Raw genomic sequence first — 136,685 nt, forward strand, 5'->3', positions numbered from 1 at the left:
ATGTTAACCCCATTTTGCATATGAGGAATCAGAGCCTCAGAGGACTTAACGATACTTGGACAAGATGATTATAACGGCTGGGAGCGGTGGCTCACGCCTGTAATCCCAGCACTTTGGGAGGCCGAGGCGGGTGGATCACCTGAGGTCAGGGGTTCGAGACCAGCCTGGCCAACATGGCAAAACCCCGTCTCTACTAAAAATACAAAAATTTGCCGGGTATGGTGGCGCGTGCCTGTAATCCCAGCTACTAGGGGGACTGAGGCTGGAGGATCTCTTGAACCTGGAAGGCGGAGGTTGCACTGAGCCAAGATTATGCCACTGCACTCTAGCCTGGGCAACAGAGCGAGACTCTGTCTCAAAACAAACAAACAAACAAAAAAAGATGATTATAACTACAGAGTGATAGTGGAAAAGAACATTGGCTGTGGAGTTAGATAAGCCAGAACCAGAATCCGAGGTCAGCCTCTTACTAAATCACCTGACCTTGAGCAAGCAAATTACTTGATCCTGTTTCTTCATAGGCATTTGTATTGTCACTTCTTGAGCATCTGACAGCTCTTTGAGGTAGGAATCAATGTCCTCCTTTTACATAAACTAAGTTTTAGACTAAACTTGTCCACGGTTCCACAACTAGCAAAAACAGTCTGCCTATTTCCAAGGACGGTGCTCTTTACTGCTATACTCTGTTAGACAATAATACCTACCTCATAGTTAGGAGGTTTAAATGCGATAACGTGTATAAGTGCATGGCATGTACTAGGTCTTTAATAAATGGTAGTTCCCCCTTAGTCACCCATCACTCTTAGAAGTCAAGACACTTCCCCTTCTCCCTTTTTGCCCTCTCTCCCAGAAAGCCAGGCAAAAGGCAGGAATGAGGAGCAGCGGATAGTGACAAAAAGGGGCTTGGAGGAGGGGTTTTGCGCCCCTGCCCTTTAATGTCCATCTGATATACAAAACAGTCGTTTTCTTAATCTTATGCAAAGGACTATGCGCGTGCATTTTCAAGCCCTACTACCACCAATGGTTGTCGCTAACCCACCCACCCCTCACTATAGAAATTTTGGATCCTCGCTTCATGTATAAGAAACAAGTTGACCTTTCTCTAGTCCAGAGGGAGGCAAAGGGCCAGTCTTGGCACGGCTTAACCTGAACAAAGTTCAAATGTATTTCCTTGCCCTCCAAGAAACATGAACTTCCTGGTGTTGGAAGTATTGATACACTCATTATAATAGGAATAAAAATTCTGCTCCTTCATAGTGTGCTTTTTCGGAGAACTTTTTTTTTTTTTTGAGATAGAGCCTCGCTCTGTCACCCAGACTGGAATGCAGTGGTGCCATCTCAGCTCACTGCAACCTGTACCTCCCAGGTTCAAGCGATTCTCCTGCCTCAGCTTCCTGAGTAGCTGGAATTACAGGCACGAGCCACCATGCTTGGCTAAGTTTTGTACTTTTAGTACAGATGGGGTTTCACCATGTTGGCCAGGCTGGTCTCAAACTCCTGGGCTCAAGCAATCTTCCTGCCTCGGCCGGCCTCTCAAAGTGCTGGGATTACGGGCTTGAGCCATTGTGGCCGGCCTCAGAGAACTTTCATGCCTCTCATCCTTGTTCTGGCCCCCATAATAAATCATACATAATTGCCATTCCAGTTTTCCACTTTTTATATGGAATCGTGATTATAGGTTTTCATATAAGACTTCTAGGAGCCATTAGGAAAGGCCTTCTTGGAGGAAGTGAAAAATCTCTACTGAGACCTGAAGGATTGGCAAGGAAAAAGAGTGGCCATGTTCCAGGCAGAGGGAACTGCATGGGCCAGGACCCCTAAGAGGAGAGAACTTGGTGATTTCAAGGAATGTATAGCTCAGAAATATTACAAAGCGGAGTGCGGGAGTAGGCTGCTGAAGGTTGAGGGCAAACTTTCAAAGACTCAGTAAACAATGTAGGCTTTCTCCTTGGGCAATTAAAAAATGTCCTGGTATTGTCCGGGCGCAGTGGCTCACGCCTGTAATCCCAGCACTTTGGGAGACCGAGGTGGGCGGATCACGAGGTCATGAGATGAAGACCATCCTGGCTAACATGGTGAAACCCCGTCTCTACTAAAAATACTAAAAATTAGCCAGGTGTGGTGGCGGGTGTCTGTAGTCCCAGCTACTCGGGAAGCTGAGGCAGGAGAATGGCGTGAACCCGGGAGGCAGAGATTGCAGTGAGCTGAGATCGCGCCACTGCACTCCATCCTGGGGGACAGAGCGAGACTCCGTCTCAAAAAAAAAAAAAACTTCCTGGCGTTGGAGGTATTGGTATAATCATTGAATAGGAATAAAAATTCTGTTCACTACAAAGGCAATAAACGAAGATTTATATCCAGCTTCCCTCCCTTACACCTTTTTTTTTTTCTTTGAGACAGAATTTTGCTCTTGTTGCCCAAGCTGGAATACAATGGCACAATCTCAGCTCACCACAACCTCCACGTCCTGGGCTCAAGCGATTCACCTCCCTCAGCCTCCTGAGTAGCTGGGATCACAGGCATGTGCCACCACACCCAGCTAATTTTGTGTTTTTAGTAGAGACACGGTTTCTCCACATTGGTCAGACTGGTCTCCAACTCCTGACCTCAGGTGATCCACCCACCCTGGCCTCCCAAAGTTCTGGGATTACAGGGGTAAGCCACTGTGCCCAGCACCTTTTTTTTTTTTTTTTTTGAGATAGAGTCTTGCCCTGTCGCCCAGGCTGGAGTGCAGTGGTGCCATCTCGGCTCACCGCAACCTCCGCCTCCCGGGTTCAAGCGATTCTCCTGCTTCAGCCTCCCTAGTAGCTGAGACTACAGGCGCATGCCCCCACGCCCAAATTTTTGTATTTTTAGTAGAGATGGGGTTTAACTATGTTGGCCAGGCTGGTCTGGAACTCCTGACCTTGTGATCCGACCGCCTCGGCCTCCCAAAGTGCTGGGATTATAGGTGTGAGTCACTGCGCCCGGCAAAAAACAAACAAACAAACAAAAAAACACTTTTCAAGAACAAAGTTGATCAAGGTAGGAAGAAACTAAGGAGACACTGTTCAACAGTCTTCTAGGCAGGACCTCGCCTAGAATAGCTGAGATTTCTATTTTCTATGTGAGTTCCCCCAGATGACTGTTTCAAACTCTGTCGCGGGTGTGTGCCAATCCTCTTCCCATACCAACACTGTTACTATCTCTTGGTTTCATCTGCCTAAGCAGGGTTTTGGATGGCAGGAGGATGGGGGTGGGGGAAGCAAGGGAAGAACTGGAAGGAAGTGTGACTTTGCGCTATATGTGAGAATTCGCCTTTTTAGGGAAGACCCCTCAAAATCAAGAGACTTATCTGTCAGCCTCCAAATTAATAGCAGGCGAATTAGAAAGGGGGAGTCTTGAGGTTGGGGAGGAAGGGGTGAACTGATTAGGGGTGTATGCAAATTTAGGATCCCGCTTCAGCTCCCAGGAGGAGGGGCTGTCTGCAGCCTTTTCTCCAAAGGAGTTCAGATTTTTTCTTTTTCTTTTCTTTTTTTTTTTTTTTTTTTTGCTGTTTTTTTTTTTTTGGTGGGTATTGGTACTGGAGAAGAGAGGTCCCCTCGGGAAAGAATCCCGGCCCTGGAGATGATATATCCGCCTTCGCATCAGCAGAGCAGGGACGCTGGGAGCGCGGGTGGCCCGCCGGCTAGTCCGTCCCCTGACCCGGAACCGCACTGGTGCCGCCACTAGCCGGCTGCCCACGTGCCGGCAACAGCGGCCACGTGGGGCCCTAAGGAAACGCCTTTACAAAGGTTTGTCCCCTACGCTGCCCGGTAGGGAGGAAAACCGGAGGAGAGCGCAGGAGGAAACAATACCGGCTGGAGGCCGGTCTTGCAGGAGCCGGGGACTGCCAGGGGCGGGGCCGGGGGCGGGGCTTGGTGGTGACCGCTGGCGGGGCGGGGCCTGGGACTCAGAGGGGTGGGCTTTGGAGATCAGAGGGCCGACGCTGCTTCGTTGCCTGGACTCTCTGGTTTCCGCCCTGGAGCAAGCCCTGGCCTGGTCGGCAGCTGGGCCGCCATGGAGTCCACGCTGGGCGCGGGCATCGTGATAGCCGAGGCGCTACAGAACCAGCTAGCCTGGCTGGAGAACGTGTGGCTCTGGATCACCTTTCTGGGCGATCCCAAGATCCTCTTTCTGTTCTACTTCCCCGCGGCCTACTACGCCTCCCGCCGTGTGGGCATCGCGGTGCTCTGGATCAGCCTCATCACCGAGTGGCTCAACCTCATCTTCAAGTGGTGAGACAGAGAAGCCCTCCGGCATCCTGGTCCCCACCCCCGAGGGCCCTGAGTCATGTGTAAGCCCTGGTCTCTTTCAGCAATTGTCTCAAGGGCCTTCCCACCCCTACTCTGTAGTCCCTGATTTTTTTCCCCCTTGAGCATCTTTGTGCAGCTTGGACTCAAACCTCAGAGTCCAACCATCCTACTCATTAGACCAGTGTTCTTCAAACTGGTCTGATGGAAAAATCATCTAAGGGGCGTGTCTAAAATGTAAATATCCCATCCTCATCTCACACTTACTAATTTAGAAACTCCAAGGGGTTGGGAATTTATTTTTTTTTATTTTTGGTTTATGAGAATTCATATTTTAACAAGTATCTATGGTGATTTAAGTAGTGGAGAGTCCTACCTCTCAACTCACTTTTTCATTCATCTATTCATTTGCTATAATTTTTCAGAAGCATGCTTTGTGCTGGGCATCACAGTAGCTGCTAAGGACAGAGACACCTTGCAGATTAAGGTGTGGTCCCTGGACTATGCCCAACGGCATAGGCAGCACTTGAAAACTAGCTAGAAATGCAGACTCTCAGGCCCCGGGCCAGAGCTACTGAATCAAAATCTGCATTTTAACAAGGTTCCCAGGTGATTCCCTGTGCGTATGCAGTAAAGTTTGGGCTAAAGCACTGCTTTCCAGGGAACACTTTCTCTTCTTTCTCTTTCATTCACCAGTAGACTCTTCACACTGAGACTTAGAAGCCAGGAATCCCAGGGACACGGGTGGAGGCCCTGTGGCCCTTGGGGCTGGGCATGCAGCCACACCTCCCTTCACCTCAGCCTCTGTGGCCAAATACTCAGCCTGGGGGAAGGAAGGGAGGTTCATAGGAGGTATTTCAATGGGCTGGAATGACTTGCTGAAAAACAACATAGAGTTCCCCTCCCTTCCACTCTTTTCCAGGAGGGCCTCATCCTTATGTAAAGGGAACCACAGTGGTCTGTTCACTTCTTTCTTGCCTAATTGCCCTTTGCTTTGTGCTTTCTCCTCCCTCAAAGTCTGTATAAGCCTCCCCTTCTAGTCCTTGTCCCCCAAAGATCACAGTCTCCTTCAGACACTATTAATGTCCCCCAGGTGGCAAAGTCCCTATTCATTTTCATTTTCTTTTTTCTTTCTTTTTTTTTTTTTTTTTGAGACGGAGTCTCGCTCAGTCGCCCAGGCTGGAGTGCAGTGGCGCAATCTTGGCTCACTGCAAACTCCGCCTCCCGGGTTCATGCCATTCTCCTGCCTCAGCCTCCCAAGTAGCTGGAATTACAAGCGTGTGCCACCACACTCGGCTAATTTTTGTATTTTTAGTAGAGAAGGGGTTTCGCCTTGTTGGCCAGGCTGGTCTCAAACTCCTGACCTCAGGTGATCCACCCGCTTCAGCCTCCCAAAGTGCTGGGATTATAGGCGTGAGCAACCTGGCATTCTTTTTTTTTTTTTTTTTTCTTTTTGAGATGGAGTCTTGCTCTGTTGCCCAGGCTGGGGTGCAATGGCATGATCTTGGCTCACTGCTGCCTCAGCCTCCCCAGTAGCTGGGATTATAGGCACCCACCACCACGCCTGGCTAATTTTTGTATTTTTAGTAGAGACAGGGTTTCGTCTTGTTGGCCAGGCTAGTCTCAAACTCCTGGCCTCAAGTGATCCACCCTCCTCTGCCTCCCAAAGTGCTGGGATTACAGGCGTGAGCCACCGCGCCTGGCACCCCCGTTCATTTTCTGTGTGAGCACTTGATGTATACTAGGCTCAGTTTTCAGAGAGGAGAGGCAAGTGCTTTCTGTATCTCCCTCCCCAGCACGTGGCCTCCTGCCAGCATCTCTTTTGCTACCCCATCTTTTCACTTTCTGGCCACAGCAGCCTCTTCATTGTGTGGTTCCCAGGGCCCAGCCAAGCACTTGCTAGACCAGAGGATTTTGACATTTTTTTGTCCTCCTTATTCTTTCTCAGCCTTCTCTGTCCATTTCCCACTCCCATTTTCAGACCCAAGAGGCTCACCTAAATAATTTAGGTGTGGATAATTCAGGCTGTAACTGGGGACATGGAGGCAGGGGTAGCAGGAGGGTTAGTGAGGGCCTGGGGGAGAGAGCTGGGTCCTGGACTCTCTGTGGATGATAAGAGCTGGCCTTGCAGTGAGAGGGGGTAGAGTGGGACGGCTGAGTATCTCAGAGCACACACACATGCTTACCACAATCTCTTGCCTCTGTATCAGTTTTATTTTTTATTTTATTTACTTTTTCTTTTTTTGAGACAGGATCTCACCCCATCACCAGGCTGGAGTACAATGGCACGAACACAGCTCACTGCAGCCTCAACCTCCTGGGCTCAAGTGATCCTTCCCACTTCAGCCTCTGGAGTAGCAGGGACTACAGGCGCACCCCAAGATGCCTGGCTAATTTTTGTATTTTTTGTAGAGATGGAGTTTTGTCATGTTGCCCAGGCTATTCTCGAAATCCTGGGCTCAAGTGATCTGCCCACCCAGCCTCCCAAGTAGCTGAGACTATAGGTGTGCACCACCACTTCCAGCTAATTTTTTGTTTTTGTTGAATCTGGGTCTTGCTATGTTGCCCAGGCTGGTCATGAACTCCTGGCTTCAAGTGATCCTCCAGCTAAGGCCTCCCAAAGTACTGGGATTACAGTCATGAGCCACTGTACCTGGCCCCAGACTAGTCTTTAAAAATAGTGTTTCCACAGGCTCTGAGGGTTAGGAAAAAAAAAAGAAAAGAAATAGTGTGCTTTCTTTCTCCTGTTCTAAGGTAGAAAAACATGGCAAGGTATCCATGGATACCTTGAGAGCAGTGGACAGAATCGTAGTCCTTTTTTGACTTCACCCCTCAGGCCCTCCAGAGTACTCCGTGTCCTGCCCACCTCGTACCACCCCCCGGCTGTGTGTGCATGTGGAAAGTCATCTTGCATCTGTTCTCTTCCAGGTTTCTTTTTGGAGACAGGCCCTTTTGGTGGGTCCATGAGTCTGGGTACTATAGCCAGGCTCCAGCCCAGGTTCACCAGTTCCCCTCTTCTTGTGAGACTGGTCCAGGTGGGAAGCCTCAAACATTCTCCCTTTCCCAGTGTGGTTAGGGTTCGGGTGAACATTTCAGAGTACTTTTCAGCCTGGGTGGCCCAACCAAATACAAGCTTCTCAATTACTGGCCTAGAGAACAAAGGAACCCCAGGGAGACCAAGCCGAGTTATGGGAGGAGGGCACTCATGCTATGTACCAGCTGCCCACCTTGTATAGAGTACAGCCAAGAGACACAGATCCGGACAGAAACCTGAGCGCAGTGACCTCAGATGGCAGTAAAAAGGCCTCAGAGCAGAGCGAGTTATGGATCAGTGCTGGGGAAAAGCTCTCTTCTCAGCCAGGAGAGGCAGCTGTATTACTGAGGCATCACCAGGGGCCCCGGGGTTCTGCCTCCATCTTCTCACCACGAGCTTCTGGATTTGCTGGCAGGCAGCCCTTCTGGACACTGCATGATCACAGGAGCAGCCCTCTGGCCCATAATGACGGCCCTGTCTTCGCAGGTGGCCACTCGGGCCCGCAGGTATACCCTTAGCATTGCCCACCATTGGGAGGAGGGGTGATGGCACCCTGTACCTAAAAGACCCAGCAGCATGGCAGCCTGGGAGCTGGAGTTTTGGGGACCCTAGGTTGTGTGGTTCAACCATGGAGTACCTGGGTGCTACAGGAGGCCAAGCTGTGTATGGACGCGCTCTGAGCTCCTTGCCTCTCTTCTTTCTAGCCGCTGGGTAAGGGTGATGCCTAGCCTGGCTTATTGCACCTTCCTTTTGGCGGTTGGCTTGTCGCGAATCTTCATCTTAGCACATTTCCCTCACCAGGTGCTGGCTGGCCTAATAACTGGTGAGCAACTGGGGCAACGGGGTGGACTGAGAGGATGCCTTTGGCAGTGGGAGGATCAGTCTAGGATCTTCCCATCGCTCCCAGCTTCTATAGAGCCCACCCCAGAGGCCCCCCGTTATGTCTCAGTTTATTCTCTTGCCAAGCTGCACTGCAGCTGGGGGTCGGGGTGGGGAGGGTCATATCCCCAAACTCCTTGAAGCTGCTGTCACTCCACTCTCCTAGGTGCTGTCCTGGGCTGGCTGATGACTCCCCGAGTGCCTATGGAGCGGGAGCTAAGCTTCTATGGGTTGATTGCACTGGCCCTCATGCTAGGCACCAGCCTCATCTATTGGACCCTCTTTACGCTGGGCCTGGATCTTTCTTGGTAAGTCTCGCTTTGAAGCCTGGGCAGGCTGGGCCCTGTCCTATGTCGCCTGCACCTAGCCTGGTGTGTCTCTGGTTCATTATAGCTAAAAAAGGACACATTACCTATTCACGTAGACCCTCACAGGCACAAAACAGAGCATGGGAGTGGGCCCCAAGGGCAGATGGCCAAGAGCCAGTGGCCTTCTATGTTCCAGCCTTTCCTGGCAAGAACTCTTCTTCCCCACAGGTCCATCAGCCTAGCCTTCAAGTGGTGTGAGCGGCCTGAGTGGATACACATGGATAGCCGGCCCTTTGCCTCCCTGAGTCGTGACTCAGGGGCTGCCCTGGGCCTGGGCATTGCCTTGCACTCTCCCTGCTATGCCCAGGTGCGTCGGGCACAGCTGGGAAATGGCCAGAAGATAGCCTGCCTTGTGCTGGCCATGGGGCTGCTGGGCCCTCTGGACTGGCTGGGCCACCCCCCTCAGATCAGCCTCTTCTACATTTTCAATTTCCTCAAGTACACCCTCTGGCCATGCCTAGTCCTGGCCCTCGTGCCCTGGGCAGTGCACATGTTCAGTGCCCAGGAAGCACCGCCCATCCACTCTTCCTGACTTCTTGTGTGCCTCCTTTCCTTTCCCTCCCACAAAGCCAACACTCTGTGACCACCACACTCCAGGAGGCAGCCCCATCCCCTTCCAGCCCCTAAGTAGGCCCTCCCCTCCCTAAATCTGCTTCCCCACCACCTGGTCTTAGCCCCAAAGATGGGCCTTCTCTCTCCCAGATAAGCTGGTCCTCCCTCTGCCTTTCCTCTCAAGCCCCCAAAGAGCAAAGGCAACAGCAAGACCAGCGGGTTCTTGCAACACTGTGAGGGGCGGCCAGGGCGGCCCCAATAAAGCCCTTGAATACTTTGAGATTCCTTTCTTGCCTATGCGCACATCTCCATGGGCCTTGCCTGTGTGTGCACAAGCGGAACCTTTGCCAGGCTGCTCCGGTGGTCTCTGTGCCACCTCCAGCCCTGTTTCCAGGGGCAGAGAGGCAGGAAAGGAGAGGGCTGTAAACTCAGGTGAGACCTCTCAGCCCTGGGTCCCCTGCCTCATCACTGCCTAGGCCACATGAGAGGTCCCATGAGATGCTGTGACTATATTCAGTGTAACCCTGTCTTTCACTTATAGGACAGATCTTGCGCCCCAACCTCCAGTTTCCTAAATTGGCTTCTAGTCCAGGGGCTGGAGAAAAGAGTAGTGTTTTTGGCTAGGAAGGAGAATGAGAACCTCTACTCCATTTGGGAGCCCAGAGAATAGAGACATTGGCCCCAGAAGGCACTGCCAGAAACAAGTTTATTTACACAAGGACACACAGTGTAACGGGTTACAAAATACTTAACTGAAATCCATATCCAGGGAGACAAAGCAAGGAGTGGGTTTACATGAGAACCAGACCAGCCACAGGGAGAGAGTGGGTAAGGGGCCGGGAGCCTGGGGCTCAGCACAGAGAGGCCTAGTACACTGGGCCTAGCCCCGTCCCCATCCCCCAGGAGGATCTAAAACAAACACACAAGCACACCATGAACCGATGGTGCTGGGACTCCTGCCCCTCCCCTGGCTCCCTCAATCCTGCTCAGGCCCCCATAGGATAATAAATATGTAAACAGATTGGTGGGGCCCTGGGGATAGAAGGAGAGAAAGTATATGTGGTACTGGGGAGGAGGAGGAAGGAAGAGTCAGCCCCCTAGGAGCCACTTCCCATCTTTGGTTTCCTACAGGCTGGATGGCATTCCCTGGAAGCCTTGTAGGCCCATATTCCCTGGCAGGGCTCCTGGAAAAGAGAAGGGACAGCGCCCAGCCCCCTCCTGGTCTTAGCTCCCTTGGGCTGGTGGTCAGCAAAGGGAGCCCAGGAGGTATGGAAGCTCCAGCTGAGAGCCGACTCCTGGATCCCTGGGTTCTGGCCTTACCCCTTCTAGAACCTCCATTCTCACCATCCCCAGGCTCCAAAGCAAAAGGCCCCAGGAGGGAGGTGAGCCCCTGCCCCTTCTCCCTGCAGCATGCTGGATGGCTGGGGAAATCTGGTCCTGACAGCAGGGGGGCTCTCACCAGCCTGGAGCCCCCCTGCAGGGACCACCTTCTCCCCCTGCCCAGGCTGTGCCAGCAGAGGGGCAGGGAGGCCATCCAAGTAAGGTGGGGAGCAGACCTGGTTCCATGGCTCCTCCTGGCCCCTGAGAACCCGGGAAACCAGTCCTCTCCTTCCCCACACACTTTCACCCTCTCAGCCCCGGGGAAGGGGAAGCAGGCTGTGAGGAGTGTGAGGCAAGATAGCCCTCCTCACAGACTGCAGACCACAGCTTGGGCACCAGCCTCCCATCAGTACTGAGACCAAGAGGAAGGAGGAGGAGAGGAGTCTGTGCAGAGATGGTGAGGACGAAAGAAGGGGAAAAGGTAGAGAATCGCAGGGTGGGTGCCCACCTCCCCTCCACTCTGCATCTTAAAGACAGTAGTGGATCCTCCAGATCCTCCCCTGAGGCTGGAGAAGGGAGGAGGGTGAAATTAAGGCATTTCCCCCCAAGTCAGCTGAAACCAAGGCACCGACTTCCTGTTCCCTCCTCACTCAGGGGGCCCCAGAACTGGAGAGTACTGTCTGGGCCCCCGTGCCCACCTTGAGCTGGCCCAGGCTCCAAGGAGGAAAAGGACAGAATGCAAGAAAATAGGTGGAGGGACACATGGGACAGGGCTGGGAAGACACCCCCACCCCCAGCAGAGGGAGCAGACTTCTAGAGCTGAGGTGGAAGCCACAGGGCTGGGGGCCTGAGGCAGCGTAGAGGAGCAGGAGGGGCAAGGCTGAGAGACCCACACGGCACACCTTGTTGAATGTGTGACTTTTTGTTTTTAATAGAAAAAATAAACAAAATCACAATGGTGAAGCCCAGAGGGATGGGGGCCGGGGCGTCACAGGGCAGGCTCCTGCTCCATGGGCTCCTCTGCCGGCCTGTGGGGCAAGCACAGGGGAGGGTATTGAGTGGGGTGCACCAGCAGGGGCGAGGGCAGAGAGGTGGTGCGGGTTGCCGCTTACCTGGGGCTGTGCTCCCGGGCTGCTGCAGCCTGGGCCTGCTCGGCCCCCACCGACAGCAAGGCCATGGCGCTCACAGTCTCGGCCTCCTCGGTCTCACCTGCTTGGGCCTCTCGCAGGGAACGGCCCAGACCAGCGGCAAACTTCTGCACACAGCTCCAGTGTTTGCCTGTGGACAAGAGACACGCAAGGGGTCAGGGAGGGCAGAGGACACCCACATGAACAGACCCAGTCCTGGTGCTCCCACAAGCTCCGTGCCCCCTTGGCAGCCTGAGCCCCTCTATGTGTCCCCACGCACTCTGGATCTCGATGACTTTCTCTAGCGTGGCCACTGCGTTGATGTTGGGCTTTTGCTGCAAGACTGCCTCGTCCAAGGGCTGCAGCTGGCAGGGGAAAGAAGAGAAGGCTTAGGGTGGGGAGTAGGGCTGCCATGCATACCCCTCTAACTGCCCCACTCAGCCCCAGATATCCCTCACGACAGGGGCAAACATGGCCTTTTTAGACAAACCCATACTCAGAAAGCCTTCCCTGGCCATTAGCTATACCTTAGGACCAAGGAAACGCTTCCTAAGGGGCTCCCAGTGCTGGCTGACCTCTTGCTGGCCCCTCAGCCCTCTGGCCTGCCACCTCCCAGCTCCTTCCCGCCCCTTACCTCTACACTCAGCAGAGCCGAGACACAAGCCTCAGAGGCATCACAGATGGCGGTCAAGTCATGGCCTCCCTCCAGGGCCAGCACCACCCGGCCCCCTGCCAGGGTCATCAGCTGCCTGGTCAAGTGGCCAAAACCTTTGAGGATGGGTGAAGGGAGGAAGAAGAAATGGCGAAAGGTAATCAATTCAAGAGCCAGTAAGAGAAGGAGAGAAAAAAGGCCAGGCGCGGTGGCTCACGCCTGTAATCCCAGTACTTTGGGAGGCCAACGTGGTCAGATCACAAGGTCAGGAGTTCGAGACCAGCCTGACCAACATGGTGAAACCCTGTCTTTACTAAAAATACAATAATTAGCCGGCCATGGTGGCACGCGCCTGTAATCCCAGCTACTTGGGAGGCTGAGGCAGGAGAATGGCATGAACCCAGGAGGCGGAGGTTGCAGTGAGCCGAGATCACGCCATTGCACTCTAACCTGGGCGACAGAGTGAGACTCCACCTCAAAAAAAAAGAAAGAAAAGGAGAGAAAAAGAAACACAAGAGGTGGGACAAATAGCACAAAATATGATGGGAGATATAAACCCAAATATATCCATAATAAAATACAGCATCAGTGGACTAAATGCCCTATCACAGTCAAAACATTAACAGACTGGCTAAAGACTCCAATGACAAGGAGCATCACTGAAACACCAGGGACCAACAAGCCCATCTCTACAGCTCCGGCAGGATACATCCTTCTATCCTCTGCTACCCCACTTTCACCTCCTATCCCCTCAAGGCCGGGGTTGGCAGAGGACAAGTTGGGGGAGTTATCAAGATGATTCCAAGTCTAGGCCCTGCCCCCCTGCTTTCCCCGTCCCCTGCAATTGTCAGTCTGTTCCCTGCCCCATGCCCCACTGGACTCGATATCCTCACTGTTTCACTTCCTCCCTCAATCCCCCAGCAGGCTTACATCTGGCGGTGACAGAGTAGCCACCCAGAGGAGACAGATGTCCTTCAACAGCATCAAACCCGGCAGAGACTAGGACCACGTCAGGTGAGAACTCGTGGGCAATGGGCATCACCACTGTCCTGCAAAGGGATGGCCCAAGCTAAGCCCGGCAGATGGCCAGGCCAGGCCTCGCCCCACTGTTATCCTCCCAGAGACGACCCCCTCTACCCACACTGAACTGAGTGCCTTCTGCCCCTCCCACTGCAGGGCCCAGAGGGGCTCCCCTTGACTACCATGGCCCTTTTCAGTCCCTACCTGAAGGCTGTAAGGTACTCCACGTCTCCAATGGGGGGGTCCACACCTCCTATCCATGCCACGTTCACATTGTACCCCACGCCTGGCCCTCCACCAACCTGGCACCAGAGTTGGGGAGAGCGCTATTCTCACCACCTGGGAATCCCAAACATTGCCCCTGCCCTCACCCCTGCCTCCAGATCTCACTCCACTGACCTCTGCTCTGCCTGGAGGGGCAGTCAGATCAGTGTGGCCTCCCACTGAGAGCCCAGACTCCCCAGGTACCAACACCACCATGGGCCTCCGTGGCTCCCCGCCAGGTCCCATTGTGCCACTTCCCAGAGGGGCCAGGAGGGTCTACATTTACGCCCAGGAGCTGTACCTCTTCAGGAGCCCCAGAGCCTGGAAAGAAGTTCCCGTTGTCATAGCGATGCAGAGAGATGTAGAGCACAGAGGGGTCGTTGTAGAACGCCTGCTGGGTGCCATTGCCATGGTGAATGTCCTATGAGGGGAGGTAGAAGCATCAGGAAAATGGCCCACGCTCTGACCCAATGGTCAAATTCCACTTGTCAGCCGAGCACTATAGCTCACGCCTGTAATCCTAGCATTTTAGGAGGCTGAGGGCTCGGAGGATCGCTTGAGCCCAGGATTCCACCCTTGGCCACAGGGCATCCATATTCTGTTCACAATGGTATTGCACACCCCACACTTCTCTAACTAGGTCTGAGCCTCTGCGGTGTGGCACTGTGTAGGTGATATTCAAAACCATGGGATAAATGTGGCATATCTCCCTACAGAACCCATTCCACTTCACAGTTTGGGGGAAAACATTAAGGCTAGTAGGGAATTTAAAACAAGCAGATAAGATTCTTTCTTTTTTTTTTTTTTTTTGAGACCGAGTTTCACTCTTGTTGCCCAGGCTGGAGTGCAGTGGCACGATCTTGGCTCACTGCAACCTCCACCTCCCAGGTTCACGCGATTCTCCTGCCTCAGCCTCCCGAGTAGCTGGGATTACAGGCGCTCACCACCACGCCCGGCCAACTTTTTTTGTATTTTTAGTAGAGATGGGGTTTCACCATGTTGGCCAGGCTGGTCTCAAACTCCTGACCTCAGGTGATCCACCCACCTCAGCCTCCCAAAGTGCTGGGATTACAGGCATGAGTCACCGTACCCGGCCTTTTTTGTTTTCCTTTTTCTCTTTTTTTTGATACAGAGTCTCACTCTGTCATTGAGGCTGGAGTGCAGTGGCATGATCTTGACTCACTGCAACCTCCACCTCCCGGGTTCAAGCAATTCTCCTGCCTCAGCCTCCCCAATAGCTGGGATTACAGGCTCCCGCCACCACACCTAGCTAATTTTTTTGTATTTTCAGTGGAGACAGGGTTTCACCATGTTGGCCAGGCTAGTCTCGAACTCCTGACCCCAAGTGATTCACCCACCTTGGCCTCCCAAAGTGCTGGGATTACAGGCTTTGAGCCATTGTGCCCAACCACAAGCACATAAGGTTCTGAAGGAGGATCCAACATTTAGATGAATTTTTAAGCTAGAATTGGACTTCCAAGAGATTTTGTCCTTCCTGAGGCTTGCTCCTGGCTACTTCCCCAGCTCACAGAGAGTGGCGTGTGCCTCTGCCTGCACCATTAGAAGCAGGGTTTGGGAAGCACCCATGGCAGCAAGAGCAGAGTGCTGGGGCCAAAAGGCTTGGTCTGAAACCCAGTGCCGACATCCCCAGCTGAGTGGCCTTGGGTAAGTCACGCAACAACACCTTTGTTCACAGAAATGGACATCCTCGTTCTTACTACTCGAGGTGGCCATAAAGTACTCATTGGGTTCCTGGTATACAGTCTGCTCCTAATTGTAAGGGTGGGAGGAAATATCGGCTACTAGCAATGGTGGCAGTGTCACTACCATTCAAGGTAGGAAATCCCCTTCGTTGCTTGAAACTGCAACATGAGGGCCAAGATGGAATAGGAGCTAAATATCTTTCATAGTTGAGGAGGGAGCCCTGTTGGAATGTGACGTTAGTCATCCAGCAGAAGCCCCAGCGCCCTTCCTTCTGCACCCGCACCCAGCACCTGAGGATGAGGATGACTGGGGTGCTTGGAGGTGGGGCTGGGAGAGGAGACTTCCTGAAGGCTGACCCTGGTCCCAGCTCTACCCGCCCCTGCCCAGCCCCACCAGCTCACTGCCTACCCAGTCCACGATGAGGACCTTGCCCACGTTCAACTTCTGCTGTAGGAGTTTTGCAGTGATGGCTACAGAGTTGAAGAAGCAGAATCCCCTGAGGAGGGGAGAAAAGGGCAGGAGGTCAGCCTCAGCATGACGTTTGCAAGAGACAGGAAGGGGCGAGGGCAGAGAATCTAGGGCACTCACATGGCTGTGGATTCCTCGGCGTGGTGTCCTGGGGGCCGGATGATGGCAAATCCATTCTGAAGAGGTGCAGGCAGAGGTGAGGGACAAGATCCAGGCAGGAAGGCCGTGGAGGGGGTGGCACAAGACAGAAGCACAAGCCAGGCAGGGAAGTGAACACAAACCAGAAAAGCAGATCTATATGTTCAACGCACAGTTTTGTTGTGGTTTCTTTGTTTGTTTTTTTATGGGTCTTTTGGAGACAGAGTCTCGCTTTGTCACCTAGGCTGGAGTGCAGTGGCGCGATCATGGCTCACTACAACCTTGGCCTCCCAGGCTCAGACAATCCTTCCACCTCAGTCTCCTGAGTAGCTAGGACTACAAGCACATGCCACCACACCTGGTTAATTTTTTGTAGAGACAGCGTTTCACTATGTTGCCCAGGCTGGTCTCGAACTCCTGGGCTCAAGCTATCTGCCCACCTCGGCCTCCCAAAGTGTTGAGATTACAGGTGTGAGCCACTGTGCCCAGCCTCAACGGACCATTTTGAATGCCAACCATGAGGCTTGAGCAGGCAGACACTATTTCTGCCTCGAGACACCCACGAGAGCACTGGGCACTAGTGTCTTTTTGTTGGTCCCTCATAACCTGAATTCCCAGCTGGTAACTCCTTCCCACCCTGGGGCCTGAGAGTTGAGCTTGCAAAGGACAGTGCCTCACTGAAAGGGTCCCAAGGCTGCCCCTGTCCTCTGCCTCTGAGGAGCAGGACCATGCCAAGGGGCACCGAGGTCACAAGCACACGCTCACCTTGAGCTCTCCTGCAGCCACCTTGAAGGCCAGCTCCAGCAGGCAGCCCACTGCCATGCGCACAGCACTGGAGGAGTGCATCTCATTCCACACGGTGTCACTGTCCACCTGCAGGGCAGGAGAGCAGGTTTCAGTGTGCCCCCTGCAGGGGGAGGGCAAGAACAGGGGAGGGCACCTGGACAGTGGGCCAGCAGCTGTGGTAGGCAGGGAAGAGACAGACCTAGGAGAGCCGCCCACCCACCCCCACTGCTGTACGCCCTACTCACCCCGATGCCCCCACAAGGCAGCACAGCATACATCTTCTGGCTGATGGGGCCTGCAGGGAAGAGGAATAGAGCTACTCTAGAAGTGGCCTCGGGCGGATCACCTGAGGTCAGGAGTTCAAGACCAGCCTGGGAAACATGATGAAACCCCATCTCTACTAAAAATACAAAACTTAGCTGGGCATGGTGGCACACACCTGTAAACCTAGCTACTCAAGAGGCTGAGGCAAGAGAGTCGCTTGAACCTGGGAGACGGAGGTCGCAGTGAGCTGAGATCGCACCACTGTACTCCAGCCTGGCCAACAGAGCAAGACTGTCTCAAAAAAAAAAAAAAAAAAAAAAAAAAAGGCGCCTCAACTGCCACAGGGCTACAGACTTAGCCACTAAAAATGAGGGCTCAGACCCAAGTACAAGACAAGCCTCTGCAGCCCACACCAGTTGGGAGCTGTCAGTCCTCTGTCCTTGGGGACGTCCTACCTCTGGGGGCAGGTGGCAGGGAGAGAGGAGTATCGTAAGCCGGGGATGGGGGGAGCAAAGCAGTCCCCGCAACCGAGCACTTCCATCCTCCTGCACCGCGCCCCACAGCATGCTCTATGTTAGTAGCGCCCTCTGGAGGTGTGTGACATGATAATTGTGCCACCTCTGCCACAGTAATGCCCTGCACCCATGGGGACAACCCTCCTAGCCTGGCCAGGCGGTCCTCCTGAGAGCCCCCATCCCACCCTGACACTGGACATGCCCGCCCGCGCGCCCACGTGCCAGCTCACCGAGCAACTTCTTGCTGTCTAGCTTCTGCCGGTTGAGGGGGCTGGTCCCATAGAGCAGGGTGTGGTATTCAGAGTGCACTGTCTGGATCTCATCTAGCGTGGCTTTGCGACCTCGGATCCGCTGCCAGGAGGATCAGTAAGAGGGATCACACAAAGGCGCAGCTCTCTCAGACCCTCTCTGCCCCATAGCCAGGGCACACAGAGCCACTTCCTGGCCTCAGGAGATCCAAATATTTTTCAGAAAGTAGATCCTGGCTCCATCATGACCTTACTCCCGGATCCTCCCCCACTCAGCTGGGGACCATGGGGGAAAACAGGCTGCAAGGGATGGAACAGGGGATGGTGGGAGCACTGGCCCCGAAGTCTGGGGCTGAAGAGAAGATGAGGAAGAAGCATGAAGAGAGGCTTATCTAATGGGGAAACAAAGTCTGGATTTAAGTTGAGAGCCAGAGGAAGGAGGGGCTCCCTTACCTCGCACTTGCTAAGCAGGCCTGTCTCCTGCAGCCGGGACCAGATGCTCTGGATCCGGCCAGCATGCTCAGGGTGCACGTGTGTGTTCCCGCACATGCACTGGTGCTTTAGCATGAACGTGTCGTAGACCACACCTGGGCCACAGACCTATGTGTCAGCCAGTACTGCTCTGGGCCCAGGGTCCCAGCCTGGCTACCATGATCCTCAGCAGGGCTCATGGAGCTGTCTCCAACCCCCAGGTCCAAACACCTCCCCATGGCCACCACAGCCACCCTGCCACACACCTGTCCCCTCTCCTCTCCAGCTTTTTTTTTGTTTGTTTGAAACAGGGTCTCACTCTGCCACCCAGGCTGGAGTGGAGTGTGCAATGGTGCTATCATGGCTCACTGCAGCCTCAACCACTGCCCCCACCACCCTAGGCTCAAGCGATCCTCCTACCTCAGCGTTCTGAGTAGCTGGGACTATAGGCGCTACCACACCTAGCTTTTTTTTTGTTTTTTTTTGAGACAGAGTCTCGCTTGTAGGCCAGGCTAGAGTCCAGTGGCACGATCTCGGCTCACTGCAACCTCTGCCTCCTGGGCTCAAGCAATTCGCCTGCCTCAGCCTCCTGAGTAGCTGGGATTACAGGCATGTGCCACCACACCCGGCTAATTTTTGTATTTTTAGTAGAGACAGGGTTTTACCATGTTGGCCAGGCTGGTCTCGAACTCCTGACCTCAGGTAATCCACCCACCTCAGCCTCCTAAAGTGTTGGGATTACAGGCGTGAGCCACTGCACCCGACCTATTTTTTATTTTTATTTTTAAAGAGACGGGGTCTCACTATGTTGCTCACATTGGGTCTCAAACTCCTGGGCTCAAGTGATCCTCCCACCTTGGCCTCCCAAAATGCTGGGATTACAGGTGTGAGCCACTGCACCTGGCCTTTCCTCTTCAGTCTTTGCCCCCTCTTGACTCCTCCTGAAATTCCTTTGCTCCATTATTGCCTGTCAGAAGCTTCCCTGCTCCTCAAGCCCCAGCAAGGCTGCCCTGGACACTCCCATGAGTCTGATCTCTGCCAGCTGTGCCTCCTCGGCTGCACCCTTCTCACGGCACCTCCTGCTTTCCCCCTCCTGCCAAACTCCTGTGTCTTACTCCCCACTGGTGATACAGGGCCACCCTCAGGCACGTCTGTGTCCCCCCAGAGCCCAGCCTGTGGCAGCTTCATGGGGAAGAGGACTCTGGTCTCATCCCAGACCTCACAGGGAGAAGGAGGGGAAGGTAGAAGGTCAGGGCCCAACAGGGACAGCAGGCTGTCTCTACCCGGCACTTCAGGCTGTGGGGCAGTCCTTCCTTCAGCGGGGTGAGAAAGATGCTACCCACTCTCCCAGCTGAGGCAGAAGGCCCTGCTACTACCACAAACAGCTCTAGGGCATAGGGAGAGAACGAAGGCCTGTGTCCTCTCCTTTCAGGGTGCCTAAGGGGCCCCAGCAGCCTCTTCCCCCTGCCCATGGGGCAGACACCACACACAGGCCCTCTGGTGCCTGGTAGAAGGACATAACAGGTGGTGGGGGCTCACCTGTGGTGAAGAGGTGCTTGACGGGCTGGTCTGGGGGGCTCTTCATGCCCCCAGGGGCAGCAGGGGAGGACTGGGTGCGGCCCAGGGCCTGGTGGGGCACAGTGGCCAGGCTGAGGGGCGCCTGGTACACCTGCAGAGGCTGCAGCGGCTGGGCATCTGAGAACAGCTGGAAAGGAGGAGAGTGGGAGGGGGCCTGGATCAGACTCAGCCAGAACAGGGGTGAGGGCAGGCCCTGTCAGGGCCTCCAGTGGGGCCCCAATCCAGCCCTTTTCTTCCAAGTCTCCTCTTTCCCCCACCTCCTCCCACTTGCTCCCTCCAGGGACAGGAGACACATCTCTGAGACGGGGAGGGATGGGGAAGATGTGATGAGTCACATCAAAGAGTAGCATTGAGGTAAGAGGCTGGGGGGGTGGGGGCGGGGGCGGGGTGGGGGCGGGATGAGTCAGGCCCAGAGGGCTCGGCTGTGTCCGCAATGAATGGAGTGCCAGCTAGGCGAGAGGCAGACAGTAGTAACAGCGGGGGCGTGTGTGTACACACACGCACAGGCACGCACAGGGACCGACGCACAGCCGGCCCTACGCAGGCAGAAACGCAAATACACACCGGCCACGTGTGCACACGCGCACACCCGCGCATGCACACACAGACACACAAGCAGAGAGGCAGGCCAGTATCACAGACACAGGGAAGGAACTGGCAGCCTAGGACAGACACAGCTCTGAGATCAACACAAACAGCTCCCCCTTCTCCCCACTGGCCTCCTTCCCACTCCCCTTTTGCTCTCTACAGAAAGCTGCTCCTGCACAGCCTGGAAACTGCAGATAGGGGAGAGGGAAAGACAAGGGCGGAGGCAGGGGTGGAGAAGGACAGAGGGGTGGTGACCAAGGACTGGGACCAGGGACGGGGCTCACTTTTTTGTAACCAGCACCAGGCTCCTCCAAGTCAGGCCCCTCCTCAGCACCACTCTCGCCCTCTTCGTCCTTGACCTGGATGCAATCCTCCTCTTCCTCCCCATCCTCTTCCTCATCCTCCTCCTCCAGGTCTTCCTGTGTGCTCTCACTCTCTGTGGAGCCCTCCCGGGGCATGGTCAGGGCTCCCTCCCCCAGCAAGGCCTCCTGCTGCTCCGTCAGCTCCTCCTCTGTCTCCTCAGGGTGGGTGGTGGGCTGCCTGGGCAGCTCCCCAGTCTTGGTGAGGATCTAGTAACAGAATACGGGGGCACATCAGCTGAGAGTTGGGGAGCAGCTGTGCAGCCTATAACCCAGAACAGTCTATCCTTCCCTCCCTCCCTTCTTCCAGGCAGAGCTTCTATGTGAGTTAGAAAAAGGTGAGGTAGCTCCTCTGAGAGGAGGACTTTTTTCTTTTTTCTTTTGAGACAGAGTCTTGCTGTTGCCCAGGTTGGAGTGCAGTGGCGCGATCTCGGCTCACTGCAGGCTCCGCCCCGCAGGGTTCGCGCCATTCTCCTGCCTCAGCCTCCCAAGTAGCTGAGACTACAGGCGCCCACCACCTCGCCCAGCTAATTTTTTGTATTTTTAGTAGAGACGGGGTTTCACCGTGTTAGCCAGGATGGTCTCGATCTCCTGACCTCGTTATCCGCCCGCCTCAGCCTCCCAAAGTGCTGGGATTACAGGCGTGAGTCACCGCGCCCGGCCTTTTTTTTTTTTTTTTGAGACAGAGTCTCCCTCTGTCGCCCAGCCTGGCATGCAGTGGCGCGATCTCAGCTCACTGCAACCTCCGCCTTCCAAATTCAAGAGATTCTCCTGCCTCAGCCTCCCCAGTGACTGGGATTACAGGCGCACGCCACCACGCCCAGCTAATTTTTGTTTGTTTTTTTGAAACGGTCTCGCTCTTGTCACCCAGGCTGCAGTGCAATGGTGCGATCTGGGCTCAGTGCAACCTCCATCTCCCAGGTTCAAGCGATTCTCCTGCCTCAGCCTCCCGAGTAGCTGGGATTATAGGTGCCTACCACCACGCCTGGCTAATTTTTGTATTTTTAGTAGAGACGGGGTTTCACCATGTTGGCCAGGCTGGTCTCTCGAACGCCTGACGTCAGGCGATCTGCCCGCCTCAGCCTCCCAATCAGGCGCGAGCCACCGTGTCTGGCCTGAAAGGAGGACTTTTCTGCCAGCCTGGTGCTCTCCTGTGTCCTGCCCCCAGCACAGCCCCAGGCCATTCACCTTTCCAGGCTCACCTTGCCCAGCTGTAGCTGCTGCTGCTTCTGCTTCTCCAGGAACTGCTGGTGCTGTTGTTGCATGACCAGCTGCTGCAGGGCCTGGGGACTCTGCGGCAGCGGTGAGGACTGAGTGCGGCTCAGGGGCCGATGCCGCGGGAGCTTGCCTACCGTCCGCATGCTGGTGGCCACACGTTCACCCGTCACTAGTGGGGACTGCCCGTGGAGTGGCACTATGGAGTTGGGGGTGATGACTAAGCACCATTGTCAGGGCACCTGACTGCCCCCCCACCGACCCTGCATCTTGCCCCCATAACCCCCTCTGGAATATCACCACCTACATACTCAGGAAAAACCCTGGGGGACCTGAAGCACCCTCCACCCAAACCTGAGCTCCATTCTTCCTCTTCCCCATGAATTAAGAGTTTCACAGCTCTAAGGTACTGCCTCCAGCAGGCCTTCCTGGATTCACCATCTTTTCCCTTCGATTTCCTTAACTGAATAAACTGAGTATACATGTAGTCTTGAGCCCTCTGAGCGAACAATGACTTGTTCTCCCCAAGTGCAACAAGGCCTCCCTGATCATGGACGCCGTGGATCCTGCCAGGCTAGGAAGCCCTAGGGCCAGGATCATGTATCTTTCAAGCAGAACCTCTTCTGGTGCCAACAGGTACTTAAGGGCTGTCTAAAGCTGTGCTGTCTAGTCCCATAGCTACTAGTTACATGTGACTGCTGAGCCCTTGAACACAGCCTATCTAAATTGAAATGTGATATAATTGTGAAGTATACACTAGATTTCAAAGACTTAGTATGAAACAAAAAGCAAAATATCTCATTGGTAACTGCATATTGGCCAGGCACAGTGGCTCACACCTGTAATCCCAGCACTTTTGGGAGTCCAAGGCAGGGGGATGGCTTGAGCCCAGGAGTTCAAGACCAACCTGGGCAGCTGGGTGCGGTGGCTCACACCCATAATCCCAGCACTTTGGGAGGCTGAGGCAGGTGGATCACTTGAGGTCAGGAGTTCAAGACCAACTTGGCCAACATGGTGAAACCCCGTCTCTACTAAAAATACAAAAATTAGGCCAGGCGCAGTGGCTTACACCTGTAATTCCAACACTTTGGGAGGCCAAGGCAGGTTGACCACCTGAGGTCAGGAGTTTGAGACCAGCCTGGCCAACATGGTGAAACTTCTTCTCTAATAAAAATACAAAAATTTAGCCGGGCATGGTGGCACATGCCTGTAATCCCAGCTACTTGGGAGGCTGAGGCAGGAGAATCGCTTGAACTTGAGAGGCAGAGGTTGCAGTAAGCCAAGATCTTGCCACTGCACTCCAGCCTGGGCAACAAGAGTGAAACTTCATCTCAAAAAAAAAAAAAAAAAAAAAAAAAATTAGCTGGGTGTGGTGGCACACGCCTGTAGTCCCAACTACTCAGGAGGCTGAAGCAAAAGAACCGCTTGAACCCAGGAGGTGGAGGGTGCAGTGAGCAGAGATCCCACCACTGCACTCCAGCCTGGGCAACAAAGTGAGATTCTGTCTCAAAAAAAAAAAAAAAAAAAAAAAAAGGATGGGCGTGGTGGCTCACACCTGTAATCCCAGCACTTTGGGAGGCTGAGGCAAGCAGATCACCTGAGGTCAGGAGTTCGAGACCAGCCTGGTCAAGATCGTGAAACCCCAGCTCTATTAAAAATACAAAAATTAGCCAGGCACAGTGGCAGGAGCCTATAATCCCAGCTACTTGGGAGGCTGAGGCAGGAGAATTGCCTGAACCCAGGAGGCAGAGGTTGCAGTGAGCCAAGATCACGCCACTGCATTCTAGCTTGGGCGACAGAGCAAGACTCAGTCTCAAAAAAAAGACCAGCCTGGGTAACATAGCAAGATCCTGTCTCTACAAAAATTAAAAAATGGAAAGAATAACTGCATATGTATTACAGAAATGATAATATTCTGGATATAATCAGTTAAATATATGTGATGAAATTAATTCCACTTGCTTCGTTTTTGTTTGAAACAGAGTCTCACTCTGTTGCCCAGGCTCGAGTGCAATGGAGCGATCTCGGCTCACTGCAACCTCCGCCTCCTGGGTTCAAGCAATTTTCCTGACTCAGCCTCCCAAGTAGCTGGGATTACAGGCGCCCGCCACCACACCCAGCTAATTTTTGTATTTTTAGTAGAGATGGGATTTTACCATGTTGGCCACGCTGGTCTCAAGCTCCTGACCTCAAGTGATCCACCTGCCTTGGCCTCCAAAGTGCTGGGCTCACAGGCTTGAGCCACTATGTATGGCTCCACTTGCTTCTTTTAATTTTTTTATTTTTTTTGAGATGGAGTCTCGCGCTCTGTGCCCCAGGCTGGAGTGCAGTGGCACGATCTTGGCTCACTGCAAGCTCCGCCTCCCGGGTTCACGCCATTCTCCTGCCTCAGCCTCCTGAGTAGCTGGGACTACAGGTGCCCACCACCACGCCCGGCTAATTTTTTGTATTTTTAGTAGAGACAGGGTTTCACTGTTAGCCAGAATGGTTTCGATCTCCTGACCTCATGATCCACCCGCCTTGGCCTCCCAAAGTGCTGGGATTTCAGGCATGATCCACCACGCCCGGCCTTCTTTTTACATTTTTTTAATGTGGATGCTAGAAATTACGTATGTAGATTGTGTTATGTTTCTACTGAACAACACTGCTCTGGGATGTGAACTCCAAGATGGCAGCGGATTTTGTCAAGAACAGTGCCTAGCATCCTGTAGGATCCATGTTTCCAGAATGTGGAAGAAATCACTGATGCTGTTGATTCTGCTAAGGGGAACTGTGACAGGGCTGGAGAGTATCTCTGACAGTTGGTCCTGACCTTAGCCCCCTCCCTTGCACAGCTACCTGTCCACTCACCAGCAATGAGGGTGCTCTGCTGCCGGGCCTGCTCCAGCAACAGCACATGCTGCAGCAGGGAGGCATGCCCGTGGGGGCTCCCGTCGCCCTCCAGTGCCACGCCCAGCAGGCAGCCAGGGATAGAGGATGTGCTCATGAACTTGCCGGTCAGCGTGCCACCCTGCCGCAGGGACTGGAGGGCCTGCCTCTCGGCCTCCTGCTGTGTCGACAGCTTCGGGGAGGCCTGGGGGGTGAAGGGAGGGGCTTATACAGCCTCAGTCCTGCCAACTTTGGACTAGCATACCCATCTACCCACTATCTACCCCCCAGCTCTGGGTAGGGCCAACAGATCTCCCTTAAGCCCTTGGAAGGGGAAAACCCCAGCTGGGGGCATGCAGGACCTGTGACCTCAACACCAGAGGGAAGACGGAGTATATGCCCTGTACTTACAGTGAGGTGTGAGTTGGTGACAGTCACCGTGGCCTGCAGCCCTAGGGAGATGTTGGGCAGAGAAGGAGACGTGTAGAGGCTGAACTGGTTGGGGGAGCTGTCCAGAGGGAGGGCTCGGTGCTGAGGGAGCATCTGGGGAGCAGTCAGAAGAGACAGGCATGAGAGTGCGCAAAGGGGAGGCAACAAGGGAGGGCAACCTGGGACCAAGGCCAAGGTCTCTGAATGGTGCCCAGTTCCCTCTACCCTGAGCTCCCACTGAGGGAGACTGAGCCATCAGGGCTCTTCATAGTCCTGTGGGACAAATTCCCCTTCAATGCAATTAAGTCCAAGCAAGGACCCTCCAGCCTATTCATGTGGGCAGAGAGGTCTCTGCTGGGCACTCAGGCAGACAGACTGGAAGGAGCTGCACTCTTTCTTCCATGGGAAGGAGCAACTCTGTCCCCGCCCCACCAGCCCCCAGCCAGGCCTGTACCTCGGTGGGGATGTTGGGGACTGAGCCAGTAAAGCCATTCTCAGCGATGGTGCTGTGGGAGCTGTTAGGAGAGCTGGGGCCGGAGCCGGGTGCGCTGTTACACACGGACGACGCTATAGGAGAAGTGGCTGTCACCTGGGCCTGCTCTGAACTACTCCCCACCCCCAATTCCCAGACCCTCAGAACAGGTACATGAGAGCAACCCTTACCCCCAGGCCCGGCACCTGTGATCTCAACAGCTCTCTTCTTAAAGGTGCTAATAACAGTCCCATCCTTGCGACGCAGGAGGGGACTGCTTCTCCGCTCGGCCACCTTCTGTTTTAGCCTTGAACGCACTTTCAAGTTGGGTTCAGAGGCTGGAGAGAAGGTAACCGAGGTTCAGATACGCGCGCAGCAGCACACATCTGCAGCTGAGCCCACTGGGGTCAGGGCTGACACTGCCACAAGCCCACCTCTGCCTCCCAGGAGCCATATTCTGGGAGGCCAGGTGGGGGACTCACTCACCTGTTTTGCGGAGGGGGAAGTCGTCTCGACTGTCGTAGGGCCCAGGCAAAGGCAGTTTGTAGGAGGGAGGCGTCCCAGGGGGGCCGCTCTGGGGAGGGGAACTCTGGTCCAAAGAAGCATGGTGGGCTCCCCTGGGGTGTGGGGGGGGTGGGGATGGAAGCAGATCTAGGTTATCACCCAGTCTGCTGGACCTGCCACCTGGCAATCTACATTTATGAAAAATCGTTTGTATATAGGAAGAGAATGTGGATCTTGGGGAAGGAATGAGGAAATAAACCAGGGATGGGGTTCCTGTCTCTAAGGAGAGATTGCAGGGCCTGTATATGGGCACAGGGAAGAAGCCCCTTGCCATCCTATAGCCAGGCAGCCCCTGAGCGGCTCACCTATGCCCACCCATGCCTGCCCAGGGCCATTACCAGCATTTGGGGTGCTGTGGGAGGGAATGGTTGAGGCCGCCTGGTGTGGGCTCCTTTGACTTCGACAAGAGGAATTCCTGGAGCCTCAGCTTTACCTCGGTGCTGGCAATGGCACCTGCAGGACAGGGCACAACTGACCTGGCTGCTTGGGGCCAGACCCCCCATGGCAGGGGCAGGCGTCACGGGCGGGGCCCTAGGAGGTCCCAGGAGGCCCCGCCTTACTCTCTTTGCTCTTCTCCTTGTTCCGCAGGATGAGCAGCTGCTGCTCCAGCCGCTGCTTCTCCAGCTCTTCCTGCCGCTGCTGCTCCCGCTGCCGCTGCTGCTCCAGCTCCTGCTGCCGCTTGGCTGCCAGCATCTCCTGCTGCTGCTTGGCTGCCAGCATCTCCTGCTGCTGCTGCAGGGGCATGGGGAGGGAGGCAGGAGTGAGCCAGGCCCGGGCGGGGGTCAGAGGTCTGGGTGGCCCCCCGCACCCCCCTCGCTCACCTTGAGGTGCTTCTGCAGCTGGACTTCATGCTGCCTTGTCAGGTGGTCATGCTGTTTCTGGAACTCAGCGAACAGGAGCTGCTTCTGCAGCTGCTGCTGCTGCTTGAGCGCCAGGAGCTCCTGCTGCAGTTGCTGCTCCCGCAGTGTGGGGTCCACAGAGCCCACCAGAGCCCCCCGTAGCTCCACAGGGCTGGGGCTGCCTCCACCCCCACCCCCCATGGAACTGGGCATGGCTCTTGGCAGCACCGGCTTCACCTCCACTGTGGGCAGAAGAGACAGGAAGGAGTTAGTGGCCCAGCCCCAGACTCCAGTCATGCCTGAGGCCCAAAGGCTACCACGCAGGATTCTAGGAGACCCAAAGAGAACAGAGACAGAGGAGAAGTCAAATCCCTCTGCTCCATGGATGCAACATTTTACCTTAATTAAATGAGGCTGAAGCCATGAACTTCAATAGGAAAATATAGGCCGAGCACGGTGGCTCACACCTGTAATCTCAGGTTACTTTGGGAGGCTGAGGCACGCAGATCACCTGAGGCCAGGAGTTTGAGACCAGCCTGGCCAACATGGTGAAACCCCCTCTCTACTAAAAATACAAAAATTAGTTGGGCATGATGGTGCACACCTGTAATCCCAGCCACTCAGGTGGTTGAGGCATGGGAATCTCTTGAACCCCGGGAGGCGGAGGTTGCAGCGAGCCAAGATCATGCAACTGCATTCTAGCCTGGGTGACAGAGCAAGACTCCGTCTCCAGAAAAAAAAAAAAAGGGGGGGGGGCCGGGCGCGGTGGCTCTTGCCTATAATCCCAGGACTTTGGGAGGCTGAGGTGGGCAGATCACGAGGTCAGGAGATCAAGACCATCCTGGCTAACACGGTGAAACCCTGTCTCTACTAAAAACAAAAAAATTAGCTGGGCGTGGTGGCACATGCCTGTAGTCCCAGCTACTCGGGAGGCTGAGGCAGGAGAATCTCTTGAACCCTGGAGGTGGAGGTTGCAGTGAGCCAAGACTGCACCACCGCACTCCAGCCTGGGCGACAAAGCAAGACTCCATCTCAAAAAAAAAGAAAATGTGCATAAGCATGAAGCTGTACCTGACAGATTGTGGAGTACTCGACACATTTTATATGTGTGTGTGTGTATATATATGTGTGTGTGTGTATATATATGTGTGTGTGTGTATATATATGTGTGTGTGTACGTGTGTGTGTGTATGTGTGTATATATATATATATATGCATATGTGTTTGTATCTATCTCTCTACCTATGTATATATCAGAGACAAGGTCTTGTTCTGTCGCCCAGGCTGGAATGCAATGGCATGATCATGGCTCATGACAGCCTCGACCTCAAGCAACCCTCCCACCTCAGCTTCCCAAGTAGCTGGGACTACAGGAGCATGCCAATGCACCAGGCTAATTTTTAAATCTTTAGTAGAGACAGGGTCTCACTATGTTGCCCAGGCTGGCCTTAAACTCCTAGGCTCAAGCGATCCTCCCACCTCAGCCTCCCAAAGTGCTGGAATTATAGGTGTGAGCCACTGCCCAGCCTTCAACACATAATATTGTCATTGATAGTCAACATCTCTGGGCATTTTACAAGAATGACTCATTTAAACGTCACGGTTACCTATGACTTAGATGCTATTATTACCCCATTTTACTGATGAGGAAACTGAGGTTTAGAGAAGTTTAAGTAGCAACCAGACACAGCTAGGTGATCCAATAACTAGAATATGAGTCCAAATCCTAAGCTTTTAACCACTGTGCCCGCTCCCATTTCTCAACACCGTGCCCCATGCAAAGCCTCATACTAGAAGAGAAACTGAGGCACAAAGGTGGTTCTAGGACTGACAGTGCCCTTGGTAACCCCAGGAGAGGCTGGTGGAGACCTTCTGGATATCTCTACCCTCTGTCCCCTTCTGGGGCCTCATCCCTATCTGGGCAGACTGGGAAGGAGGGAGAGGCTGTGGGAATGGGGGTGGGGTGGGAACAGGAGGCCTCGGGGAAAGGGGGTGCAGGGCTGCACCAAGCCAGGGACAGGAGGGGGCTGGGAGTCAGACTCGCTTCCTTTGCTGGATTATCTCCTTTCAACAGTTTTATTGTAATTACCCTGAAAATGCCGCTATATATAGAGTGAGCCAAACAGCAGCTGTGCCTGGGGGGAGGGGGAATAAGAGGATGGGCGGGCAAGCAGCAGGGAGGAGGTGGGAGGAGGAGACAGGAAAGGAAAGGGAATCAGACAGGAAGAAGGGTAACAGCAGGGGGAGGGCGGGAGCTTCGGCAGAGATCTCAGAACTCTGGTCTTAGGGAGAACTGGCTGGGGAGAGGAAGGCTGCTGGGGAGGGGAAGGCAGTGGAGGGCCTGCTGGGTTCCAAGACCTTGGGTCCAGGCCCCACATGGACAATGGGCTGAGTGGCTGAGGGAGTGCACGAGATTCCAATGGGCTTATGGGAAGCCTAGGTCTCCACTTCTTTGTACCTACACAGAGTTCTCAGGTCACTGCATGTCACTCCCCACCACTGCCCTGTGGTTGCCAGGACAACTGGGCAAACACCACACCAGCAGGGAGCCCCAAGCCCAGCCCACGCCCCACAAAGCCTCCAGCCAGGAAGGGGAAGGCAGGATACCACTGCCTGGGAAGGCGGAAGTGAGAGAGGCAGGGCCAACCCATTCCTGTTTCTCTTCTACTTCTTTCTCCAAAGAAAGCCCTCACTCTCCTCGCTACAGCCCAGGGAGGTCACGAGGAGCTGGGAAGACTCCTGTGGCAAAGTGGTCCACTCCAGCCCAGGCCTGGGAAAAAAGGACCCCCAAATCCTTCTGGCTACCAGTATCTTCTGCCCTCATGAGCTGGCTTCTCTCCAGACCACCCCCCAGCATTAAGAGGCGAGAGAGGGAAAAAAAAAAACAAAAAACAATTTTTTTTTTTTTTTTGAGACGGAGTTTTGCTCTTGTCATCCAGGCTGGAGTGCAGTGGCACAATCTCGGCTCACTGCAACCTCTGCCTCCTGGGTTCAAGCAACTTTCCTGCCTCAGCCCCGCAAGTAGCTGGGATTACAGGCACCCGCCACCACGCTCAGCTAATTTTTTTGTATTTTTAGTAGACACAGGGTTTCACCATGTTGGCCAGGCTGGTCTCAAACTCTTGACCTCAGGTGATCCGCTCGCCTCGGCCTCCCAAAGTGCTGGGATTACAGGCGTGAGCCATCGCGCCTAGACTTTTTTTTTTTTAGATGGAGTCTCACTGCAACCTCCACCTCCTGGGTTCAAGCAATTCTCCTGCCTCAGCCTCCCAAGCAGCTGGGATTACAGGCGCCTGCCACCAGGCCTAGCTAATTTTTGTATTTTTAGTAGAAATGGGGTTTCACCATGTTGGTCAGGCTGGTCTCGAACTCGTGACCTCCGGTGATCCACCCGCCTCAGCCTCCCAAAGTACTGGGATAACAGGCGTGAGCAACCATACCCAGCCGAAAAATTTTTAGAGAAGAGAGGGAGGTGGGAGGTAGAAAGTGGCAAAGGGTGGGCTAAGAGAGGCCCCTACACCTGTTTAGATGGGTCTGGATCTCTCCAGAGAACCTAGCACTGAATGAGTGTCACCAAGGCAGGAGCAAGGCCTGCTGGAGGCCAAGGCCATACCAGCCGCATGCCTGGAGTATGGCCTCTGGAACCCCCTGCAGGCAGGGTGGGGTGGGAGAAGGTAAAGGCTGAGCATGATGTCGCAGTCCCCACCAGCCTCTTCTCCGCCAAGCATGGTTGGGAACATTCCTCTGTGGTTTTCCCGCCAGCCGTACTGACGACTCTGTGGCCACAAGGCCAGAGCCACATGTGCAGAAGTGGCCAGATGTGGCCAGAGGGTGGGGTTACACATACTCATCCTCATTCCCAACCCATGTCCTGCCCCAGCACCAGGAGGAAGGGTCCTTGGAAACTGCAGAAGGCCTTCCTGGAGGTAGCCAGCCACAGCCCACGATGGTGACAAGGAAATGGCAGCCAGCTCAGGTCTCCCCAGCCTGTGAAGTGCTCAGCAAGGCCCTGAGCTGGCCGGAGGGTTATCTGTTCTTAGTCAAGGCTGGCTTGGCCCGTGGCACTCTGATCACTCAGCCAAGTGATGGACAGGCGTCAACCTGCTGCTCCCGGCAATGCCGGGGTTGTAGGAGCCGGATGCCAGCCCGCCTGCCCAGGGAAGGGCAGGGGTCCAAGCACTCCTGGCTCCCAGCAGATAACCCTGCCTAGGGCTAGAACTGTCGCCAGCAGTACTGGCTTCCCTTGCAGGAGCCCTGCAGAGAGCACATGGGCTCAGGCAAGGGGAATCTCCCACCAGACTGTCACTGCCACTGTAGCAGCAGAGATGTTAGGCCCGGAGCTGCAGTGGGAGCCACAGCCCTATTGGTATGCAGGTGGCAGGGCAGGCAGAGGGCTCTGCCATGCAGCCTCGTTCCCATGCAAACAGGAAGCACAGGCGACTCCAGAATATTAATTTGCAGGGCCTGCAGGGACTGGGTGGCATGCAGCACCCCAGGGGTTTGCCAGGTAGCAACCTGCTCCACCCAAAGTGGAAGGGGCCATGGCTGCTCTGCCTGAGTCAGGGAAAGGAGGGCATGGAGCCCCATGAATAGAGTCTGCCCAGGCATAGACCCTGGAGCCTGGCGGGCCTTGCACTCTCTCAAGAATCTGTGCCCTCTGCCAGCCTGGCACAAGCAGAGCAGGTGGCAGCAGCTGCCATCAGCACCAAGCACCTGGAAGGGGAAGTGGATGATAGGAAGAGGCTCTTGGCCGCCTCCTGGTGGACTAGGAAGGCTGGGGAACCTCTGGGAAAAGAAGAAGATAGACAGGCCCGGGGCGTGGTGGCCAGTTACCCAGGGCTGTCTCTTAAAAAAAGGGAACCTGGGCCGGGCGCAGTGGCTCACGCCTGTAATCCCAGCAGTTTGGGAGGCTGAGGCGGGCGGATCACCTGAAGTCAGGAGTTCAAGACCAGCCTGGCCAACATGGCAAAACCCCATCTCTACTAAAAAATACAAAGATTAGTTGGGTGTGGTAGTGGGCACTTGTAATCCCAGCTACTCAGGAGGCTGAGGCTGGGAGAATTGTTTGAACCCAGGAGGCAGAGGTTGCAATGAGCCTAGATCATGCCACTGCCCTCTAGCCTGGGTGACAGAGCGAGACTCTATCTCAAAAAAAAAAAAAAAAAAAAAGAGGGTAGACGAAGGGGCATTGTTCCCTAAGAGAACAGGCCAATAGCTCTGGCTAGCAAAGAGCCCCACTGAAAGGCCAGGGAGAGCCAGGCACTGTGGCTGTAATCCCAGCACTTTGGGAGTCCGAGGCGGGTGGATCACTTGAGGTCAGGAGTTCAAGACCAGCTTGGCCAACATGGAGAAACCCCATCTCTACTAAAATTACAAAATTAGCCGGGCATGGTGATGCATGCCTGTAATCCCAGCTACTCAGGAGGCTGAGGCAGGAAAATCACTTGAACCCGGGAGGCAGAGGTTGCAGTGAGCCAAGATCGTGACATTGCACTCCAGCCTGGGCAACAAGAGTGAAACTCTGTCTCAAAAAGAAAAAAAGGAAAAGAAAGCCAGGGAAAGGGTCACAGAGGAGGACAAGACCTTGGGTCCTTCCCTCACCTGCCAGGACCTCACTCTGATGGGAATCGAGAGGCCAGTAGAGCCACCTCCTGCGGAGGTCAGAGGCAAGGCTCTGGGGGAAAGCCTTGGGCCCCCCCACCTGGCTCTATACTTTCCTCTTTCCCAGCACTGAGAACCGTCCTTCTCCTGGGAGTGGTGGCCTCAGTAACAAGCAGCAACATCATCCTGACCTCTAGTTTTCTGCAGGGCTGACCACCCTGCCTCCATGGGAAGTCCCAGCCTGGGTTGCTGAGTGGGTGGGGCTGTGTGTTTCTTTTTCTTTTTTTCTTTTTTTTTTTTGAGACGGAGTCTCGCTCAGTCGCCCAGGCTGGAGTGCAGTGGCGCGATCTGGGCTCACTGCAAGCTCCGCCTTCCGGGTTCATGCCATTCTCCTGCCTCAGCCTCCTGAGTAGCTGGGACTATAGGCGCCCACCACCACGCCCAGCTAATTTTTTGTATTTTTAGTAGAGATGGGGTTTCACCATGTTAGCCAGGATGGTCTCGATCTCCTGACCTCGTGATCTGCCCACCTCAGCCTCCCAAAGTGCCAGGATTACCGGCGTGAGCCACCGTGCCTGGCCTTGGGGCTGTGTGTTTCTAGCCATGCGAGGGGCTGGGAAAACAGCAAGCTCTGGCTCAGGAGCTGCCCTGCCCAGCTCACGAGCACAAGTGGCCATGGGCAGTGCACCACCTGAGTGACACTTCTTTCCCTTCCCGCTGGGTCTGCCTCCTCTTCAGGAACCCCATCAGCCCAGTGGGGACTTCTGTGGTAGATTCTTCAGGCAGCATGAGGGAGAGCCTGGTCCTCTGGGGGAGATGATGTAGGTGCTCATGGGGCAACCCGAGACTACTGCCAGCACAGCCTTAGTCTAAAAAAACAGTGTCCAGGCAAAGAGACACTGCCTCCAAACAGACAAGTGGCTCTGGGCCATGAGGCACAGGTTTTAGCAGTGCCTTGGGAATAAGAGTTCACAATAAAAAACAGATCTAGCTTCCCAAGAGCAAAGCCAAGCTTTCCGCCTGCTCTGAACACACCATGAGCTGCACCCCAGGTCCAAGCCCCCTCTCAGAGACAACATCTCCAACTCAAGAATCCCTGTGACAAGAACCCTGGCAAGCAAGGAAATGACCCTCTCAGAGACAACATCTCCAACTCAAGAATCCCTGTGACAAGAACCCTGGCCAGCAAGGAAATGAGACCTTTAGTCCCCCCTAGGGAAGCCCTGCGGGGAGGGAGCTGGCACAGTGTGGACCTGCCTGGCAGACCCAAGAGGCTCTAAAAGACCCTGCTCCATAAAATAAATATAAAATATAAAAATAAGGCCAGGCGCAGTGGTTCATGCCTGTAATCCCAGCACTTTGAGAGGCCAAGGCAGGCGGATCACAAGGTCAGGAGTTTGAGACCAGCCTGGCCAACATGGTGAAACCCCGTCTCTACTAAAGATACAAAAAAAAAAAAAATTAGCTGGGCATGGTGGCCCACACCTGTAATCCCAGCTACTCGGGCAGCTGAGGCAGGAGAATCACTTGAACCCAGGAGGTGGAGGTTGCAGTGAGCTGAGATCGCGCCATTGCACTCCAGCCTGGGCAACAACAGGGCAAGACTCCGTCTCAAAATAAATACACACATACATACATACATACATACATAATGTTTTTTCTTTTTTTTTTGAGACGGAGTCTCGCTCTGTCACCAGGCTGGAGTGCAGTGGCGTGATCTCGGCTCACTGCAACCTCCGCCTCCCAGGTTCAAGCGATTCTCCTGCCTCAGCCTCCTGAGTAGCTGGGACTACAGGCGCATGCCACCACACCCACCTAATTTTTTGTATTTTTAGGTAGAGACGAGGTTTCACCATGTTGGTCAAGATGATCTCAATCTCTTGACCTCATGATCAGCCCACCTCAGCCTCCCAAAGTGCTGGGATTACAGGCATGAGCCACTGCGCCCGGCCTAAAATAAAATTAATTTTTAAAAAGACCCTGCTCCAGCCGGGTGCGGTGGCTCATGCCTGTAATCCCAGCACTTTGGGAGGCCGAGACAGGCAGATCACGAGGTCAGGAGATCGAGACCATCCTGGCTAACACGGTGAAGCACCGTCTCTACTAAAAACACAAAAAATTAGCTGGGCGTGGTGGCAGGCACCTGTATTCTCAGCTACTTGGGAGGCTGAGGGGCTAAGGCAGGAGAATGGCATGAACCCGGGAGGTGGAGCTTGCCGTGAGCCGAGATCACACCACTGCACTCCAGCCTTGGCGAGAGAGCGAGACTCCGTCTCAAAAAAAAAAAAAAGACCCTGCTCCAGGAGCCACCAGCCCCAGACAGCTAGGAGGAGGGGAGGGGACCCAAGGGGAGTAGAGTACAAGGCATGGGGCATTAGTACGCTGTTTGGAATGTCTATACAGGACATAAATGAGGTCCGTGCAGATACTCCCTGGATCTGAGGAGCTGCCCTCACAAGAGGAGAGAGTGAAAGGGACCTTGGAGATCATCTGTTTCAATACCCTCAAGACACAGGTGAGGAAACCAAGCCTCTTAGGCTGCTCTGCAGATGATCCTACCAGCTAAGTAGCAGCAAAACAGGGATCTGAACCCAGGTGTCCTGACTCCTGGCACAGGCAGGTTCCCTCTGAACACACACGTGTGCAGTTTGGTTCCCATGTGGGGTGTCCTATGTGCTCAGTGTAAGCCAGCCCTGGGACAGGTGAGGGTCTCAAAAACAAAGAGGAGATGGAGGTAGGGGGAGGGGGCAGGGGAGGGTGTACGGGGGCTGGTGTTCAATTTTGTTCCTGAGCCCCCTTCTCTCCTTGGGCTAAAATCCCCTCAGGAAGGAAGATCACAGACCAAGTGGTCCTCAGTATTTACAGAAAACAAAGCCTCCTCTCACAACCCCAGAAGGCCCCCGAGGCCAGAATGGTTCCTGTGCTCTAGGAGCACAAACTGTGGACGGGCACTAACAGGCCCAGCACTTAAGGCTGTGTAGGTTGCATATTGCACGTGGGCTCTCATCTAAAGGGGTGAGTTGGGGCTGACATCTAGCCCAAGCTCCAACCGCCAGGCCACACACACTGGCATGAGGACGTATCTACCCAGAAGAAGAGCCACCTTTTTAAAATCTGCACAAAAGAAGCTTTTATGTGGATTAGCAATGTTCCTACCCAGAGACGTGAGTTCAAATTCCAGCTCTCACTTACTCTGTGACCTTGGGCAGGTTCCCTTTTTCTTTTTTTCTGACAGTCTCGCTCTGTTGCTAGGCTGGAGTAGTGCAGTGGTGCGATCTTGGCTCACTGCAACCTCCACCTCCCAGGCTCAAGCGATTCTCCTGCCTCAGCCTCCTGAGTAGCTGGGACTACAGGCACGTGCCACCACACCCAGCTAATTTTTGTATTTTTAGTAGAGACGGAGTTTCACCATGTTGGCCAGGATGGTCTCCGTCTCTTGACCTTGTGATCCGCCTGCCTCGGCCTCCCAAAGTGCTGGGATTACAGGCATGAGCCACCACGCCCGGCCAGGTTCTCTTTTTTTTTTTTGGAGACAGTCTCTCTGTTGCCCAGGCTGGAGTACGGTGGGGTGATCTCGGGTCACTGCAACCTCCGCCTCCCGGGTTCAAGCAATTCTCCTGCCTCAGCCTCCCAAGTAGCTGGGACTACAGGCACGTGCCACCACACCTGGCTAATCGTTTGTATTTTTAGTAGAGACAGGGTTTCACCGTGTTAGCCAGGATGGTCTCTATCTCCCGACCTCAGCTGATCCACCCGCCTCAGCCTCCCAAAGTGCTGGGATTACAGGCTTGAGCTACCGCCTCCGGCCCAGGTTCCCTTTATTTAAGAGACAGTCCTGGGTAACTGGCCTACCCTAGAGGGCAGAATCTCCCACCAGCACCCAGGCCCTCAGGACCTCCCTCACCAGGCCGGGGAGTCAGCAGCTTCTAATTACCTTGTTCTGTCTCTTGGAGATTGGGGAAAGGCTCTTGTTCCTGTCCTGGCCTGAGGGAGTTTGGAAGGAGGCGGAGAACAGCATTTCACACCCTGAGCCCATGACGCTGTGACACCGATGACCCCTCCCCAGCAAGGACAGTTTCCCATGATCTATTTCTGTGCTCTTGTGTGACTAGTGAGGCCAATTTAGGCTCAACAGGTTCTACTACAATTCAGATACTATTTCCACATAGGCAAGCTGGGTCTGACTCTCACCTAGCAATTTTCACAATTCCTTAAGTAACACAAGTGAACACACATCACATAATGGTTGAGAGCAAGGGCTCTGGAGTGAGAGGACGCTGGGGTTCAATTCAGGCACTCCCCTTCCTAGGGCAAGACACAGGGCACCACCCTGCGCTCCATGCAGGCATCTGTAAACTGGGAGGCAGAACAGCACCCAACACCCAGGGTAGTTAGGCTCGGGAGAATGTACGCAGAGGAGCTTGGCACAGGGCCTGGGAAGATCAAGAGGTGCCAGGCAGGGCTATTATTAAAGGCTTCTAATATTTTTTGTGTCCTGAACTCTTTTGGCAATCTAGTGAAGACTGTGGACCACTTCTCAGAATGGTTGTTTTTTTTTTTTTTTTTTTGAGACGTGGTTTCACTTTTGTTGCCCAGGCTGGAGTGCAATGGCACGATCTCAGCTCACTGCAATCTCTGCCTCCCAAGTTCAAGCGATTCTCCTGCCTCAGCCTCCCAATTAGCTGGGATTACAGGCATGCACCACCATGCCCGGCTAATTTTGTATTTTTAGTAGAGATGGGGTTTTACCACGTTGGCCAGGCTGGTTTCAAACCCCTGACCTCAGGTGATCCGCCTGCCTCAGCCTCCCAAAGTGCTGGAATTATACACGTGAGCCACCATGACTGGCCTTCTCAGGATGTTTCTAAAGTGCATAAAATTGGCCAGGTGCAGTGGCTCACACCTGTAATCCCAGCACTTTGGGACCCCAAGGTGGGCAGATCACTTGAGGTCAGGAGTTCAAGACCAGCCTGGCCAACGTGGTGAAACTCCGTTAAAAATACAAAAATTACCCAGGCATGGTCTCACATACTCGGGAGACTGAGGCAGGAGAATCGCTTGAACCCAGAGACGGAGGTTGCAGTGAGCTGAGATTGCACTACTGCACTCCAGCCTGGGCAACAGAGCAAGACTCTGTCTCAAAAAAAAATTTTTTAAAAAAATAAAAAATAAAGTGCATAAAATGAAATACTTAAGAATTCCCAAATCTTTTAAGTGGGGCCAACTTCACAGACCACTTGGATTCTAAGGGTGCCAGCCTCAGACTCCCACCAGAGGGAAGTCTTAGCACTCATTTCAGACTGTCTGAATGTCACTCTGTGGTCCTGTCACAAACAAAGCTCTTCTTGTGGGTCCCACACAACACAAACCGGTGCAGCCAGCGGCTGGGTGTCAATGCCAGAGGAGGAATCTCTGAGAGCAGCTTCCTTCCCACTCCCGCACTTCCAGGCCATCTCACCTGCCTCGCTACCTCCAGGAAGGGCCACTCTGTGCTCTGTGGCTCAGGCCACAGTTGCGGGATCCCTTTTGTCCCTCAAAAACATTACTTAGCACAGATGAGCACAAGTTTCGGGCCTTGCTCTCAGGGCCCCCAGCTGCAAGCAGTCCAAAATTCTTCCCTGGGCTCCAACCTCACTGAGCCCCACTGCAGGTGACACCTGTCTCCCCAGTTGTATTCCACATCCTCCTGGGTTGAGGACATGGGAGGCCCTAAGCCCCTCTTCCCACAAAGCAGACGCAATGTGAAACTGACCTCAGAGACCCTTAGAGTGTCAGGGAAGGAAGGGCCTGAAGATCAGCAACTCAATTCCCCCAGTTTTCAGAGGAGGAAAGTGAGGCCAGAGAAGGAAGAGACTTGTCCAAGGTCACCTGGAAAGGAGATGGAGGACCCAGGGCTTAATCCCAGCTCTTCTGGCTCTCTGTCTGCTCTCCACTAAAAAACAGAAGGGGAAACACTAAGGCCCGGTCTCAAACTGAATGAGAGATGCAACAAGGGGCCAAACTCTGTATTAAGGATCCAGAGGTCTAGACAAGGGCACCTGGTTGATCCCAGAACATCAGAGCCCAGGAGTGCAGGGGAGAATGGGATCAAGGGCAGGGAACCCCCAGAAACCTTGAGGCAGACTGTGACTCTGAAGGACCTTAAGCTCGGGATGCAGAGCCCTGATGGAAGGCACAAAGCATCTCTCACTGGTGCAGACAGAGTTAGTAGTTGATCCTGGGATGCTCTCTGGAGGAGAAGTAGACTCACATTTCCCAGTCCAGCCATTTCTGGCATATACCTGGGTACAAAGCTACAGGCAAGTAAAGGCACACTAACCATTCAAAGTCTGCAGCTGTTGCTAGGACTGTTTGCTCCACACCTGGGGTGGAATGGCAGGGGCTCCAGAGCGGATCTGCCTCCACTCCCCAAGCACAGCACAGCCCTGGGTGTCCAGCAGGGCGCCCTGCCCACCTGGCTGCTTGCCATAATCCCCCATTCCACTGGGCTTTAGACACCTGCTCCCTGGCGGCTGGAAACATCCTCCCTCCTGACTGACAGGAGGCTGGGAGTTGGATTCACCTCTCTCTGGGGCGACAGCCTCCCTCCTCCTGTATAGGCCCTTCTCCCAGGAGTCCCAAGACCCACCAAGGCCTTCCAGGGATGCTGATGACATCCACTGGCTGACTGCTGGGCCCTGTGACCCATGTCCACACAGCTCTTACTCCAAGGATGGGCTCAGTCTACTCGCATCAGAATCACCTGAGACATGAGTTTAAATCATTGGTTCCTGGGCTGCCCTACAGAATCCAAACCTTTGTTGCGGGGGCAGGGTGTCAAGGCCTGAGAATCTGCATTTTAATACATTCCCTTGGTAATTCTGATGTGACCAAAAGTTTGAGAACCACTGCCTCACAGTGTCCCCAGGCTGCCTGCTGCCAACCTGACAGCTGTTACAGCTGTGTGTGGACACAGTTAATCCGATTTCCTGTCTGGCAGCTGTGTGGCAGGGAATGGACAGCTGAGGGTCTCAAAAACAAGAACAGGGGATGAGGCAGGGGGAGGGGGACACAGGAGGTTGTATGGGGGCTGGTGTTCAACTTTATTCCTGAGCCCCCTTCTCTCCTTGGGCTAAAATCCCCTCAGGAAGGAAGATCACAGACCAAGTGGTCCTCAGTATTTACAGAAAACAAAGCCTCCTCTCACAACCCCAGGAGGCCCCCGAGGCCAGAATGGCTCCTGTGCTCTAGGAGCACAAACTGTGGATGCGCACTGATAGGCCCAGCACATAAGGCTGTGTAGATTGCATATTGCGCATGGGCTCTCATCTAAAGGGGTGAGTTGGGGCTGACATCTAGCGCAAGCTCCAATCGCCAGGCCATGCACACTGGCATGAGGACGTATCTACCCAGAAGAAGGGCCACCTTTTTAAAATCTGCACAAAAGAAGCTTTTTTTTTTTTTTTGAGGCGGAGTCTCGCTCTTGTTGCCCAGGCTGGAGTGCAATGGTGCAATCTCGGCTCACCGCAACCTCTGCCTCCCGGGTTCAAGCGATTCTCCTGCCTCAGCCTCCCAAGTAGCTAGGATTACAGGCATGCGCCACCACGTCCGGCTAATTTTTTGTATTTTTAGTAGAGACGGGGTTTCTCCATGTTGGTCAGGCTGGTCTCAAACTCCCAACCTCATGTCATCCGCCCACCTCGGCCTCCCAAAGTGCTGGGATTCCAGGTGTGAGCCACCAAGCCCAGCCAAAAGCAGCTTTTATGTGGATTAGCAATGGTCCTACCCAGAGACCTGAGTTCAAATTCCAGCTCTCACTTACTCTGTGACCTTGGGCAGGTTCCCTTTTTTTAAGAGATAGGGTCTTGTTATAGCGCCCAGGCTGGAATGCAGTGATCACGGCTCATTGCAGCCTCAAACTCCTGGGCTCAAGCAATCCTCCTGCCTCAGCCTCCTGAGTAGCTAGAACTACAGGTGCATGCTACCATGCCTGGTTAATTTTTTTTTTTATCATTTTTTTTATAGAGACAGGGTCTGGCTATGCTGCGCAGGCTGGTCTCAAACTCCTGGCCTGAAGTGATCTTCCTCCCTCAGGCTTCCAAAGTGCTGGGATTACAGGTATGAGCCACCATGTCCAGTAAGTTCCTTAACCTCTCTGAGCCTTCTCAATTGTACACCACAGCTATCAATACTTTCCTAAAAGAGATATGGCAAGGGCCGGGCGTGGTGGCTCACGCCTGTAATCCCAACACTGTGGGGAGGCTGAGGCAGGCGGATCATGAGGACAGGAGTTCGAGACCAGCCTGGCCAACACAGTGAAAACCCGTCTCTACTAAAAATACAAAAATTAGCCAGGCACAGTGGCGTGTGCCTGTAGTCCCAGCTACTCCGGAGGCTGAGGCAGGAGAATCGCTTGAACCCAGGAGGTGGAGGCTGTGGTGACCCGAGATCATGCCACTGTACTCCAGCCTGGGCAAAAGAGGGAGACTCTGTATCAAAAAAAAAAAAAGGTCGGGAAAGTACCTGATAGCCTTGTCACTTAGTGCATTATAATAGTTCCACTCTCACCCCTGAGTCTTGCACTTCTTACCCTCCCGGCACTACATACACACAGCCAAACCCAGAAAGACCGAAGAGCACGAACAAGAATATCCAGGGAAAGCCCTAAGACCAAACCTGGACCCCATGGCACTTCCCAGTGTCCATAGCATTCCTTCCTGGCACAAGCAGGATTCATACCCTCCCTCCATGGGAAAAGCAGACTCTTCCTCCATGCCATCTCATAAAGTCCTGAGTATTGTCTGGGCATCAGCTCCACCCAGTACAGGACAAAGGGGAATCCAGGGCCCACATAAGGGAGGCAGAGAATTCCCCACCTCTGTGTCCTTGAGAATCCCATACTAGAGTTCAAACTCCCAGGCTCCCCAAGCCAGAACTAAGCTTGGATGATGGTGGTGCCCAGTGTGCACTGGGGGACTGTGGTAGGGTGGCCAGGCAGAGACCCCATCCATCAAGGGAGACCTCTGATCGCTAAGAGCAGGTACTGAGATCTGCCCCACTCTTTAAGAAAGAACAGCAGAGTGCCCCTGTCCTTCGGTAGGCTAAGGCTCTGTCTCACCCGCTGGGGTGACTCACTAAAGCTGTCTCTATTCACCCAGAGGTCCAAGCCCCAGAATAGAGCCCAGGAATCCTGCCAGCAATTCTGGACTCCAGCCCTCCCCATGCGACATTCATTCATCCATGTGCCAGGCACTGTGCTAGGTGCTGGGCAATGGCAACAACCAAGACAGCCCAGAGAGCAAAGGCTGTCCCTAAAATAGGGTTCTAAAGATGCTGCTGGAGGTGGCAGGCAGGCACCACCCTCGAAAGACCCTTGCCCCAACCCCTTGGGCTTGGGAGACCTGCACAACTCACACTGTCCAAAGAAGCTTCCCTGGACACCTGCTTTTTCAGCCATAGGATCTTGCATCCTGTCTGGAGACCGATCAAGAGATGGGGAGAGGGGGTGGGGAGGGAAACACCAAGCTGCCTGGGCCCTCATGGCCGTGTTTATCCGGGGTGGATTTTTTTTAACCCAAAGGTTAAAGTGTTTCTATTTGAAACATCTATTTACATTCCAGAGTCCAAAAAAAAAAAAAAAAAAAAAAAAAAACAACAAGGCTGCCGAGCTCCAGGCCTATATCTGTCCCTAGCCGCGTCACAGACACAGCATCAGAGCTGCGCAGGGGGAACATTCTTAGCCCTCTCCCCGAGCCGCTGAGGTGACTCACGCCTCCCTCCTGCCAGCATGGACCAAGCCACCACTCTGAAGGCCAGCCAGCGTTGGGGGTGGAGTGGGGAGACAGGGATCTGGAGAGAGGGGCTGCCTGGGAGTCCATGCAGGGGCAGCCAGGCTTAGGGAGGAGATGAGAGCAGGGTCCCAGCCTGCAAGGTTTCTGGGGTACAATCTGAAAGCAGGTGAATGAACAAGCTGAGGAGGAAACTTCCGGCCAACTGCTGGCTGCTGCTGGTAGCAAGGAACAGAGGCGACAGGGCAGGATGGGTGGACCTGATAAGCCAGATAGCGTGGAGCTGTCCCAAGCAGATGCTCTGTGATTATTCTGCCTTCCAAGAGACCACCTTGAGTCCCAGAGGCCATGGGCTAGGGGCCAGCAGGCAGGGTCTTTAGCTGGACCTGTGGACTCCAGACCAGGATAAGAACCAGCCCTCTGGGTTTATTCCTCATCCCAGGGACCTGTGTAGGTGGCCCCCAGGCATATGCCCCTACCTCAGGGGACTACGTGGGTATCTTGTAGAGCCGGTCCCCAAGGTTACGCCCCCATCCCCGCCCCAGCCTACAGGGCTAGCCCCGGGGTAATGCCCCTATCCCCGGGGCCTGCATGGATACCCTGCAGGGCTAGTCTTCAGGGTCCTGCCCCTACATGAGAACACTGCATGGGCATCCCTGCCTGGGCAGATGATAGGCCATGTTCCAAAGATTTTTCGAATCTTCCCAAAACATTCATGCTCTGACACATTCAAGTCCCACTGCAACCTTATCCCTGGGCAGCTCAGAGCCAAATCACAGGCACCTGCAGAGGCATACAGTTCCCACTTTCCAGTTTAAAGCTTGGGATGCACACCCACATATCCAGAGGCAAGGACTCCCCATTCACACGCACACACACAGACACCCACACTTGAGTGCCAAGCCACTGCCAGGAGGGGCTGAGCAGGCATGGGTCCAGCAGGCCCCTCCCTGGAGGAAGCATCTTGTGGTGCCGGCCTGGTGGGGAGGCTGTGCCAGGAAGGCTTGATGCTGCCAACAGGTTCCTGGGAGTGAAGGAAGGAGTGGCCCAGCTCTGGGGGACCCCACCCCTAGCCAAGAGCCAAAAAAGTTCCTGCTGAGAAGACGGCAGGATTAGGGGGTCCCGAAGCCCATCTGAGCCAGAGTAACACCTCTTCATCCTCATGAGATGGGAATCAACCTAGACCTGGGGAGAGGAGCACCATCGGGAGCCAGCTAGGGGCTAAGGCAGCCAAGCCCCTCAATATCTGAGCTGCCAGCCTCTGCCTAACTCCATCACGACTGCACCAAGCCTCCCCAAGTGTCTGATTCTCAAGAGACTCCTGGCTGGGGACTTGCGGAAGTCACTGTACTCGATCCTGTAGCCCCAAGAACCAAGCCAGAGGAGCTGGGGTAACCTTTATTCTTGTGGACACCCAGCTACACCTTCTTCCCTTGCCCAAATTTGGGGAGCGGGCAGCATGGAGGCGGGTCACTGACCCACTTCCTCCCCTCTGACCACAGTGCCAACTAGGCCAGGATCCTCCAGTAACCCCCAGCCCCCAGCAGCGGATGCCGACCCTGCCAGAGACTGAAGGGACTGGAAGAGATGCAGCAGAATACAGCTGAGGGGAACAGGGGAGCAGCAGGCTCTGGGCAGGGAGGGCAGGGGCCTCTGTGAGCAGGGATCCCCCAGCCCCATGTATTCTCAACAAAACTCTCAAGACAGATCTATGCAAGACCCTATCTGTGCAAGGCTCAGGGACAGATGCTCAGCCCAGGGACAAGGATGCCCGATGACAGAGGGCAGGCAGGGACATCAAGGCACTTACCTGTCACAGGGATGCTGTGCAGAGAAGTCCGCGGCAGGATTTCCAAGGATGGTTCCCGGCCTGACATCCCATCTGCTGAGAAACAGGATTCTGTCTCATAGATGGTCTGCAGCATCTCCACGAGCCCCTGAGCCTTGGGCACCAGCAGCATGCCAGGGAGGGGGCCGCCAGAGGCGGGGAGCAGGCCGAAGGGAAGGTGGTCGGGCAGCCCGCACTGCGCAGGTTCCCTCAGGCCACTGCCGATGGGACCCACACTGTGGGGAAGTGCCTCATCCGGCCTGGGCACTCCTGGCGGCAGGAGGGGCAGGGAGGCCCTAGAGCTGCAGGCCCAACTCTGCTCTAGAGGGGCATCTGACCACCAGCCTCTCCCTGGTTCCTGAGAGCTGGGGTATGGCTGAGCACTTGGGACAGGAAGGGGAGCTCAGCGGGCAGGCGGGCTCTGTGTTCCCTCCCAACCCTGGGTGACAGCTCTGGGCCCGGCTCCCTGCTCCTCCTTCCCGAATGAGCCGCCGCCGGCAGCTGGCAGGAGACTGAAATAGCAGTTGGGGGAGGGCCCTGTCTATAAATAGGTGGAGCATGCTCAGGGAGCTGCGGGCCGGCTGCCAGGAGGCCCCATGGGGGGGGAGGCGGTTCTACCCCAGGAGGAAGCGCCAGGCGAGGGGGATGGGAACAGGGGAGGGCCTGCACTCAGGGCCAAGGCCACAGCGCTGGGTGGCCAGAGGCTGGGCTGGGGAAGGGCGCCGGCCGGGGTACCCATGCATCTGGGAGCAGCTCTGGCTGCTACTCTTGACAAGCAAGCCAGGGGATGGAGACCAAGAAGCCAGACTCAAGCCTCCGTCTTTCTTCTTGCCTTCCAGAACAGGTAAAGGAATCGGAAGGGTCTAGGAGAGGCTGGCACACAGGCACCTTCTCTGGAGTTCTAATAGCCCCATGGAGGTTTGCTTAACTTCTGCCCTCCCACAGAGTTGAGAGGTGCCTCCCCACCCCTTCAACCAGCAGAAAGACCCCTAAACACCTGCTAAATGGCAGCTCCCTCCCGCTCATTCTGGAATGTCGCCTCCAGAGGCTGCTCAGCCTCAGCTTCTTTCTAGGGTGTAGGGATACTCCTCCTGGGCAGACAGGTGTCCCCTGGTCCCCTTTCCTCACCCCAATCCAGGAAAGGGGACGAGGGAACATCTGCTAATTCTCAGAGCACAGGTAGCTCCTCCATGGCAATGTGCCAAGTACAGTGCTAAGAACATCATATACATCATCTCATTCATTCTACGCGGTGACCTTGGGAGAGAGGCACAGATGGGAAAACTGAGGCACAGGGAGATGAAGTTACTCACCCTAGGTCATAAAGCTGCTTACATGGCAGGGCTGGAATGTCTGAGGCTCAAGTCTGAGCTCTAACCACCACACTCCACTGCCTCTCATTTCCCAGGGTTTCTATTAACAGGTACAATGACCCCGGTGCTCAAGTAGGAAGAGACTTGAGGTTGGAACCTCGCTAAGGAGAGTCAAGAGTTTTTCAGCATCCAGCCATTACCCACCAGCCAGCCTCAGGCCTGGCAGCACAGCCCCTGCTCCCTGGGTCCTGGGGCTGGTGCACCATGAGGACCAGTGCCACTCCCCCGCCCTCCCCACCGCTGGCCTGCCCCTGCTCCTCAGGTTGTGCCTCCCACTGGTACAAAGATCCCACTTGGCCCCCTGACCTCACTAGAGCCTTTTAATAGCCTGGTTATTCCTGTGTCTATATCCCCCTCCCCCTTCTTGATGTCACAGTTGCTATTTTGGAGCCCCCTCCTTGACCCCCACTCCAGGCATGGAGCCAGGGACACCTGTCCTCTCTCTGGACTGGATGACCTCACCCTCTTGTTGGGAGCCCAGGAGGAGCTGGCCAACCAAGGACACAGTGGCTGTGGCTCCTGGAGCCCAATTTCCCAGCCAGCTTCTGCCAGTCAGGGATGGCAAAGGGGTCTCCTGCCCTTAGGCTGGGAGTGGGAGGATTAGGGGGACCACACCTATTGGCAGAGGCAGGCTTTCCCAGGCCCTAGACTAGCAAGATGTATATGTTGCCAGGGGCTACCCAGTGGTGGACCAGGAAAGAAACAGGGGTCTGGAGTTGCAGCTTCTAAACCAGGGCAGATTCTAGAAAAAGGGCAATGGAACAGTACTCCCTCAGAGGCCTAGCGCTGGTGGACATTCAGGGTATGGCTGGGGATCTCGTTCACCACCCCTTGCCCCAACCTCATCCTGGCCAACCAGGCCCTCTCAAGAGGAAGGGAAGGGAAGGTCTCCATCAGTGGGGCAATGGGCAGCAGATTCAAGGGAGCCCAGAAAGCCAAGAGCAGCAACCCCTCCCAGCCCAGGACTCCACCCACCCACACTAGGAGTAACCAGAAGGGCTGGCTAGCCCTGTCCCAGCTCTCTCTGCCTGCCCCAGGCATAGGAGAGTGTGGCAGGAGAGCCTTGTTGTAAAGAAGAGGAAGTCGTTAGTTACCAGGACTCAAAAGCAGGGCCCCCAGAACCTGGAGCACCTAGACATTGAAGGAAAGAGGACTTCCTGCTTAGGGAAGATAGTAGCACCCAGGACAGGGACACCCAGAGGTGGCTGGAGCTGGGAGCTGGGGAGCCAGCTCCCACCACCATTACAGCCTCCAAGAAGTAGGAAGCAAAGTGTCAGACACAGTCAGAAAATCCTCAGTGCAATTCCCAGAACCCTCCAAGGCACTAAGAGAGGAAGTCTGGGATGGGGACAAATGTCTTTTTTTCTTCTGAGATTCAGGTGATACAAGGTCCTCCTAATGTCTAACTTCAATCCTTCATGCTTTAGCCCCCCTCCTTGCAGTTCACTTCTCTTTTCCATTCTCTCCCAACCAGCACACCCATGTATCATCCCACAAACCTTATGGAGCACCCACCAAGCATGGGGTACATGAGCTTCACATGTAGCCAAGACAGCCAGGACTGTCTTCCCCAGACTCACTCTGCCCCTCCCTCAAAGGCTGCACTCTGACCTCCTAGCCCTCTGAATCTGAAGGAGGAAAGAGCCTAACCCTGGCTCCAGGTTCCCTTTCCTGAGCCCAAAGACTGTGGGGATGGGGGGACCTTGGCCAAAGGGAAGAAAGCAAGGTCTGCTTAGTGCGCAGTGAAAAAGCCAAGGGCTAGCCCAGGAGCACCCTGGATGAAGTGTGAGATGCCAGCTTCCCTGAGACCCAGACATCAGGCCTGCCGGCCCTCCTGTTCTTTCCTGCCCTTCGAGCCCAGTCGTGCCGGAGCCCATCAGCATGGCCTGGGAGCTGCCATGTGCCAGGCCCCATGCTAGGTGTTGGCTGAACCCTCTCATTTGAAGCCAAGTCCAGGAAAAATGTGAACACCTACTTTGGCATCTTCTACTTCCCCTCAGGGTTGACCCTGCCTTCTCTGGCCATTCCATTCTAAGCCTTCAATCTCTTTGGAATGATAGAGCAGGGAAGAGGAGGGGAGAAGCAGGTCCCGCTCTGCAGTGAACACAGAGGTGTGCCAGGGGGCATCTCAGTAGAGAAGGGAGGCCAGCAGTCTACTTCCCAGACCCCAGACCCATGCCAGGATTGACCCACTTTCTCACTGCCTGCCTTCCCTGGGGGCTCTGAAGGAGGCAGAGCCCAAGGCTGGAAGGCAGGACGCCGAGGTTCCTGGCTCCACCCCGCACCCATGCCCCAGTTTCTCTGGTCACCCAGAGAGCGGGGTGGGGGGGCTGCTGCCCTCCATCCTGGAAAAGGGAAAGAGAGAAAGTGTGAGGGTTCTGGGAGGTGCTGGGCAGGCAGGTGTTGTCATGAAGCTTGTCTCCCTCCCACACTGGGGAGAAGGATCCTGGCCACCTCCTCCATGGCCCCGCTGCCACCCAGACTGGCTTGCACAGTGGGCCTCACTCTTGCCTGCTCTTCTGGGCAATGGCACAGAGAAGAGGGTACAACCAGAGGTGGCCTGGGTCCCAGGCCCCTGGGCAGCTCCTCCAACCTGGTTGGGCCGAGTCTGAGCTGAGGGAAAATTCTGTCAGCCTTTCAGCCCCACTGAGGAGAACATGCAGACGCAAACAGTTCCAGAAAAATAAAGAAAGCCTTAATCCTCAAGCCCCCTTTTGCCTGAAGAAAAGGCAGAGATCAGGGAATGGTTTCAGGGAAGCAGGCAACCCCATCAATAGCCTCTGCCTGTGATTCCAAGACTGCAAAAGAGGTAAATAAAGTCAAAGGCTGGTAGGCAGCCCAAGCCAGAGGGAAGTCATCAGCTCCCACCTCCCTGGGCAGTGGGCCCCAGAAGGAAATCACTCACAGTCTCCACCTGCTGCCCCTCACCAAAACAGTCTCTCTTGCTAACATGTTCACTGTGAGGACCAGGGACGGTCCATCTCATATTTTCTTCTGTCTTCCACAGGTTGAGCCTATTGGTGATACTCAGTGAGGACTTGCCAAACTGAAAAGCTCCTACGCTGAGAGGACTTGAAGGGAACCAGAAGCTCTGCCCCTTACAAAGCCTGCTGTTCTGTACTCTGGGGAAAGAGGAGCAAGTGTCAGGGAAGTGAGGAGAAGGTGGGAAGCGCTCAGGGGCTGCAGCAGACCCTGGGGACTAACCATTTCCTTCCTTCCCACCTCTTATCTCCTGCCCCATGGCCCATACCTTTCCTTCTTGGGGCTCTCTGCAGGGTGTCTACGGGGAAGTGGACACCCGCGTGCTCTGGCTTCAATCGGTGGTTTCATTTTACTTCCGCCGAGTTCCAAGGCATGTGGTTTCCAGGCTTCTGCCAGGCGCTGGGCACCCCAGCCCTAGCCCAGATGCCAGCCCAAGCTCTGGTAATAGCAGACGCTAGGCCCCTCAGAAAGGAAGAGCTGGCGGGAGGCTGACTATCTCCCTGGCCCGGGGCAGCTGGAACCCCACAACTGGGAAAGCCAGGCCAGAACCCCAGGAACACTCTGCAGGAAGGGCCTCAAGCAAACATCCCCAAGCAGTGGTCCCAGTTCCAAAGCCTCTCAACAATCCTAAAATGAGGTTCCCAATCCCTGGCCCCCTCCTTTTTTCCCTCTTTCCCCAACACAGAGAAGACAGCATCTCCCCCTGCTGGGGGGAGCTGGAAAGCCAGCCAGGAGGCGGGGCCCATTCCACGGGCCCACTCAGGATGCCCCTCCTGGCCAGGGCTCAGCAGTGGCTCTCAAGCTGCCAGCCTCCTGCATTGGTGGACACGTCCAGCTCCTCCGACACTCCTGTCAGCTCCCGCAGAGGTAGCTGCAAGGGAAACTCGGATAGCCAGCGTCTGGAAAGGTAACCCAATAACTTCATCTATCCTGGGTTGATTATCACATTTCCCTGCAAGGGAAAGAAACCCCAAAGCTGGGAAGAATCCTTTCCAAGCCACCAACAGATGCCTCTAGGCAGCTTCAATTCCCTTGGCCAAGAGTTAGACCCCAGCCCCATGGGAAGCAGGAACTGCAGATGGCTCCTGGACAGGTCAGCGTCACAACTCAGAGGAAAGAAGCAGCTGGCACTACTGCCCGACAAGGCTGAGCTTGCTGGGGTAGTGTCCAGCCAAGATGCAAGAGGGACAGATGAGGACCCAGGCCTCTCCTTTCCCTTTGCCATCCAGCCTCAGAGGGGCAAGCAAGAGGGCAGAGCTGGGCAGCCCACCCGTCCCAGCCCCTAGGGGCTGAATGAGGGCAAGGGCAGAGGCAGGAATATCTGAAGGAGACCAGCAAACCCTGCAGAAAGGATGATGGGGAAGAAAATGTGGGGTGGTCTGGATTCCTCCCTGATGCTGCTTCTGTACAATCCTGCAAATGGGTATTCATCCTAGGCCCTAACTGCCCTATCTCTAAAAGGAGAAATATCCACCCACCCCTACATAAAAAAGATGAGGAGTATGATGGGCGGTGGAGAGCTAAAGTTGAGCAAGATGGACCTTTAACACTGTGCGGAAGGAGACACCCGAGGAGGAGGAGATGACAGCCACTACTCTGACCACATTGCCCCAGGACCCTCCTGGGAAACTGCTGAGGGTCCAGCTCAGGCCACTAGAACACAGCCTCACAGGCACACATCCAGACCCAGCTGCACATCAAGCTGCCTAGACTCCCCCCAATAGACTATTTCTGGCAGCACTGGACAGGGTCCTAGGAACAGAGAGGAACAGGAAATCTCAGAGTAAAAGACCCCAGATTAGCAATCTACCATATGAAGGGCCCAAGAGGAAGAGAGGCAGTCTACCTGGACTCAGAGGAGAGCCGAGACTCCTCTACACACGTCACCCCATTCCCACCCAACGCCACGCACCCGCACACGGAAGTTAAGGCCCAGTGCCCTTATAAACCTCCACTAAGAAAAAAGTATGGAACACGAACGTTCCACTAAGTAAAGAAGCCACCAGCACAAAAAGGAAGCTGAGCATTCTGCTATAGTAAAGAAATTCCTCCAGCATCATCCCAGACTGCCCAGAGAGATTAAGGGATACACACTCCCCCCTCAGGCCCGCCTGTCTTGGCTAGCAGGGGAAGGCGGAGCTGGAGCTGAACACCCCTAAGTTGAGAGGGCAAGCATGGGGGGCAGAGTAGGACCCATTGCCTTCCCAGGACCAGACCGGACCATCGATCCCTCGATTCCCAGGTCTACCTCATGGGCCCTTTCTTGTAACACTTCTCCACTCCTTACCCCCTCATGCCCTTATAGCTCAGACAGTAAAGGTCAGCTGGCCTGGAAGGGAAACCCACACAGCCCACTGCATCCAAAGCTACCCCAGGGTGCTCTTCTCCAACCTCCCAGCTCTTACCCGACTCGTTGGGAGAGTTCATGCCGGCTCTGGGCCTGCAGGAAGCTGGCGTTGGGGGCTGGGACGGGAGGGGGTGGAGCTGCGGTGATGTCAAGAGAGACAGACGATAACAGACAGACGGACGGGACGGGAGCCCGGGGCCGCCGTGCCTCTAATGCCCATCAGAGGCCATCCTTCGGGGCGAGGCAGTCAGGCACTCAGAACGGCATCCCTGGGGAGAGATGGAGCAGGGTTAGAGGCCCCTAACTCAGAAATCTGAGAGTCGAAGGAGACCTTGGAGCTCGTCAGTTTGTACCTGGGGATGAGGGATGAGAGGGAGGGATACCTGCCCACAGCCACAGTAGAAATCAGCAGAACTGGATAGACCCTGGTTTCTTATCTTACTAACTGATGAGGCTCCCAGAGCCCAAGGGATAGGAAATGGCTATGGTGGCCAAACCCAACAGACCCCTTTTCAGGTGACTGTCTACTGCCAGGTGGGGAGACCCTATAGACTCCCAACAGTGCCTGCCATGGGACTAGGTGTGCACCAAAGCAGAAAGTGCACGGGGGCTTCTGATCTCTATCCATAGCAGTGGGGAGATGCAGGGCTGATCTAGAGTCCCTGGAGGAAGTGAAGGGAGAAACTGGTATCCTAGCCTCCATAGCCTAAGCTGGGACTTCTAGGGGTCTTCTCCCGACTTTCTGATCCTTGTGCCACCCAGCTCTGGAAATATGGATGTGCTTCTGTTTTGGTCTCCCCCAATTCAACAACAGACCAGGACAAGAGCTTCTCTTTCCAGGAATTAAGAAAGTCAAAGACCTCTCCATCCCAAATCTAGTACCCTTGGCCTGGCAGGTGCAGGGCCCAAGCCCAGCACTTTGTGTATATTGTACAGGTTATGCTCTGTGAAAGGAGGTCTGGCCCAGGGAGATATGAAATCCAGCCTGTGCCCTGCCTGCCAAGCCATGGCCTGACATGCTGAGTCCACCCAAAACAAGGGACGATTTTTTCCCAGTTTGTACAAAAGCAACAAAAGGCCCAGCAGTAGCCCTGCTGAGGCCAGTATAGTAAAGGAGGAGGTATCACAGGACCACGGCTTTGCCAACCCATGCCCACTTCTCCAGTTCTCCCCCACAGTTAGTCCTCAAGCCTCAGACACTATGCATACAGCTACCTGGCCCATCCCTAAACAGCCCACGATCCACCCCAGACATGATCTCATTCATTTGCTTCCAAATGAAGGCAGGCCCTCCAATACCCAATGAAAACAAGGTAGCAGGAAACCATCAAAGAAGGCTGTGAGCTGCTTCGAGTTTAAGCCCTAACTCTGCTCCCCAAGCCTCGAACCAGCAATCAGCTCTGCCCCCCTAGACAGCCCCACCTCCTGGCACGATTAATTCTCAGTAAGCCTCACATTCTCATCAGATTCCCAAGGGTGGGGTTCATTTGGAGCCCAGAAGCCAGAAGCCAGCTATGGCAGAAACACAAGAACGTAAACACACATGCGCATGCACGCACGCACACACGAGACCTTGAGGTCCCAGGCTTGCTGCTGGGACCACAGGGCTTGGACTCTATGGCTGGAGAAAGGTGCACTCAGATTGGGGGGCAGAGTTGAAGGGGCTAAATTGCTCCTGACAGGCACAGGTATGGGATTAAGACAAAAAAGGCTGCGCAGGCAGGGCTGAGGCCAAGCTCAGGAATGTGGCAGGTAGGGCTGCTGGTGCTCTGGCAGGGCCCACGTGGGCAGGCAGTTCAGCCTGTGCCCACACCAAGGCTGGCACTCAGTCCTGCTCACACCCTTTCCCGTGGGCTGGGGAACACAGGTTCAGAAATTCCCACGATTCCCAGCAGCCTGAGTAGCCCTGTCCATCTCCACAGTGAGAGGCACCTCCACAGCAAGGTGCTCAGAAGGGGCACAGCCCCAGTGGCACAGAAACCAGGTTAAGGTTAGCCCCTAGCCCCCATCATCCTAACCCACCCACTCTCTCTCTGAGTCTTAAAGGTGCTGATCCTCACTCCTGAGGCAGAAGAGGAAGGGAGCAGCTCCTTTAACTCATGGTGGGCTCGGGACTCAGCTACGTCTTCTCCTCCCCGTCCTAGGGCCCCTGGGCCCTGTTCACCTGTAAAGAGTGTCTGCCAACACCCCCATCAAGTCTCCCAAGTGAACCAGAGCCACAGGCTGAGCCTCCCTGAGAAACAAAGCAGTGTTCACAGTCTGATCGGGACAAGCACAGATTCCAGTCTGGGGTGGGGCATGAAGGGGAGAAGGGGAGCCTGATGTTTAAAACCTGAGCTGTTTGTTCTCACACCTGCCAGAGAAATCTGTTGGGTCTCAGTGGGCAGTCAGGGACCAGGAGCTGTGTCCCAGATGACCTAACACTTGGATGCCAAACCAGGGAGCAGCCCAACTTCCAGGACATCATAAGTAGACAGACCCCCTGCCCACCCCACTACCTCACACCAACTCTTTCTTCCAGACAGACCCCTACCCCACTCCAGTCTCCAAAACCACCTCCCACATCCAGCCAAGACAGCCGGACAAGGATGAATGAAGGAAACGGGCTGCATCTCACCCTACAAGCTCGGGGCTGAGCCTGGGGAAGTAGGGTGGAAACCCCAAACTCTGTCAAAGGGTGGGAGGAGAAGGGCAGACGGGTGGGAGGAGAAGGGCAGACAAGTGAGGGGCACATGGTACAAAGCAATGCTCCAAAGGCCATAGGTTCACAATGTTACCCTGTAGAGATCTTGTTCCTCAAACAACTCCCTCAAAATTCCTGGGGAGTCAGGTGTCCCTTGAAGACCCTCTCTGGATCCTGGAGTCCAGTACCACCATGCAACCCCCTCCCAACACACCTGCTCTGGCCCCAGGCCAGGGTACCCCCTAGGTCATAGGTGACAGGGTCAAGCAGTGTGAACCAAGTCTTGGGAGTCTGAGATTGTTCCACTCTACCCCGACAGCTTCATCAAAAAGTTACAAACCGGCCAGGCGCGGTGGCTCACGCCTGTAATCCCAGCACTTTGAGAGGCCAAGGCGGGCAGATCACCTGAGGTCAGGAGTTTCAGACCAGCCTGATCAACATGGAGAAACCCTGTCTCTACTAAAAAAATACAAAACTGGCGGGGTGTGGTGGCGCATGCCTATAATCACAGCTACTCGGGAGGCTGAGGCAGGAGAATCACTCGAACCCTGGAGACAGAGGTTGCGGTGAGCCAAGACTGTGCCATTGCACTCCAGCCTGGGCAATAAGAGAGAATCTCCGTCTCAAAAAAAAAAAAAAAAAAAAGGTTACAAGCCAAGACATCCCACCTAAAGATCAAAGGCACTGGGGACTTATCTTGACCCCTCCTGACCATGGCCACAGCCTGCCACTTTCCTCAGCCTCTGAGAGCTTCTGCTGCCTAGTGCCTCCCCCAAGCTAGGCCAACAGAAGCCCGGAAGGATCAGAGCCATGAAGGGTGGCTGACTTGGATGTCCAGGCCCCAAACCAGGGAAAGGGGGAGGGTGACAGAAAAGGAAAAAAGGCACCAGGCTGACAAATTCATTTTTGCAATCGGCCCATTTCTGTTTGTCTGCTCAGACGCAGCTCCAGGCATCTGCACAAGCCAGATGGAGGAGGCTGCTATTTCTAGAAAAAAAAAAAAGGGGGGGGGGGGGTGAGAGGGGAGGAAGGGAGGAGGCGGAGGCAGAGGGCAGAAGACGGGGTCTGTTGCCCTAAAACCTCAGGTAGAATGATACCCTCTTCCCAGGACTACCAGACAGGGTCCCCATTCAAGAAAGGGCTGGGGCTGGGCCTGGGGTGAGGTGGGATGGGGAAGAAGAAAGGCAGAGAAAGTTTAATTAGCTAAAGTCGGCTACAATAGACCCCCTCACAGGCTACATCAGGTTTTCATTCATGAGCAAGCTACAGTGCTCCAAAAATGCCAAGAACCACCCCCCCCTTGCTGTCTCCCCCTTCCCCCCCTACCGCCACCAACAGGAGTGCGTCCTCTAGCAGGCTGGCTGAGCCTGATGCTGTGTTCCAGACATCCCTCCTCAAAGGGATGTGAGTAGGAAGAATTAATTATTAAAGAGCAGCTGGTACTTCAGCACCGACTGCACTACCCCCAGCTCCTATAGCTGATCCCCCCTCCCCCACTATGCGGGAACACAAATGACCCCCGCCCAACATTCCCAGGCCCCATTTCTAAACACACAGTTAAGATGCCACCCCTAGGGAAGGGAAAGCAAACCTTTGTCTCTGCAGCTACTTGGGGTGGGTGGGGCATGTGAAACTGCTGCCCCCCTCCAAATTACATGATCCAGCCAAAGTAGGAGGATATATTGGAGAAGAAGGGGAGGCTGGCACAGAACTAACATTTCCTCCATCCTTGCCCCCAAGTAACCCACACTTGAGATCTGTCTCTCTGGTCTCTGGCATGCCCACATTCCCAGGACAGAGTGGAGATACTGGGGGCCCATTTCTCTAACTCAGAGAGACCCCTACTGCTCTGTCAAGAAAGCCCAGATCCAAGTTCAAGTGAAGAGAGGGCAAAGAGAGGAGTCAAGAAAAGAGGAAGGAGACAAACCAAGATCTCCCCAAGCTTTGTGTTTAGGGAAGGAGAGGAAGGAGGGAAGACTGGAATGAAGAAGCAGACAGCCCCCAACATGGCTCATCCACCATCCAGCCCAGCCAGCCTAGCCCAGCCCAGCCCAGCCCAGCATCTCAACAGCCAGCATAGGCTCAGGGTGCCTAGGACTGGGGAGACTGAAGACCATGCCTGCCTGCCTACATCCTCTGAACCTAAGAGGAAGCCGAAGGCAGGACCCAGACCCAGACTGCAATCCTGCAAGGCAATCTGGCTAGGGGTCCCTCTGACCAAGACTCCTGGATCTCACCCTCCCCCCCACCTCCTTTTGTTCCCATAATCTGGCTCCATCCTTCCCTCCCAGTTGGACACTGAACCCAATCACCACCACCTCCCCAAGCTCCAAATCTAATCCCAGACCCCAAAAGCATGGTGGTCACTGATAGAGTGATGGGTCCCTTTTGCACCCTCCTAAAAAGCAACTGCAGCTGTTACCTTTCCTCTTTACGGACACACCTCATCTCAGAAGGGGTATCAGTCAGGGGTATCAAGTGGTCATCTCCTCTCCCAAAGGAAGCACCCAAGCTCCCCACTTCAACAGCCCCCACCAGGCTCCCAGATTAATTACTTACACCCAGCCAGTTCTCATCTTCCCCAGGGCCCCAGGGAAGGGTGGGGTGGAGAAGCTGACTCCCCCAAGTTAATAAGGCACTGGTAGTGCCCCCGCTTCCATGAGATACAGACCCAGGATGAAAAAAGGGGGGCATCCACCCAAGACAAGAACGGGTTGGTGGGGAGCTCCATTTCATCTCCCAGCTCTCGCATCCTGGCTCCAGGGTGTCAGACAGGAGAAGAGGGTGGCAACAAACGCAGTAACGCCTCACGGGAGACGGGGTGAGAATAATGGGAGAGAGAAGTAAGGTGGACTCCGCAGTCCCCCACCTCAAGCACATAAGTCAAGGACATAAAATCAAGGATGCGTTCGTAGCTATGGGGAGAAGCGCTCTGGGTGGGAAGAAGCGCTCTGGGTGGGAAGAAGCGCTCTGGGTGGGCAGCACCCCTCACCTCAGAGTACCAAGAAAGGGGTGTCCAGCGAAGAGGGGTCTGCATAGAATCCGGGTGCAGGACTCAAATGGCTCTGCAACGCAACATGCGCCGCCAGGGAAGGGGCAAATCAGACAACCCTGGCCGGTCTCCGAGCCATTTGGGGGCGCAGGGCGCGGGAAGGCGGGCCCCTCCCTTACCTGTAGGGAAGGCGCCCCTGTCTGGGAGGGGCATGAAGGGGCGCGCGCAGCAACCCCGATGTCCCGCTCACGGGCTGCCGATGCTCCCGGGGGCGCCGGCTGGCTCCCAGGGCCGGGAGGAAGGAAGGGGGGCGCGGAGCGCGGCGCGCGCGCGCGGGTAGCCCGCGGACAGAGACAGCAGGAGGAGGGGGCGCCGCCTCGCGTCCCGGGGGCCGGGGAAGATGGGATCTGGGCCGGGGCGGCGCGCTCACCCGCTGCGGCTCGAGCTCCGGCTTCGCGGGCGGCGGCGGCAGCAGCGGCGGCGGCAGCGGCGGCAGCACCTCCTCGACGGCTCCTCCATCTTTGCGGCGGCTCCTCCGGCTCCGCTCGCCGCCGCCACCAACAACAACATTCGGAGACGTCACTCCCGTCACGTGACCCGACCCGGAGCTAAAAATAGACCCAGACCCCCCCAACCCCCCCGCCTTCCCCATGCCCGCAGCCACCAGCAACCCCTCCCCTGCCTCTCGGCCCTCCCCGCCGGGCGGGGCCAGCGACGCCACCGTGACAGCTCCTTAAAGGGCCAGTGCCCAGCATAGGGTTGGGCCGAGACGGGGTGGAAGGGAAGGAATCGGAACCCAGCGAGCAGGAGTGGAAGGATCGCTGCAGGGGCCGAGTATGGATGCTGGGGCTCAACCTTTGGAATGTAAAAGTTTCCTCCTTGCGCTCCCCGGACTTCCTTTTCAAACCGTGGATGGTGCAATCGTCGCTTGCCTAAGCTGCTCCCCTAACACGCCCTCCCGCGGTCGGGGAGGGGACCTGGGGATAGATTCCCAGGGGCTGGGAGGGCCACCGCAGCCTCTGCAGCGGGGCCTGGCTGGGGGTGGATGGTTCGGACAGGTCTCGAACTCACCAGCTCTGACCGCACACACTGCATCCGTGCCAGGGAAAGAAAAGCCTGGGAAAGGCCAGGGTATGGCTGTAACACTCCAAAGCCTTCAAAAGGGCAGACCAGCAGACCAGAAGCCGGAAAGACTTCCCTGACTTTGGTGCCATCCACGCTACATCTCCTCTTGGTACACAGTATGAACATGTTTAATTAGACCTAGACAATTTGTCAATGACCCAGCAATTCCACTAACAAAAATGTATTCCAAATAAATAAACGTTGTTATGTTAAAAAATGAACATGAGATTGTTTGTAATGATGTGAAAAGTTGAAAACAACCTAAATATCCATCGATAGGGAATTGGCAAGCAAAGCAGGAGACATTCATTCAGTAAAATATTATCCAGACATTAAAAGTTTTATAGGAGACCGGGCATGGTGGCTCACACCTGTAATCCCAGCACTTTGGGAGGCCGAGGCAGACGGATCACCTGAGGTCAAGAGTTTGAGACCAGCCTGGCCAATATGGTAAAACCCCGTCTCTACTAAAAATACAAAAAATTAGCCGGGCATGGTGGCAGGCGCCTGTAATCCCACCTACTCAGGAGGCTGAGGCAGTAGAATTCCTTGAACCTGGGAGGCGGAGGTTGCAGTGAGCCAAGATCGTGCCATTGCACTCCAGCCTGGGCAACAAGAGTGAAACTCTGCCTCAAAAAAAAAAAGGTTTTAAAGGGGCCAGGCGCATTGGCTCATGCCTGTCATCAATCCCAGCACTTTGGAGGCCGAGGCGGGAGGATTGCTTGAGCCCAGTTCAAGACCAGCCTGCGTAACATGGCGAGACACTGTCTGTATTTTAAAAAAGAAGAGGCCGGGCGTGGGCCGGGCACGGTGGCTCATGCCTGTAATCCCAGCACTTTGGAAGGTAGAGGCAGGCAGATCATGAGGTCAGGATGTCGAGACCACCCTGGCTAACACAGTGAAACCCGTCTCTACTAAAAATACAAAAAATTAGCCGGGCATGGTGGCGGGCGCCTGTAGTCCCAGCTACTTGGGGGGCTGAGGCAGGAGAATGGAGTGAACCCGGGAGGCGGAGGTTGCAGTGAGCAGAGATCGCGCCACTGCACTCCAGCTTGGGGAACAGAGCGAGACTCCGTCTCAAAAAAACAAAAACAAAAGAAGAAGAAGAGGCCAGGCTCGGTGGCTCACGCCTGTAATCCCAGCACTTTGGGAGGCCGAGGCAGGTGGATCATAAGGTCAGGAGATCAAGACCACCCTGGCTAATAGGGTGAAACCCCATCTGTACTAAAAATACAAAAAATTAGCCGGGCGTGGTGGTATATGCCTGTAGTCCCAGCTACTCGGGAGGCTGAGTCAGGAGAATCGCTTGAACCCAGGAGGTGGAGATTGCAGTGAGCCGAGATCACACCACTGCACTCCAGCCTGGTGACAGAGAGAGACTCCGTCTAAAAAAAAAAGGAAAAGAAAACTGAAACAAAAAAAGCCTAGAAGAATAAATACCAGAATGTTTGTCTTTACTTTTTTGTCTTACTTATTTACTTATTTTGAGACAGAGCCTCATTGTATCTCCCAGGCTACAGTGCAGTGGCACGGTCATAGCTCACTATAACCTTGAACTCCTGGGCTCAAGTGATCCTCCCAACTCAGCCTCCCAAGTAGCTAGCACTACAGGTGTGTGCCACTACATCCAGCTAAATTATTTTTTTCAGGGTCTCGCCATGTCACCAAGGCTGGAGTGCAGTGGCGCCATCACAGTTCACTGCAGCCTCGATTTCCCAGGCTCCAGCGATCCTCCTGCCTCAGCCTCCAAGTAGCTGGGACCACAGGTGCACGTCACCACGCTCAGCTAATTTTTGTATTTTTTGTAGAGATGGGGTTTCCCTGTGTTGCCCAGGCTAGTCTTTTTTTTTTTTTTTGAGACACAGTCTCACTCTGTCACACAGGCTGGAGTGCAGTGGCACGACCGCGGCTCACTGCAACCTCTGCCTCCAGGGTTCAAGTGATTCTCCTGCCTCAGCCTCCAGAGTAGCTGGGATTACAGGTGCAGGCCAACACGCCCGGCTAATTTCTGTATTTTTGGTAGAGACAGGGTTTCACCATGTTGGTCGGGCTGGTCTCAAACTCCTGACCTCGTGATCCGCCTGCCTCAGCCTCCCAAAGTGCTGGGATTACAGGCATGAGCCACTGCGCTCAGCCACTAAGGCTAGTCTTTTTTTTTTTTTTTTTTTGAGACAGAGTCTTGCTCTGTCACTTAGGCTGGAGTGCAGTGGTGCAATCGCAGCTCACTGCAAGCTCCGCCTCCCGGGTTGACGCCATTCTCCTGCCTCAGTCTCCCGAGTAGCTGGGACTACAGGCGCCCGCCCCCACACCCGGCTAATTTTTTTTGTATTTTTAGTAGAGACGGGGTTTCACCGTCTTAGCCAGGATGGTCTTGATCTCCTGACCTTGTGATCTGCCCACCTCAGCCTCCCAAAGTGCTGGGATTATAGGCGTGAGCCACCGTGCCCAGCTTTTTTTTTTGTCTCGCTCTGTTCCCCAGGCTGGAGTACAGTAGTGCGATCTCGGCTCACTGCAACCTCTGCCTCCTGGGTTCAAGCAATTCTCCTGCCTCAGCCTCCCGAGTAGCTGGGACTACAGGAGCGTGCCACCACACCCAGCTAATTTTTGTATTTTTTTGGTAGAGACGGGGTTTCACCATGTGGCCAGGATGGTCTCGATCTCTTGACCTCATGATCCACCCACCTTGGCCTCCCAAAGTGCTGGGATTACAGGCATGAGCCACTGTGCCCAGCCTAGGCTAGTCTTATACTCCTGGGCTCAAGTGATCCGCCCATCTCAGCCTCTCAAAATGCTGGGATTACAGGAGTGAATCACCACCCCTGGCCACTCCAGGGGATTTTACTGCAGCTGGTCCTTTCCTCATATTTGGGGGAAAAAAAAAAAGAAACACCCAAAGTTTCTACGTGATCTGATCCCTGCCCATGTCATCTCTCTTTGCTTAGCTTTCTGTAGTCCCACCATGTGACTTTCTCTCAAACAATGTGCTCTCTGCTCTTCAGGGCCTTTGCACAGGCCGTTTTTATCTTTCTAGAATGCCTCCCTCCCTTCTTCTCTTTGCCTGGCTAACTCCTACTCATTCATCAGAGCTCTTTTTTTTTTTTTGAGCCAGGGTTTTGCTCTTGTTGCCCAGGATGGAGTACAATGCCGTGTTCTCGGCTCACCGCAACCTCCGTCTCCCGGGTTTAGCAATTCTCCTGCCTCAGCCTCCCAAGTAGCTGGGATTACAGGCATCTGCCACCACGCCCGGCTAATTTTGTGTTTTTAGTAGAGATGAGGTTTTTCCATGTTGGTCAGGCTGGTCTCAAACTCCCAACCTCAGGTTATCCGCTTGCCTCAGCCTCCCAAAGTGCTGGTATTACAGGCGTGAGCCACTGCACCCGGCCATCAGAGCTCATTTAAATATCACTGAAAGAGGTCTTTCTTGGTCCTTTAATTAGATCCCCTTGATATATATAGATAGATAGATAGATAGATAGATAGATAGATAGATAGATCATCTTGTTATATATGCTTTCATCAACCCTGCTAATAATGTGTAAATATATATCTATTTACAGCATTATCATTCATTGTCCATCTTGTCCTCTAAATTACAAACTTCTTTATTATTATTATTATTATTATTATTATTATTTTGAGACAGTCTTGCTCTGTCACCCAGGCTGGAGTGCAGTGGCGCAATCTCTGCTCACTGCAACCTCTACATACCAGGTTTAAGCGATCCTTGTGCCTCCGCCACCAGAGTAGCTGGGATTACAGGCATGTACCACCACGCCCAGCTAATTTTTGTATTTTTAGTAAAGACTGGGTTTCACCATGTTGGCCAGGCTGGTCTCGAACTCCTGACTTCAGGTGATCCACCCGCCTCAGCTTCCCAAAGTGCTGGGATTACAGGGGTGAGCAACCACGCCCCGCTTTAAACTATAATGAAATTGGCTGGGCAAGGTGGCTCATGCCTGTAATCCCAGCACTTTGGGAGGCCAAGGCAGGTGGATTACCTGAGGTCAGGAGTTCGAGACCAGCCTGGCCAACATGGTGAAACCCCATCTGTACTAACATACAAAAATTAGCTAGGCATGGTGGTGCACATCTGTAATTCCAGCTACTCAGGAGGCTGAGGAAGGAGAATTGCTTGAACCTGGGAGGCGGAGGTTGCAGTGAGCCAAGAACATGCCATTGCACTCCAGTCTGGGCAATAGAGTGAAACTCAGTCTCAAAAAAAAAAAAAACCATAATGAAGCTTTGCTCTTGTCACCCAGGCTGGAGTGCAATGACGCAATCTCAGCTCACTGCAACCTCCGCCTTCCGGGTTCAAGTGATTCTCCTGCCTCAGCCTCCTAAGTAGCTGGGATTACAGGCACCCACCACCATGCCTGGATAATTTTTGTATTTTTAGTAGAGACGGGGTTTCACCATGTTGGCCAGGCTGGTCTCGAACTCCTGACCTCAAGTGATCCACCTGCCTCGGCCTCTCAAAGTGCTGGGATTACAGGCATGAGCCACCGCACCCAGCCAACTATAAGCTTCTTGAACACAGAAACTATACATCTTCGCCCAGCACAGTGCCTGGAACAAAAAAAAGAATTAATGAGCATGTGTGGAATGAAATGAATGAGCGTTAAAAGATTAAAAGATTAAATCAAGCTGCGCACCTTCCACCTGGACAATGGACTCTGTGCAGAAACGGCACCCCATGGAGTCACCCCGCATCACTCCAAGATAGGGGTCCTCCTGCCTCCTTCCTATAATGATGGCATTACCTATTTGTTTGTTTTGTTTTGTTTTGTTTGAGACGGAGTCTTGCTCTGTCGCCCAGGCTGGAGTGCTGTGGTGCAATCTTGGGTCACTGCAACCTTCGCCTCCCAAGTTCAAGCAATTCTCTGGCCTCAGCCTCCTGAGTAGCTGGGATTACAGGTGTGCACCGCCATGCCCAGCTAATTTTTTTGTATTTTTTTTAGTAAAGACAGGCTTTCACCATCTTGGCCAGGCTGGTCTTGAACTCCTGACCTCATGATCTGCCCGCTTCAGCCTCCCAAAGTGCTGGGATTACAGGCGTGAGCCACCGCGCCTGGCCGGCATCACCTATTTGTTATTGCACTTGCACAGTCTTTCGCCATCTTCTGACAGTTAGGATGAGTTGGGTTGGGATTTTGCTGTCACAAGGCTTGTGCTTTGTCTCCCTAAATGGATTCTGAGCCACTTGAGAAAAGAGATAAAATCATATGTCTTTTTGCCTTTCTAGCACCTAGCATATCACCTTGCACATAGTAGGTGCTCAGTAAAGGTTTGGGGACACTGGAAGATTCCAGAATCTTCTCTCTTGGGATCTCAGAACATGGGAAAAGAATCTCCCCCTGTAATATGACAAATGATGGTCAATAACTGCCTCGTGGAGCACATTGGCTTGGCACTTCCCATTTTACAGATGAGGGAACGGAGGCTCAGGGAAGCTTAATAATTGCTTGCCCAAAGTCTGGATCACCTGAGGTCAGGAGTTAGAGACCAGCCTGGCCAACATGGCAAAACCCCATCTCTACTAAAAAAAAAAAAAAAAAAAAAAAAAAATTAGCCGGGCATGGTGGCACACACCTGTAGTCCCAGCTATTTGGGGAGGCTGAGGCAGGAGAATTGCTTGAACCTGGAAGGCAGAGGTTGCAGTGAGCTGAGATCGCACCACTGCATCCAGCCTGGGCAGCAGACGGAGACTCCGTCTAAAAATAATAATAATAAATAAATAAATAAATAAATAAATAATTGTCCAAAGTTACAGAGGTTCTACAAGCAAGAACTGGGGTTCAAACTCAGGTTTCAGTGGCTGGGCACAGTGGCTCACGCCTGTAATCCCAGCACTTTGAGAGGCCGAGGCAGGCAGATCATGAGGTCAGGAGATCGAGACCATCCTGGCTAACATGGTGAAACCCCGTCTCTACTAAAAAAACAAAAAAATTAGCCGGGCGTGGTGGCGGGCGCCTGTAGTCCCAGCTACTCGGGAGGCTGAGGCAGGAGAATGGCGTGAACCTGGGAGGCAGAGCTTGCAGTGAGCCGAGATCATGCTACTGCCCTCCAGCCTGGGCGACAGAGCGAGACTGGTCTCACAAAAAAAAAAAAAAAAAGCCCAGGTTTCTGTGTTCCCTAACACAAGGAACAGGGGCTGATGAAGCTGGACTCCCAACCCCAGAGCTTTAGCCTTCTTCTCCGGAGGTCTCTGAGATTATCATGTCCATATCCCAGTGGCCGAATGTCCCAGAAGTTACAAAAATGTACCATATGGGGCCCTGATAAGTCTTCAGATTTCCTCTTCTCAGGTAAGTGGGGGCTAAATAATTTAGCATGCATTTGTCATGTTTCTTGAGTACCTGTGAGAGATGCTGAGGATATAGCGATGATTCTGCCTTTAGGGAGTCTCAAGTTCCTTACAGAAAACATAACTGTCTTTTGTTGTGAGTCCCTAGGGTAGGCAAATATCCTTGCCAGGACCATTCACCATGGAAACAGGGGTCACGGGACTGTCTCCTTCACCACCACCTCAGTTTCTCGATGTAGAGTAAGCCTGCAGATGGGATCTAGAAGCTGGCTGGAGAGCTTCTGACCCTGGGAACCAGTGGTGAATTTGGCCTCTTGGTAGAAGGAAATAAATCTCAGAGAAAAGCCAGATATTTAACCGATAGCCCGAGAGATGGCAGCATGATTAGACTTTGGAAGGGGGCAAGGAGAGGAATGAGTGTGTTGAGCAATGCTGCTAGGCCATCCGGGAGTTGCCACTCCTATCTGGAATCATGAAAAAAGTCGTAGGCCAAGTGCAGTGGCTCACACCTGTAATCCCAGCACTTTGGGAGTCCAAGGGGGGTGATCACTAGAGGGCAGGAGTTTGAGACCAGCCTGGCCAAATAGTGAAACCTCATCTCTACTAAAAAATACAAAAATTGGCTGGGCGCAGTGGCTCACACCTGTAATCCCAGCACTTTGGGAGGCTGAGGCGGGCAGATCACCTGAGGTCAGGAGTTCAAGACCAGCCTGTCCAACGTGGTGAAACCCCGTCTCTAATAAAATTACAAAAATTGGCTGGGTATGGCAGTGCACACCCATAATCCCAGCTCCTCGGGAGGCTGAGGCAGGAGAATCGCTTGAACCCAGGAGGCGGAGGTTGCGGTGAGTCGAGATCGCGCCATTCTACTCCAGCCTGGGTGACAAGCGCAAAACTCTGTCACCAAAAAAAAACAAAACAACAACAACAACAAAACACACACACACAAAAAAAATTATGCCAGGCGCGGTGGCTCATGCCTGTAATCCCAGCACTTTGGGAGGCCGAGGTGGGTAGATTACTTGAGGTCAGGAGTTCAAGACGAGCCTGGCCAACAGGGTGAAACCCCATCTCTACTAAAAATATAAAAATTAGCTGGATGTGAGGCCGGGTGCGGTGGCTCACGCCTGTGGTCCCAGCACTTTGGGAGGCCAAGGCGGGCTGATCACAAGGTCAGGAGATCGAGACCATCCTGGCTAATACAGTGAAACATCGTCTCTAAAAAAAAAAAAAAAATAATAATAATAATTAGCTGGGTGTGGTGATGGGCACCTGTAATCCCAGCTACTTGGGAGGCTGAGGCAGGAAAATCGCTTGAACCCGGGAGGCAGAGGTTGCGGTGAGCCAAGATCACACCACTGCACTCCAGCCTGGGAAACAGAGCGAGACTCAGTCTCAAAAAAATAGATAAATAAATAAATAAAATATAAAAATTAGCTGGAAGTGATGGTTCAGGCCTGTGGTCTCAGCTACTCGGGAAGCTGAGGTGGGAGGATTGCTTGAGCCCGAGAGGTGGAGGTTGCAGTGGGCCAAGATCAGGACACTGCACTCCAACTTTGGCAACAGAGTGAGACCTTGTCTCAATAAAAAAAGAAAGAAAGAAAAGTTATGAGGCCAGCACAATGCTAGGTACTGTGGGGAAGGCAAAAAATAAAAACAAACAAAAACAACAGAACAGGAGGTAAGAAAATCTGGGTCTTAGGGATAGAGAAAACTCCGTGCTGGAGTGCTGTTGGATGAGTCATTTGTCCACAGGGCCTTGGTCTTATCTGGAAAATAGGACTTGAACTTCTGTTCTCTGAGGTCCCTTTCAGTTCTGACACTTCATGAGTCCTAAATTAGATATGATGGCAGATATGACAATGTCCAGCATGGAGCTGGGTGGCAAAGTTTAAGCTGGACCTTCATTCCTCCAGGATATTCAAGGTCCAGTCCTGCCCTTGGATTGTTTACAATGAGCTCCGGAGACAGAAGAGAGTTAATTTCCTGGCAAACAATCCATGTGCCCTAGGCACAAAGTAAAGACAATGTCATTGAGGATGACTTATGCAGAGCGCAATGAAAACTGAAAACTGCCCCTAGGATGCCTGGGTTTGGCCCAGGTCTCCCTATGTGACCCTGGGCAAGTCCCTTCTCTCTGGGCCCCTGTTTCTTTTTCTTTTTCTTTTCTTTTTTTTGAGATGGAGTCTCACTCTTGTTGCCCAGGCTGGAGTGCAATGGTGCGACCTCAGCTCACTGCAACCTCTGCCTCCTGGGTTCAAGCAATTCTCCTGCCTCAGCCTCCCGAGTAGCTGGGATTACAGGCACCTGCCACCACACCTGGCTAAGTTTTTGTATTTTTAGTAGAGATGGGGTTTCACCATGTCAGCCAGGTTGATCTTGAACTTCTGACATCAGGTGATCCACCCACCTCAGCCTCCCAAAGTGCTGGGATTATAGGCATGAGCCACCACGCCTGGCTTCTGGGCCCCTGTTTCTTTATGATTAGAGGGTTGGACTGAATTTCCTTCCTTCCAGCTGGAGACTTTTCTGGGTGGTTCAACAAGGTGAAGTTGAGAAGGAAGGGTGGAACAACAACTTCTTCTCCTTTCCCTCCTTCCCCTGACTCCTCTGGGCTTGAGGGAGAAGAAACCAGTTTCAGGCCAGCATCCACCATGCAGTCTTGCCTGACTGTTTGAGATGTTTAGGGGGAGAGCAACAGGCAGGGGCCTTGACTAAGTCACCACCCATCTGAGCCTCAGTTTCCCTGTCTGTAAAAGGGCATGGTTGGATAGATGACCTCTGAGGATTTTTCCAGCTCTGGCAGCTAACTCTAGAATTGGATCTCAAAACAAACAAACAAACAAACAAGGAGGACCTGGCTAGAGGCGAGAGCCTCAGTCATTCCTCACCTGAGAGCCCTACCTAATCCTTGACACCTTCTGCCCCTTTTCAGGCCTCCCACCTCCAGCCTTCCTGGCTTAGAGATCAGGAGCAGGCCACTGTCTCTACACTCAGCAATGGACAACCCTGAGGAAAGCCAGCAGAAACATGGCTCCTAGAACAAGCTGTGAATTTGTTTAAAAATAAAGACTATTCTGGGTGCAGCTGCCACCGTTTGTCATGGCGCCTAAAAAAAATAAATGATTTTTTATATATGTAGAAAGAGAGAGCAGAGCAAAGCTGTCAGTCTGCTGGTCTGTAGATCCCATATCCACCAAGAGCTGCCATCAGTAGCCAGCCACCTGCTAGAGGATAGCAGATGACCAGGAGGCCTGGCACACAGTTGGGACTCCAGGACAGGCTTCTTAGCCCAGCTCCCTCCAGGTTCCTAGAGTGCCCCACAAGCCTTCTTATCCCTCCCAGCAGCAAAAATAGCAGAAGTCCAAGGAGATGGCTGAGAAGGAAGCCTATCCTCTCCCCTACCTCCCTGTTGGGACACGGAGCTGAGGCCCAGGATTTCCTGGACTCGACAGAGTTCCTGCCTGCCTGCTCAAGAGTTAAGGCCACATGGCCACAACAGTGCAAGTGGCAGTGGTGGTCGATCATGTCCCACATGTCTGCAGGTCATTCCAGAGTGTCCTTTCTGGGCAGGGTGTGCCCAGAGAATGTTGGGAGGGGACAGTGGGAGCCAATGTACCTGCCCTGGGGGAGCTTTCCATCCTGTGGAAGCAACATGGCCACATGAAGCAGGGTGGAGCACAGTAGGAGAGAGGGGGCCTGGAAATTTAGGCAAATCACTTGCCCTCTCTGAGCCTGTTTCCCTTCTGTGATTAGAGAGGTGGACCCTGTGATTCTGGAAGACCTTCTGAGCCATAAGGTCATGAAATCATAGAGAACAATACATAGTGAACTTACAGGCTATGTGGAGAGGTATGGACTACTGGCACCCCAAAACTCACCCAAATGCCTTCCCTCCAGCCTGCAGTTTTGGGTTAACGTACATTTTGCACATCTTTTATTGTAATCATTTATTGAACGACTGACTTCCTTTCAAAAGACTGTCACATATATTATCATTGTCATAACAACTCTGCAAGGTAGATATTATGTACTCCATTGCATGGATAAGGAGACAGAGGCTTAGGGAGCTTAAGCAGTCAATAAGTGACAGGACCCAGACTCTCTGGGTGCGTAGCCACATGGGGTCTCCCCCAAACAGGCAGAGACAGCCTGAGGACCCAGAACACCCTGGCAGGAAGTCCTGCATTGATGGTGTATGGAAGGCACATTCCATCATTCTCCAACAGCAGGATTTCTGGCCCATCCATGATGACACACTTCTGCCCAGCAGACACAGAAGCAGATATAATCCTCCCCAAAACTCCTCAGGGTGGACATTATTATTATTGTTATTATTATTGGTTTTGCTGTTGTTAAGACAGGGTTTCCTGTTGCCCAGGCTGGAGTGCAGACGCGTGATCACAGCTCACTGTAGCCTTGACCTGGGCTCAAGTGATCTCCCTGCCTCAGCCTCCTGAATAGCTGGAACTACAGGTACATGCTTCCCTGCCTGGCTACATTTTATACTTTTTTTTTTTTTTTTTTTTTTTTTTTTGCGACGAAGTCTTACTCTGCTGCCCAGGCTGGAGTGCAATGGCGCGATCTCGGCTCACTGCAACCTCCGCCTCAAGGGTTCAAGCAATTCTCCTGCCTCAGCCTCTCAAGTAGCTGGAATTACAGGCATGCGCCACCAGGCACAGCTAATTTTTATATTTTCAATAGAGACCAGGTTTCACCATGGTGGCCAGGCTGGTCTCAAACCTCTGACCTCATGTGATCTGCCCGCCTCAGCCTCCCAAAGTCCTGGGTTTACAGGCGTGAGCCATTGTGCCTGATGTTACACCTGATTTTTAAAATTTCCTTATTTTTTGTTTTACAAACTTTTTTTTTTTGAGCTGGAGTCTCGCTCTATCAGCCCAGGATGGAGTGCAATGGCACAATCTCGGCTCATTGCAACCTCCGCCTCCCAGGTTTAAGTGATTCTCCTGCCTCAGCCTCCTGAATAGCTGGGATTACAGGCGTGCACCACCATGCCCGGCTAATTTTTATATATTTAGTGGAGATGGGGTTTCACCATGTTGGCCAGACTGGTCTCGAACTCCTAACCTCAAGTGATCCACCTGCCTTGGCCTCCCAGAGTGCTGGGATTACAGGCATGAGCCACCGTACCCGGCTGTTTTTACAAACTTTTTAAAATGGAAAAATACAGAACACGTCACAAATTTTCGTGTCATCCTTGTGCAGGGGCTATGGCATTCTTCTGTATATGGGTCCTATTTTAGTATACATGCTGCCGAAGCAAGCACACAGTCTGATTTTTGATGTAATAAATCATGAAAATACTCCGGTGGCATTAAATCTTCCACAACATCATTTTGTGTGGCTGCATAGTATTCCATCGTATTGTTTTATTGTAGTTTCTTTACTTTTTTTTTTGAGACGGAGTCTCGCTCTGTCACCCAGGCTGGAGTGCAGTGGCGCGATCTTGGCTCACTGCAAGCTCCGCCTCCTGGGTTCACACCATTCTCCCGCCTCAGCCTCCCAAGTAGCTGGGACTATAGGCGCCCGCCACCACACCCGGGTAATCTTTTGTATTTTTAGTAGAGACGGGGTTTCACTGTGTTAGCTAGGATGGTCTCGATCTCCTGACCTCATGATCCACCTGCCTCGGCCTCCCAAAGTGCTGTGATTACAGGTGTGCGCCACCACGCCCAGCCGTAGTTTCTTTACTTGATGCTCTTTTGATAGATGCGTCAGTTGTTTCCAATTTTTTTTTTTTTTTTTTTTGAGACGGAGTCTCGCTCTGTCTCCCAGGCTGGAGTGCAGTGGCGCGATCTCAGCTCACTGCAAGCTCCGACTCCCGGGTTCATGCCATTCTCCTGCCTCAGCCTCTGGAGTAGCCGGGACTACAGGCGCCCGCCACCCCGCCCAGCTAATTTTTTATATTTTTAGTAGAGATGGGGTTTCACTGTGTTAGCCAGGATGGTCTCGATCTCCTGACCTTGTGATCCGCCTGCCTCGGCCTCCCAAAGTGCTGGGATTACAGGCGTGAGCCACCGCGCCCGGCCCAATTTTTCCATTTTAAATAATGCTGTGGGCTAGGTGCAGTGCCTCACACCTGTAATCCCAGCACTTTGGGAGGCCGAGGCAGGCAGATCTCCTGAGGTCAGGAGTTTGAGACCAGCCTGACCAACATGGAGAAACCCCGTCTCTCCAAAAAAAAAAAAAAAAAAAAAAAAAAAAAATTAGCCGGGCGTGGTGGCACACACCTGTAATCCCAGTTACTTGGGAGGCTGAGGCAGGAGAATTGCTTGAACCCGGGAGGCAGAGGTTGTGGTGAGCCGAGATCATGCCATTGCACTCCAGCCTGGGCAACAAGAGCAAAACTCTGGAAAGAAAGAAAGAAAAGAAAGGAAGGAATGAAGGAAGGAAGGAAGGGCAAGCAAGTTGTGATGCACATTCTCTTTTTTTTTTTTTAGATGGTGTCTTGCTCTGTTGCCCAGGCTGAAGTGCAGTGACTCCATCTTGGCTCACTGCAACCTCTGCCTCCTGGGTTCAAGCAATTCTCCTGCCTCAGCCTCCCAAGTAGCTGGGATTGCAGGTGTGCGCCACCACGCCTGGCTAATTTTTGTATTTTTAGTAGAAATGGGGTTTCACCATGTTGGCCAGGCTGGTCTTGAACTCCCAAAGTGCTGAGATTACAGGTGTGAACCACCGCGCCCGGCCCATGTGATGCACATTCTTATAGGTAAATCTTGGCACACGTCAATGACTATTATTTTCTCAGGATGAATTCTCAGAAGTGGAGCTGCTTTGTCAAAGTGTCTACATAACTCCAAGGCTTTTGAGGGTATTTTCTGATCCAGTGAAGGACACCACTACCCAGTTGTCCAAGTCAGAAGCATCAGGTAATGTTAAGTCCAAGAGAACAAGGCTAATTGATGAAAGAATGGGCCACACAACCCATTCTCTACCAAGGGGTATGCAGAGAAGTTACCAGGCTCTGAAGATTGTCAGCCACTGGGGAGATACTCTGAGGGTCTTTCCTGGAAACCAGAGGAATACTTTTGCCCCCTGCCTACCTGGTCCTCCCCAGAAGCCACAAGTGCTCCACGTAGCATCCCTGGCCAACTCCTTTCCTGCTGCCCAAGCAAGCAAGGTGCCAGTTCCCCAGGATCCAGCCAGCTGCAACTGACCCTGAGCCAAATCCCACAGCCCTGAGTGGGTCAGCTTTGCTTATGAAGCAGGACCCTGGCACCTCCCCAGGGGGTCCAGCTTCCCTTCCCCCAGCCCCCAGCCTTGAGGGAGAAGCAATTGGGATAGGCTTGGGGAGGTGGGTGTCGGATCGGGGGTGTAGAGGATAGAGGAGCTGAATGTCTCTGTCCTCAGGGAGATCTTGAGATGACTCACATGCCACTGGAGGGGAGAGAGAAGCTGAGGGATGAATGGATTGCAAACCAGAGGGAGGGGCCGAGCTTCCGTGCCTTGATTCGCCCGCGTCAGTTGCTTCAACAACATCTGCAGTGCGTGGGGTTGAGCGATCCCACTGGGGGGGCTGGGGTGGGTAGGGCTTCCAGGCTGGCTGACGTTTGCTTCCCGCCCGCTGGGCCAGCCTGGAGCAGTTCATGAATGACTCACCTCATTGTCAGGCTGATTCACTGCTCGGCTGGGGACTTGGGTAGGGGGGCGGCCCCCTAGGTACGGCTCACACCCACACACACGCGCACATACACATGCACGCACACGCCCAGGCGGGGCTCCACTGGGGTCGGACACGAGGGATGGGATTTCTGTGGTAAGAGGCAGGGGCATGCACACCATCTAGTGTATGAATAACCTTGAAGTTTCAGTCTGTGGTGTACCAGTGTTTATTCACATTTAAATTAATTAAAATTAAACACAATTAAAACTTCAGTTTCTTAGCTGCACTAGCCACATTTCAAGTGCTTAATAGCCACACATGGTTAGTGGCTACTCTGTTGGGCAGTGTGAATAGAAAACATTTCCATCAACACAGAAAGTTCTATTGGACAGCTCTGGTTTACATAGCTGCCTACACACCAACTCAGAATCCACAACCTTCGCACACAAAGCCACACGAACAGACCAGTCCTCCCCACCCCCATAGGCAGCAAACAACACACATTTAATTCCATACACGTATTCAACAGGCAATACCCAATCACCTACACAAGATTCTCAGTGTGTACACACACTTCTATCCAAATATGCCACCATCCATACCAAGGCAAATGTAAAGATAAACACATAAAAAAAAGTATGTCATCACACTGACTCGAATACAACTGTTCGTTCGATAAAAATACAAATTAGGGGCCAGCCGCGGTGGCTCACGCCTGTAATCCCAGCATTTTGGGAGACCAAGGCAGGCAGATCACCTGAGGTTGAGAGGCTGAGATCAGCCTTGCTAACATGGTGAAACCCCGTTTCTACTAAATATACAAAATTAGCTGGGTGTGGTGGCCCACACCTGTAATCCCAGCTACTTGGGAGGCTGAGGCAGGAGAATCACTTGAATCCGGGAGGTGGAGGTTGCAGTGAGCCGGGATCGCACCACTGCACTCCAGCCTGGGTGACAGAGTGAGACTCTGTCTCCAAAAAAACAACTACAACAAAAAACAAATTAGGGTGAAATGCATTTGCAAGTATACTGAAATAGATACAAACCCAAGCCATGTGGTTCCGATAACAATTCCCAGCACATGTTTGCAAACTCAAGTAAGGGGGAAGGGAACCCACATTTGTTGAGGTCCTGTTAATAGGCCAGGCATGGCGTTAGCCATTTCAATGCATTAATTCATTTAATCTCACAACAACCTTGTGAGGAAGATGTATTATTATTATTTTTTTTTGAGACGGAGTCTTGCTCTGTCTCCCAGGCTGGAGTGCAGTGGCGCGATCTCGGCTCACTGCAAGCTCCGCCTCCCGGGTTCAAGCGATTCTCCTGCCTCAGCCTCCCGAGTAGCTGGGACTACAGGCGCCCGCCACCACGCCCGGCTAATTTTTTGTATTTTTAGTAGAGATAGGGTTTCACCGTGTTAGCCAGGATGGTCTCAATCTCCTGACCTCGTGATCCACCTGCCCCGGCCCCCCAAAGTGCTGGGATTACAGGCGTGAGCCACCGCGCCCGGCCGGAAGATGTACTATTCTTTATTTTTTTATTTTTTTTTTGAGACAGAATCTCACTTTGTTGCCCAGGCTGGAATGCAGTGGCATGATCCCAGCTCACTGCAACCTCCGCCTCCCAGGTTCAAGCCATTCTCCTGCCTCAGCCCCCCAAGTAGCTGGGATTACAGGCGCCCGCCACCATGCCCAGCTAATTTCTTTCTTTTTTTTTTTTTTTTTAGACGGAGTCTCGCTCTGTTGCCCAGGCTGGAGGGCAGTGGCGCGATCTCGGCTCACTGCAAGCTCCGCCTCCCGGGTTCACGCCATTCTCCTGCCTCAGCTTCCCAAGTAGCTGGGACTACAGGCTCACTGCAAGTTCCGCCTCCCGGGTTCACGCCATTCTCCTGCCTCAGCTTCCCAAGTAGCTGGGACTACAGGCGCCCGCCACCACACCCGGCTAATTTTTTTGTATTTTTAGTAGAGACGGGGTTTCACCATGTTAGCCAGGATGGTCTCGATCTCCTGCCCTTGTGATCCGCCCGCCTCGGCCTCCCAAAGTGCTGGGATTACAGGCAAGAGCCACCGCACCCGGCTAATTTTTGTATTTTTAGTAGAGACAGGGTTTTACCATGTTGGCCAGGCTGGTCTCGAACTCCTGACCTCAGGTGATCTGCCCACCTCAGCTTCCCAAAGTGCTGAGATTACAGGTGTGAGCCACCATGCCCAGCTGTATTATTCTTTTTTCACAGATGAGGCAGCTAAAATTCAGACAGGTAAAGTAACTTACTCAAGGTCACACAGCCAGTTAGCAACAGAGTCAAATATGAACCAAGATTTTTCTGACTCCATAGTCACTGCAGCATGCTATCTCCAAACTTAAACACAGACACACACACACAGACACTCGCCAGATCTGTCCTCCTTTGCACCTAAGAAGATGGGGCTCCTCACCTAGCAGCTGCAGGTATTTGTGGAAGTGAGCATTGAGTTGCCCAGCCATTCTCACTCCCTCCTGACAAATGGCATCAAGTCATTCAACAAACACTTGTTCAGCCTGGGCAACATAGGGAGCCTTCATCTCTACAACAAATAAACATAAAAAAATTAGCTGGGCTTAGGCCAGGTGCAGTGGCTCACGCCTACAATTCCTTGGCCTTCGGGAGGCCAAGGTGGGTGGATCACGAGGTCAGGCGTTTGAGACCAGCCTGGGCAACATAGTGAAACCCTGTCTCTACTAAAAATACAAAAAATTAGCTGGGTGTGGCTGGGCGCAGTGGCTCACGTCTGTAATCCCAGCACTTTGGGAGGCAGAGGCGGACAGATTACCTGAGGTCAGGAGTTCGAGACCAGCCTGGCCAACATGGTGAAACCCTGTCTCTACTAAAAATACAAAAATTAGCCAGGCATGATGGCACACGCCTGTTATCCAAGCTACTCGGGAGGCTGAGGCAGGAGAATTGCTTGAGCCTAGGAGGCAGAAGCTTGAGCCTAGGAGGCATGAGCCGAGATCATGCCACTGCACTCCAGCCTGTCCTGCAGAGCAAGACTCTGTCTCAAAAAAAAAAAAAAAAATTAGCCGGGCGTGGTGGCGGGCACCTGTAATCCCAGCTACTTGGTAGGCTGAAGCAGGAGAATTGCTTGAACCTGAGAGGCAGAGGTTGCAGTGAGCTAAGATCGTGCCACTGCACTCCAGCCCGGGCGACAGTGTGAGACTCCGTCTCAAAAAAAAAAAAAAAGTTAGCTGGGCTTGGTGGTGTGTGCCTGTGGTCCCAGCTACTCAGGAGGCTGAGGTGGGAGGACTGCTTGGGCCCAAGAGATGGAGGCTGCAGTGAGCCATGACTGTGCCACTGCACTCCAGCCTGGGTAAGGGAGTAAAGTAAGTCTCAAAACAAAAACAAAAACAAACTCATTTTCTGAGTGTCTTCAATGTGCCACATGCTGGTTCACAAAGGTGAAAAGCCACAGTCTTGCTCTGAAGCAGTATTAAGTCAAGCAGGGAGGCCGGGTGCCATGGCTCACGCCTGTAATCCCAGCTACTTGGAAGGCTGAGGCAGGAGAATCGCTTGAACCCGGGAGGCGGAGGTTGCAGTGAGCCGAGATCAAGCCACTGCACTCCAGCCTGGGCGACAGAGCGAGATTCGGTTTAAAAAAAAAAAAAAAAAAAAAAAAGAACGGAAAAGAAAGGAGCGGGGCAGGATTAGGCATCGTGGGGCCAAGATGCTTGATCTCACCTGAACCAGTGCTGAACCAGCCGACTGGGAAAAGGAGCCGCTTGGGGGCGACCGAGAGCCCATCCGTTTCCCCTTTAAGACCAGAGCGGAAGACCAGAGCGAGGACCTTTGTGTCGGCGGGAAAGAAATATGCCCGCCCCTTTAAGAAGGCGGAGACGCCTGAGTGGCGGCGTCTTCGAATGCGGCCTGAGGCGCCTGCCCCTACTCTCCCGGCGACTTTCCGTATATCGCAGAGACTCATCCCTTTGACCCCACCCCGGCAGCACTGTCCCTCGGAGTCCGAGACTTCCACCTGGGTCGTGTCTAAGGCCCCGGCGACTCCCCGGACTCGGGGTGCCGGGCCAACCTGCCCGCCGAGGCCCACCCGCCGTCGCTATGGTAATGCCGCGCCCAGCTTGGGGGCTGGCGGGCCGCAGGGCCCCCCGGCCTCCGGAACTGCTCGTGGGGTTGCAGCCCCTCGCCCGCGCAAGCTGCAGGACCGGGGTCTGGGTGGGGGTTCGGCGGAGTTGGGAGACCTGGGCCGTCGTCAGGGCTTGTCATGGACGCGCCGGAGACCCTGAGAAAGCATTCTCCTCCCCCGGGCCTCAGTTTCCCTCCTGTTGCCTTCCTACCCTCCTGGGAAACCCCTCTTTCCAGTGCGCTCAGATGTCACTACCGCTTGGGTCCATCTCTTTCCCCTCCCCGCCCCACCCTTTCCACTTTTTTTTTTTTTGGACGAAGTCTCGTTCTGTCGCCCAGGCTGGAGTGCAGTGGCGCGATCTCGGCTCACTGCAACCGCCGCCTCCCGCCCACCTCTTTCACTCTGACCCTTAGAGTCTTGGAAACTGTATCGCCAGCTGTAGCTTCTGCGGCTCTGGCATCTGGAGTTAGGCACCACCTCTGCTCTGGGTTTGTCACTCATCAGGAGCTGGCTACAGCAGCCCTGCTGGCTAGAAACAAGGAACCCTGGACTGGGGCATCCTACTCTCCTGGGACCCTAACTTGGGCCTTGGATTAGGTAGGGAAACTACTGGCTTCATTTGCAGAAACAATGCCACTGTGCGGACGTGTTTGGATTTATGGTAGTTTCTCTTATGTTTGACATAAGATTGGTCAGGCGAAACCTTTGGGATATTGCAAAATCCTTAGGCCCAAGCCAGGGGCCGTGGCTGACACCTGTTTTTGTTTGTTTGTTTTCTTGAGACAGAGTCTCACTCTGTGGCCCAGGCTGAAGTGCAGTGGTGCGATCTCCGCTCACTGCAACCTCCACTTCCCAGGTTCAAGCAATTCTCCTGCCTTAGACTCCCAACAAGTTGGGATTACAGGCGGGCACCACCACCCCAGCTAACTTATTTCTATTTTTAGTAGAGATGGGGTTTCACTTTGTTGGCCAGGCTGTTCTTGAACTCCTGGCCTCAGGTGGTCCACCTGCCTTGGCATCTCAAAGTGCTGGGATTACAGGAGTGAGCCACCATGACCGGCCTGTGGCTGACACCTATAATCCCAGCACTTTGGAGGCCACAGTGGGAGGATCACTTGAGCCCAGGAGTTCAAGACTAGCCTGGGCGATGTAGTGAGGCCCCGTATCTACAAAAATTTAAAAATTAGGCTGGGCGCAGTGGCTCACACCTGTAATCCCAGCACTTTGGGAGGCTGAGGCGGGCAGATCACAAGGTCAGGAGTTCAAGACCAGCCTGGCTAACATGGTGAAACCCTGTCTCAACTAAAAATACAAAAAAAATAGCTGAGTGTTGTGGCTTGGCCTGTAATCCCAGCTACTTGGGAGGCTAAGGCAGGAGAATTGCTTGAACCCGGAAGATGGAGGTTGCAGTGAGCCAAGATCGTGCTGCTGGACTTCAGTTTGGGCAACAGAGCAAGACTCCGTCTCAGGAAGAAAAAAAAAAAAAAGAAAATTAGCTAAGCATGGTGGTGCACACCTGTAGTCCCAGTTACTCAGGAGGTTGAAGTGGGAGGGTCACTTGAGCCTAGGAGATTGAGGCTGCAGTGAGCTATGATCTCGCCACTGCACTCCAGTCTGGGCAATAGGGTAAGACCCTGTCTCAAAACAAAAGACAAAAACAAAATGTTTACGCCCATGTGCACAGTCCTGGAGAACTGCCCTTGCTCCCCTAGGCAGCCTTCCCTTTGCCCCCTTTCTTCCCTTCCAGGATTAGTGCAGATGGTTCTGAGTGGATTATGTTACAAGAAAGTTTTTTAATCTTTCTTTCCTTTTTTTTTAAGACAGAGTCTTGCTGTGTCGCCCAGGCTGGAGTTCAGTGGCGCAATCTTGGCTCACTGCAACCTCTACCTCCCGGGTTGAAGCAATTCTCCTGTCTCAGCCTCCCAAGTAGCTGAGATCACAGGCATGCTCCACTAGGCCCGGCTAATTTTTTGTATTTTTAGTAGAGACAGGGTTTCAATATGTTGGCCAGGCTGGTCTCGAACGCCTGACCTTGTGATCCGCCCCCACCTCAGCCTCCCAAAGTTCTGAGATTACAGGCGTGAGCCACCGCGCCCGACTTAATTTTGTATTTTTAGTAGAGATGGGGTTTCACCATGTTGGTCAGGCTGGTCTTGAACTCCTGACCTCAGGTGATTCACCAGCCTTGGCCTCCCAAAGTGTTGGGATTATAGGCATGAGCCACCGCGCCTGGCAGAAAGTGTTTTAATCTTTTTCTAAGAGGCGGGTCTTACTATGTTGCCCAGTCTAGCCTCAAACTCCTGGGCTCTAGGGATCCACCCACCTCAGCCTCCCAAGTAGCTGGGACTGCAGGAATGAGCCACTACACACAGCTAAGTAAGTTTTTTAGAACACTTAGGTCTTTTTTTTTTTTTTTTTTTTTGATACAGACTCTCACTCTGTCGCCCAGGCTGGAGTGCAACCTCTGCCTCCTGGGTTCAAGCAATTCTCCTGCCTCAGCCTCCCGAGTAGCTGGGATTACAAGCATGAGCCACCATGCCCAGCTAACTTTTGTATTTTTAGTAGAGACGAGGTTTCTCCATGTTGGCCAGGTTGGTCTCGAACTCCTGACCTCAGGAGATCCACCTGCCTTGGCCTCCCAAAGTGCTGGGATTACAGGCATGAGCCACCACGCCCAGCCCTAGATTGTTTAAGTCTTTAACGAAATCCCATTTCTTCTCATTCCTTAGTCCTTTCCCAGCCGTAGCAAAAACAAACAAAAAGCAATATATCTGATGGTATTGTTAGTGCTGGGAAGAAGCAGAGTGAGGACAGAATGTGCTTGCAAACGGTATTTCTCAACCCCAGTTGGTTTGTTTTCTTTTCAGGCGTGCAGTTTGCAGAAGCTGTTTGCTGTGGAAGAGGAGTTTGAAGATGAGGTAGGGAAGTGTTGATGATTAGAGGTGGCAGACGAGGTCTTAAAATGTAAACACTCAGGTTCAGAACATTTTGGATTAGCCTGTACCAGCCTCCTTTTAGTTGACATGTGTATGTTTTTGCCTGTGAGGTGCTGAGAAGTGATGAGAAATGTAAACAACCTACTTAACTGTCTTAGAAACAAAAAACCAGAGAGATGAATTGCATAATTGTCATACCTTTAAATTATAAGGGCTCCTTCCTGGAAGCTGTGTCATCTAGCTGATTTAATTCGCCTCTGTGATAACATACTTGTGGTGGGAAGGGCTGTGTATGTAGAGCCTGAACCATGTAAGAGACAGCATAGTTACTGGATGGCAGGAGGCCAGGGGTCAGCAATTGGCTGTGTGAATCAGGGCAAGTTACTTTATTCTCTGGTCTTCTGTTTTCTCTTCTACAATATGAGGGATGCTCTTCTGCCTCAGATGTTCTTCCCTTCCCTCTGTCTAATCACAAGATGAGGGGTGAGACTAGATCCAAAGCTTGCACGTTAGAATTACCCTCGTCTAGGCTCTACCACACACCAATTAAATCAGAGTTTCTGGGAATGGCCCAGCCAGGGATATTTCTTTTTTTTCCTCTCTTCAACATTTATTTTACGTTCAGGGGTACGTGTGCAGGTTTGTTACATAGGTAAACATGTGCCATGGTGGTTTGCTGCACAGATCATCCCATCACCTAGGTAGTAAGCCCGGCATGCATTAGCTATTCTTCCTGATGCTCTCCACCTCCCTGCCCCCAGCAGCCCCCACCGTGTAAACTTCTTTCTTTTTTTGGAGACAGGATCTCTTTCTGTCACCCAGGCTGGAGTGCAGTGGCACAATCACGGCTCACTGCAACCTCAACCTCCCAGGCATAAGTGATCCTCCCACTTCAGCCTCCTCAGTAGCTGGGCTTACAGGTGTGTGCCACCATGCCCAGCTAATTTTTCGTTTTTTTGTAGAGACAGGGTCTTACTAAGTTGCCCAGGTTGGTCTCGAATTCTTGGGCTCAAATGATCCTTCTGCCTCGGCCTCCCAAAGTGCTGGAATTACAGGTGTGAGCCAGCGGGCCTGTCCGGATTTTTGTTTACAAATAATTCACAACTGCCAGTTTTGTCAAGGAGATGTGTCCTTGTCTTTGTCTTTCAGCTTTGGAGATGTGTGATTACAGGCTGAAAAAGTGACTGTTAAAATGACCCTCTTGGGTCTTACAAGGTGATGATGGGACTGCTAGGCGAGTGATGGAATTAGAGTAAAGGAATCTGACAGCTGAAGTTTCTGTTCCCTGAAAATGGCAGATCAGTCCCTTCCCCCTTCCTAAAGCAGATGACGTCATGTCTGAGAGTGAGCTCTTTGGGAGAAAAAAGATCATCAACCTCCAGAGTCACCAGGATTTTATTACTGCTATAGTTCTGGTCATTATTATTATTGTTGAGTCCTGTGGTGGTCCTGCCTCAGTATGGGACTCACTTAATAATACACAAAGCAGGAAAAAGCCTTTCTCTAGCCCAGACAATCCAGTGCGGCAGCAGAGGGTGGGGGTGGTGGGGACCCTCCTGTCAGTGAAATCAGCAGTTCTGACTCAAAACCACCCTCAGAATAGGTCTGTTGCTCTTGAAGGTGTCAGTCTCACCTTGCTTCCCAACTGGAATCCATACTTTATTTAACTTGCCTGAAAAGCTATATTTAACTTCTGCCTTTTTTGCTGGCTCCAAGGCCTCTCTGGCTTACTGAAGGGTAGCTATCTCTGTGTAGTGTGTATGTGTGTGTGTGTGTGTGTGTGTGTGTGTGTGTGTGTGTGAGAAAGCGCAAGAGTGTGTATTGGGGATGAGGAGTGAGCTAAGGACAGGCAGCATGACCAGCTGGATAGATCCCTGTTTAGATAACAGGCCAGAAACCAGAAAGTGGTTTCCTTGAGATGGTTGTTGTGTGACCTAGGGTGATTTGTCTGACTTCTTGGTGCCCTGGAACGTTTGCTTCTCCTGCTGTCCTCCTCTAACTGCCTCTCTCCCCACCCATGAAGACTGAAGAAAGAGGTTACCTGAAGACTCAGCCTTAGATTGGAGTGTTTTTGATAGAGCCTTGTGTAGGCCCATGGGTGAGGTCAGAGGTGGTAAGAGACAGAGACACCACCATTGTCTTTCATGCTTTGGTTTCTTTTTCTTTTTCTTTTTCTTTTTTTTTTTTTTTGAAACAGAGTCTCACTCTGTCACCCAGGCTGGAGTGCAGTGGCACCATCTCAGCTCACTGCCAACCTCTGCCTCTCAGGTTTAAGTGATTCTCCTGCCTCAGCCTCCCAAGTAGCTGGAATTACAGGTGTGCACCCTCATGCCCAGCTAATTTTTTTATTTTTAGTAGAGACAGGGTTTTGCCATGCTGTCCAGGCTGGTCTGGAACTCCTGACCTCAAGTGATCCTCCTACCTTGGCCTCCCAAAGTGCTGGGATTACAGGCATGAGCCACCGTGCCTGACCCTCATGCTTTGGTTTCTTTCAAGTATCTACACACAAACATACACGCCATGTGCCTGAACAGGAAAAGCAGAGGGGTTCTTGATTTCCAGATGCCAAGACGTACCATCTCTGCTTCCTTGTAGGATTTCTTGTCTGCTGTGGAAGATGCAGAAAACCAGTTTGCTGGCTCACTGCCTATGAATACTGGGCGCCTGAGACCTGTCTCTTCTAGGCCACAGGAGACTGTGCAGGCACAGTCCTCCAGGCTGCTGCCGTTACACCCCACTGCTCCCTCAGAGGCTTTGGGCCTGCCAGACGTGGACCTCTGCCTCCCTGCCTCCAGCATGCCCAGTGCCGACAGCCGTCCATCATGCATAGGAACAGCTCCACTAAGGCCTGTGTCTACTTCCAGCAGCTGGATTGGCAATCAGAGAAGAGTGACAGTGACAGAATTGCTCAGAGAGCCAGCAAGACCTCAGTCCTCAGCCTTATACCCCCTACTCACCTTTGAGAGCCAACAGCAGCAAGTTGGTGACTTTGAGGGGCCTGAACAAGACGAATTTGATAAAGTCCTGGCAAGCATGGAGTTGGAGGAGCCTGGCGTGGAGCTGGAATGTGGAGTCAGCAGTGAGGCCACACCAATCCTGCCTGCCCAGCAGCGGGAGGGTTCAGTATTGGCTAAAAAGGCCCGGGTAGTTGATCTGAGTGGATCTTGCCAGAAGAGGCCCGTGCCTGCCCCTCACAAAGCGGGTATCATGTCAGCCCAGGATAAGTCTCTAGATCCTGTCATCCAGTGTAGGACTCCGCGACCCCCCTTGAGACCTGGTGCTGTGGGTCACCTTCCTGTTCCAACTGCCTTAACAGTTCCCACTCAGCAACCCCACTGGGAAGTCAGTCCACAACGCTCCCCTGTTCAAGCACTTCAGCCTCTCCAAGCTGCTACAGGGACCATTCAGAGCAGCCCTCAAAATCGTTTCCCTTGTCAGCCATTCCAGTCTCCAAGTTCCTGGTTAAGTGGCAAAGCTCATTTACCCAGACCTCGAACTCCCAACTCAAGCTGTTCTACTCCCTCAAGGACTAGCTCTGGATTATTTCCTCGGATACCCTTACAACCCCAAGCTCCAGTGTCTTCCACTGGGTCTCCTGTTGGTACCCCAAAAGGTCCCCATTCCTCCCTGGGTCCCCAGGGAGCTCTGCAGACACCCATAGTCACCAACCACCTGGTGCAGCTGGTCACTGCTGCCAGCCGGACACCCCAGCAGCCCACCCACCCCTCCACTCGAGCCAAAACTCGCCGTTTCCCTGGCCCAGCTGGGATCCTGCCTCACCAGGTGAGTGAGCTGGCTTTCTAGGATTTGGGGGGCAAGGGAGAGAAGCAGGGTTCCAGCACTGTCCAGCCCTAGCATATCTTCCCTCTTGCAGGGAAGGAAGGAAGGAAATGCAGAGAGGCTTTTCAAAGCTGCAGGAGAAATAAAAGGGAAGAATTGAATGCTAGAAAATCCACTGTGAAAGAAGTGCTTAAGGCTCTGAGGACATCATAATTTTCTTTTTTCTTCTCCCTTTTTTTTTTGAGATGGAGTCTTGCTGCAACATCCAGGCTGGAGTGCAGCAGCACAATCTCAGCTCACTGAAACCTCTGCCTCCCAGGTTTAAGCCATTCTCCTGCCTCAGCCTCTTGAGTAGCTGGGGCTACAGGCCCCTGCCTCCATGCCTGGCTAATTTTTGTATTTTTGGTAGAGACAGAATTTCACCATATTGGCCAGGCTGGTCTCGAACTCCTGACCTCAAGTGATCCGCCCGCCTCGGCCTCCCAAAGTGCTGGGATTACAGGCGTGAGCCACCACGCCCGACCCTCTTTTCCTTTTTTTTAAGAAGACCCTCTTTTCCTTTTTTTAAGAGTTAGAGATTGGCTATGTTGCTCAGGCTGGTCCTGAACTGGGCTCAAGCCATTCTCCCTCCTTAGCCTCCCATATAGCTGGGACTACAGGTGTGCACTAGGGCAGGAAGTCATTCATGTACATTTGTTAAGGACTCACGTGTTGGACAATTTGCTTGGAACTGAGAATACAGAGATTAAAAGAAATAGTTCCTGTCCTAAAGAGCTTACAGTGAAATGGAACAAACAGATGCAAACAAACAAACATGCACAAAGCACACAGTGTGAATAGGAGTCATTCCCTGGGTGCTGGGAAGACACTGGCTCTGCCTTAGGCTCGCTGAGTGAGCTTTGGATGGATGAGTAGGAGGTTAACAGGTGTGTGGCGGAGCGGGCGCTGTGCTCTGTGGATGTTCCGGCAGTGGGAAAGCAGGGAAGAGCATGTGTAAGGGCACAGAGGCAGAAGAGCGAGGTGCTCTCAGATCCACAGAACAGTTCATTGTGGCAGGTGTGGGGAAGCTGGGGCTGAAAAGGAGACACCCCTGGTGAGACTTGGATTAAACTAGTCTTGGATTAGATCCCAGATAATTGGACTCTGAGGATCTGGACTGGTTGTGATAGGTGTGCCCTCTTACTCCCATTTTAAGGGTGTTTGAAACAATTTCTGCCTGTTACTTGTTCTTCCCTAGCACGTTAGCAGATATCCAAAGAGGCTGTCTATGTTCCTTCTGGGCTGGATCTCCCTGGAGTAAAGGGTTAGGACTTGGGGAAAGCTGCCCCTTTGCTCATCACAGGCCTCTCAATTTTTCTTTCTTTTTTTTTTTGAGACAGAGTCTTGCTCTCTCGTCCAGGCAGGAGTGCAGTGGCACAATCTTGGCTCACTGTAATCTCGGCTCACTGCAACCTCCTCCTCCCGGCTTCAAGAGATTCTCCTGCCTCAGCCTCCCAAGTAGCTGGCATTACAGGCATGGGCCACCAGGCCTGGCTTATTTTTGTATTTTTGGTAGAGATGGGGTTTCTCCATATTGGCCAGGCTGGTCTCGAACTCCTGACCTCAGGTGATCCACCCGCCTCAGCCTCCCAAAGTGCTGGGATTACAGGCGTGAGCTGCTGTGCCTGGCCAGGCCTCTCTGTTTGGGTCACTGCCCCCTTCAGGCAGCCCTGGTTTTTGCACCTGGGCTAGCTCAGGCTTCCTCACATTTTCAAACCAATCCCCAAAGTATCTTTTTTGAGCTGCCAAAGAGGCTCCTGAGACTTTGTTAGGAGAGATGTAATATGTGTTAATTGTCCCTGATCATTTCCTGAACTCATTATGTAAACCAGACAATAAGCTATACTTGTAAATAACAGCTGCTGAGCTTGCTCTCACCTTCTCCTTCCCTCCCCTCTCAGCAGAGTGGGAGAAGTCTGGAGGACATCATGGTTTCCACGCCCCAAACTCCGACCCATGGTGCTGTGGCTAAATTCCAGACAGAGGTAACTTATGCAAATGTTAACTTTCTGGGTGTGATTTGAGAGTGAGGGGCGTCCCTGTGTGTTTCAGGAGTTAAGAATCAAGAGCTGATGCTGCTACGCCTGTTTACTGGTGTCACACACTAAAAGGCATTTGAGGCAGGTAGTTGGGGGAGGCAGCAATTTTACTGGCATTAAGTGAGGCCTGTCCTGGTGCCAGGTAGGTATTATCTGATGCCATGGGTCCAGCCTTCTTTCCCATCTAAGAAATAAAGACCCAGCTAGCTCCAGCTTCCCCCAGGGGAGGAGACTGTGATAAGTATTATGAGATTGTGTCTCAGGAGCCCTTCCTCTCAGGTTTCTGAGAACCAAGCTGGGAAGGATCTGCCTTCTCTTGCCTTTGCTGGGTTCCCTCTGGTGGGTGAGACCCTGCTTCCCTTCTCCTTGGGGTTCTGGTTGACCTGCTCTGCCCTCAAACCCAGTTTTGCTTTTAATTCTCCCCAGTATTTTTTCTCTGCTGTAGCTCCGCAGATCTGCCAGTCCATTTCAGATCCAAAGCAGCAAATACTCTATGGATTCAAAGCATGTATTAATGTAAGAAGGTTAATTGTTAAAGCTAGAAGCATCCCAAATAGAATATGACTGGTTTCAAAATGGCTAAGCCACTCTGGAAGCCTATAAATATATGTGGTGGATCCCTACCCCTAAGACTTTTTGAGTCTGTTACAAAAAATAAGTGTGGATAGCCTTCTGCTTCAATGCAGTTAAAGTCAGGAGCTGATTTTATTTTATTTTATTTTGTTTTTGAGACGGATTCTCGCTCTGTTGCCCAGGCTGGAGTGCAGTGGCGTGATCTCGGCTCACTGCAACCTCCGCCACCTGGGTTCAGGCTGTTCTCCTGCCTCAGCCTCCTGAGTAGCTGAGACTACAGGCGTGTGCCGCCATGCCTGGCTAATTTTTGTATTTTTAATAGAGATGGGGTTTCACCATGTTAGCCAGGATGGTCTCCATCTTCTGACCTCATGATCTGCCCGCCTCGGCCTCCCAAAGTGCTGGGGTAACAGGTGTGAGCCACTGCGCCCGGCCAATTTTTGTATTTTTAGTAGAGACGAGGTTTCACCATGTTGGCCAGGCTGGTCTCAAACTCTTGTCTTCAGGTGATCCACCCGCCTCGGCCTCCCAAAGTGCTGGGATAACAGGTGTGAGCCACCACGTCCGGCCCAGGAGCTGATTTTATTAAAAATTTGTTTTTCATACCTAGTCCTTCAGCCAGGACCTGATTTTAAAAAGGAAAAAAAAGAGTATCTGCTGAATGAAACCTGTGATATGCAACACGATTTTCACATGCTTCAAATGCCAAAGCAATCAGAAAAAAAAAAGAAAAAGAAAAAAAAAAAAAGATGTCACATGCCATTTTCTGGCCTTGGAGATAAATGAGAGGAGAGACTGTGGCCATTGTACTACAGTTTTTCCGAGGGGATTTGCCTTTCCTCTCTCACCCTTCCACCCTGTTTCAATCAAGAGTCTGTAGCAAGGTAGACCTATTCATACAGGCTCCCACTCTGCTCTGTGGTACCAGATTGTTGCTAGTTCCCAGGCATCTGTGGAGGAGGATTTTGGGCGAGGGCCCTGGCTGACCATGAAATCCGCGCTAGGCCTGGATGAGAGAGACCCTAGCTGCTTCCTCTGTACCTACAGCATTGTCATGGTGCTGCGCAAGGTAAGGATTCTGGGTGCTGAGACCCAAAAGAAAGACCATTTTTCTCCCTCTCTCTGACCTACTGCCCTACTCCACCTTAGGAAGGGGCTGTTTGCTCCCTCTTACCCTATACAAGCAACAGCACGAAGCCCCTTTGGTTGTATCTTCCACTTACCTACCTTTTCACTGTCATCCATAGGATTGGGCCCAGGTGGAAGGAGAGGGTGGGTTATGGCATGCCTCTGTACTTCCAGGCCCTGGATGGGGTAGGGTGAGCACACTGCCACCCGCAAAGCTCCCTAGTGGTTAAGGGTTGTGTGTAGAGACATGCCAGTACATGTGCCAACATATCCCTGCCTGTGACTGCTATGATGGAACACTGTGTAAACACATATAAACAAAAGAAAGTGCTGGACACAGTGGCTCACACCTGTAATCCCAGCATTTTGGGAGGCTGAGGTGGAAGGATCACAAAGGTCAGGAGTTGGAGACCAGCCTGGGCAGCAAAGCGAGACCCTGTCTCTACAAAAAAATACGAAAAAAAAAATTAGCTGGATGTGGTGGCACATGTCTTATAGTCCCAGCTACTAGGGAGGCTGAGGCCAGAGGATCACTTGATCTTAGGAGGTTGAGGCTACAGTGAACTATGATCGTGCCACTGCCCTCCAGCCGGGGCAATAGAGCGAGAGCTTGTCTCCTTTAAAAAAACCCAAGACCGGGCGTGGTGGCTCACACCTATAATCTTGAGAGGTCAAGGTGGGCGGATCACCTGAGGTCGCGAGTTCAAGACCAGCCTGACCAACCTGGAGAAACCCTGTCTCTACTAAAAATACAAAATTAGCTGGACGTGTTGGCAAATGCCTGTAATTCTAGCTACTCAGGAGGCTGAGGCAGGAGAATTGCTTGAACCTGGAAGGCAGAGGTTGCAGTGAGCCAAGATGTGCCATTACACTCTAGCCTGGGCAATAAGAGTGAAACTCCGTCTCAAGAAAAAAAACAAAAACCAAACAGGTCAGGCGGGGTAGATCACGCCTGTAATCCCAGAACTTTGGAAGGCTGAGGCGGGCGGATCACTTGAGGTCAGGAGTTCGAGACCAGCCTGGCCAACATGGTGAAACCCCATCTCTACTGAAAATACAAAAATTAGCCAGGCTTGGTGGCATGTGCCTGTAATTCAGCTACTCGGGAAGCTGAGGCTGGAGAATTGCTTGAACCCAGAGGCGGAGGTTGCAGTGAGCCAAGGTCGTGCCACGGTACTCCAGCCTGGGTGACAAAGCGAGACTCCATCTCAAAAATAAAAAAATAGGCTGGGTGCGGTGGCTCATGCCTGTAATCCCAGCACTTTGGGAGGCCGAGGTGAGTGGATCACGAGGTCAGGAGTTCAAGACAAGCCTGGCCAACATGGTGAAACCCCGTCTCTACTAAAAATACAAAAATTAGCCGGGCGTGGTGGCAGGCGCCTGTAATCCCAGCTACTTGGGAGCCTGAGGCAGGAGAATCGCTTGAAACCAGAAGGCGGAGGTTGCAGTGAGCCGAGATTGTGCCATTGCACTCCAGCCTGGGAGTGAAACTCCGTCTCAAAAAAAATAAAAATAAAAATCAAAAAGAAAGGAGGCAGGGGAGAGAAATGAAGGACCTCCCAGCTCTAGGTCTGCCAGAGAGAGATGGGATACTTCCTTGTCCTCCACAAGGAAGATCATCATTATAACTATACTCTGACCTCTCCTACCCCCAGTTGCCCTGGCACACTTGGAGACCTGGGAAGTCACAGGTGGGCCGTGGAAGGCTCAGCATATGCCTCTCCTTGTAAGCAGGCAGCCCTGAAGCAGCTTCCTAGGAACAAGGTCCCCAACATGGCGGTGATGATCAAGTCCCTGACTCGGAGCACAATGGACGCCAGTGTGGTTTTCAAGGACCCCACGGGTAAGGAATTAGGTCCTAGGTTGTCTGATGAGTGGGCTCCATTGAGGCCAGGAAATTAGGTGGAATCACCCTCTCCCTTTGCAGACAGGAAAACTGAGGCAGTGAGCAGCCCACTTCCCAGCCAGGGCCCATACCAGTCGCTGTGCTGCCCTTGACCCCGAGACTGATGGGCCATGTGGTATTTGCAGGAGAGATGCAGGGGACGGTGCACAGGTTGCTGCTGGAGACGCACCAGAATGAGCTGAAGCCTGGCTCAGTGCTGCTGCTGAAGCAGGTATGGGGAACAGCTCTGCACACCACTGCCCCCCAGATAGAGCCCTCAGTGTCTGTCTCCTTACCTGTCTGGCTGCCTTCCTCTACAACACCAGGCATGGAGTGGCTGAACCATTGCTAGGCCCTGGCTTGAGCTGAGGGAAGGCCTGCAGCCCTTGAGCTGGCCCTCATTCTTCAGGGTGGATAGGGATGGAGGGTTGTGTTAAGGGGAGATTGTGGCAAATGGTTCTCTTTTGGCACCAAGGCTAGGCAGAGGACACCAAGTGAAAGGCAGGTGGAAGCCAGGTGGCCATCTGGCAGCTCCCAGTGCTCCATCAGGACACTGACCTTCCCTTTCCTTGACTCCAGATTGGAGTGTTTTCTCCTTCACTTCGAAATCACTACCTCAACGTGACACCCAACAACCTGGTCCATATTTATAGCCCGGATTCTGGGGATGGGAGCTTCCTCAAGCCATCTCAGCCCTTCCCCAAGGTAAGAGGAGCAGGATGGAACGGAGGACTGGTAAGGCCCTCCTTCTGCCTGGATCTTCTGATTTCTTCCTCTCTTCCACCCTGGGGAGCAGAGGTCTGAAGGGGGCAGGTGCTCTGAGGTGAAAAGGTATCTTTGGGGACAGGACCATCTCCCATCCCTCATCCAGCCGCCTGGCAGATGGCTCAGTAACAGTACCTAGAGGAGCAGCTGGCTTCTTGGTGATCCCTGAGCATCTGATGGCAGGCTTGAACATCTGAGAGGATAGGAGTCACTTGAGAACTAACCAAGTGGAGGGCCCACCAGGGGGTGGCGGCAGTAAATGACCGAGGGTCAGATCTGCTACAGGTGGCAGTGTGGAGAACAGTGAGCTACAAATGGCCTGTCAGGTGAGCCGGCACCTGCTCTGTGTCTTCCCTCTTGGCGTCTGCCTCTGCTAAATTAGGGGGAAGCTGCACAGAGCATTGGTGGGGACATCCTCTTTAGGAACCGAGATGAGCATTTGGCATTTATGGGAGGTAAGCATGGGCTTTCAGGCAGATCCACTCCAGGGTGAGAGTGCAGAGCCTGGGCTTGACATGCCCTGCCCCCACTACCTTCCTGGGATCTTGTGTACTGAAAACGTGTACTGTGACCTTGGGCAAGTCCTGTCACCTCCCTTGCAACAGCTTCATCTATAGTTATAGTACGTTTGACTTGATGACCTCTAGTCACCTTATACAGAGGTTTTCATCTAAGCTCCAACTTTCCACTTCCATTTTCCGCATCTTTCCCCTTAGTCCCTCCACGTTCTCTCAAAATCACCCCACTTCTAAACCCTTTCTTTTTCTTTCTTTTCTTTTCTTTTCTTTTTTTTTTTTTTTTGAGACAGAGTTTTGCTCTGTCACCCAGGCCAGAGTGCAGTGGCGTGACCTTGGCTCACTGCAACCTCTGCCTTCCAGATTCAAGCGATTCTCCCACCTCAGCCTCCCAAACAGCTGGGACCATGCCCAGCTAAATTTTTTTGTATTTTTTTAGTAGAGACAGAGTTTTGCCATACTGGCCAGGCTGGTCCCGAACTCCTGACCTCAGGTAATTGGCCTGCCTTGGCCTCCCAAAGTGCTGGGATTATAGGCATGAACCACTGTGCTCGGCCTATTTTTCCTTTAAATTTCAAATTATCTATACTTATTGAAATAAGTCAAAATAGCACAGAATAAGCAAAAAATGGATCCTACCCTTCCCCACTCCTATTTCCTAGGACTAACCATGGTTAACCATTTAATTACCAGTATTTATTTATTTTTATTTATTTTTTTGAGATGGAGTCTCACTCTGTCACCCAGGCTGCAGTGCAGTGGCATGTTCTCAGCTCACTGCAACTTCACCTCCCGGGTTCAAGTGATTCTCCTGTCTCAGCCTCCTGAGTAGCTGGGATTACAGGTGTGTGCCACCACACCCGGCTAATTTTTGTATTTTTAGTAGAGATGGGATTTCACCATGTTGGTCAGGTTGGTCTCGAACTCCTGACCTTGTGATCCGCCTGCCTCGGCCTCCCAAAGTGTTGGGATTACAGGCGTGAACTAGGCGTGCCCGGCCTAGTTTTTGTATTTTTAGTAGAGATGGGATTTCACCATATTGGCCAGGCTAGTCTCAAACTCCCGACCTCAAGTGATCCTCCTGCCTTGGCCTCCCAAAGTGCTGGGATTACAGGTATCAGCCACTGTGCCTGGCCTTAATTATCAGTTTTAATTACCTGCCCATATATTAGCTATATATTCCTTTGGGGATTGTTAACAGCTAATTTTAAATATCAGGCTAACTCTTCAGTGTATTTCTGAATGGCCTCTTCACTCTCTGCTCTAGTTTAGAGAATCTCTAAAACATTAGATACCAACAGAACTAGGAAAGCAAATCAGCCAAAAGAGGTTGGTTTTTTGTTTTGTTTATTATCTGCTGCTTTGGGTGTTTGGTGTTTCAGCTCCCTCCCTTCAGCATGGGCCTGGGTGGCTGGCCCCTGCCATACTCTTCCATCATGTTTCTTTTTTTTTTTTTGGAGAGAGGGTCTCACTCTGTCACCCAGGCTGGAGTGCAGTGGCACGATATTGGCTCAGTGCAACCTCTGCCTCCTGGGTTCAAGTGATTCTCATGCCTCAGCCTCCCGAGTAGCTAGGATTACAGGCGCGTGCCACCATGCCCGGCTCTGTTTTTGTATTTTTAGTAGAGATGTGGTTTCACCATGTTGGCCAGGCTTGTCTCAAACTCCTGACCTCAAATGATCCACCCGCCTCGGCCTCCCAAAATGCTGGGATTACAGGTGTGAGCCACCACACCTGGACCCATCATGTTTCTTTCCTGAGCCCCACACTTTTCCTTTGAGGTTGTCTGGGTAGAGGTGGTGCCATCTGAAGGGATTTCAGGGACACAGGCATTGGTAACCAGATCCTCTGTCCCCAGGATTCAGGGAGCTTCCAGCATGATGTGGCTGCAAAGCCCGAGGAAGGCTTCAGAACAGCACAGAACCTAGAGGCAGAGGCATCCCCTGAGGAAGAACTCCCAGAAGCAGGTAAGGCAGTCAGCCCATCTGGGAGCAAGAGAGGTTCTATTTCCTGTTGAATAGCTGAACCAGAATCTTCCTGGCTATTTCTTGTTCCTCTTTCCATGAATCTTTGGATCTTCTATAATCTTACAGAAATCAGATACAGTGTCTTGTTTGGCAAGGCTGCAGGCCACAAACTCGTTAACAGTGTGATGGGGCCATGTAAAACAAAGTGTCATCCACAGGTTTCCCCCATTTTCAGGTTATGTGCCATCAGCCACAAGGAGGAAATATCACCATCCCCTGTCCAGATGGACAGGCGCTGTCTTTGTGCCACACTCTGAGTCCTCTGTGGGCTGACGACTGGACCACAGAGGCAGATTTCCCATCCTGACTAAGCTTAGAGGAGTGCTGAGGAGTCAGACGTCCACTGGTTTTTGGGAGAACCAGGCTACAAACCAGAGAGGCCCAAATGCAGACCCCTTGTGGTTGGGCCAGCTGCTTCCTCAGGAGGCAGCATCACCCAGGTGAAACTAACACCATTCAGGATCTAGTTTTAGCTTTTTTAATTTTAATTTTTATTTTTGAGACAGGGTCTCATTCTTCTGCCCAGGCTGGAGTGCAGTGTTATGAACACGGCTCACTACAGCCTCGGCCTCCCAGGCTCAAGCAGTCCTCCCACCTCAGCCTCCCGAGTAGCTGGGACTACAGGTATGTGCCACTATGCCCAGCAATTTTTTTTTTTTTTTGAGACGGAGTCTCGCTCTGTCGCCCAGGCTGAAGTGCAGTGGCGCGATCTCAGCTCACTGCAAGCTCTGCCTCCTGGGTTCACGCCATTCTCCTGCCTCAGCCTCCTGAGTAGCTGGGACTGCAGGCGCCCACCACCATGCCCGGCTAATTTTTTGTGTATTTTTAGTAGAGACGGGGTTTCACTGTGTTAGCCAGGATGGTCTCGATCTCCTGACCTCGCGATCTGCCTGCCTCAGCCTCCCAAAGTGCTGGGATTACAGGCGTGAGCCACCGCGCCCGGCCATGCCCAGCAATTTTTAAATTTTTTGTAGAGACAGCTTTGCCGTGTTGCCCAGGCTGGGCTCGAACTCCTGGGGCTCAAGTGATCCTTCTGTCTCTGCCTCCCAAAGTACTGGGGTTAGAGACATGACTTACCATGCCCAGCCTGATCTTTAGCTTTTTGATTCCAAAAATTCAATCCTGTATGGCCCCAAAGTTCACAGGATTATATGTGGGCGGAAACCTACCCAGGTGCCGAGGCAAGAGACTGAAGGCACAAACTGTTCCAGTACAATACAGAAAATAGTTAGAATAAGAAAAGTTATACTAGAAATAGGATATAGGGATGATTATATATGGATATTACCAATCATTAGTTTTTAGTACTAATCTCTTCATTATTATTATAACTGAGAAAAAAAACAGCCAATATAGAGTCAAGAGCTGAAGGGACATTGTGAGAAGTGACCAGAAGACAAGAGTTGGGTGCCAGATGTAGGGTCCAGCCCTACTGGGCCTTGTGGGTTTTCTCTTCGTGTGTAGAGATGAGAGATTGTAGAAAAATAAGACACGAGACTAAGAGAAAGTAGGAAAGAGACAGCTGGGCCCAAGGGGCCACTACCACCAATGCGTGGAGTCTGGTAGTGGCCCCAAATGCCTGGATGCGCTGCTATTTATTGTATACAAGGCAAGGGGGCAGGGTAAGGAGTGTGAGTCATCTCAAAAGATTGATAAGGTCAAGCAAGTCACGTGTCCACGTGACAGGGGGCCTTTCCCTTTGTGGTAGCTGAAGCAGGGAGGGAGGACAGCATATGTCAGCGTTTTTTCTATGCACTCATCAGAGAGATCAAAGACTTTAATACTTTCACTAATTGACTACTGCTATCTTCCAAGAACTTAAAAGAAGAACCAGGTATACAGGCGGAACATGAAAGTGGACAAGGAACGTGACCACTGAAGCACAGCATCACAGGGAGACGCTGAAGCCTCCAGATGACTGCGGGCAGGCCTGGCTAATGTCAGGCGTCTCACAAGAGCTGGTGGAGCAGTGTTCTCAAACTCCCCCAAGGAAAGGGAGACTCCCTTTCTCAGTCTGCTAAGTAACGGTTGCCTTCCTAGGCACTGGCGCTACCGCAAGACCGAGTTCTGCTAAGTAACGGGTGCCTTCCCAGGCACAGGCACTACTGCTAGACCAAGGTGTCCTCAAGCAGCCCTTATCAGGGCGTGACAGAGGACTTTCACTCTTGTCTTCTGCTCACTTCTCACAATGTCCCTTCAGCTCCTGACTCTATACTGGCTGTTTTTTTTCTCAGTTATAATGATAATACAGAGATTAGTACTAAAAACTAATGATTGGTAATATCCATATATAGCTGGGCGCAGTGGCTCACGCCTGTAATCCCAGCACTTTGGGAGGCCAAGGTGGGCGGATCACGAGGTCAGGAGATTGAGATCATCCTGACTAACATGGTGAAACCCCGTCTCTACTAAAAATACACAAAAAATTAGCCGGGCGTGGTGGCGGGCACCTGTAGTCCAGCTACTCGGGAGGCTGAGGCAGGAGAATGGCATGAACCCGGGAGGCGGAGCTTCCAGTGAGCCGAGATCGTGCCACTGCACTCCAGCCTGGGTGACAGAGTAAGACTCCATCTCAAAAAAAAAAAAAAAATCCATATATAATCATCTCTATGTCCTATTTCTAGTATAACTTTTCTTATTCTGTTTATTATACTGTGCCTTCAGTATAATTTTTATATATATATATAATTTATATATTGTGCCTTTAGTCTCTTGTCCCGGTACCTGGGTAGGTTTCCACCCACAATTATGGATAGGTGTTCTCACACTACCTAATTCACAGTATACCAATGGATAAACCAGAAAGGCCATTGTATCTTGTGAAAAAGCATACGTCCCTTATCCTGGAATCTTGCATTGCCTGGAAGCCTGCACTCTTTCTTTGTGAGACAAGCCAAGGCATCACCAGAAGGTTGCTGGTAGTGACAGAGAGTTGACTATAGAATATTAGGGCTGGTAGGCTGGGCGCGGTGGCTCACGCCTCTAATACCAGCACTTTGGGAGGCCAAGGCGGGTGGATCACGAGGTCAAGAGATCGAGACTATCTTGGCTAACACGGTGAAACCCCGTCTCTACTAAAAATATAAAAAATTAGCCGGGCGTGATGGTGGGTGCCTGTAGTCCCAGCTACTCAGGAGGCTGAGGCAGGAGAATGGTGTGAACCCGGGAGGCGGAGCTTGCAGTGAGCCGAGATCACACCACTGCACTCCAGCAGGGGCGAAAGAGAGCAACTCCATCTCAGAAAAAAAAAAAATTAGGGCTGGTGTCACATCTTCAGTGGAGGGACAGACCTGCGAGCAGGAAGCTACTAATGGTGGCCAGATATTGCTGGAGATAAATACTGATTTTTTTTTTTTTTTTTGAGATGGAGTCTTGCTGTGTTGCCCAGGCTGGAGTGCAGTGGCACAATCTCAGATCACTGCAACCTCCGCTTCCCCGGTTAAAGCGATTCTTCTGCCTCAGTCTCCTGAGTAGCTGGGATTAAAGGCACGTGCCCCTACACCCGGCTATTTTTGTATTTTTAGTAGAGATGGGGTTTCACCATGTTGGCCAGGCTGGTCTTGATCTCCTGACCTTGTGATCTGCCCGCCTCAGCCTCCCAAGTGCTGCGATTATAGGCATGAACCACCGCACCCGTCCCAAATCCTGATTTTTGATTCTTAACCTGATTCCTAATTTCCCAGTTTTCTAGCCCATGCTTATTGCCATTCCCCTTCATTTCATATCCTGTTTCTCTAGACAGTCACGGTGTAGTTAATGCAGGGGAACTTTTTTTGTTATAAGCAAATTCCAGTCCTACCTCCCTGGGTACAGTGCCAGTCACCATAATGAAATTGTGAATGCTCCCCAAACTAACTTCTGTCCTTCCTTCCAGCAGTGATATTTACTGAGTGCTCTTGCCAGATGCAGAGCTAGGCTCTTGGGTGTAGCTTACAGACAATCTGAGTTACTCCCAGGGTTTCCTGATCCCATCCAGTAGGCAAGAGTTTTCTAGTTGGCAGCAGTGGCTCTGGTGTAGATGGAGCTTGAGTATGCTCACGTTGGGCAAGTTGTTTTACCTCTTAAAAGCTTGTTTTGTTGGACCGGGCGTGGTGGCTCACGCTTGTAATCCCAGCACTTTGGGAGGCTAAGGGGGGGCGGATCACGAGGTCAGGAGATTGAGACCATCCTGGCTAACATGGTGAAACCCCGTCTCTACTAAAAAATACAAAAAATTAGTCAGGTGTGGCGGCAGCCGCCTATAGTCCTAGCTACTTGGGAAGCTGAGGCAGGAGAATGGCGTGAACCTGGGAGGCGGAGCTTGCAGTGAGCCGAGATCACGCCACTGCACTCCAGCCTGGGCGACAGAGTGAGACTCTGTCTCAAAAAAAAAAAAAGTTTGTTTCAGGTAAAGTGGGGTTGATAACAGGAGCTACCCGGAGATGCCCTACCTATGAATGTTTATTGAGGCACAGAGCAAGCACTCAGTCAGTATTAGCTGCTACTAGTAAATAATATTGCTAGGGATTATCGAGGTCAGCTGTGTCCAAGTTCTCGGACATAAGTACCACATCTGAGAACTGTAGTCTTACACAGGCACTTTGAGGAAGGGGATGATATTTTCCACTGTCAGATGAGAAGCCAATTAAGGAACTGTGTAACTCTGAACACATCTAATGGCTTTTCCCAGCCCTCTTTCTCCCTCAGCCAATGAGAGTTGCACTAGGTGACCTCTGAAGCCTTCCTGTTTGGCACTACGACTGGATGGAAGGAGAGGAATCAGTGAGGCCCAGGGGAATCCTCTTCCTTGTCAGAATGGCCCAGGGATTACGCCCCTGCCTTTTGTCATGTATGGGTACAAGGGGAGCAGAGGGAAGATGGAAGTCAGGCCAGCCTCAGGCCCATTGGCATGGGTACCACTGCCTGGAGGAGCCGCCTGCCCAGCTATACAACCAGGCCCAGGCCCTCCTGAAGGGCAGAAACTTTGGACCTGAGTCACATGGAACCCTGATGTTGTCACTAAGGCTACCCATCATTCCCCTCTCTGTAGATGACCTGGATGGACTCCTGAGTGAGCTTCCTGAAGACTTCTTCTGTGAGACCAGTAGTTGAGACTGCCCCAGCGCAGGACAACCCACCGTGAGCAGGCAGCTCTGGGCATGTCTGGTCACATCCAAGAGGGAGAAGAAGGCCAGCATGATTGGAGAGTGGACACAGCGGGGGGCTTCTGTGGTTGCTCCCACCCTGGGTGTTTTCCCTGAGAGCCTCCTCATCTCTGCGCTGCCCTCACTTTGGCACCTTTGCCATTGGCACCAGAATCTGGCCGGAGACTGGCTCTCCAGCCAACAGGAAAGGCCTGTCACCCTTGCCTTGAGTGTCCCTCTCCTGCCTCAGCTTAACTTTAGAGGATATTGGGCCTGGTTTTCTTGCCCTTCATACCCTAGTCCCTGGACAGCTGAGGAGATGAAAAGAGCCACACCACAGCAATGGCGGCCTGCCCCTCCACACAGGGGAGAAGCACGCTCAGGCTTCCTCTGCTTTGTCTCTTCAGACCTGTGGTTGCTTTGCTCATCCATGCCCAAGGTCCCCAGGTGCAGGACAGAGGTGTGGCCTATTGTACCCTGTTCTGAAATAAAGCAGCTGCTGCTTCTTCTGCCTCCCTTTCCTTTCCACCCCCTGCTGCTCCTGCCTAACTGCCCTGGCAGTGCTGTGTGGCCACAAAAGGGCTCAGGCAACTCTTTTTCTTTTTTATATACTTTTAGACTTCTAAATTTTTTTTTTTTTGAGACGGAGTCTCGCTCTGTCACCCAGGCTGGAGTGCAGTGGCGCTATCTTGGCTCACTGCAAGCTCCGCCTCCCGGGTTCACGCCATTCTCCTGCCTCAGCCTCCCAAGCAGCTGGGACTACAGGCTCCTGCCACCACGCCTGGCTAATTTTTTTTTTTTTTTTTTTTTTTTTTTTTTAGTAGAGATGGGGTTTCACCGTGTTAGCCAGGATAGTCTTAATCTCTTGACGTCATGATTCACCTGCCTTGGCCTCCCAAAGTGCTGGGATTACAGGCGTGAGCCATCGTGCCTGGCCTTAGACTTCTAAATTTACAGATTTACTTATTGCAAAGATAGTACAGAGAGTTCCCACATACCCTACACCCAGTTTCCCAGTTAATATTATTTTATTTATTTATTTTTGAGCTGGATTCTCGCTCTGTCGCCCAGGCTGGAGTGCAGTGGCGCAGTCTCCACTCACTGCAACCTCCACCTCCCAGGTTCAAGAGATTTTCCTGCCGGCTGGGCATGGTGGCTCACACCTGTAATCCCAGCACTTTGGGAGGCCGAGGCGGGCGGATCATGAGGTCAGGAGTTCGAGACCAGCCTGGCCAACATGGTGAAACCCCGTCTCTATTAAAAATACAAAAATTAGCCGGGCGTGGTGGCACGTACCTGTAATCCCAGGTACTCAGGAGGCTGAGGCAGGATAATTGCTTGAACCCGGGAGACAGAGGTTGCAGTGAGCCGAGATCACGCCACTGTACTCCAGCCTGGGCGCTGGGCGACAGAGTGAGACTCTGTCTCAAAAAAAAAAAAGATTCTCCTGCCTCAGCCTCCTGAAGCTGGGGATTACAGGCACACGCCACCACACTGGCTAATTTTTTTTTTTTTTTTTTTTGACATGGAGTTTCACTCTTGTCGCCCAGGCTGGAGTACAATGGTGTGATCTCGGCTCACTGCAACCTCTGCTTCCTGGGTTCAAGCGATTCTCCTGCCTCAGCCTCCCAAGTAGCTGGAATTACAGGCGCCTGCCACCACGCCCGGCTAATTTTTGTATTTTTCGTAGAGACAGGGTTTCACCATGTTGGCCAGGCGGGGCTTGAACTCCTGACCTCAGGTGATCCACCCGCCTCGGCCTCCCAAAATGTCGGGGTTACAGACATGAGCTACCGTGCCCAGCCTAATTTTGTTATTTTTAGTAGAGACAAGGTTTTACCATGTTGGCCAGGCTGGTCTGAAACTCCTGACTTCAGGTGATCCCCCCACCTCAGCCTCCCAAAGTGCTGGGATTACAGGCGTGAGCCACCATGCCCAGCAATTTTTTTGAGACAGGGTCTCTCTCTGTCACTCAGGCTGGAGTGCAGTGGCACAGTCATTGCAGCCTCGACCTTCTGGGCTCAAGCAATCCTCCTGCCTCAACCTCCCAAGTAGCTGGGACTATAGGCAGCACCACTATGGCTGGCTAATTTTTAAATTTTTCTTTTTTTTTTTTTTGAGACGGAGTCTCGCTCTGTCACCCAGGCTGGAGTACAGTGGTGCGATCTTGGCTCACTGCCAGCTCCGCCTCCCGAGTTCACGCCATTCTCCTGCCTCAGCCTCCCGAGTAGCTGGGACTACAGGCGCCCACCATCATGCCCAGCTAACTTTTTGTATTTTTAGTAGAGATGGGGTTTCACCATGTTAGCCAGGATGGTCTCAATCTCCTGACCTTGCGATCCACCCACCTCGGCCTCCCAAAGTGCTGGGATTACAGGAGTGAGCCACTATGCCCGGCCTAATTTTTTAATTTTTCATAGAGACAAGGTCTCACTATCGTTGCCCAGGCTGGTCTCAAACTCATGTGATCCTCCTACCTCAGCCTCCCAAAGGGCTGGGATTACAGGTGTGGTCTCCCCTATTATTAACACCTTATGTTAGTATGGTACATTTGTCACAATTAATGAATCATTATTAACTAAACTCCATACTTTATTCAGATTTACTCAGTTTGTCCCTAATGTCCTTTTCCCCTCAGAATCCCATTTCACAATCATCCTGACTCTTGGATGTGATGGTTTCTCAGACCTTCCCTGTTTTTGATGAACTTACAGTTTTGGGGAGTACTGGGCAGGCATATGGTAGGATCCCCCTCTATCAGGATTTGTCTGATGTTTCCTCATGATTAGACTGAGGTTCTGGGTTTTGGAGAGGAAGACCAGAGGTCAGGTGCCATTCTTGCCACATCTTATGAAGGGTTCATGCTGACTTTGATAACCTGACTGAGGTAAGCTTTGCCAGATTTCTCCACTGTAAAGTTACTCTTCTTTCTTCTTTCTGTACTGGACCCTTTGGAAGGAAGTCACTGTGTGCAGCCCACATTTAAGAATTGGGGAATTATGTTCTACCTCCTTAAGTGCAAAATATCTACACAGGTTTTTTTTTTTTTTTTTTTTTTTTTTTTTGAGACGGAGTTTCGCTCTGTTGCCCAGGCTGGAGTGCAGCGGCACAATCTTGGCTCACTGAAAGCTCTGCCTCCCGGGTTCATGCCATTCTCCTGCCTCAGCCTCCCGAGTAGCTGGGACTACAGGTGCCCGCCACAATGTCCAGCTAATTTTTGTATTTTTAGTAGAGATGGGGTTTCACCTTGTTAGCCAGGATGGTCTCGGACTCCTGACCTTGTGATCCGCCCACCTCTGCCTCTCAAAAGTGCTGGGATTACAGGCGTGAGCCACCGCACCCGGCAGTTTATTTGGAGTTCTTCTGCATGGGAGATTTGCCTGTTCTCCCACATTTATTCATTCATCCATTTATATCAGCATGGACTTACAGGTATTTATTTTATACTTTGGGATATGATCTCAAACTACTTAATTTTGTTGCCAAGCGTGGCCAGGCGTGGTGGCTCACACCTGTAATCCCAGCACTTTGGGAGGCCGAGGCAGGCGGATCACGAAGTCAGGAGATCGAGACCATCCTGGCTAACACGGTGAAACCTCGTCTCTATTAAAAATACAAAAAATTAGCCGGGCATGGTGGCGGGCGCCTGTAGTCTCAGCTACTTGGGAGGCTGAGGCAGGAGAATGGCGTGAACCCCGGAGGTGGAGCTTGCAGTGAGCCGAGATGGCGCCACTGCCTCCAGCCTGGGTGACAGAGCGAGACTCCGTCTCAAAAATAAAATAAAATTTTGTTGCCAAGCAACTCTTCGTTGCTGTGGCTTCTCTGTACCACTTTTCAGACTAGAGGTGGACAAGGGGCATGGGTGGGGTGTAAAAGGTCTAATTATACCAAGTTGCCAACCTTGTTTTCCTTTCTGGAAAGAGAGTTGGGAAAACTCTCCCAACTCATGGGCAAGAGGAGGCAGGTTAAAGAGCCTGGTTTGGGCCAGGTGTGGAGGCTCATGCCTGTAATCCCAGCACTTTGGGAGACCGAGGTGGGAGGATCGCTTGGGCCCAGGAGTTCAAGCCCAGCCTGGGCAAGGTGGTGAGATGCTGTCTCTTGAATAAGTAAATAAAATAATAAATAGCGCTGTTTGACTGCCAGCCCCTCCTACCTTAGCCTCAGCCTGCACTAAGCAGCTAGGAGACAGAGGGCTTCCATGGGCATGGGCTTGGCACTTGTCTGCGGGGAAGCGTTAATCTCCTTTTCCCAAAGAGGCTGATCCCATGGATTCCAGTTTCGTTGTTGTTGTTGTTTTAGAGACATGGTCTCACTCTGTCACCAAACTGGAGTGCAGTGCAGTGGTATGATCATGGCTCACTGCAGCCTCGATCTCCTAGGCTCAAGCAGTCCTCCCATCTCAGCCTCCCAAGTAACAGACTACTGGTGCGTGCCACCACGCCTAGCTAATTAACATTTTTCTGTAGAGGTGGAGTCTTGCTGTGTTCTCCAGACTGGTCTTGAACTCCCGGGCTCAAGTGATCCTTCCCACCTCAGCCTCCCAAAGTGCTGGGATTACAGGTGTGAGCCACAGTACCCCACTGGATCCCAGTCTTAAGGCTGAAGTGAGTAAGTGCTTTGAGAACTCCATGTTCACTTACCTGCTGATTACAGCAGGGCCCTGTTCTAGAGCCTTTTGTGCCACAAGGCCAGGGCAAGAAGGGGCTAATTCCCCTGCACCCTGATCCCTTCACATTCCCATTGGGTTTTTCTACCTGAACCTACCATGCACTTCCTTCTCTCCCATCTTCCACTCCCTGCTAACTCCCCATCTACACTGGGATCTTCCTGCACCTAAACCCCCACAGCTGGGAGTGGCGGCATGCACGTGTAGTCCCAGCCACCTGGGAGGCTGAGCTGTGAGAATCACTTGAGCCTAGAAGGTTGAGACCAGCCTGGGCAACATAGGGAGATCTCGTCTCTAAAAAAATAAAAGCCCCCCTGTGCCCTGGGCCTATTCCCCATTCTTGACACCCATGAGCCCCGGTCCCCCTGCTCAGTCCTGATCAATCCCACGCTCACATCCTGGCTTCTCGTGTGCTTCACTACCCCACAGGCTCTGAGCTCTCAAAAGGCAGGCTGGGCATCTGATCACCTGGCCCTGTTCCCTCCAGGTTGAAGTCAAGGCCTCCTTTCTCTGCCCTCAGGAAGCTAACTCTACAGACAAGGGGAGTGAATACAGTGGTATCTTGGGACTGAGCTGTTAGGGTACCTAGCTCCTTCAGGTCTGTGTGGCAAGAAGGCAGGGGAGAGGCTAGGCTATGACTCTTGTGTGCCTCAGGGAGGAAGGGGACACCCGCCTGCCTTGGCCCCTCTTGGTCCCACTCAGCCTTGCCAGATTCTCAACCCTAGGAACCCAGCTGTGGGTGCCCAGCCAGGCCGTTGGTGGGGCAATTAACACACCAAATTGGTGCCAACAGGGTTAATCACGGCTGCATTTATAGAGGCGTCTTTCTCTGAGGACCTCCAGGCTTTGCTTTGTATGATCTGATTCCTACTCTGGGATCCCCCACCCTGGACTGCCACCAAGAGGCTGGGGCCAGGCAGAGAGTGGGTGAACAGCGGAGTAAGGGCAGTGCCGGAAGAAGCCCAGGCTGCTGCCACCCACTTGGGCGGGCGGGTGGATGGACGAGTGTTTGCTGTGGCAGAGAATAGGGAACTTCGTTCAATGCACTACACATAAGAGGACCGCCTGCCATGAGCCAAGTGCTCTGACTGCCAGGGCCTGCTCTGGAGCCCACATCCAGCATGGCAGACCCACATCAACAGCACGGATAGGTGCTTTACAGCATGCCCCTGAGTCCTTTGGGAGTGCAGACTGGGCAGTGGCTGCAACTATAAGAGTCGGGCAATGGGTTGCTGAAGAGACCTCTCAGAGCAGGTGACCTTAGGGGTAGATCCTCAGGAAGGGGTTGAGGGAATTCTGAGCTAAGGGAATGGCCTGACAGGGAACGGTTGTGGGGAGCTGTGTGTGATGAGGATGCCTACCCTACGTGAGTGGCATGGGGCCAAACCAAGGAATTGGGGGCTTAATTGAAAAGGGCAGGCCGGGTGCAGTGGCTCACACCTGTAATCCCAGCAATTCGGGAGGCTGACTTGGGAGGACTGCTTGAGGCCAGGATTTGGAGCCCTATTTAAAAAAATGAAAGGACAGGTATTGGAAGGCAGCAGAAGTTTTTAAGCAAGGGAATTAACCATTTTAGACAGATCATTCCGGCAGCGAAGCAGAAGGGATATGGCCAGAGGAAGAAACACCAGGTGAGAGGCTGAGTTGATCCAGGCTTAAGGCATTGCATTGAGGGGCTGAACTTGAGACAGTCCCTGAAAATGTGAGAACGGGAGCTAGAACTTGCTTGTGGGAAGGGCCTAGGGAGAGGAAGAAATAAAAGATCCCTAGGCAAGGCGCTGCTGCAGGGCCAGGAAGCAGGACAGGCAGCGGGAGAAGGGCCAGGAGGAGCCCCAGATGCAGAGGGGACAGACCAGCCCTGCCTGCAGGCCGCTGTGCGCTGAGTGAGCTCAGGGTGAGCAGAGCTTTTGAGGCAGTGCCCTCCCCTTTCCCCAGCTTGGCAGGCACACCAGCTTGTGTGGTTTCACGGCTTAATTCCTCCCCCTAGAGGCTCCTGGAAGCACAGCTGCTTTCTCCTAAGAGTGAACAGGTCTTAGGAGACCTGTTTCCAGCTCAACCCCTTGGCTCTCAGGTCGGCTATGTTAGCCCCCTTAGCAGCTGGGTTAAAAAATAAATCAAGAATGATTGAAGGGGCCGGGAGCTGTGGCTCACGCCTGTAATACCAACACTTTGGGAGGCCGAGGCGGGCAGATCGCCTGAGGTCAGGAGTTTCAGACCAGCCTGGCCAACATGGTGAAACCTACTACTAAAAATACAAAAATCAGTCGGGCGCGGTGGCTCACGCCTGTAATCCCAGCACTTTGAGAGGCCGAGGCGGGCGGATCAGGAGGTCAGGAGATCGAAACCATCCTATCCTGGCTAATACGGCGAAACCCTGTCTCTACTAAAAATACAAGAAATTAGCCAGGCGTGGTGGCGGGCACCTGTGGTCCCAGCTACTCAGGAGGCTGAGGCAGGAGAATGGCGTGAACCCGGGAGGCAGAGCTTGCAGTGAGCCAAGATCGCACCACTGCACTCCAGCCTGGGCGACAGAGCGAGACTCCGTCTCAAAAAATATATAAAATAAAAATAAAAATACAAAAATCAGCTGGGCATGGTGGCATGCACCTATAATCCCAGCTACTCAGGTGGCTAAGGCAGGAGAATCACTTGAACCCCAGGAAACAGAGGTTGCAGTGAGCCGAGATCACCCCACTGCACTCCAGCCTGGGTGACACCATGAGGAAAAAAAAAAAAAGGATGATTGAAGGCAGTTTCTAGAGACTAGTCTGTCCTGCTTGGAGAATGGGGGAGGCTGCCAGGGGGCTGCAGCAGCTGAAGCCAAAAAGTGCACCACCTTTTTTTTTTTTTTAAGAGATGGAGAGGCAGGGGTGGTGGCTCACGCCTATAATCCTAGCACTTTGGGAGGCCGAGGCAGGCAGACCACGAGGTCAGGAGTTCGAGACCAGCCTGGCCAACATGGTGAAACCCTAAATTAAATCTCTACTAAAAATACAAAATTTAGCTGGGCATGGTGGCGGGTGCCTATAATCCCAGCTACTCAGGAGGCTGAGGCAAGAGAATCGTTTGAGCCCAGGAGGCGGAGGTTGCAGTGAGCCAAGGTCGCGCCATTGCACTCCAGCGTGGGGGACAGGGTGAGACTCTGTCTCAAAAAAAAAAAAAAAAAAGATACAGGTCTCACTATGTTGCCCAGGATTGTCTCAAACTCCTAGGCTCGAGCAATCCTCCTGTCTTGGCCTCCTAAAGTGCTAGGATTACAGGCATGAGCCACCATTCTTGGCCCAAAGCACACCATCTATGTGGGGTCCTGGCTCTGCCTCTCACAAACTGTGACCTTGAGCCAGTAGATTACTTTGTTAAGCCTTAAATTCCTCATCTGTAAAACAGAGATAAGACCACCCATCTCAGAGGCATTCAACTGTGATAATTTCATTTATTGTCCAAACCAAGTTTACTAATTACTGGGTGGGCTGGGAAGTATGGTCCCCTGGGTGAAGGTGGATATGAATGTGATTTAAACACCGTGAAACTCTGTGCATATGTGCAGAGTTATTGCTGTTACTGCAGGTGCTGGGAAGAGCTGCTCACCTTCTCAGTAACTCTGCCTTGACCTCCCCTTACCTCCTGTGCTGAGGTCAGCCCTATCTCCTCCACGTGGGCCAGTGGTGGCTCCTGCCCTCTAGCCAACATCAGAGAGGCTGGAGGCACCTTGTCTTCCTCCCAGCCCCGCCCATCTCCATGACTGACCTTTTCGTGCACCCTGGACCTTGCCAACCCAAGATGCTCACTCTAGAGATGAAGGTGGATGCAGATGCTGGGGTTCGGGGGTGGCCTCAGCTGAGGGCCCACTGACCAACCAAAGGGTATCAGCAGGGGCAGGGGCTGGCCCTCACCCTGGGCGGGGGGTTGGGCCAGCAGCTTCTCAGCACTAGGATCATGACTCTGAGCAAACCATGTTTACCAGAGCAGCGAAGGACCTATTTATAGCCTCAGCTGCTGCTTTCTCTGGCTCACGGTGGCGGGGGCAGGGTGGCTCCTCAGAGCAAGGGAGGTAGTCGGGTCGAGGGAACCTAGCTTTGCCCAGGTGCCACTGCCCAAACCCCTGGGCCCCATCCATGGCAAGAGAGACCTTCCCCTTCACCTCCTCCACGCTGCGCTCTCTCCGCCTGCAGCGGGAGTGGCTGGAATGGGAGGACCGGCGGCGGGCGGCTGCCCAGCAGTGCCGGAGCCGCAGGTGCCCATCAAGTCCCCGGGCCCGACTCACTAGGCCTCACCGTTCCTGCCGAGACCCAGCTGTCCACCATGCCCTCTTCTCTGGCAACCTGCAGCAGGTCCAAGCCCTGTTCCAAGATGAAGAGGCCGCCAACATGATTGTGGAGACTGTGAGCAACCAGCTGGCCTGGTCGGCTGAACAGGGTAGGGGGCACCAGAAGAGGGCAGAAGAGCAGGGAGAAAGAAGGGGAATGGGTGGGGAGGGGGGAGAGTCTAGGCGCCCCCCTTCCCTGCAGACCACAGACTATAGCAGCCCTTTCCACCACCCATCCTAGCTCCCTCCTAAACAGAGATGAGGCAGAGTTAGCAGTCTGTATGTCTTTTAAGAATTAAAAGTTGGCCGGGCGCAGTGGCTCACACCTGTAATCCCAGCACTTTGGGAGGCCAAGGCAGGTGAATCACGAGGTCAGGAGTTCGAGACCAGCCTGGCCAACATGGTGAAATCTTGTCTCTACTAAAAATACAAAACATTAGCGTGGTGGCATGCACCTGTAATCCCAGCTCCTCAGAGGCTGAGGCAGGAGAACTGCTTGAACTTGGGAGGCGGAAGTTGCAGTGAGCCAAGATTGTCCCACTGCACTCCAGCCCAAGTGACAGCATGAGACTCTGTCTCAAAAAAAAAAAAGAATTAAAAGTTATATTCTTGGCCTGGACATGGTGGCTCATGGCTGTTATCCCAGCACTTTGAGAGGCCAAGGTGGGACTACTGCTTTAGACCGGAAGTTCAAGACCATAGAATATATTCTGGCTAGGCCAGGCACAGTGGCTCACGCCTGTAATCCCAGCATTTGGGAGGCTGAGATGGACGGATCACGAGGTCAGGAGATCGAGACCATCCTAACATGGTGAAACCCCGACTCTACTAAAAATACAAAAACTAGCTGGGCATGGTGGCGTGAGCCTGTAGTCCCAGCTACTTGGGAGGCTGAGGCAGGAGAATCGTTTGAACCTGGGAGGTGGAGGTTGCAGTGAGCTATCGCACCACTGCACTCCAGCCTGGCGACAGTGAGACTGTCCCAACAACAACAACAAAAAGGGCCGGGTGCGGTGGCTCACGCATGTAATCCCAGCACTTTGGGAGGCCAAGGCGTGCAGATCAGGAGGTCAAGAGATCGAGACCATCCTGGTCAACATGGTGAATCCCCGTCTCTATTAAAAATACAAAAATTAGCTGGCCATAGCAGCACCTGTAGTCCCAGCTACTCAGGACGCTGAGGCAGGAGAATCGTTTGAACCTGGGAGGCAGAGGTTGCAGTGAGCTGAGATCACGCCATTACACTCTAGCCTGGGAACAGAATGAGACTCTGTCATTTCTGGCTAGCAGGTCTGTCCAGGTAAACTAAATACCTTAGCTGAGATCACCAAGATCTCAAGATTAACAGGAGATTGCTCAAACCCCACCCATGGATCTGGGGCTTGAATCCTTGGGAGAGCATGAGCTCCCTTGGTCACTACAGGTTCCAAATTCCTGCTTGGCTGTGACCCCACCAGGGCATCCTGGTCTTGTCCCGCAGCTTGTCCAGAATCCCCACGATGGTACTCAGCCTTAATTTCAAGTCTACTAGGAAACAAAACATGCTTTACTCAAGATTTAGAAAAGCCAGGGACAGACTGTGCTGCCATGCAAACAACTTCTTGTTTGATATGAGGCATCTATGCCCTTTAAACAAGTCCCTGGCCACTGCCACCATTCAAATCCAACACTAGTCCCACGATCACCCTCTCCTCATTATTTTCCCATTCCCACCTCTTATTCTCCCCCTCCACCCTTCCCCCTATTTCTATCCAACCCTCCTTGCCCCAGGAGTATCCCAGAACTCAGTTCTGCTCTTCCGCCACTCCCAAACTCAGCTCCAGGCCTGCTTGGGTGTAACACCCACCCCCCTTTTTTGTTCACCCAAGAACAAGGTGAACATTTTTTCTTTTTATTTTATTTTATTTTATTTTTTGAGATGGAGTCTCGCCCTGTTGCCTAGGCTGGAGTACAGTGGCACGATCTCGGCTCACTGCAACCTCTGCCTCCCGGGTTAAAGTGATTCTCCTGCCTCAGCCTCCCGAGTAGCTGGGATTACAGGCACTCGCCACCATGCCCGGCTAATTTTTTGTATCTTTAGTAGAGACGGGGTTTCACCATGTTGGCCAGGCTGGTCTCAAACTCCTGACCTTGTGATCCACCCACCTCGGCCTCCCAAAGTGCTGGGATTACAGGCGTGAGCCACCGCGCCCGGCCCTAAAATTTTTTTTCCTTTTTAAATCTTTTTAAAAAATAGCCGGGCGCGGTGGCTCACACCTGTAATCCCAGCAAACTTTGGGAGGCCAAGGCGGGCAGATCACGAGGTCAGAAGTTTGAGACCAGCCTGACCAACATGGTGAAACCCCATCTCTACTAAAAATAGAAAAATTAGCTGGGCATGGTGGTGCATACCTGTAATCCCAGCTACTCAGCAGGCTGAAGCAGAAGAATCACTTAAACCCGGGAGGCGGAGCTTGCAGTGAGCCGAGATAGTGCCACTGCATTCCAGCCTGGGGGACAGAGTGAGACCCTGCCTAAAAAAAAAAAAATAGAGACAAGGTCTCTCACTATGTTGCCCAGGCTGGTCTCGAACTCCTGAGGTCAAGTGATCATCCCGCCTCGGCCTCCCAAAGTGCTAGGATTACAGGTGTGAGCCACCACCCCAGGCCCCAAGGTAAACAAAAAAAGCCTTTGACACTATTAGCCATTCAAAGACGCTGAGATTTCCTTAATGGGAGTCACTCTACTTAGTTGGCCCCTGTGGTTTTGTATAGCAATTAATTTTTTTATGACACATACTATGTTTTGTTACAGATTGATAAGCTGTTCTAAAAGGCTGTTCCAATTTATTCTTCCAGTTCAGGACTTGAATAAGCCCCTTTCCACAGGTACAGCCTGGCACAGTGTTTGTGCTCAGCAAACCATGCAGAGGGAAGGCCAGTGTCAGCTGTCAGCTGTCAGCTGGAACCAGCATCCCCACTCCCTGCCCTGCCCTGTCTTATGCACCACCTCCCAAAACTATTTGCTCTCCCCAGGGTTCTGGGTGCTGACCCCCAAGACCAAGCAGACGGCACCCCTCGCCATCGCTACAGCCCGAGGCTACACAGACTGTGCTCGACACCTGATCCGGCAGGGAGCTGAGCTGGATGCCCGCGTCGGAGGTCGCACTGCCTTGCATGAGGCCTGTGCCCGGGCCCAGCTTGACTGTGTGCAGCTGCTGCTGACCTTTGGAGCCAAGGCTAATGTGCTGACTGAGGAGGGCACGACTCCTTTGCACCTCTGCACGATCCCCGAGTCTTTGCAGTAGGTGCCCGGGGGCTGAGACAGTTTGGGGAGAAATGTGTGTGTGTGTCTCCAGCTCACAAGGCCAGAAGAGGGAAACTGACAACCACATGCAGCTTTGTGGTTCATAAAGCACCTCATATACACATCTCCACAATAACCTGGAGACAGACCTCATTCTACAGATGAGAAAAATGAATCTCAGAAAGGCTTAGTAACTTGTCCAAGGTCACATCTGCTAAGCCCAGGAGGCAGAAGCCCTGTTGCTTTTTGGGAAAACTCTGTTCCAACTGCAGTCTCCAATTCCCTGTAAAACCTTTGTAGCCAAACCTAGCTGGTTTTTTTTTTTTTTTTTTTTTTTTTGAGACGAAGTCTTGCTCTGTTGCCCAGGCTATAGTGCAGTGGCGTGGTCTCAGCTCATTGCAACCTCTGCCTCCTGGGTTCAAATGATTCTCCTGCCTCAGCCTCCCGAGTAGCTGGAATTACAGGTGTGTGCCACCACACCTGGCTAGGTTTTGTATTTCTAGTGGAGATGAGGTTTTGCCATGTTGGCCAGGCTGGTCTTGAACTCCTGTCCTCAAGTGATCCACCCACCTTGGCCTCCCAAAGTGCTGGGATTACAGGCATGAGCCACCACGCCCAGCCCAAATTCCTAGTTGTTTTGAGGTATTAAGAAAGATCTGGCTGGGTATGGTGGCTCACACCTGTAATTCCAGCTACTAGTAGGTCGAGGCACAAGAATCGCTTGAACCTGGGAGGTGGAGGTTGCAGTGAGCCGAGATTCTGCCACTGCACTCCAGTGAGACTGTCTTAAAAAAAAAAAGCCGGGCAACGTGGCTCATGCCTGTAATCCTAGCACTTTGGGAGGCCGAGGCGGGCGGATCACGAGGTCAGGAGTTCAAGACCAGCCTGGCCAACATAGTGAAACCCCATCTCTATTAAAAATACAAAAAATTAGCCAGGCTGGGCGTGGTGGCTGGCGCCTGTAATCCCAGCTACTCGGGAAGCTGAGGCAGGAGAATCGCTTGAACCCGGAATGCAGAGGTTGCAGTGAGCCGAGATTGTGCCACTGCACACCAGCCCCTGCAACAGTTGAGACTCCATCTCAAAAAAAAAAAAAAAAAAAAAAAAAAAGAAAGATCTATGGGCCAGGTGCAGTGGCTCACACTTGTAATCCCAACATTTTTGGAGGCAGAGGCAGGAGGATTGCTTGAGTCCAGGAGTTTGAGAGTAGTTTGGGCAACATAAGTGAGGTTTTTGTCTCTACTAAAAATAAAAAATAAAAACTAGCCAGGCATGGTGGCATGAGCCTCTAGTCCTAGCTACTTGGGAGGCTGAGGCAGGATGATCTTTTGAGCCCCAGAAGTTCAAGACCAGACTGGGAAACATAGTGAGACCCTGTCTCTACAAAAAATAAAATTAGCCGGGCATGGTGGCGTGCATTGTAGTCCCAGCTACTCAGGAAAAGCACTTGAGCCCAAGAGGTCTAGGCTGCAGTGAGCTATGATCATGCTGCCACTGTACTCCAGCCTGGACAACAGGGCAGGACACTGTCTTAAAAAAAAAAAGTGGGAGGAGAGGTATGGGGGTGCCTCACACCGATGTTAGGAAACACAGGACTAGATTTTTTTTTTTGGAGACAGGGTCTCACTCTGTTGCCCAGGCTGGAGTGCAGTGGCACAATCATGACTCACTTGCAGCCTCAATCTCCTGGGCTCAAGTGATCCTCCTGCCTCAGCTTCCAGGGTAGCCGGAATTACAGGCCAGTGCTACCACACCTGGCTATTTTTTTTTTTTTTTTTTTTTTGAGACGGAGTCTCGCTCTGTCTCCCAGGCTGGAGTGCAGTGGCACATCTCGGCTCACTACAAGCTCCGCCTCCCGGGTTCCTGCCATTCTCCTGCCTCAGCCTCCTGAGTAACTGGGACTACAGGCTCCTGCCAACATGCCTGGCTAATTTTTTTTTTCTGTATTTTTTAGTAGAGACGGGGTTTCACTGTATTAGCCAGGATGGTCTTGATCTCCTGACCTCGTGATCCACCCGCCTCGGCCTCCCAAAGTGCTGGGATTACAGGTGTGAGCCACCGTGCCCGGCCCACCTGGCTATTTTTTAAAAAGTATTATTTTTAGTAGAGACATAGTCTCTCTATGTGGCCCAGGCTGGTCTCCGACTCCTGAGCTCAGGCAATCCTCCTGCCCCAGCCTCCCAAAGTGTTGGGATTATAGGCATGAACCAATACACCAACCCTCCCACTTTTTTTAAGGTTGGCAGTTTCTTGGAGTTCCTGCATGAGGGTATTTGCCCTTTCACAATCAGGTCAACAGACAGGGTGGCAGGTAAGGATTCAAGGGCTCCTGGAAGACTCTCCACTGCCCACAAGCTGGGGACCTCTCCCCGCTAGATCTAGATGAAGTCCAAGAAGTGGTCCACATTTGCCAGCCCTTTCTTGGGTTCTTACAGGCATGTGGTGTGCCTTCCAACAGACTTCATCTTTCTAAGTAAGATGAGAATGCCCACTTACTGGAACCCTACTGAGCGAGCTTTGGAGTGTTAGTTAAATTTAGTATTTGGAAGCCGGGCGTGGTGACTAACACCTGTAATCCCAGCACTTTGGGAGGCCAAGGCAGACGGATCACGAGGTCAGGAGATCAAGACCATCTTGGCCAACATGGTGAAACCCTGTCTCTACTAAAAATACAAAAATTAGCCAGGCATGGCAGCGCACACCTGTAGTCCCAACTACTCAGAAGGCTGAGGCAGAAGAATTGCTTGAACCCAGGAGGCAGAGACTGCAGTGAGCCAAGATGGAGCCACTGCACTCCAGCCTGGGCGACAGAGCAAGACTCTGCCTCAAAAAAAAAAAAAAAAGACTGGGCATGGTGGCTCACGCCTGTAATCCCAGCACTTTGGGAGGCCGAGGTGGGTGGATCACGAGGTCAGGAGATCGAGACCATCCTGGCTAACACGGTGAAACCCCGTCTCTACTAAAAAAATACAAAAAAATTAGCCGGGTGTGGTGATGGGCGCCTGTAGTCCCAGCTACTTGGGAGGCTGAGGCAGGAGAATGGCGGGAACCAGGGAGGCGGAACTTGCAGTGAGCAGAGATCGCACCACTGCGCTCCAGCCTGGGCAACAGAATGAGACTCAGTCTTAAAAAAAAAAAAATTAGTATTTGGAAATTTACCAAGGATTAGAATTTACCAAGGAGATAATTCAGTAGCTTATGGAAGACTGGCTGCTACTCCCATCTTGGCTACAGAGCAAAGCACCTGCCTGGAGTATGTGAGCAAGAATATTGGCCATTTTGGGAAAGGGTATTTGGTTATCAGAGTTTCATCGAGGATGGTGGATCTGCTCCTGAGTTTCCAGCAGCTGCCGTTCTGCCTTTTTAATTATAAGTTACTGTTAGTTTGGTTTCATCATTATTAATTTAGTTTGTTGCATGTTTGGTTTACCCTGTAGTATGTAAGGATGCATGTTTGCCACAACAGTGTTCTGGCCTATAATTTTCCCTGGAACTGGGGAACATGCACTCTCTAAAACCTGTTTTTGTTTTTGTTGTTGTTTTTCCTTTGGTTTTGTTTGTTTTCCCTAGGGGAAAGTGGAAGAGGATGGCCCCAAGTGCCTGCCTTTGCTTGAATGATTGTGGCCTGGTTTAGAAGAGTGGTCTTTTAAGTGTGGGGGCAGAAAGAAAATATTATAACTTGTGTTTATTTTTTTGGTGCATACTTTTTAATTTTCTGTGCTTCATAACATACACAGAAGTGGGTTTTCAAAATTTTGTGCTATCAAAATGTTAGGAGATAAGGCCCGGTGTGGTGGCTCACACCTGTAATCCCCGCACTTTGGGAGGCCAAGGCAGGAGGCTTGCTTGAGGTCAGGAGTTTGAAACCAGCTGGGGCAAATGGTAAGACCCTGTCTCTATAAAAAATAATTTAAAAAATTAGCCAGGTGTGGTGCTGCCCACCTGTGGTCCCAGCTACTCGGGAGGCAGAGGCAGGAGGATTGCTTGAGCTTGGGAGGTCCAGGCTACATGAGCTGTAATCACACCACTGCACTTCAGCCTAGGCCACAGAGAGAGACCCTGTCTCCAAAAAAAAAAAAAAAAAAAGTTAGGAGACAACTGACAACTGAATGATTCAGAACCAGACCTTGGGGTGGAGACAGAGTAGACTGTGGGAGGGACTGTCTGAGGCAGTGAGTACTATTTCTGGTGCAGCCACTAACTTGCTGTGTGTCCTTGGCTGCACAAATCACTCCTGGGCTTAAGTTTTTCATATGAAAACTGAAGATGCTTCTGGTAGCTCTCAGGACCTTCCAGTTCTGTTGTCTGTAGCGGGGCTTGTGTTGACTCTCATGGAGGACACCAGGTAGGACCTCAAGGTGAGAGGGGTGGAAAGGGAAGGGAGAGTCACAGCAAGCTGAAGGGGTCCCAGGCCTTCAGGATTTTCCTCGGGACCTCGCCCTCTTGTCCCCAGGTGCGCCAAGTTGCTGCTGGAAGCGGGAGCGACAGTGAACCTGGCAGCAGGCGAGAGCCAGGAGACGCCCCTGCACGTGGCGGCGGCGCGCGGCCTGGAGCAACATGTGGCTCTGTACCTGGAGCATGGCGCCGACGTGGGCCTGCGCACCAGCCAGGGCGAGACTGCGCTGAACGCGGCGTGCGCTGGGGCCGAGGGCCCAGGTAGCTGCAGGCGGCACCAGGTTGCGGCGCGCCGGCTTCTGGAGGCTGGAGCTGATGCCCGGGCGGCCGGGCGCAAGCGCCACACGCCGCTGCACAACGCTTGTGCCAACGGCTGCGGGGGCCTGGCCGAGCTGCTGCTGCGCCACGGGGCCCGCGCTGAGGTCCCCAATGGGGCGGGCCACACGCCCATGGATTGTGCGCTGCAGGCCGTCCAGGACGCCCCCAACTGGGAGCCCGAGGTCCTCTTCGCCGCACTGCTGGACTACGGGGCCCAGCCAGTGCGCCCTGAGGTGCGCTGGGAGGCCCTGACATAGGAGGCTCCTGTGTGGGGGAGCTCGCGGCTGGAACTGCTTCGCTTCTGGGGAAGAGAGAGGGTCCAAGAGACTGAAAGCCTGCCCTCAGCGGCCAGGGGGCTGTCCCCAGCTTGGGAGGAGGAGAGAGGATTCTGGGAGAGAGAGTCCAAGGGAGGGAAGAGCCCCAGAGGAAAACTGGGGCCAAAAGGTTGGAGCACACTTGAGGGTGGGGTAGACAGAGGCACGGAAAAGGGAAGACAGACTCAGACCTTAGCCCCCCAGATTAGGCTAGGATTGGCCATGTGGATTAGGCAAGACTTGGGTCTGCCCTCGGGTGGGGGAGGCATGTGCCCAAGACCCTCTTTTGACCCCTAGATGCTGAAACACTGCGCCAACTTCCCTCGGGCCCTGGAAGTCCTGCTTAATGCCTATCCTTGCGTCCCATCCTGTGAGACGTGGGTGGAGGCGGTGCTCCCAGAGCTGTGGAAGGTATGTCTGCCTCAGGGCCGAGATGGGGAGGAGGGACGAGCCACAGTCCTATTCCTTCAGGACCAGCCTCATGGAGAGAGCAGCAGGAGGGCCCCTGGGTAGAAAGGATGGGTAGAGTGGCACCCCTGGGTTTCAGGGTACACCCTCCCCCGGTACCCCAGGCTGACCCCTAACTCCACACACCTCTCCTGCCTCCCTCACTTGCATCAGCACAGACATTTATCTGGCATCTCTAACTTGGTGGGCACTGTGCTAGGCTCTCTGGGGTGGGAGTGGGTACATAGTGGAGACCCTTCCGTGGAGCCCCAGCCCCCATTATCACTGCAGGGCCTCTATGGTTCTGAATCTGAGTCCTTTGAGACACATGAAACACCCAGGTAGGTGCATGCTGCAAAATCCCAGGACCCCCACCGCTGGGTTGTCCCCAGATGGTAGGGCAAGGGTCATCTGACCCTCTTTCACTCCTGGCCTAGGAGCACGAAGCCTTCTACAGCTCAGCCCTGTGCATGGTGAACCAGCCAAGGCGGCTGCAGCACCTGGCCCGACTAGCTGTGCGCGCTCGGTTGGGAAGCCGCTGCCGGCAGGGTGCCACCCGGCTGCCACTGCCCCCGCTCCTCAGGGACTACCTGCTGCTGCGTGTGGAGGGGTGCATCCAGTGAGCCCCATGTCAGGCTGTCCCATGGTGTGTTCTGCCCCTCCCACCTGTCCCCGCCTCCAACCCCGGAGGACCAGTTCCTGGCCCTCTTTTCTTTTCTTTTCGAGACCTAGTCTCACTCTGTTGCCCAGGCTGGAGTGCAGTGGCGCTATCTCGGCTCACTGCAACCTCCACCACCTAGGTTCAAGCGATTCTTGGGCCCCAAACTTCCGAGTAGCTGGGACTACAGGCATGAGTCACCACACCTGGCTGATTTTGGATTTTTAATAGAGACAGGGTCTCACCATGTTGGCCCAGGCTGGTCTTGCACTGACCTCAGGTGGTCCACCCGCCTCGGCCTCCCAAAGTGTTGGGATTACAGGCATGAGCCACTGCGCCCGGCTGCCTGCCCCTCTTTTCTGTACTCCACGTGCTGTCCTGGTCCACCTCACTCCTCCATGGGCTTCTTGAGACACCTGCTGACCTCTAGCCGGACCTGAGCTTCAGACCCTCTCTCCAACAGGAAGGACTGCAGACTCGGCCTGTTCCCAGACTCGGCCTTCACCTCCCTCCTCCTCCTGTGTTTAAGTGGATGGCCCCTCTATCCATCCAGGTCCCATGCCAAGAACCAGTGATTCTAGTGGCCCACCACCTCCCTCTCCTGCCATCCTTATACCTGTTCAGCCTCCTAAAGAGGGACAAACTCTGTCTCTGAGTGCACTGGCTTGCCTGCCCTGCCTTTGTCACTCCAAGGGAGGTCTTGAGACCCATGCCCTGAATTGGTGCTGGAATGGTGTTTGGGAGTCAAACTCTGATCATGCCCTCCAGTGGCTCCTCTCACACTAAAATCAAAACTCAGTAAAACAAGCCGGGTGCGGTGGCTCACACCTGTAATCCCAGCACTTTGGGAGACTGAGGCGGGAGGATCACCTGAGGTCAGGAGTTCGAGACCAACCTGACCAACATGGTAAAACCCTGTCTGTACTAAAACTACAAAAAATTAGGCCAGGCGCAGTGGTCCATGCCTGTAATCCCAGCACTTTGGGAGGCCAAGGTGGGCGGATCATGAGGTCAGGAGTTTGAGACCAGCCTGGCCAACATAGTGAAACCCTGTCTCTACTAAAAATACAAAAATTAGTCGGGCATGGTGGCGGATGCCTGTAATCTCAGCTACTCAGGAGGTTGAGGCAGGAGAATCACTTGAACCCGGGAGGTGGAGGTTGCAGTGAGCCAAGATCACGCCACTGTACTCCAGCCTGGGCAACAGAGCAGGACTCCATCTTAAAAAAAAAAAAAAAAAATTAGCCAGGCGTGGTGGCGCATGCCTGTAGTCCCAGCTACTTAGGAGGCTGAGGCAGGAGAATTGCTTGAACCCGGGAGGCAGAGGCTGCAGTGAGCCAAGACCACGCTATTGCATTCCAGCCTGGGTGACAAGAGCAAAACTCTGTCTCAAAAAACAAAACAAAACAAACAAAAAAACAACTCAGTGGAACAGAGCCTCTAGCCTCTGCCAAATTATCTGGCCTCCTGACTTCCCTTCTTCCTTCCAAGGTTCATCTCCAGCCTTAGTAAACAAGTCACCAGTTGCTGGATGTGACCTGCTCCTCTTTGCTTTCAGGTGTTTGCATGCGTTATTCCTACTGCTTGGAATACTCTTCCACATTTTTTGGCCTGGTCAAGGCTGATCTGGCCCTCAGGACTCAGTTCCAATAGCACCGTCTCTGCAGAGCCTTCCTTGGTACTTATTTAAGTGCCTGTGGCTGTCTCGACTAGGCTGAGACTGGAACTATATTCCTTGAACAGATATTTTGGTAAATGATTGCGGAAGGAGGAACATCCATGAGCCTGGGGTCCATCTATGTGCTCCCTCCGTTCCCAAGTGATGAATGGTATCTTAAACAGTGGTCACCACATACGGTCTCTGAAGGCCCAGCCACCAACTGCCCGAATCCCCCAACTTCTTCCTCTTGTCCCAGAGTCAAAAGTACCACAATACAGCTTTTAGAGGAAGCTTTTCAAAGCAAGCCAGTTTTTATGAGTGCAAATAAATGATTAGTCCATGGAACGAAAGTATGGATGTTGTTTGGCTTAAATGTGACAGAGGTCCCCATCATTCCATGTTCATTCCCCACCCCCTGGTGCTCTTCTGTGGTTTCCAAGTTTTCTGCATTGAGCAACTGTTACAAGAACAACACAAGGGCCAGGTGCTGTGTAGTCCCACCTACAAGGGAGGCTGAGGCAGGAGGATCACCGGACCCCAGGAGTTTGAGACCAGTCTGGGCAAGAGTGAGGCACTATCCCTAAAACAATTTTTTTTTTTTTTTTTTTTTTGCGATAGGGGCTCTCTCTGTTGCCTAGGTTGGAGTGTGGTGGCACGATCACCGCTCATAGCAGCCTCAACCTTCCACACTCAAGCAATACTCCCAACTCAGCCTCCCAAGTAGCTGGTACTACAGGCATGCACCACAACGGGTCTCACTATGTTGCTGAGGCTGGGGGGAAAAAAAAAAAAAGGCCAGGCACGGTGGCTCATGGCTGTAATCCCAGCACTTTGGGAGGCCAAGGGGGGCAGATCACTTAAGTCCTAGAGTTTGAGACCAGCCTGGGCAATATAACAAGATCCTGTCTCTAGAAATTAAAAAAAAAGAAAACACAAAATAGCCAGGCGTGCTGGTGCATATGGTGGTCCCAGCTACTCAGGAGGCTGAGGTGGGAGGATCACTTGAGTCCAGGAAGCAGAGGTCGCAGAGAGCTGAGGTCACAGCAAGCTGAGATTGTGCCACTGCACTCCAGCCTGGGCGACAGAGTGAGACCCCGTCTCAAAAAAATAAATAAATAAATAAAATTATAAATAAAAATAACAGAAACACAAAGCCTCTCATAGACCCAGAACCTATAATACCTATCACAGGAGGGAACTGGGGAGGGGCTCCCAGCAGTCTTCTCCTGAGTCAGCAGTCTTTTTGCTGAGGGATCCTAGGGTCTCCAGTCGCAATACCAGTTGCAATTACACAGTGGAGATAGGGATCCAAAGTCCTCGGGTCTGCCTCCTGCTGCAGCTGCCCAACCTTCCCTCCTCCAGGAGAGTTGTATCTGTGGGATTCCATTTCATCAACACAGAGTTTTTTTTACCTTGTTATGCAGAATGCAACACCCCCTTTCTGGATGAAATTTGTGCTTTAGTTTTACAGAGCCAAAAGGCCTGACAGAAGAAAAGGAACTCCTCCCTAGAGAGGGAGGCTGGGAGCCTCACTCTCAGGGGCAATGCTGAACTTTCTACCCCTTTACAGCAGGCCGACCACAGCCAGCTCAGCCTTTTCTGATATATTTACAACTACAAAAGATACCATTAAAAAAGAAAAATACCTGAGTGTAGTGGCTCACGCCTGTAATCCCAGCACTTGGGGAGGCCGAGGCGGGTGGATCACCCGAGGTCAGGAGTTCAAGACCAGCCTGGCTGACATTGTGAAACCCTTTCTCTACTAAAAATACAAAAAGTAGGACAGGTGCGGTAGCTCACGCCTATAATCCCAGCACTTTCGGAGGCTGAGGTGGGCAGATCACCTGAGGCCACGAGTTCGAGACCAGCCTGGCCAACATGGTGAAACCCTGTCCCTACTAAAAATACAAAAATTAGCCAGGTGTGGTGGTGCACACATATAGTCCCAGCTATTCAGTAGGTTGAGGCAGGAGAATCGCTTGAACCTGGGAGGCAGAAGTTGCAGTGAGCTGAGATCTCCCACTGCACTCCAGCCTGGGTGACAGGGCAAAACTCTGTCTCCAAAAAAAAAAAAAAAAAAAAAATCAGGATACAAGGCCAGGTGTGCAAATCCTGTTGGTGGCCAAATCGCCTCTTTGGGGGCAATTTGGCCACTTCCTTAAACACTGTTCCCAGTTACACAAAAGGCAGGCTACATACAGGAATATTCCTCTCAGCGTTGCTTGCAACAACTCATGTTGGAGTGGTTAGACAAATCCATATTACCCATGGCAGGAAAGAACTAGGGAGGGATTCCAAGTGACCAGCATGTGTACTGCCTTGGGAAGATCTCCCAGAGTGGTTTTTATTGATTGATTGAAACAGGGTCTTTCTGTATGCCAGGCTGGAGTGCAGTGACGCAATCACAGCTCACTGTAGCCTTGACCTCCTAGGCTCCAATGATTCTCCCACCTCAGCCTCCCAAGTACCTGGGACTACAGGCACACACCACCAGTCCTGGCTAATGTTTAAATTTTTTGTAGAGACAGGGTCTCGCAATGTTGTCCATGCTGGTTTCAAACTCCTGGGCTCAAGTGATCCTCCCACCTCAGCCTCCCAAAGTGCTGGAATTACAGTCTAGAGCCACCATGCTCAGCTGAAGACAATTATTTTCCTTTACTTTTTTTTTTTATTTTGAGACGGAGTCTCACTCTGTCTCCCAGGTTGGAGCATAGTGGCGCGATGACAGCTCTCTGCAGTCTTGACCCTAGGGTCAAGCAATCCTCCCACCTCAGCCTCACTGCAGCCTTAACCTCCTAGGGCCAATCATCCCACTTCAGCCTCCTGAGTAGCTGTCACTACAGGCACACGCCACCATGCCCAGCTAATTAATTTTTTTTTAGAGACAGGGGTCTCACCATATTGCCCAGGCTGGTCTTGAACTCCTGGCTCAAGGGATCCTCCTGCCTCAGCCTCCCAAAGTGCTGGGATTACAAGTATGAGCCACTGTGCCCGGCTTTGTGAATGTACTTAATGCCACTGAATTGCAAACTTAAAAATAGTTAAAATGGTAAATTTTATGTTACGTATATGTATATATTTATCTTTAGAGATAGAAGTCTCCCTGTGTTGCCCAGGCTGGCCTTTAACTCCTGGGCTCAAGTGACACTGCTGAGTCAGCCTTCAGAGTAGCTGGGACTACAGATGCATGCCACCGTGCCTAGCTATGTTTATTTTACCACAATGAAAGGACTTACAAAAAAGAAGCTAGACACTGAAGAGAATACACAGTTGGATTCCATTTATAGCAAGTACAAAAACAGGAAAAACTAATGTATGGTGACAGACGTCAGAACAGTGACTACTCTTTGGAGGTTAATGGCTAGAAGAAGACATGAAGGGGGAGATTCTGGGGTAATTATTTCTTTCTTTCTTTCTTTTTTTTTTTTTTTTTCTGAGATGGAGTGAAGGGGTGGGTCGCCCCTCCAAACCTGTGGGTGTTTCTCGTTAGGTGGAACGAGAGACTTGGAAAAGAAAAAGACACAGAGACAAAGTATAGAGAAAGAAATAAGGGGACCCAGGGGACCGGCGTTCAGCATATGGAGGATCCCCCTGGCTTCTGAGTTCCCTTAGTATTTATTGATTATTTGTCGGTGTTTCTCAGAGAGGGGGATGTGTCATGGTCACAAGACAATAGTGGGGAGAGGGTCAGCAGACAAACACGTGAACAAAGGTCTTTGCATCATAGACAAGGTAAAGAATCAAGTGCTGTGCTTTAGATATGCATAGACATAAACATCTCAATGCTTTGTTAAGCAGTATTGCTGCCCGCATGTCTCACCTCCAGCCCTAAGGCGGTTTTTTCCCTATCTCAGTAGATGGAACGTACAATCAGGTTTTATACCGAGACATTCCATTGCCCAGGGACGGGCAGGAGACAGATGCCTTCCTCTTGTCTCAACTGCAAGAGGCATGCCTTCCTCTTATACTAATCCTCCTCAGCAGACCCTTTATGGGTGTCGGGCTGGGGGACGGTCAGGTCTTTCCCTTCCCACGAGGCCATATTTCAGACTATCACATGGGGAGAAACCTTGGACAATACCTGGCTTTCCTAGGCAGAGGTCCCTCTGGCCTTCCGCAGTTTTTGTCCCTGGGTACTTGAGATTAGGGAGTGGCGATGACTCTTAAGGAGCATGCTGCCTTCAAGCATTTGTTTAACAAAGCACATCTTGCACAACCCTTAATCCATTTAACCCTGAGTTTGACACAGCACATGTTTCAGAGAGCACGGGGTTGGGGGTAAGGTCACAGATTAACAGCATCTCAAGGCAGAAGAATTTTTCTTAGTACAGAACAAAATGGAGTCTCTTATGTCTACTTCTTTCTACACAGACATAATAACAATCTGATCTCTCTTGCTTTTCCCCACAATGGAGTCTCGCTCTGTCACCCCAGCTGGAGTGCAGTGGCTCCATCTCAGCTCACTGCAACCTCCGCCTCCCAGGTTCAAGCCATTCTCCTGCCTCAGCCTTCTGAGTAGCTAGGATTACAGGCATGCGCCACCACGCCTGGCTAATTTTTGTATTTTTAGTAGAGACGGGATTTCACCGTGTTACCCAGGCTGGTCTTGAACTCCTGACCTTGTGATCCACCTGCCTTGGCCTCCTAAAGTGCTGGGATTACAGGCGTGAGCCACCGCGCCAGGCCTAATTATCTATTTCTTGATCTAAGTGCTACTTCTGCCAGTGTTCAGTTGGTGCAAGCCACCGAGCTTTTTGCCTATGTTTGCCCCTGTCTGCATTATTTATCCTTTAATCAGTAGTTCTCCAAAACCCCAAACTCCAGCGCTTTTTTTTTTTTTTTTGGAGACAAGGCCTCGCTGTCGGGTGGAATGCAGTGGCTCAGATCATAGCTCACTGCAGCCTAGAACTCCTGGGCTCAAGCGATCCTCCCACCTCTGTCTCCCAAAGCGGTGGGATTACAAGAGTAAGCCACCCCGCCCGGCCACAGTAAGTTTTTAGAAAAAATTTTAATTGCGGCCGAGCGCGGTGGCTCACGCCTGTAATGCCAGCACTTTGGGAGGCCGAGACGGGGGCGGATCACCTGAGGTCGGGAGTTCGAGACCAGCCTGACCAACATGGAGAAACCCTGTCTCTACTAAAATACAAAATTAGCGGGGTGTGGTGGCGCATGCCTGTAATCCCAGCTACTTGGAAGGCTGAGGAAGGAGAATCGCTTGAACCCGGGGGACGGAGGTTGCAGTGAACGGAGATCGCGCCATTGCACTCCAGCCTGGGCAACAAGAGCGGAACTCCATCTCAAAAAAAAAAAAAAGAAAAAATTTTAATTGCAAAAATCTTGATAAGTTCTTAAAGCTGGACTTTTCCCCTTTTTTGTGTCCTAAGCCTGTGCTGAATCTGTGCCTTCTTTGAAATGCTTTCCCGCCTTCTTTCTCCGGGTCCCACCCTACCTGGGACCGCACTCTTCAAGCACTGGATGCTGACTAACTCGTCTCCTTATCTGTCTTCCCGATTGGCAGAGCTGAGTTCTTACTAATCCCCGCTAACCTGGAGTTAGGTGCGCGTTGCAAAGCAGTAACGAATCCAATCAGCCCAGGAGGCAGACAGCAAGGCCGGAAGAACAAGGTTGGAAAGGGAAACGTCGCACCGGCTCTGCCCAGCGGCGCCAGCCCGGGTATCCTTACACAGTCGCGAAGCCACGCCCCTTTCCCAAGTACCTCCCCGCTAACTCCTCCCCCCGGCCCCGCCTCTCATCCTGGATTGCCTAAGGCCCCGCCCACCAGGCGTGGCCCCGCTCTGGGAGGGCCGCAGTCCCGCCAACGATGACTCCGCCCCTCCTTCCGCTGAGAAACCTGTCCCTTTTATTTAAAGAATACCTTTTACGTCAGCCCGTCTACGTAGCTTTGCGTCATCGGTGCTCGGCGCGGAGGCGGGACTTCCTGTCCCTGGTATAACAGCTTCCGGGAGAATCCGGAAGAGACCGGACCCTGAACAGTATCGCAGATTGCCAGCCCTTTTCCCGACCCCTACGGAAAGACGAGTCCAGGGGCCGTCCTGGCGAGGTCAAAACATTTACTCTGGCCTTTTCAGGTGAGGACTTCCCCATCCAGGCACAGTGCCGGTCCAATCCCCCTTTAATTTCCCAGGACTCCCCGCGTCCTCAAGCCCCGCCCCCAGTTCCCCAGCCCCGCCCCGAAGTTTGAGGGGTGTGGACGGTTTGTGACCCCCTTAGCCGACCCTACTCCTCACTGGCCGGGACAGCTGGGCTTATCACGGAGGCTGGGGCCAGGCAGCCCTTCGGTTCGGGTGGGCCCATGGACCCCAGTCCAACGCCGCGGGAATAGGACCATCCAAACGCGGAACCTTCGCCTCAGAAAAAGGGTGCGGGACCCCTCCTCACCGTGCGGTCACGGTACGGACAGGGTAGATCACAGGCTGAGGGACAGAGCAAAGACCTCTGAGGCCGGACACCTGGGGTCCTCCCGGGCCCCTCCCCACGAGAGTTCCCTGTGTCTGTGCCAATCGTTTTCGTCTTTCTTCGCCGCAGTTTCTTTTTCTGTAAATCATGGTTAATGACATTAACCTTCTTACCATCAGGGGTTAGTTGTGGGTGTGATAAATAATTGCTATCATTATTAAGCAATTGCAATTTGCAGTGTGCCAGGCACTGTGCCAGGTATTTTGCTTCGATGATTTCACGTCATCTTCAAAACAACCTCATGAGGTAGGTACTGTTTTTAACCCCATTTTACTGATGAGAAAGCTGAGGCTCTGAGAAAGTTGTCTGAGGTGTTATAGCTAGTAAGACGCAAGACTGGGGTTATAATTAGTTGTTTTTCTAACTCCAGGGCCGGTATATTAAATAAGGATGTTGATGTGATCCATAGATAATTCTTTGAGCAACTACTGGGGCATTATATTGGACACTTCAGTACCAAGGGAAATACATATGATCCTTGTCTACCAGGAGTCTAATAGAAAGATGGACAGGTAGATAAGTATAATGAAGTTTTATAGGTGCTGTGAGAATAGTCATAATGATAATCACCAGACTGGATTTGCCCAGGGACAGCTGTGAAAGCAGCAGATTCTCCAAGGGAAATAGTAGGTACTCCAAGGAGCAAGCAGGGACCCTTCCTGCCTTTCTAAGAAACTGCAGCAGTAGAACCTTCACAGTGAAAGAAGAGAGACTGAGATATGGATTGTGAGAGCTGTTATGGAATATTTTTCAAATCACTTCCACTTGGGGAGTGGTCATTGCAGGAGTGGGCCCATGGTGACCCAGGAAGGTGGTGCTTCTGGTGTCTGTCCCACGTTGCTCCCCAGGGCTTGCTAGAAGTTTCAGAGGCGGCACATAATGTCTGCTGCATAGTGTCTGCTCGCGGCCCCTACAGAGTTATCGTTTGAGGCTTGTCTGACTCTGCTTTTGATGGTAGGTCAGTTTTCTTTGGCTCTTGACATCCGGCAGCCTGGGTCTGTGACCAGGAATGAAATAGGCTCAAATGAGACAATCTGGCAGGGATGGCTAAACAGTGCCTCCAAGGGGGCCCCGCAGTAAAATATTCCAGGCTTTTGGGTCTCTCTGAAGCCACTTTGGAGGCTGCTTAGGAGGCATATTTGCTTGACCAAGCGATAGAAATCCTAGAGAAACTCAGGCCTCAGCAAAGGTTTTTCCTTATTCACCAAAAAAACAACAGTAGCAGGAGCAGCAGCAAGGCTGTGGGCTTTTCCTGCTGATCCACACTCATTGGGAAGTTGGAGTGTGAGAGAGGAAGGTCACAGAACGTGAAAGCAAGAGTTTCACAATAGAGGCAAAGGGTAGGGTAGGTCTTTAGCTTTAGGTTGCGGTGCCAGAATTAGGAAGGTTTGTGCCCCATTCTACACAACACTGAACTCCTTTTTTTTTTTCAGGGCTGGGTCAGTTAGAACCTAAACAAACTAGAGACCTGGTTGCAACCCCTCAGGCTCTGCTGATGCTGTCCCCCTTTGTTCCTGCAGCGTGGACCCTGCCAGCAGCCAGGCCATGGAGTTCTCGGATGTCACCCTCATTGAGGGTGTGGGTAATGAGGTGATGGTGGTGGCAGGTGTGGTGGTGCTGATTCTAGCCTTGGTCCTAGCTTGGCTCTCTACCTACGTAGCAGACAGCGGTAGCAACCAGCTCCTGGGCGCTATTGTGTCAGCAGGCGACACATCCGTCCTCCACCTGGGGCATGTGGACCACGTGGTGGCAGGTCAAGGCAACCCTGAGCCAACTGAACTCCCCCATCCATCAGAGGGTAATGATGAGAAGGCTGAAGAGGCTGGTGAAGGTGGGGGAGACTCCACAGGGGAAGCTGGAGCTGGGGGTGGTATTGAGCCCAGCCTTGAGCATCTCCTTGACATCCAAGGCCTGCCCAAAAGACAAGCAGGTGCAGGCAGCAGCAGTCCAGAGGCCCCCCTGAGATCTGAGGATAGCACCTGCCTCCCTCCCAGCCCTGGCCTCATCACTGTGCGGCTCAAATTCCTCAATGATACCGAGGAGCTGGTTGTGGCTAGGCCAGAGGATACCGTGGGTGCCCTGAAGAGGTGAGTGGCCTGGGAAGTGGGAAGCTGCTTGTGCCATCCCCCAGCCCTTGGTTGCCTCTAAGGAGGCTGGTGCAGACATAAGAGCTGCAGCAAAGTGTAAGATCCAGCCCCTACCAAGGGCAGGTAGATACTTTCTTAGAAATACACTCTTCAGGCCGGGTGCAGTGATTCCTGGCACTTTGGGAGGCCGAGGCGGGTGCATCACGAGGTTAGGAGTTCGAGACCAGCCTGACCAACATGGTGAAACCCCATCTCTACTAAACATACAAAAATTAGCTGGGCGGGGTGGCGCACGCCTGCAATCCCAGCTACTCAGGAGGCTGAGGCAGGAGAATTGCTTGAACCCAGGAGGCGGAGGTTGCAGTGAGCCGAGATTGCGCCACTGCACTCTAGCCTGGGCGACAGAGTGAGACTCCAGCTAAAAAAACAAAACAAACAAATACACCCCTCATTAGTTAAGGATAAAGATGAGGGGGGCCTGTCACGGTGGCTCACGCCTGTAATCCCAGCACTTTGGGAGGCCGAGGCGGGCAGATCACAAGGTCAAGAGATTAAGACCATCCTGGCCAACATAGTGAAACCCTGTCTCTACTAAAAAAAAAAAAAAAAATACAAAAATTAGCTGGGCGTGGTGGCGCACTCCTGTAGTCCCAGCTACTCGGGAGGCTGAGGCAGGAGAATTGCTTGACCCCAGGAGGCAGAGGTTGCAGTGAGCCGAGATCGCGCCACTGCACTCCAGCCTGGCAACAGAGTGAGACTCCGTCTCAAAAAAAAAAAAAAAAAAAAGGATAAAGATGAGGGAAAAAAAATCCACCCTCCAGTTTTTCCCCACTCCCTTGCTTTGTTGGTCCAGGCCTGTTTGCCTTCTCATTCCTCACCCTCTATCTTTCCTTCTGTGTCTTTCATCCTTACAGCAAATACTTCCCTGGACAAGAAAGCCAGATGAAACTGATCTACCAGGGCCGCCTGCTACAGGACCCAGCCCGCACACTGCGTTCTCTGAACATTACCGACAACTGTGTGATTCACTGCCACCGCTCACCCCCAGGGTCAGCTGTTCCAGGCTCCTCAGCCTCCTTGGCCCCCTCGGCCACTGAGCCACCCAGCCTTGGTGTCAATGTGGGCAGCCTCATGGTGCCTGTCTTTGTGGTGCTGTTGGGTGTGGTCTGGTACTTCCGAATCAATTACCGCCAATTCTTCACAGCACCTGCCACTGTCTCCCTGGTGGGAGTCACTGTCTTCTTCAGCTTCCTAGTATTTGGGATGTATGGACGATAAGGACATAGGAAGAAAATGAAAGGCATGGTCTTCCTCCTTTATGGCCTCCCCCCTTTTCCTGGCCAGAGCTGGGCCCAAGGGCCTGGGAGGGAGGGGTGGAAAGGATGTGATGGAAATCTCCATAGGACACAGGAGGCAGGTACGAGGCCTCCCCTTCTCATCCACAGGAGTACAGATGTCCCTCCCGTGCAAGCACAACTCAGGTAGAAATGAGGATGTCATCTTCCTTCACTTTTAGGGTTCTCTGAAGGAGTTCAAAGCTGCTGGCCAAGCTCAGTGGGGAGCCTGGGCTCTGAGATTCCCTCCCACCTGTGGTTCTGGCTCTTCCCAGTGTCCTGCATGTCTGCCCCCAGCACCCAAGGCTGCCTGCCAGGGCAGCTCAGCATGGCCCCAGCACAACTCTGTAGGGAGCCTGGAGTATCCTTCCATTTCTCAGCCAAATACTCATCTTCTGAGACTGTAATCACACCAGCGGGAATGAAGATTGTGCCAGCCTTCTCTTACGGGCACCTAGCCGCCTTCACCTTCTCCCACTACCCCTTAGCAGGAATAGGGTGTCCTCCCTTCTTTCAAAGCACTTTGCTTGCATTTTATTTTATTTTTTTAAAAGTCCTTCATAGAGCGCAGTCAGGAAGGGGATGGGGCACCAAGCCAAGCCCCCAGCATTGGGAGCGGCCAGGCCACAGCTGCTGCTCCCGTAGGCCTCAGGCTGTAAGCAAGAGACAGCACTGGCCCTTGGCCAGCGTCCTCCAAGGACTGGGTATGGATCTCTGGGCCCTAGGTTCTTGCTTCTGGGGCTATTGGAGGGTCAGTGTCTGTGACTGAATAAAGTTCCATTTTGTGGTCCCGGAACCTCTTCCTGTGACGGAGAATGGCTTTGTGCTGCCCCCAGCAACATGGTAATGACGATAGGTAGGCCAGGGCTACCAACGGGAGATGCAGTTTATTTACACCAGCAGCCATGGGGGCAGAGGGAATACACAGCGTTTACAAAGTTAGCTACCTGTACAGAATGGATTACATATGCAAAAATAAAAATCTCAAGACCACAGGACAGCGTGAGCCCCACCCCCCTCCCCCAATGACCCCAGCATGCGGTAATGCCAGGCGGGTGGCCCCTGGGCATGCGGGGGGGAGTGATGCATGGAAGGAAAAGCCACCGGCCATGGAAATTAGTACAGAACCCCCCCACACACACTCAGACACAGGATACAGGGTGGACGACACCTAGCCGGGGTGGGAAGGATGGGAATTGAAACCCACACAGCCTGCTGTTAGAGGGAAGGGAGTGGGGAGCTCCTAGCCCCTGTTCAACTACATGGTAGGGGGGGGCACTCTCTCCCCAGAAGGAAAAGGGTTTGTTCCCTCAGGGTCCCTGCTGGACCAAGCCCATCTCTTACCCAGCCTGGGCAGGGGGCTCTGCCCTGAGGGCGGGCCAAGGAACAATGGGGAAGTTTATGTGGACAAACCAGTTCCCAAACTACTTCCCACTTCTCCCTCCTCCAACCAGAAGGGGGAAAAAGGGAGAGGCCACAGGGCAAAGAGTGTATTAGGGCCTGAACTGCAGCTGCCTCTCAGAAGGGAGAGTGGCCCACAGCCTTCCTCCCTTCACCTTCAGCCCCTTCCCCAGACTGCATCTGGAAGCAGCTAGAGGCCTGCTGAGATCCTCCTCTCCCTCCGGCCTCCTCTCGGAGGGCCAAGAATAGAGAAACCCAGGCCCCGGGATTTATTCTAACTCCTGCCAAAATCTGTTTGGCTTTTTAAAAAATAATCACAATTTGTGGGTTAAAAACCAATTTGCAACCAGGCATGAGCCACATTCAGAACCACCCCAGGGGGAGAGCGGAGTTCCAGACAGGGCATTGCAGCCCCATCTCTGTTGTTCCCGGTAACCCTCTAGGGTCCCTAACCCGATCAGTCCAACCAGTCCTGGGTACTAACTACCCAAATGTGGGATGGCTCCTCTTGGGAAGAGGGTAGGGGACATGTCCAGCAAGTGCCAGAGAACTTGGCTCAGGATCACCTCCACCCGTGTCAGTCAGCTCTGCTCCCAGCCCAGGTCGCGGTCCTCCAGCTTGGCTCCTGGGAGTGGTGGTGCCCGCATGGAGGGGGGATGGTACATCTCTTTAGGATGTAGACCAGGCAGGTGGGCACACTGGCATGACAGTCCCACAGAGGGGCAATGACACCCCTTCCCCTCCACTGACAACCCGGGGCACAGAGGCCACCCTCTCTTCCCACCCAACTCCTAGCAAAGGGGGAGAGGCACAAGATTAGGATTTTCCTCAGAGCCCCAAACCACAAGTACAGAATAAATAACTTAAAAGCGCTAAGGAAGGGAAACAGGGCAGGCTTTGGAGGCAGGAGCGCTGAGAGGAACTGAAGCCGGTCAAGGTGAAGGGGGTGGAAGCAGCAGCTGGGAACCTGGGCTGCCCCGGTAGGGCAGTGGGGCAGGGTGGGCAGGAGGAACACGGGGCCACCCCAGGAGGGTGAGGCTGGGTCCCTTCCTGGGGCAGGGAATGAGGTAAGAAAACATTTCAAATAAAGCAGCACCGTTCCCTCTCACCTTGGGGCCCCACTCCTCACCAGCCCTGGGTCAGGGAGGAGAGGCAGGGGGAGGAATTCGGACACTTCTCCCTCTTCCTACCCTCCCTTTCCCATTCCTTGAAGCTGTAGAGGCTGGAGGCCCTTTCCTGGCACCCAACAAAAGGACAGCTCCTGCTGCCAAGGAGGCCCATGGGGACTGAGGGGAAAGGGCTGCCCCTGTGAGGGGCAGGGAAGGTGGCGGCAGTTCTGGACGCCCACCTCAGCAGACAGCACTCTGTGCCTGCCTACCCCTGGGACTGGGGGCATTTGTTAGGATTCTGCACACAGACAGGACATGCCCAGCCTTGCCCCTCAGCTCCAAGCACCGGACCCATTCACATTGCTGAGGGCGGCCGAGGCAGGCCCCCTCCAGGCTCAGCTTCCAACCCACAGCCTCCCGGGTCGCCACATTGCCCCTCAGCAGGGCTTAGTCCAGTTCCTGGGGTGGGGGGCAGGCAGTGCCCTGGCACAGTGCCCAGGTCAGGCCCCTGGCCTAGCTGGACATCCAGTAACTCACAGAATAAATAGGAAAACTGCCTCCCCACCAAACTTATGTCCAAGGCATAATATGTCCAGGTCTGAGTCCTGCACGCCGAGGAGTCGTGCTCCATTGCAGAGGACTTTGACACCCCCCAGGGGCGCATAATCGGATCCTCTGCCTGCCTGGCCCACCAAGCTACCCAAGCCCCAACCCCCAGCAGCCGTCCATTTGCCAGGCTATGCCACCTGGGTGGGGGTCAGGAGAGAGGGGTCTGCTCAGCCAAAGGCTATCCCTTGCACCCAAGTCAGTTGATGTCATCATAGATGCTGGGCGTCGGGGGTGCCGGTGGCTTTGGCTTCTTCTTCTTGTTGGAACCTAGGCCGGAGGCAGTCCCTACCAGGCTCAGATGGGATTTCTTTTTCTTGGTTTTCCGTGACTCAGAGCTGTTGGTACCTGCAGAGAAAGAGACACAAGGGATGAGAGTAGGGTTGTGGCAGGAGAGGTGGCACCCCCATGGCTTTGGGCACAGAGCCCCTAGGGCCCAACTGCATCACGTACCTAGACCCCATCCCTGATTTTCACTCGTCTTGGAGGAGCCCGAATCAGAGGGTGAGAGGTCAGAGGAGCCGTCCCACTGAAGCCGGCTGATCAGGGCCTGGCTGTCAGTCATGTCAAAGCTGTCATTATCCAGGGAGCTCTCGACCTCTGGAAGGACGCTGAAAAGGGGATGAGCCAAAGAAGGGCTTTAGAGATAGTGATCATCACCCTAACTGGTCACAACCCCCCACCCTTCCTGTAGGGCCACTTACGCCGAGGGCCCGAGAAAATAAATCCGTACGGTTCGCCTCTGCTCATCTGTGTGCTGTGGGCAGCGCAGGGACCTGGTGGTGAGGTAAGGCAGGGAGGGATCTGAGGAACTCAGGTAAAGCCCCTCCCCTCGGCAAGGCAGGAGCCACGGGCACAGACAGGGAAGGGGTGAATGCAGATTCGTCCCCAGATTGTGGCCAAAGGCCTAATCATTACAGGAGGGAAGGGGAAGGGCAGGAGCCCCATTGCTCAAGTCCAGGGGTACTCCCGACCCATGCCCATGGTGAGTGCGCAGGAAGCACCTGGCCCCCTTTCTAGGTTCTGTGCTCACCTTGTGCACATCTTCTTGGTGTGTTCAGAAATCACCCCACATTGCTGGAAGAGGAATATAAGCTGAAAGGAGGGATGGAGGGAACCTACTCTAGATGCTAGATGTTTCCTTCTGTATAAATGCTAGATAGCACAAGCAGAGATGGCCCAAAGGTGTCCAGAGCAGACGGTCCCAGGACACTATGGGCCAGGAAACCTAATTCCAGAGAGAGAGAACGATACGGCCCTGACTGCTAGGTCACCAGCTTCCTCCCAGGCCTTGACCACTGCCTATGGCTCCAGTCCACTCCCAAGGGCCTTCTCCCTTGCCGGTCCCCCCTCACCGTGGTTAGCAGGCTGCGAAGCTCCTCCGGCCCCAGGGTCTCATAGCTGATCCCAGTTGAATTGTTATACTGCAGGAGAACCAGAGGTACAGGTTAGAGATGGGGCAGAGAAAAGAGAAGGGCAGGGGTGGAAGCGAGAATCAGTCCCTCTGGTCCCTTTCTAAGTGAGAGGCTTTAGAACGACCCTGCCGTTTTCCAAGTGATTTCTCTGATCCCGTCTGCCAACGGATAAGGGGTGGGACTCAGAAAGAACATAAATATGTAAGATCGAAATAGCTCATCAGTGCCTCTGGCTGTCAGCATTCTGATCCCTACTTGTCCGAATCCCCACCACCTCACAACCAGGACAATGAGAGCGAGCGTGTGAGGGATGGCCCATACTCACCTTAAAAGGATCCGAATTGCTAAGTTCCCCTGAAGAAGAAAAAAGAAGGGGAAGGGTGTTTGATGCAGAGGTACAGACAGAGAACCCTGAAAATAACCAGAGAGGAAGTGGGGGTGACAGAAGGATCACAGGCCCTCCCTCAATTCCCCTATCCCCGGGCCCCACCTCCACCCCCCAGCAATGAGTCCCAGAAGACACAGCTAGAAGCATTCCCATTTCTCTGGCTCCACTTACCATTTTTGTGTTTTAAAGACTTGGATCTTCGAGGGGAATTGGGGTTCTGGAATGGGAGATACCATAGCTTTGGGGAAAGGGTAACGATAAGGGGGAGCCGAGAACCCAGGGAAGGAAAAAAGATTTGACAAAGCAGCATCCTCAAATTCCTACTCTTCCTCCCCAGTAGGAGGCCTGTCTACCCATGTGCCCTCCCCCACCCCCCATCCCCACCCACACCCCACCCCCCGACCCACCACAGACACCCTCAAGCCCCCAATGACCTCAGCCTTGAGTCATGACACTCGAGGACTCCCTGCCCAAAGGGGAGGGTATCTGTCCTTTACCCATTATTTCCCCAATGCCTGCCCCAGCTCTCACCTTGTCTGACTTTCTCTTCTTGGCTGTGGGAAACAAAAGCATAAAGAGCAGGGTTTCCGTTAAGTTCTCAATCTAAAAGCATCTCAAGAAAACCATACAACAGGCTGGGCACAGTGGCTCACGCCTGTAATCCCAGCACTTTGGGAGGCTCGGGCGGGCGGATCACGAGGTCAGGAGATCGAGACCATCCTGGCCAATATGGTGACACCCCATCTCTACTAAAAATACAAAAATTAGCTGGGCTTGGTAGCACATGACTGTAATCCCAGCTACTCAGGAGGCTGACACAGGAGAATCGCTTGAACCTGGGAGACGAGATGGAGGTTGCAGTGAGCCGAGATCGCACCACTGCACCCCAGCCTGGGCCACAGAGCAGGATTCCGTCTCAAAAAAAAAAAAAAAAAGAAAGAAAAAGAAAATCGCACAACTACACTCTCTCTTCATCATTTAAGGCAACAACTTGTGACCACTGTATACCCAATTCCTGCTTCCCACCTTATCCCAATGCCCCCCAGGTTTCCCCAGATCCCCAAGCACCTTTCTTCTCCGAGCCATAGGACCAATCGTTGTCATTGATGTCATCATTATCCTCTTGGTCACTCTCAGACTTATTCATATTGTTGCTATTGGCAATCCTGCCAAGGGGAGGGAAGAGAAAGGGGCCAAGGGGAGGGAAAAGAAAGGGGTCAAGGCGGTCACCCCACTCTTCCCCCAACTTCAGAGGCAGGTGGAGCATCTGGGGCCAAGTAAAACCCACCCTCTGTACCCTCCCAATGCGCCCGGGGGACTACACCATGGCACAGGCTGCAGAGAACGGGCAGCTCTGGTTCCCTCACCGGCGGTTGGCGATTCGGCTGCTGTTCCGACCCATTCCCAGGCACTTCTCCAGATGGGGAGCAAAGCGGGAGGCGGCAATGCTGCGACTGCAATTGGGGCAAACACACTCCTTGCTCTTCCACTGGTTGAAAACCTGTCCAAAGATGTCCAACCCCGGCTGGTCCACGATCTCTGGGGACAGGAGAGGCTGGCGATTAGGGTGGGCAGGACCCTCTCCTCTTGTTCCCACCTGGGGTCCCATGGCCTCTTCAATCCCTCCCCCAGCTCACAGAAGCTCCAGGTGCTACATCTAGCACAGTTTCCAGAAAAGGAAACTCCAGGCAGTCCCAGGGAAGGGCTGGACTGCTGCTCCTTCACCCTGAAGCTCACCAAAATCCTTCATGCTATCAGGGTCCGTGTCGTCCAAGAAGAAGTAGCCACACTTGACAGCCCGGTGTACCTCAAAGCAGAATCCCAAACAAGAATCCTCGACCAGGTCCGCGTATATCTCCTGAGCGATGGCCTGGGCCCCAGGGGAGAACATCTACGGTCACAAGAGTCACAGCCCCCTGGACTCTCACCAACCAAATCTGCTGCCAACTGGCCCCAGCCAAAAATCATGCTTTGCCATTTTCCCCATCTTGACTTCGTGTTCTTTCTTCTTCCTGGATTCTTGGCCTTTTCAGCTGGCTATTCCCTTTAAGGAACAAGGCTGACTACCCAAATTCCTCTTGGTGTGGATGCCAGATACAGCGACGTAGAGACATCAAGAGAAAGAACTGGAGGCACACGTGGGGGAGCCCTCACCTCTAGTTTGCTGTTATCCAGGCCAGACAAAGACATTTCCTCCATTTTCATTTGTAAACTCTTGTGGAGACGGCGCTCTGACTGCTCATAGCACAGCGGGCGGCAACACGGCTGCACACACGGGGGTGGGGGTGTTGTTGTGAGTCCAAGGCACCTCTGAATGCGGCCACCTTCCCTCCCCACCTCGCTGCCCAGAGCTCAGTCCTGGCATCAGGGTCTCTCCCTCCCCAAGGCCCAGGGTCACTAAGTCTGGATGGTCCTTCAAGGCCTGAAACCTAAAGGGGGCCTAGTCTTTCCCAGGCCTGAGCTCAGGCGCTGGACTCCACTGCCAATCAGAGTCTGGGTCTATAGGAGGCAGCAGCTCACCCTAGGTCCCCAAAACTCAAACCCCTCTTTGATACCCATGGTGCAATGCAGCAGGGGGAGGAGAAGGAACTCCAAGGCCTCAAAGCAAACCCACAGGGTGTGGCAAAGAACTGCACAGACTCCTAAATACACCCCCCGCCTTCCCTAAAGACTCTCCTCAGAGTCACCTCTGCTTTCAGCCAGGATGTCCACTTGGGGGGGTACTGCTACCAGAAGTAGAAATGGCCCTAGGACCCTACAACCTTCACCCCACTCTGTCTTCCCTTGAAATCAGCCTGCCACTCCACGAGGGGAGCAGAGCCCACAGGAGCCTAGAGCTAAAGGACATTTCTAGCCACCATGAGCAGGAACGGCGGGGGGTGGGGGGGAGAGCCCGGTGGGGTGGCACGCCAGGAGCGGGCACTCCCCTTACCTGTTCTTCCTTTAGATAACCACCAGCCCTCCCTCAGGACCAGCCCGGAAGTCTCTCCAAGAGCCCCAAAGTCCAGGAACCCCCACCCAAGGATTCAGACACAGCACCCACAACCCAGGGCCCCTCGGAACGGTGGGTACGAGTTTCAGGAGCTGCCGGCCTAGAGTGGGGTGGGGACTGACGAATGAGCCGGGGGCACTGGGAAGGGTAGGAGGCCGGGCCTCGGCTCTTCCCCCGTCCCTGCGGCACTGCTGCTGCATCATACCGACTGGGGGGAGGAGAGCCGAGCCGCCGGGGCCGGCGCCGGGCCGGGACAGACCGACCCCCAGAGAGTGGGACGCGTCCCAGCCCCTCTCCTTCCCCGCCCGCCAGCAGCCCCGGCCGGCCGGGGAGAGGAGTCCGGGAGGGTGTCTCTATTGTCCCGGGGGCTGGGGCCTGGCTCCCTAACAAAGGCCCCGCGCCCCCTCCCCGGCCGGCCCTGCCCCGCCCAAGGGGGACCCAGACGGGGGAGAGCCGGGGGCCCCGGCCCGGCCGGGAAGCTGGGGGAAGCCGGGCGTTTCCGCGTCGGCCCGGGGGGAGGGGAAGGGGCGCTGACCCAGACCTGGGGGGAGGGGGCCCAAGCCCCGCCTTGGGCCCCGCCCCCCGCCCCCCACAGGCCCCTCCCCCGTCCCCGTCTCCGTCCCGTACTCACCCCGCCCGGGGGGCCGCGCCGGGGCCCGGCGGCCTCTCAGGGCCGCGTCCTCCGGCGGCGGCGGCGGCGGCGGCTGCTCCGGAGCCCCATGTCCGTCGGTCCGTCCTCGCCTCTCCCCGGGGCCCAGGGCCCGGGGCCGGGGGGTCGGGCCGCCCCCCCGCCTCGCCGCCTCACCGGGCGGCCATGGCCTCTTCCCCTCCCTTCTTGTCCCGTCGCCGCCTCCTCCTCCTCACCTCACCCCGCCCGCGCGCAGTCCGCGCGCCGTCCGCGCGCCCCTCCCCCCGCCCCCCACTCCAGCCCGCCTCTCCCGGGCGGGGGGTGCGGCGCGAGCCCGGAGCGCGCGCGCGCGTGTGCCGCGACGGGAGGATGGATGGATGGAGCGAGCGAGAACGCGAGCGTGCGCGCGCGCACCCCTCTCTCCCTCCCTCTGCGCGGGCGCGAGGCCAAGCGCGAGCGCGCTCCAACCTCCTCCTCTTCCTCCTCCCGCCCCTCCCCAACACCCCGCCCTCCCCCTCCCTTCCTCTTCCTTCTTTCGCTTTCGCGCGCCCAGCGACTGCTCGCGCCTGCTAGAAGGGCCCGAGCGCGTGCATCTGCCCCGCGGCCGCAGCTCGGCAGCATTTGCTCCAGGGGGCGGGGACCGGGAGGGGAGGAGGGGCGCCACGCCGCCGTCCAAAGTACCGGCGGACGGGAACGGGGGCGGAGAGATGGGCGGGGCCTTCGCGGACCTCCCCGACCAATCGCCGGGAGGCCTCGGCCCGGGAGGCCCAATAAGATGGGGGTGGGTGGGGCGGCGTTCAAGGTGAGGTGCGCGGTGCGCTGGGGGCGGAGACGTTGTGCCGTCCCGGCCGGCTCGGGGGCGGGGGCAGCGGGTGGCGTCGAAAGAGAGCGCCGGCTGCCAGCCGAGCCTGGGACGCCTTCCGGCCCAGGCTCCCCCGCCCTTCCCTCGGGGCTCCCCGCTCTCTTTCCCCCCCCCACCCCCCTCTCCCCCCTTTACCCCGAGGCGTGCAGCCACTTCTGTGAAGAGGCCAGACTTGAAGTGGGGCGCAGTTAGGACCTCGGGGCGGAAAGCCCGTGGAGCCGAAGGGGCTCGCCCGCGCCTCAGTTTTCCCGGTTTCTGGGCGGGTCTCAGCCCACTCCAGGCCTGCGAACCAACAAGCGGCCGAGATGAGGGTCCGCTGCTGAGGTCGGAGGCCGAACTGCGCCCTTCTGCGCAGAGCGCCCTCCCCGCCCCTCGTCCTAATTTAGATCCCACACCTGCTCGCCTTTCCTGCTTCCGGAACCCACGCTGGACCCCCAACCCCTCAGACAGCCTGCTTGGCACTGGCCAGATCCTTCCCCCGACCCAGTGCTGTTCCCCTGGGTGCAGCGTGTCCCTATGCTCACGCTCTCAGTTCCTCTTTACCTTAGGAAGGGGCAGGCCTTTTCCCAGCCGCCGTGGATGGCTGCATTGGCGCTTTCATCTCGGTTACTCTGCGTGTGGTGTCCTGGAACGGTTGTGTGACAGTCCTCTCCCCTCAAGAGATAAGATTAAAAAGGAGGATAGTCTGAAATCACATACTTGGAGCCATCTTTGGTTTTTAGTTTTCAGCAAATACCTATTTTTTTCTCACCGATTTCTCCCGAGAAACAGCAAACATTTATTGAGGCGATAT

At 53.2% G+C, this 136,685-nt stretch overlaps 6 protein-coding genes and 1 non-coding gene across 63 annotated transcripts; 4 read left to right on the forward strand and 3 right to left on the reverse strand.

Moving 5' to 3' along the window:
* The first annotated feature begins 3,753 nt into the window (after nt 1-3,753).
* On the forward strand, nt 3,754-9,384 carry G6PC3 (glucose-6-phosphatase catalytic subunit 3). Of its 4 annotated transcripts, none has more exons than XM_054456546.2 (6): nt 3,795-4,315; nt 7,200-7,306; nt 7,721-7,811; nt 8,010-8,128; nt 8,351-8,492; nt 8,721-9,384. In XM_054456546.2, the coding sequence occupies exons 3-6, from the start codon at nt 7,741-7,743 to the stop codon at nt 9,082-9,084; spliced, it is 696 nt and encodes a 231-aa protein (XP_054312521.1). In that variant the 5' UTR covers nt 3,795-4,315; nt 7,200-7,306; nt 7,721-7,740; the 3' UTR covers nt 9,085-9,384. The 4 variants fall into 4 exon arrangements, with proteins under 4 accessions (XP_054312522.1, XP_054312521.1, XP_054312519.1 ...); XM_054456544.2 differs by having other exon boundaries at nt 3,795-4,256; XM_054456547.2 differs by lacking the exon at nt 8,010-8,128 and having other exon boundaries at nt 3,754-4,256.
* A 1,946-nt stretch (nt 9,385-11,330) lies between these two features.
* On the reverse strand, nt 11,331-57,496 carry HDAC5 (histone deacetylase 5). Of its 15 annotated transcripts, none has more exons than XM_054456549.2 (27): nt 56,997-57,496; nt 50,950-51,160; nt 44,172-44,246; nt 26,976-27,235; nt 26,715-26,886; nt 26,493-26,607; nt 26,077-26,207; nt 25,782-25,928; nt 25,573-25,685; nt 25,101-25,232; nt 24,672-24,894; nt 21,809-22,020; nt 20,532-20,816; nt 19,621-19,786; nt 18,064-18,197; nt 17,593-17,713; nt 16,829-16,878; nt 16,563-16,670; nt 15,780-15,835; nt 15,600-15,687; nt 13,789-13,908; nt 13,428-13,525; nt 13,134-13,252; nt 12,186-12,319; nt 11,832-11,916; nt 11,537-11,702; nt 11,331-11,452 (listed from the first exon to the last, which is right to left on the reverse strand). In XM_054456549.2, exons 2-27 carry the CDS (start codon nt 50,969-50,971, stop codon nt 11,413-11,415), a joined length of 3,372 nt encoding a protein of 1,123 aa, XP_054312524.1. In that variant the 5' UTR covers nt 50,972-51,160; nt 56,997-57,496; the 3' UTR covers nt 11,331-11,412. The 15 variants fall into 15 exon arrangements, with proteins under 15 accessions (XP_054312524.1, XP_054312526.1, XP_054312532.1 ...); XM_054456551.2 differs by having other exon boundaries at nt 44,172-44,243; nt 56,997-57,435; XM_054456557.2 differs by having other exon boundaries at nt 26,715-26,859; nt 44,172-44,243; nt 56,997-57,152.
* Nucleotides 57,497-69,176: 11,680 nt separating this feature from the next.
* LOC129018451 (U6 spliceosomal RNA) lies at nt 69,177-69,283 on the reverse strand. The gene has a single exon (XR_008495279.1). It is a non-coding gene; the product is annotated as a U6 spliceosomal RNA (small nuclear RNA).
* Nucleotides 69,284-75,421: 6,138 nt separating this feature from the next.
* On the forward strand, nt 75,422-97,049 carry HROB (homologous recombination factor with OB-fold). Of its 10 annotated transcripts, XM_063656727.1 has the most exons (11): nt 75,495-75,712; nt 76,148-76,331; nt 78,602-78,652; nt 81,266-82,453; nt 84,391-84,474; nt 86,030-86,170; nt 87,961-88,072; nt 88,261-88,346; nt 88,694-88,819; nt 91,253-91,361; nt 96,451-97,049. In XM_063656727.1, exons 4-11 carry the CDS (start codon nt 81,320-81,322, stop codon nt 96,510-96,512), a joined length of 1,854 nt encoding a protein of 617 aa, XP_063512797.1. In that variant the 5' UTR covers nt 75,495-75,712; nt 76,148-76,331; nt 78,602-78,652; nt 81,266-81,319; the 3' UTR covers nt 96,513-97,049. The 10 variants fall into 10 exon arrangements, with proteins under 10 accessions (XP_054314588.2, XP_054314589.2, XP_054314590.2 ...); XM_054458613.2 differs by lacking the exon at nt 76,148-76,331 and having other exon boundaries at nt 75,422-75,712; XM_054458614.2 differs by lacking the exon at nt 76,148-76,331 and having other exon boundaries at nt 75,422-75,712; nt 87,964-88,072.
* Nucleotides 97,050-105,091: 8,042 nt separating this feature from the next.
* ASB16 (ankyrin repeat and SOCS box containing 16) lies at nt 105,092-116,094 on the forward strand. Of its 2 annotated transcripts, none has more exons than XM_054456213.2 (5): nt 105,092-105,626; nt 108,531-108,798; nt 113,255-113,747; nt 114,126-114,239; nt 114,713-116,094. In XM_054456213.2, the coding sequence occupies exons 1-5, from the start codon at nt 105,326-105,328 to the stop codon at nt 114,896-114,898; spliced, it is 1,362 nt and encodes a 453-aa protein (XP_054312188.1). In that variant the 5' UTR covers nt 105,092-105,325; the 3' UTR covers nt 114,899-116,094. The 2 variants fall into 2 exon arrangements, with proteins under 2 accessions (XP_054312188.1, XP_063512800.1); XM_063656730.1 differs by lacking the exon at nt 105,092-105,626 and adding an exon at nt 108,173-108,383 and having other exon boundaries at nt 114,713-115,181.
* A 3,593-nt stretch (nt 116,095-119,687) lies between these two features.
* TMUB2 (transmembrane and ubiquitin like domain containing 2) lies at nt 119,688-127,287 on the forward strand. Of its 11 annotated transcripts, XM_054456214.1 has the most exons (5): nt 119,688-119,986; nt 122,112-122,266; nt 122,481-122,682; nt 124,591-125,157; nt 126,072-127,287. In XM_054456214.1, exons 1-5 carry the CDS (start codon nt 119,967-119,969, stop codon nt 126,433-126,435), a joined length of 1,308 nt encoding a protein of 435 aa, XP_054312189.1. In that variant the 5' UTR covers nt 119,688-119,966; the 3' UTR covers nt 126,436-127,287. The 11 variants fall into 11 exon arrangements, with proteins under 11 accessions (XP_054312189.1, XP_054312190.1, XP_063512801.1 ...); XM_054456215.2 differs by lacking the exon at nt 119,688-119,986 and adding an exon at nt 123,249-123,316 and having other exon boundaries at nt 121,149-123,004; XM_063656731.1 differs by lacking the exon at nt 119,688-119,986 and adding an exon at nt 123,249-123,316 and having other exon boundaries at nt 121,149-123,004; nt 124,591-124,868.
* Nucleotides 127,288-127,359: 72 nt separating this feature from the next.
* ATXN7L3 (ataxin 7 like 3) lies at nt 127,360-135,173 on the reverse strand. Of its 20 annotated transcripts, none has more exons than XM_054456233.2 (13): nt 135,034-135,173; nt 133,565-133,675; nt 133,148-133,280; nt 132,778-132,949; nt 132,479-132,576; nt 131,942-131,964; nt 131,582-131,627; nt 131,348-131,376; nt 130,963-131,031; nt 130,641-130,684; nt 130,312-130,383; nt 130,061-130,218; nt 127,360-129,955 (listed from the first exon to the last, which is right to left on the reverse strand). In XM_054456233.2, exons 2-13 carry the CDS (start codon nt 133,613-133,615, stop codon nt 129,807-129,809), a joined length of 1,044 nt encoding a protein of 347 aa, XP_054312208.1. In that variant the 5' UTR covers nt 133,616-133,675; nt 135,034-135,173; the 3' UTR covers nt 127,360-129,806. The 20 variants fall into 20 exon arrangements, with proteins under 20 accessions (XP_054312208.1, XP_054312202.1, XP_054312204.1 ...); XM_054456227.2 differs by having other exon boundaries at nt 131,348-131,433; XM_054456229.2 differs by having other exon boundaries at nt 131,582-131,648.
* Nucleotides 135,174-136,685: the final 1,512 nt, after the last annotated feature.

This window comes from Pongo pygmaeus, chromosome 19 (assembly GCF_028885625.2).
Source record: "Pongo pygmaeus isolate AG05252 chromosome 19, NHGRI_mPonPyg2-v2.0_pri, whole genome shotgun sequence".
NCBI lineage: Eukaryota > Metazoa > Chordata > Mammalia > Primates > Hominidae > Pongo > Pongo pygmaeus.

Bases quoted from the DNA above. Each gene is read 5' to 3' on its own strand.
- HDAC5 (XM_054456549.2), bottom strand. From the start codon at position 50,971: ATGAACTCTCCCAACGAGTCGG. The intron at 27,236-44,171 runs GTAAGTGCCTTG...TTCTGCCCACAG, and splicing joins GCACAGCATCCCTGTGACAG to TGGAGGTGAAGCCGGTGCTG. The intron at 12,320-13,133 runs GTAAGCCTGCTG...CCATCCTCAAAG, and splicing joins CTACTCTGTCACCGCCAGAT to GTTTTGGCCACTTGACCAGG.
- TMUB2 (XM_054456214.1), top strand. From the start codon at position 119,967: ATGAAGGGGGAGATTCTGGG. The intron at 122,683-124,590 runs GTGAGGACTTCC...TTGTTCCTGCAG, and splicing joins ATTTACTCTGGCCTTTTCAG to CGTGGACCCTGCCAGCAGCC. The intron at 125,158-126,071 runs GTGAGTGGCCTG...TCATCCTTACAG, and splicing joins ACCGTGGGTGCCCTGAAGAG to CAAATACTTCCCTGGACAAG.
- HROB (XM_054458613.2), top strand. The intron at 84,475-86,029 runs GTAACTTATGCA...CTGTGGTACCAG, and splicing joins TGGCTAAATTCCAGACAGAG to ATTGTTGCTAGTTCCCAGGC. The intron at 91,362-96,450 runs GTAAGGCAGTCA...CCCTCTCTGTAG, and splicing joins GGAAGAACTCCCAGAAGCAG to ATGACCTGGATGGACTCCTG.
- G6PC3 (XM_054456544.2), top strand. From the start codon at position 4,039: ATGGAGTCCACGCTGGGCGCGGGCATCGTGATAGCCGAGGCGCTACAG. The intron at 7,307-7,720 runs GTGGGAAGCCTC...ATTTGCTGGCAG, and splicing joins TTCTTGTGAGACTGGTCCAG to GCAGCCCTTCTGGACACTGC. The intron at 8,493-8,720 runs GTAAGTCTCGCT...TCTTCCCCACAG, and splicing joins CTGGGCCTGGATCTTTCTTG to GTCCATCAGCCTAGCCTTCA.
- ASB16 (XM_054456213.2), top strand. From the start codon at position 105,326: ATGGCAAGAGAGACCTTCCCCTTCACCTCCTCCACGCTGCGCTCTCTC. The intron at 105,627-108,530 runs GTAGGGGGCACC...TGCTCTCCCCAG, and splicing joins GGCCTGGTCGGCTGAACAGG to GGTTCTGGGTGCTGACCCCC. The intron at 114,240-114,712 runs GTATGTCTGCCT...CTCCTGGCCTAG, and splicing joins TGCTCCCAGAGCTGTGGAAG to GAGCACGAAGCCTTCTACAG.
- ATXN7L3 (XM_063656732.1), bottom strand. From the start codon at position 133,615: ATGAAAATGGAGGAAATGTCTTTGTCTGGCCTGGATAACAGCAAACTA. The intron at 131,649-131,941 runs GTGAGAGCTGGG...CTTTCCCCAAAG, and splicing joins AGAAGAGAAAGTCAGACAAG to CTATGGTATCTCCCATTCCA. The intron at 129,956-130,060 runs GTACGTGATGCA...CTTTCTCTGCAG, and splicing joins AAATCAGGGATGGGGTCTAG to GTACCAACAGCTCTGAGTCA.